General features: G+C 44.9%; 2 protein-coding genes across 2 annotated transcripts; one reads left to right on the top strand and one right to left on the bottom strand.

Annotated features, from left to right (window-relative positions):
• The first annotated feature begins 26,487 nt into the window (after positions 1 to 26,487).
• LOC123763712 (zinc finger protein 271-like) lies at positions 26,488 to 133,216 on the top strand. The gene is made up of 3 exons (XM_045751011.2): positions 26,488 to 26,617; positions 59,675 to 59,775; positions 129,001 to 133,216. The coding sequence occupies exon 3, from the start codon at positions 130,807 to 130,809 to the stop codon at positions 133,078 to 133,080; it is 2,274 nt and encodes a 757-aa protein (XP_045606967.1). The 5' UTR covers positions 26,488 to 26,617; positions 59,675 to 59,775; positions 129,001 to 130,806; the 3' UTR covers positions 133,081 to 133,216.
• On the bottom strand, positions 68,561 to 69,154 carry LOC123766438 (piggyBac transposable element-derived protein 4-like). Its single transcript, XM_069304085.1, has one exon. The coding sequence runs from the start codon at positions 69,152 to 69,154 to the stop codon at positions 68,561 to 68,563; it is 594 nt and encodes a 197-aa protein (XP_069160186.1).
• Positions 133,217 to 144,179: the final 10,963 nt, after the last annotated feature.

Raw genomic sequence — 144,179 nt, 5'->3', positions numbered from 1 at the left:
GATGTGCTATTTGCAGAGTTCCTAAGTAAATTAAGTAAAGTCAGCCAGGATGTGCTATTTGCAGAGTTACTAAGTAAATTATTAAGTAAAGTCAGCCAGGATGTGCTATTTGCAGAGTTCCTAAGTAAATTATTAAGTAAAGTCAGCCAGGCTGTGCTATTTGCAGTATTCGCGGGCCCCCTTTTAGCTTCCCGTTTCCTGGGCCTGCACTTTTGCCTAGTTTCATCGGTAGTTACAGTAGTTCATGATTAGTTCTTGCAGTTTATTCACGTTACTTATATGGTTATATTTATGTTATGCTTCTCCTCCGTTTTCTTAATGTAAAAATGGTTTTATTTATTCTAGGGCGAAATGTTCCATTTAGCCTACCGCAATTTAATACATCTTACTTATTTGGTAACATTTGTGCTGTGCATCACTTTATGTTTGTCATTAAATTTGTTATCTATTTATTATAGGGCGAAATGTTCCATTCGCCTACCACTATTTAATCCCTGTTACTTAATTGGTTACATTTGTGTCGTGCATCCTTTATGTTTGTTATAAACAATTTTACTATAGGGCAAAATGTTATATTTGCCTTATGTTATTTTGTTTCTGCCATCTTTTGTTTATTTCCTTGGCAGTGTCTACAGTTAGTAGTCCCCTTTCCTTCGCCGTTGTTTTTCAAGGCAGCCAGGATGTGCGAGGTGCAGTTGTGGGCACTCGCCTCTAGCTTTACGCTTCTGGCCCTGCAGTTGTTGGGTTCCTTTCATTTATTTTCGTTTACGCCTAGCTCTCGCTGTTAGTTGTTCTTCCCCCGGTTCCTCTGTCGTTCAACTACGCTTGTAGCTACTACGTCTGTAAGGTCTGCTGCTTGCCTTGCTATCGGTGTTGCGGGCCTCTTGCTTCTTGCTTGTTTATTCAGGCTACTTTCCCCCCCCCCCCCTTCTCTGGTTTTTGTTCATTGGGTTAGTTAACTTTCTTTCTGTTGCCTAGATATTTCCTTGGTCTCCTTCGGGTGTTTACTGAGCTTTGCCTCTATGGTTTGGGTAAATTCCGACGCGTCGGGCTCGTTGCTGTGTTACGGGCCTCTTGCCCTTGCTTTAAGTTATTGGGGCCTGTTCGTCAGCCTTCCCCAGTCATTCGCCTCCTGCAGGCTATGCTTTGACAGCTGCTTGTCTCTTTTGCTGGGTTACTTTTATGCTTCTCCCCTTCCTGTCTAGGTATGTTTAGGTATGGCTAGCGGTGCGCGAGCCGCGGCTTATCGGTTGCCCCCCCCCCCCCCTGGTTCCCTGTTTACTCGGTCTCGCCCTCTTACTTCCGCATTCTTCCATCTCATTCTACGGTATCGCCTCTCGCTTTAGGGCCTATGTCCCTCTCAGACCGGGTTGTGTGCCGTCCAGCGCGCCTCGGCGACGTTATCTTCTCTTCGGCCCACTGTTATTTCCGCCCCCCCTTCCCAGCCGTGCGGGCACGCCTGTGGGAAACGTCTCCTTGGTTCCTCCTACGTCTGCTTGTCTTACCATCCCCCCCCCCTCCTTCGTGCCTGCAGGATTCTGTTTTTATCCCCGGCAACGTGTCTTAATTACTCTTAGTTGGGGCGGCGTATGTTATGCTAGCTGGCGCGGCAGCCGGGTTTATTCCCCCCCTGCCTGTCGCCAGGTAAGTCAGGCTGTCACTAACGTTCCCTCTTTCCGCAGTGGCGAGAAGCCGGACCACCCAACATCTGCAACACGGAAGACGGCACGGACGGCGTCAACGCGAGGACACCAACGTAGTGGAGCACGGACACAGCCGGCCAGGGCGCGGACCAAGCCCGCACGCTTTGCCTCCTTCTCTACAGAGCCCTCCTCGGCTGGCTCGGACACGGACACCGGGCGCACACCTCAGCTGGACAATTCGGACAAAGCAACGGGTGGCACAGTGACACAACTCCCACCCTTTCAGCAGACGATTGGACGACGCTGCAGGCCCTCATTGCGCAAGCACGTGGGCCCTCCTCGGGCTCAGGTCACCGCGACGGAGGAGGTGCAGTGACATCGGACAACAGTGCAGTGTCGCTGCCGCCCTTGTTCCTGCGAGAAGCAGGCCTCGCCGAGACGCCGACAACAGTTCCCGCGCACCTCCTGCCCTGCAACTTCACCCTGCAACTGTGAGGACCCTATTCAACTCCCCGCAGCCAGCGGCGAGGCGTACTTACAGGGCTAAGTGGGTGGATTACGCCGCCTACGTCTCGGCAGGACGGCGAGGAGAATGCCCCTTCGATGCTGCACCTTCAACTCTGGTGAACTTCCTGCAATCTCTGCCCGCGCGGGGCCTGGCTTAACGCTTTCTGCACGCCTATCTAGCGGCCATCGCCTTCGTCCGCAAGCTACACGGTAGGAGGGACCCAACTCGGCAGTTCCTGGTCACCCAACTCCTCAAGGGGCACGTAACTCCGCACAGCGGGCCCCTGCACGGAGTCTCCCTGTGACGAGGAGCCCCCTGCATCGCCTGCTGCGGGCACTGGGAGGCGCATGTAACTCCGCCTACGAGAAGTCTTGCTACAGGGCGCTCTTCTCCCTGGTTTTCCACGCCTGCCTACGCCCGGGTGAGGCGGTCTACGTGGAGCATGGACGACACACGCTCAACCTTGAACAGGTATCACTTACGACGGCAGGAATAGATATCGTCTTCAACACCTACAAGCACAGCGCAGGTCGCACGCCCACCCTCTCCCTGAGAGCGAACCCTGCCAGCAAGTACCGCCCGGTCCGTGCTCTGTCCAAATACTTTAATTACAGGGGCCTGGCCCCGGGGCCCATATTCAAACACGCCGCAGGCGCTCCTGTCACCAGGCGAGTTTTCACCAGGATCCTACTCACTGCCCTCTCGGCGCTAGGCTGCCTCCAGATGACTACGCGCCGCATTCCTTCCGTATCGGCAGGGCCACCCAGCTGTCTCGGGACGGGCTCGCCACATCAGAAATAATGGCAGTCGGCAGGTGGAAGAGTAGTGCTCTCACATCCTACGTCAGACGGGACGTTGTTGCTCTGCCACTTTGAGTGCCTCACGCGGCCAGCTGGCACTCGCCCTTGGGGGGGGGGGGTCCGGCCGCTGGCCTGCGGTGGGGGTGCAGCGCCGGTCCCCAAGTGTCCCGCTGTCCGCAGCTAATACTTTGCCCAGTCTAGGTGCTAGTAAGCCCTACTTGTAGTCACACCCCCTTCTCCTTATTCATTAGGTCTTTTACGGCCTCTTGGCCGGGTACATTACGTGTTATGTGGTCTCTCACTTATTAGTTATTCTTTGTGTCCTGCCTGTTATATCCTAGTGTTATATAATTACTACACATTTGCACTCGGCCTTAATTCTAGTACCAGTTAACCTTTAGGTTTCTGCAGAATTAGTTTCCATGTCACTATAGGCTAAGGTCTCATACTTACTACGGGTGTACCTTTTAAGTTAAATCTAGTCCACGGACTTGGAATTGTTACTGTTAATTCTTACTTTATATATTTACTTTATATATTTTAATATAAACTTTATATATTTACTTACTTTATATATTTGAAACTTTATATATTTACATGTTCTGCAGAATTTAATCTTCAATAAATTTAAAGCCCCATACTGCCAGTATCTTTCTCCCCCTGATCAGAAAATGGCCACTGCTTCACAAGCGGGGATGTTTCTGATGGGGGAGAAAGAAACATTTGCGCAGCGCGTCCCGCGGCGTTGCGCGGGCAGTCTGGGGTCGTATAAATACGGGGGCACAGAGGGGCTCTGCCATCACTCCGCCTGCCCCCGCCGCTGCCCTCGCAAAGCCCACCCACCTCCCCTTTGCAAGCGGCCGTCTTTGTACCCCCGTCATGCTTTGCACAGTTGTCCCCTTTTCTCCCCACTGCATGTGGGAAGGGGGGTGCAGTGCCGGTCCCCAAGTGTCCCGCTGTCCGCAGCTAATACTTTGCCCAGTCTAGGTGCTAGTAAGCCCTACTTGTAGTCACACCCCCTTCTCCTTATTCATTAGGTCTTTTACGGCCTCTTGGCCGGGTACATTACGTGTTATGTGATCTCTCACTTATTAGTTATTCTTTGTGTCCTGCCTGTTATATCCTAGTGTTATATAATTACTACATATTTGCACTCGGCCTTAATTCTAGTACCAGTTAACCTTTAGGTTTCTGCAGAATTAGTTTCCGTGTCACTATAGGCTAAGGTCTCATACTTACTACGGGTGTACCTTTTAAGTTAAATCTAGTCCACGGACTTGGAATTGTTACTGTTAATTCTTACTTTATATATTTACTTTATATATTTTAATATAAACTTTATATATTTACTTACTTTATATATTTGAAACTTTATATATTTACATGTTCTGCAGAATTTAATCTTCAATAAATTTAAAGCCCCATACTGCCAGTATCTTTCTCCCCCTGATCAGAAAAACTGATTTTCCGATTGGACTCTTCATTGACCTGAGAAAGGCTTTTGATACTGTTAATCATAACTACCTCTTACTTAAACTCCAACATTATGGAATCCATGGCCTTGCCCTGAGCTTAATACTAATTGAACATAATGAATAAAATGAGTTGAGAACAAATAAAAAAAGAGATAAAAAGGGAGGAACATGGCTGAAAAAGCAGCACAAATACAATTCTGTCGACAAACAGCGCTCTTTAAAAAAAAAACAGACATTGGTTGACAATAGAGGGGTAAGGTAGGTTACAGGGAATTTATTAGGTATAGCTTCGTTTTTATCTTAAACTGGTTGAGAGAGGTACAGTCTTTAACATGGTTGGGAAGGTCATTCCACAATCTGGGTTCCTTGATTTGTAGAGCATTTCTAGTTTGATTAAGTCGTACTCTAGGAATATCAAAACTGTATTTATTTCTGGTGTGGTGCTCATGGGTTCTGTTACAACCTTCTATGAAGCTTTTGAGGTCAGGATTGGCATTACAGTTCAGCGTTTTATATATGTATAATACACATGAGAGATTGTGCAGTGACTTAACGTCTAACATATTCAGAGATTTGAGTAGGGGTACCGAGTGATGTCTGGGGCCAGAGTTGGATATTGTCCTAATAGCAGCTTTGTGTTGAGTAATTAGAGGACGTAAATGATTTTGGGTAGTAGAACCCCAAGCACAAATACCATAGTTGAGATATGGATAGATGAGGGAGTAATAGAGAGTCACCAGGGCAGGGCGGGGTACATAATATCTGATCTTAGAAAGAATGCCAACAGTTTTTGAAACTTTTTTTGATATATTTAAAATGTGTCCCTGGAAATTTAGCTTTTGGTCAATGAGAACGCCAAGGAATTTGCCATCTAATTTGTTACAAATTTGGGTATTGTTTATTTTGATATTTATTTGATTAGAGGATTTATTGCCAAACAGAATATAGAAAGTTTTGTCAATGTTAAGGGTGAGTTTGTTGGCAGTTAGCCAAAGATGGACTTTATTTAGCTCAGTATTTACTGTGGCATTTGGAGCAAGGGGGTCAGGATTGGAGTAAATGAAGGTTGTGTCGTCAGCAAATAGAATTGGTTTGAGGTGTTGGGAGGCATTTGGAAAGTCATTAATGTAGATGAGAAAGAGGAGAGGGCCAAGTATGCTGCCCTGAGGAACACCAATGTTGATGGGTAGGGTGGGAGAAATTGAATTATTCACAGAAACATACTGGAGCCTGTCAGTAAGGTAGGATTTGAGGTATTGCAGGGAGTGTCCTCTGACTCCATAATGATGTAATTTAAGAAGAAGGTTTTGGTGGTTGACAGTGTCAAAAGCCTTACGCAGGTCCACAAATAATCAAACAGGGAACTCATTTTTATCAAGAGCTGTATGAATCAAGTTAAGCATACTAATAAGTGCATCGTTAGTGCTTTTTTGGGTCTGAAGCCATATTAGCAACAGTTAAGTATATTGTGTTTGGCTAGATAAGAGTAAAGCTGCTTATAGATTAGTTTTTCAAAATTTTTTGACAAGTTAGGCAGGATTGATATAGGTCTGTAGTTGTTAACATCTGTGAGATCATCACATTTGTGTACAGGGGTAACTCTCGCTTTTTTTTAGGATATCTGGAAAGGTTTGGAGTTCAAGTGACTTGTTGAAGAGCAATGCAATAGCAGGGGCTAAAGTTCTGGAGGCTTTTTTGTAAATTAAAGTTGGTATCTCCTCAAGTGCACTAGACTTGGTGTTAAGGGAAAAGATTATCTCATTGACGTCAGTGGAATTAATAGGCTTTAGGTACAGAGACTGTGGATAGTTACCTGTAAGATAGTCCTTAACGTCAGTACTGGAAGATGGAATATCATTTGCAAGGGATGACCCAATGGAAGAGAAGAACCTATTGAACTCAATAGCAGAATCTGAGGCTGAAAGCTGACCATCGTTATTGGACAGGAGTGTTGGTTTGTTATTTAAAATCTTCTTAGATCCCAATATTTGTGAAATTGTGCTCCAAGTTTTTTTAATGTTGCTCTTTATTTGGGTAAATTTATCTTCGTAGTATTTAGTTTTGGCTCGTCTAATTATCTTAGATAGCAATAACGAGTAATTCTTTGAGAATTCTTTGGAGACAATTCCTAACCTATACTTCTTCTCAAGGTCATGTTTTTTATTAATGGATTTAAGTATTCCCTTTGTAAGCCAGGGATTGTTAAGCCTTTTGGTTGTGACTTGTTTTGTAAGCATAGGACAGTGGGTGTTATAAAGGCTAAGAGTTTTTTTAAGAAAAGATTGCACTGCTAGGTTGATGTCCCCTATGTTACCTAACTCGGACTCCCAGTTGACATTATCAGCAGCAGTTATAAAATTGTCTATAGCAGTTTCATTGTGCAGCCTAAAACTTAACTCCCTTGACTCTAGAGGTGGTTTGCTAATGTTAGTTAAGAGAAATGTGGGGTAATGGTCTGTAGTGCTATCGGTGATTATACCTGAAGTAAGCGGAGAGGTTATGTTGGTCCAGATGTGATCTAGAGTCGTGGCAGTGCTATCAGTGATTCTAGTAGGTCTAGTGATTAAGGGTATGAGGAAGCAGGAATTCATACAGTTGAGGAAGCTAACAGCAGTAGGGTGTTCAGGCTCGCAGAGGTCAATATTAAAGTCCCCTGCGATAATTAGATGGTTTTTATTCAGTCTGTTATCTAGTATTAGATTTCTAAGGTTTAAGTTGAATTCGGACACATCAGTATTAGGAATTCTATAGACTGCACCCACTGACAGGACAGACTCGGCACCCTTGACTCATTATATTGATCTTCCGGCCTGCGCTCAAGCAGAGCCAACCATCATTCTTGGTGACTACAATGCTAGACACAAGGACATTGGTGGCTCTCGCTTCAGTAAGGGTAACGGGAATCAACTGCTGTCGCTACTAAATAGTCACCAAGATGTGCAGATTGTGGGTGACCTTGAACCCACGCATATTTGTGGAGGCATTCTAGACCTCTGTGTTGGTTTCAACGTCTCTCACGTCTGGTGCACATCATCTATTGTAACAGATTTGTTGTCAGATCATCACCCTAGATTGACTACTCTATGTATAGGAAATACCATCCTGCCCGGTGGGACTTTCAAACGCAAACGGCTCAGTGTTCCTCCTGCTCGACGTGAAGACTTTGTTGCTCATGTGTCAGAGTGGTACAGCACTTATGATCCCTCCACAGTCCAGACATTTAACGACGGTCTAGTACAGAGCATTCAGATGTTTGCTGACCCTTTAGGTCGGCCCCCTGCACCATCCAATAGTCGCAACGATATGAAAGGTAATAAATGCCATGCCTATTACAATGACCCCAAACTGCGTACTTTGAAACGCACTGCCAGACGAGTTGGGCTTGCATATAGGGAAACACGTACGCCAGCAATGCTCAAGCTCTTTCAGAAAGCCCTAGCCAAGGCGAGGGAGCGCATGACAGCTCAGGCAAGATAACTGGGAAACTTTTGTTAACAGTCTCAACTCTCACACCCCCCTCAGCCAGGCATGGAAGGATATTAAAAGAATTAAAGGCGATAAGATCGGCCAAGTAGCACACCCTCACCCTCTACACAGAGCAAACGAGTTAGTCGATGCTTGGGCAACCACCTCTAGCTTCAATAATCTTCCCCCAGACATACAGTTCAGATTAAATGCTGGTTACGGAGACCGAGAAAGGCTCGTTGACTTTATGCTCCACAAGGAAGATGAATGCAACGTGCCATTTACTGAGTTTGAATTACTCGCGGCCCTAAACAAAGGCAAAGCCACATCCCCCGGTGAAGATGGTATCACTTATGACATATTGCGTCTGCTCCCTTTAGTACCAGGGAATCCCCTGCTTGAGCTGTATAATATGAGCTATGTTACTGGGGAGCTTCCTAACTCTTGGACCAACAGTATAATCATTCCAATTCCCAAGCCAAATCAAGAGAATGCTTTCCGCCCAATTTCCCTTACTAGCTGCATTTGCAAAACATTCGAGAGAATGGTCCTAAACCGTCTCCTCCATAGAATAAGAACCATGCTATCCCCCCAGATATATGGCTTCATGCATGGAAGGAGTGTGCATCATTGCATCACCACCTTTCTTACTCTGCACACTGAAAAGTCATATACCACCTTCCTAGATCTCAAGTCTGCCTTTGATATTGCAAATAGACATGTTATCTTGAGTGAGCTTGCAAGAATGAATATTGGTGGTCGGCTTCTTTGCTGGATCAGGGGTTACTTATCCAACAGGAAGTCATCTGTATTTTTCCAGGGGCATAGAAGTGTAACAAGACACTTTGAACTAGGCACCCCGCAGGGTGGTGTCCTCAGTCCTACCTTATTTAATATCTTAATAAACACGCTGTTAAGCTCTATACCGAGCAAACCCAACGTCCACATCATTAGCTATGCTGATGATATAATGATACACACCACTGGGTATGCTAACACGCAGAACACTCTTAACTCTGTATTAGACAGAGGATCTAGGTTTAATTATCTCAGCAGAGAAAACAAAGATACTAAATCGGCGCCCACCCAGGCAGGGAGGAGCTGTTCGCAAGATGCAACTGTCTGATGGCTCCCAGCTTGACTATGTAAACAGATTCAAATACCTTGGCCTTGAGGTGCCACTGTATGGTCCTGTTGTATTCAGACTCTGTCGTCAGTTTAAAGAGAGGCTCCGAGCTCTCAAGGCTGTTGCAGGTTATCACTCAGGCTATGGTGCCAATGTCAGAATTGTCAAAATGATGTACTTTGCATACATCAGATCTTTAGTGGATTATGCTGCATCTCTGCTTGTTTTGATGCCTGAAAGAAAGCTTGGAGGGCTTGAAAAATTGCAGAACGAAGCCTTGAGGATAATCCTTGGGTGCCCTCGTACCACAAAGATACTTAATATGAAAAAGGAACTTAATATTCTGAGCGTTGTTGATCGTGTTACTGAAATTAACTGTCAAATTGGTATAAAAATGCTTAGGCTAACTCATCCTAATCCTTGCACAGAAGCCCTCCAGAATTTCTTTATTGAAGATCAGCATTGTTCCAAATGGATAACAAAAACTGGAACTCAACTCAGAATGTATCAGGTTCATGATTTGTACCAAGAGAAACAACAACGGCACTTTCCTGCACCGTGGGAGGTTACACCCTTTCCAGTTTTAATCCCTCCCTTTCCACCCAAGAAGCAAATTAGAGATCAGCCCATGCTTCGTCTTGAGGCTGTAACGGTTCTATTGTTACGTAAAGTATGGTGACAAATAAACACAGACACTAAGATACAATATATATATTTGGTCGAATATACAGAAGTACACAGGTGATACTTTGGTGTGAGTTGAGCGCACTGAGCGTCGGTACAGTATCTCGCAAGTGTCTGCTTTAGACCACACTTGAAAGTAGACTAGCCAATGTTCGCTACACCGCTGCTTATATGCTCGGGCAACACCTCACCGTGTTGCCCAGGCAACGCCTCACCTCATTCATCTCCAAAGGTTGACAGGAATATTAACAATGCATTTGGAGCGAGTATATTATTGGGATAATCTACTCGCTACAGAACTCCCCCTCCCAGGGGATGAAAGGAAGAATACTTGATCAAGGAACTTAGCTGGTCGGCGAATTGTACGCCCTGCTCGCGTTACATAACCATCAAAGTTAACTTCCTCCTCTTCGCTGATGTCATCTAACTGGGGTCGTAGGGTGGGAGGTCGCACAGGATCGTCCGTCGTCGCAGGATCAGGTTGTGGTGCGGCTGGTAACTGGGGTTGTAGGGTGAGAGGTCGTACAGGATCGTCCGTTGTCGTAGGTGGCGGTGCTGCTGGTATCTGTGGTCGAAAAGTGAACGGCGTAGTCGGCGGATGTGTCTCTGGAGGAATGTCTGGGGCAGCGTCACAGTGTGCTGGTTTAAGGCGATCGATGGAGATCGCAGTCTCCGAAGGCAGTCTCCGTGGTGTAGTGGTAAGACACTCGCCTGGCGTTCCGCGAGCGCTATGTCATGGGTTCGTATCCTGGCCGGGGAGGATTTACTGGGCGCAATTCCTTAACTGTAGCCTCTGTTTAACGCAACAGTAAAATGTGTACTTGGATGAAAAAACGATTCTTCGCGGCGGGGATCGTATTCCAGGGACCTGCCCGAAACGCTACGCGTACTAGTGGCTGTACAAGAATGTAACAACTCTTGTATATATCTCAAAAAAAAAGAAAAAAAAAAGAGATGTTTACCCGCTGTCCTCGGCGTTCAATGGTGAAGAACTTCGGTGTTCGAGAAACCACTTTAAATGGTCCTTCGTAAGGTGACTGTAGAGGGCGTCGAACAGCGTCGACTCTTACAAACACATCTTCAGTTGTGTGGAGCTCATGAGGCACATATGTAGCACGAGTTGTCGGTTGGCGTGGTGGTGTAGGCCGAATGTTTGTCATGGTCGCCCGTAATTTCTGGACAAAAGTGGGGTCTGGGGGTGTGATAAGTGGCGTTGGGGTTAAGAATTCGCCCGGAAGCCGCAGGCTAGATCCGTATACTAAGTCTGCTGCCGAGAATCCACTGCCCTCCTTCGTGGCCGAACGAATGCCAAGCAAGACTAATGGAAGGTTGTCGATCCAATCATCAGGGCGTGCTTGAGCTCTTAGGGCAGCTTTTACTTGTCTATGAAAGCGTTCTACCATTCCGTTCGACTCAGGGTGGAAATGCTGTGGTTCGGTTATGTGTGGTGCCGAGGAATTCCATAAGTTCCTTCCATAGATATGATTCGAACTGTCGTCCTTGGTCGGTGATGATGACAGAGGGGCTGCCAAAACGGGCGACCCATCCAGAGAGGAAAGCCTGGACCACTGACTCAGCTGAGATGTTGATTAATGGGATTGCTTCCGGCCATCTGGAGAATCGATCGATGCAGGTGAGTAGATAAGAATATCCTCTTGCCGACGGTAATGGTCCAACGATGTCTACATGCACCACCTCGAAACGGTCAGAAGGTAACGGAAACTGTTGAAGAGGGCTCTTTGTGTGACGATGTGTTTTCGCTCGCTGGCACTGGAGACATGAGCGAGTCCATCGTCGAACATCGGCATTGATTCCTGGCCATACAACACGCTCCGTTAGTAGTTTCTGGGAAGCACGTACTCCTGGGTGTGCTAGGGAGTGAAATACTGAGAACGTTTTCCAGCGAAACTGGACAGGAATGTAGGGCCTAAGTGCTCCCGTCCGTGAGGTGTCACAGATTATCCTTCCGCCACCTTCCATGGGAATCTCGATGAACCGGAGAGCTGTGTCAGATGTTCGTAATCGCTGCAGATCAGGGTCTTCCCGTGGGGCCTTACTGATTACACAATAGTCCACCTGAGCTGGGTTTGTCACGACGTGGTTTATGGTGGGTCGAGACAGTGCATCGGCTATGACATTATTAGTTCCTTTGACATGGCGGATATCCGAGGTAAATTGGGAGATAAATCCCAGGTGGTTGGCTACTCGAGGAGAGTGAGCATCACCCTTGGCTGCCAGCGCATAAGTGAGAGGTTTGTGGTCTGTGAGGATGTGGAAGTTCCGCCCCTCGAGAAAGTGCCGGAAATGTTGTATGGCTGAGTAGATGGCGAGCAGTTCCCTATCAAAAGTGCTGTACTTCTCTTCAGTGGGTGACAGGCGCGCTGAAAAGAATGCAATTGGGCGCCATTCTCCTTCAACGAGCTGTTGTAGTACAGCACCAATTGCTGTGTTTGAAGCGTCGGTAGAGAGATTGGTGGGAGCGTCAGACACTGGGTGTGCGAGTAAGGTGAATTCCGCCAGCTTGTGTTTTATGTCGGTGAATGCTGTCTCTGCCTGGGGAGTCCACTCCAACGGAAGACGGGACGTGAGTTTCCGACCACGTAAGAGGTCGTATAAGTGTCGCAAGATGTCCGAACAATGTGGGATGAATCGATGATAAAAATTCACTACACCAAGAAATTCTTGCAACTTCTTTGGAGTAGATGGGCGCGGGAATTCCTTGATTGCCTCGATTTTCTTCTCTAGTGGTTGGACCCCTTTGACACACGGTGTCAAAGGGGTCCAACCCTCAGTCAGCCTGCTGCTGACACACGGTGTCCCAAGAAATCCAGCTCTGGAACATGGAAAATACACTTCTCGGAGTTGAGCTGCAAGCCGAAGTTGCGCAGACGGGTGAGAAGGAGTCGGAGGTGTAGCAGATGTTCTGTTGGTGATGTGCTGGCCACCAGCAGATCGTCAATGTAGGCGTAGCAAAAAGGAAGGTCCTTAACTACTTGGTCGATGAAGCGTTGGAATGTCTGGGCTGCATTCCGTAGACCAAAAGGCATCCGGACGAATTCAAACAGTCCAAAAGGTGTTGTGATCGCTGTTTTCGCAATGTCTGCCGGTTCCACAGGGATCTGGTGAAATGCCCGCACAAGGTCAATTTTCGAAAAAACGGTTGCGTTGCTCAATCCCTGTGAGAAATCCTGGATGTGTGGTATTGGGTAGCGATCCGGCAGAGTACGAACGTTGAGAGCCCTGTAGTCCCCGCAAGGGCGCCATTCCCCTGGCGCTGTTTTCGGGACCATATGGAGAGGTGAAGCCCATGGACTGTTCGAAGGGCGGATTATTCCTGCCTCCTGTAGCTTATTGAATTCAGCACGTGCTACCGCCAGTCGTTCCGGTGCCAGGCGGCGTGGTCTGGCGAAGGTAGGTGCTCCCGTTGTAGTAATGTGATGCGCAATCGTATGTTGCACCTCTGGTCGAGGGCTGACGGGTTGGGTCACATCTTTGAATTCATCCAGGAGTGCTTGAAGTTCCGTAGATGCGACTGGGGTGACGCTGTTAACTTGTGTAGAGGTACTAGGAGAGGCTCGAAGTACTGCACCTGCGGGATCCACCATAAGTCGATGGTGTTGCAGGAAATCCCATCCAAGAATGGGTTGTTCCACATCCGCTATGAGGAAAGTCCACGTAAAGCGACCCAGAGAGGCGAACTCGAGAACCAGGGCGCGGGTCCCATATGTACGGACGGACGTACCATTGGCGGCTACGGGAGACATCTCCCGTCACGCAGGGTGCAGTCGCACCTCCACAGATCTCCAGTATCATCTATTGATACTGGTGATGGCTCAAAAGGGTCACCACTTACGAGCTATTCATGCCTGTGCCACCTTTTGGGTGGCTTCATCTTCATCTTAAACACATTCACAAGGGAGACATCTCCCGTCATGCAGGGTGCATTCGCACCTCCACAGGTCTCCAGTATCAGCTCCTGATACTGGTAATGGCTTAAAATGGCCACCACTTACGGGCTATTTATGCCCGTGCCACCTTTTGGGTGGCTTCATCTTCATCTTAACAGATTAGCATCTTAACACATTCACAAGGGAGACATCTCCCGTCATGCAGGGTGCATTCGCACCTCCACAGATCTCCAGTATCAGCTCTTGATACTGGTAATGGCTTAAAATGGCCACCACTTTCGGGCTATTTATGCCCGTGCCACCTTTTGGGTTGCTTCATCTTCATCTTAAACACATTCATAAGGGAGACATCTCCCGTCATGTAGGGTGCATTCGCACCTCCACAGATCTCCAGTATCAGCTCTTGATACTGGTAATGGCTTAAAAGGGCCACCACTTACGGGCTATTCATGCCCGTGCCACCTTTTGGGTGGCTTAATCTTCATCAATCAATCTGTAGAAAACACCATCTGGTCACCACTTGGTCCGGGAGACATCTCCCGTCACGCAGGGTGCAGTCGCGCCTCCACAGATCTCCAGTATCAGCTCTTGATACTGGTAATGGCTCAAAAGGGCCACCACTTACGAGCTATTCATGCCCGTGCCACCTTTTGGGTGGCTTCATCTTCATAACACATTCACAAGGGAGACATCTCCCGTCACGCAGGGTGCATTCGCACCTCCACAGATCTCCAGTATCAGCTCTTAATACTGGTGATGGCTCGAAAGGGCCACCACTTACGAGCTATTCATGCCCGTGCCACCTTTTGGGTGGCTTCATCTTCATCTTCTTCATCTGTTTAAAACACGGGAGACATCTTCCGTCACGCAGGGTGCAGTTGCACCTCCACAGATCACCAGTATCAGCTCTTGATACTGGTGATGGCTCAAAAGGGCCACCACTTACCAATTCATGCCCGTGCCACCTATTGGGTGGCTTCATCTTCATCTTAACACAAGGGAGGGATGTCAAGGGAGACATCTCCCATCATGCAGGGTGCATTCGCACCTCCACAGATCTCCAGTATCAGCTCTTGATACTGGTAATGGCTCAAAAGGGCCACCACTTACGGGCTATTCATGCCCGTGCCACCTCTTGGGTGGCTTAATCTTCATCAATCAATCAATCATTGGCGGCTCATAAGTCCAAACCAGGAGTACGGGTTGGTTTGACCAGTGGGGGAGGCAACACGCTAGCTGCTGCACCTGTGTCAACGAGGAAACGGCGTTTGGTTATGACGTCAGATATGTAGAGCAGTGTAGTGTTTGAAATGGCGGGGTCACTGGCCGTTAACAGTCCCCGCCGAAGTAGTTTCCCGACCAGGAACAAGGAGCCCTACAGTTGCGGGCTTGGTTTCCGAACTTCTGGTGGTAAGAACAAAGCTTTCCCTGACGTTCTCGCTGTCGCCTAGAGACTGATACTGGATTCGCATGGTACGTTTTCCCTGGGTGGACGAAACGCCGGTTCTGGAGGACGTCGAGTTGTTGGGTGTCTGTAGTCTGCTGTGTATCACTGAGGTGGGATAATATAGTGTTATCAGACGTCGTATGAAGCCGGTCTGCCAGTGTAGTCAGCTGGGCTAATGGGGTGTCGTCAGGCATACTGAATAGGGCCGGTTGAATGTGTTTTGGACAGAGTTGTATCCACAGTGATCTCACAATCTCGCTGGGAGCTGGACCAGTTGCAGTATGCATCACATACTGAATATGCCGCAGAAGCTGAGCTGGTGTTTTGTCTGCTAATCTTTTGTCAGTGAGGAGTTGGTCCCTTTGTTGAATGCGGCGTTTCATTGCTGCCTGTAGAAGAGCGGCCTTCAATGCAGTGTACGTCCTGGTGTCCGGTGATGGCGCGGTGATGACAGCGGAGGCAGTGTGCATAGCCTCCGAGGTAAGTGTTGGCAGGGTACAGACATATCGGGCTTTCTCAGTCGAAATTTCGTGAAGGTCAAAAATAGCCTCCATCTGCATGAACCAAAATTCTGGCTCATCTGCGTTGTATGCTGGAAACCTGGTAGATAAATCCATGGCGAAGACCTAGTTTGTGACTAGGTGTTCTTTTTCACTCACTGGGTCACCAATGTAACGGTTCTATTGTTACGTAAAGTATGGTGACAAATAAACACAGACACTAAGATACAATATATATATTTGGTCGAATATACAGAAGTACACAGGTGATACTTTGGTGTGAGTTGAGCGCACTGAGCGTCGGTACAGTATCTCGCAAGTGTCTGCTCTAGACCACACTTGAAAGTAGACTAGCCAATGTTCTGATTGATTGATTGATAAAGATTAAGCCACCCAAGAGGTGGCACGGGCATGAATAGCCCGTAAGTGGTACAATTTTTTTTTTCCCAGTGTTCTGAGGTTGCATTTAACCATCAAGCTGTTATCGTGGGGGAAGATACTGCTTCACAGTCTTTATGAGGGTGTCCAGCTGCTGGACACCTTTGTTGACCAGGAGAGTGGCTGTGTTGATGGCTTCAGGGTGGCCACTGCATGATTCAGGAACTCTTAAAGCTCTTCTAAGGTCATTGGTTGCTTCACATTCCAGAAGATAGTGAAGTAATGGCTTTTCTGTGACAGTTTGGCAGAAGATGCACTCTCTCTCTCGGGGTTCACCAATCTCCCAGTTGCATCTGTAACCTAGACGTAGTCTATATAGCCTAACTGCTATTTCCCTGTGGATTCCTTTTGGGATATTTAACCTTTCTAATTTGGTTGCCTGAAGATACCATGTTGCAGATGGCGAACCTTCAGCTATTCTCTGGTGTAGGTAGGCTTTGTTGAGATGTGAGAGTTTTTTGGTGATGATGTTTTTTATGTTCTCTAGGCTGGGTTGAATTGTTTTATGTATCACTGGATGACAAGTTGCCAATTTAGCAATTTCATCAGCTTTTTCATTTAATGGGATTCCAATATGGGATGGGATCAAGTTTAAAGTTATGTTGAGGCCTTTGCCTTTAGCGACTGTTCCAAGATACAAAATGGTGGTAATTATTTCCACATTATCTTTCCACTGTTTTTGTCCTAGTATTTGAAGTGCAGCTTTTGAGTCTGTGTGTGTATGATTGCATTTTGAGTGTTTTGTGCAATCACATATGCGAATGCCTGTTGTATGGCGAACAGCTCAGTTTGGGTTGATGATACTAGTCCTCCCAGTCTCCAATATGCCTGAACGCTGGTCGTGCAAAGAGCAGCGCCAGCACTCTCATTTTCTGTGTCCACCGATCCGTCTGTGAAGATGTGGGTGGCTCCTGCTACTGCTATGCTATACATTTGCTCTTCTATTATGCGCCTTAGGATTGTCGGATCATAGGCAGCCTTTTTCATTGGGAGACTTTCTATTACTATTTTGAAAGTAGGCTCTTCCCACGGCGCGGAAGGAGTGTAATTTGGGTGTGGATGATCACCCTCTCTATCAAGAATCATGTTTTTTAAATGTAGTCTGTTTAGGACTTTTCCTGCTCTTGCAACCCAAGAGTTTCCATTGTTTTGGCCTAGTCCAACCACCAAAGCCTGCCGTACTGGGATTGGATCAGAAGAAATAATTATCTTACTGATAATTGTAGCTGTCCTTTGTGATATTCTTTCTTGTAGAGAGGGCAAACCCGTCTCCAGTCTAAGAGTTTCAAGCCTGGTCCACATGGGGGCTCCCAGTGCAGCTCTCATAGCATTGTTTTGGGCAACTTCAAGCTTTTTCCACTGTTGGTGTGATAGATTTGTGAGTGCAGGTGCGGCATAATCGATCACTGATCTGACTGCCTGTACATAGTATGTGCGAAGGACTTGCAGATTGGCTCCTCCAGAAAGGGAGGTTAGCGACCTGAGGATTGCCGTCCGGGCCGCAGTTCGCTCTCTCAAGTAAGTGACCTCAGCATTGAAATTCATGTGTGTGTCCAGGATGATTCCTAGATACTGATAGGTGTCGACCCATTCTATTGGTTGACCCTGTACTGTGAGTTGGATGTTGGGCTTCGCTATTTTTATGGGCATGGCCTTTGACTTTGAGGGGTTGAGTTTGATCCTAATCTGTTTTGCCTCTTTACTGATGCAGTCTAAGCATTTGGGTGCAAGGCGCGCCGCATCCCTTCCTTTTATGATGATGACAAAGTCGTCCGCGTAGTTTAGCATCCTGCAGTGATGTGGGAGTTTCAACCTCATTATTCTTTCCATTAAACAGTTGAAGAGAAGAGGGCTAAGAATACCTCCTTGCGGTGTACCATTTTCATGTCTTTTGTACTCAGAGACTGTGCCATGAAGTTTTACTCTTGCTTCTCTGTTTATGAGACAGTTTTTGGTCCAGGAGAGCAGGTTGCCTCTGACCTCTTTGTCAATGAGGCAGCAGAGAATAGCTGGGGCGCTAGCCAGTTCAAAGGCTTTTTCGAGGTCCAGGAATATCAGCATCCCTGGTCTGTCATTCAAGTGGGCTAACAGAGTTGTAATACATTCCACTGTGCCAACCCCTCTTCTATAGGCATACATATCATGGTGCAGTTTAGGCATTTTCCACTCTAGTCTGTTGAGTGCCATTCTGTCAGCCGTCTTGGCTGTACAGCTTTGGAGAGAGATGGGCCTGGGATTAGCTGGATCTTTGGGTTTTGGGATCGGCACTATGTCTGCTCTATTCCAAGCAGAAGGTCTAGTTTGAGAAGTCCAGGCTAAATTAATTAACCTTAGGTATGCAGCGTCTCCCTCTGGGCCGAGGTTTCTAATCATTTTATAGGTTATTTTGTCGGCTCCAGGGGATGTATCCTTGGAGTTTTTCTTAGCCCGATTGAGCTCATCCAGTGTGAAGGGGGCACTAGTGTCAGAGACTTCTTCACATGCTGTAAGGATTCTGTGCCACCTTTCTTCCTCTAGTCCGGTCAGTACTGCTAATACATCTGGTGGAAGTTGATTGCTGGCTGCTCTCTCTGCAAACCTGGTTGCCAGTACTTCGGCTTCCTGTTGAGGATCCTTGGGGTGTGGAGCTTTAGGTGTTTTATTCCCTTTGGCCCGGTGAATTTGCTGCCACATCTCCCCGAGAGAGGTGTGTTCATTCAGGTGTGAACACCATTCTAGCCACTTTTGTTCTTTTATTTGTCTGGTCTCTCGATGTACATGTTCCTTGACCTCACAAAGTAAGATCCTGTTGCGGGCACTTGGCTGCTTTTTGTATAGCTTTCTTGTTCTATTGAGTCTATGGTTGAGTTCTTTGACACGTTCGCAATAGTACCAATGATCTTTATGGTGTCCGGTGGACTGTTTTTTCAGTGGGATTGAGTGGTTGGCTGCTCTTTGAATCGCTTTGACAAATTCTTGTTCTGCCTGATTAATGTCTTCGGGAAGATCATAGTTTCTTTGCCACTCTGAAATGAGGTTTTGAAATCGGTCCCAGTTTGCTAAAGCAAAGTTCCAGGCTTCAGATGGAGGCGGAGGTGGGGTGGGTAGGTCTAACTGAAGATCAATTTGGACCCCATAGTGGTCGCTTGTGAGTGTGGGCTCAACTGACCATGTTGCTGCATCTCTTAGGGAGGCTGAAACGAAGGTTAGGTCTAATCTGCCTCCTTGGATGTGGGTAAGACAATGTTCGCTACACCGCTGCTTATATTTGCAGCCTATTTGCTGACGACACAACCTTCATTTACTCCAGTCCTGATCCCCTTGCTCTAAATACCACAGTAAATACTGAGCTAAATAAAGTCCATCTGTGGCTAACTGCCAACAAACTCACCCTTAACATTGACAAAACTTTCTATATTCTGTTTGGCAATAAATCCTCTAATCAAATAAATCTCAAAATAAACAATACCCAAATTTGTAACAAATTAGATGGCAAATTCCTTGGCATTCTCATTGACCACAAGCTGAATTTCCAGGGCCACATTCTAAATATATCAAAAAAAGTTTCAAAAACTGTGGGCATTCTTTCTAAGATCAGATATTATGTACCACGCCCTGCCCTGGTGACTCTCTATTACTCCCTTATCTATCCATATCTCAACTATGGTATTTGTGCTTGGGGCTCTACTACCCAAAATCACTTACGTCCTCTAATTACTCAACACAAAGCTGCTATTAGGACAATATCCAATTCTGGCCCCAGACATCACTCGGTACCCCTATTCAAATCCCTGAATATGTTAGACATTAAGTCTCTGCACATTCTCTCATGTGTATTATACATATATAAAACGCTAAATTGTAATGCCAATCCTGATCTCAAAAGCTTCATAGAAGGTTGTAACAGAACCCATGAGCACCACACCAGAAATAAATACAGTTTTGATATTCCTAGAGTACGACTTAATCAAACCAGAAATGCTCTACAAATCAAGGGACCCAGAATGTGGGATGATCTTCCCAACCATGTTAAAGACTGTACCTCTCTCAACCAGTTTAAGTATCCACTGTGTCTAGTTTTCCATGTATGCCGACGTCAAATCATCATCCCTGCCGATTGGGCAGCCTGCTGCTTTGGCCTTCAGCGTTTGTTTGTTCTTTTTTAAATGTTATACTGTTCACCCCTACCTATGTGTGCTGTGTCCCATATAGAAAAAAAACAACTACAAAAGAATTTTCCATTAATGTTTTTGTTTATTTTCAGGTTATTATTATGTATTATTAGTATCATCTTAACTCTTGTGGGTGTGATGAGATCTGCCATATATGTTTATTTTAGTTTGTGTGTGTTAGGGTATTAGGTATGCTTAGGGGTCCGTCTCGCCATGCCCTGTGGCTGGGGGGATCGGGCTCCGAAGCTACATAAAAACCCTATACCCCCCCCCCCCCCCGAAGTGGCAAGGGGAGTTAGGGGACAAAATAAAAACGAAGCTATACCTAATAAATTCCCTGTAACCTACCTTACCTCTCTATTGTCAACCCATGTATGTTTTTTTTGTTTTTTTTGTTTTACAAATCAACGCTGTTTTAATGTAATTTTCTGTAATAATTTGTAATTGTATTTGTGCTGTTTTTTCAACAATGTTCCCCCCTCTTTTACCTCTATTTTTATTTGTACTCAACGCATTTTTGTCTTTTTACCCATTAGTTTTAAGCTTTAGTCAGTAGTGTTTTTTCCTGCCCGAAACGCTTTGCGTAATAGTGGCTTTAGGCATTGTATGTACTAGCTCTTATCTATAAAGCCAACAAACTTTGTAAAATCTCTTTATGTATGTACCTTTGCCTAAATAAAAATTATTATTATTATTATTATTATTATTATTATTATTATTATTATTATTATTATTATTATTATTATTATATGCTCGGGCAACACCTCACCGTGTTGCCCGGGCAACGCCTCACCTCATTCATCTCCAAAGGTTGACAGGAATATTAACAATGCATTTGGAGCGAGTATATTATTGGGATAATCTACTCGCTACAAGGCAAAGCTCAACGCCCTAAGCCATATTGATGCTCTCTCCACAGAGCATTCTCTCTCTCAAATCATATACACTGATGGTTCCCTACACCGCACCACGGGTGCAGCTGGAAGTGCAGTTGTCCTGACAATGGGCGATGGCCTATACTTTGAGTGGGGAGTCCGTATAAACAACTGGGCCTCTACCCTTCAGACCGAACTATTTGCCTTGATCCTTGCACTGAAATATGTGTACAAGTCTCAAAACTTGATACATTAATTGTAAGTTTATTTATTTATTTATTTATTTATTTATTTATTTATTTTTACATATACAAGAATGTACATAAGGAATGTGAGGATACAATTATGGTAATTACAGTCTTGTAAAGCCACTAGCACGCGCAGCGTTTCGGGCAGGTCCTTAATCTAAGAAAATTTTAAGGAGGTAAATACTTGCAAAATTTATAGACAAAAAAATGATAACAGATTACATCATTACATCATTAAGTGACTCCTTATCATCCTTAAATGCTCTCAACTCTTTAAGACATAACTGTAACATGCTCGTGTCCGAAGCTAGACACAAATACAACAAAATTATTAAGGATGGTAACAGAGTCCATTTCATGTGGTCTCCATCTCATGTTGGCCTCCGAATGCATGATAGAGCTGATAAGTTAGCCAAAGAATCTGCCTTTAAAGGAGCCGTTGAGTGTAACCTTGGATTGTCAATGAGCGATCTGAGAGCAGCAGTACACCGAGAACTTCAACAAGATCTTGTAGATCTGAGGCAAAGTGAAGTTGACAGCAGTAATTCCATCTATCATCATACTATCATGTAAGAGGAGCCACACATCTATGGATCATCCAATAAAATCAGCAGACTTCTAGATGTTACTACTGCTCGGCTTAGACTCGGTTACAAGTATCTCTGGGAATTCTCATTATCTGCTGATGTAGACCTGACCAAATGTAAACTGTGTCAACAAAATTATTCGCACACCCTCCGTCACTATGTGATGGAGTGCGAAAAGATACGTGAATTTAGAGACAATTCTATAACCAATGTTCCAGCGATGTGTCAATATTTCATTCAAAATGATCTGCTACCAGAAATTTTAGCCAAATATCCCCAGTTTGCTAATTGTAGGTAGTAACTAAGTGATTGTAACCTATCCACCGCTTCCCACTGGATGGGGGGCGGTGTGCAGGACAAACATATAGCTTGTGACACTAGCTCTTCACATATGTCAGTTGCTTAATTTAGAACCTGTACTTGAGGTCGATCTCGAACCCATTGTTGATGTGATGACTTATATTGAATTTTGTAACTAGCTCATCAAGATTGTAACTTGCTTAGCTAAATGAATTGTGGGGTTCAGTCCCTGAGCCCATTATGTGCCTCTGTAACCCTTTCCACTACCGCCCACAAGATGGGTATGGGGTGCATAATAAATGAACTAAACTAACTAACCCTTGACTCTGAAGCAGGCGAAGATATACTCCCCACAGCAGTCTCTAGTTCTAATTTATTTATTTATTATTTATTTATTTATGCATATACAAGAATGTACATAAGGAATGTGAGGATACAAATATGGTAATTACAGTCTTGTAAAGCCACTAGCACGCGCAGCGTTTCGGGCAGGTCCTTAATCTAAGAAAATTTTAAGGAGGTAAATACTTGCAAAATTTATAGACAAAAAAATGATAACAGATTACATGGAATGAAAAAAAAAGAAGATGAGAGAAAATTATAGGTACAGTATATTAAAGCACATAGGTAGCTATGATTGATTGCAATGACAGCTTAAAATGGTAGTTGACAACAAATTGGTAGGCACAATACAGCAGAAACAATATAAGATTGATTGCAATGACAGCTTGAATGGTAGTTGACAAAAATTGGTAGTCACAATACAGCATATGGCTAGCACATAAAAGAAGACAGCAATGAACACAATGATAAGGTTGTTTGATATTACATAAAAATTAGGAGATTGGGTAACACTAGGTACAGAGCAAATTTAAAGCTCAGTGTAGGAAACTAAATAGATGAAGTTAGGTACTTTTTGGTTTTGCTTTTAAATAAGGCAAAAGTTTTACAGTTTTTCACTTCACTAGGGAGTGAGTTCCATAGACTAGGTCCCTTAATTTGCATAGAGTGTTTACACAGATTAATTTTGACCCTGGGGATAACAAAGAGATATTTATTTCTGGTGTGGTGATAATGGGTCCTATTACATCTGTCCAGGGAGAGTTTCAGAGCATGGTTTGCATTTAAGAACAGGGTTTTGTAAATGTAGTTGACACAAGAGAATGTGTGGAGGGAGTTAATATTTAGCAAGTTTAGGGATTTAAACAAGGGAGCTGAGTGTTGTCTGAAAGCAGAGTTAGTTATTATTCTGATAGCAGATTTTTGCTGTGTGATGATGGGCTTAAGGTGGTTTGCAGTGGTAGACCCCCATGCACAGATACCATAATTAAGATAGGGGTAGATTAGTGCATAATATAGTGAGAGGAGAGCAGAGTTAGGAACATAATATCTGATTTTGGAGAGTATACCAACTGTCTTAGAGACTTTCTTAGTTATGTGTTGAATGTGGGTGCTGAAGTTGAGTCTCTTGTCTAGGAATAGGCCAAGAAACTTGCCATCATTTTTATTACTGATGTTAATGTTGTCTATCTGTAGCTGAATTGCATTTGATGATTTGCTTCCAAATAAGATGTAGTAAGTCTTTTCGATGTTTAATGTTAGTTTGTTCGTTGACATCCATAAGTGGACTTTTTTTAATTCATTATTCACAACATTATTTAGTGTATGTGGGTTGAGGTTTGAGTAGATAAGGGTAGTATCGTCAGCAAACAATATAGGTTTGAGAATATTAGAGACATTAGGCAGATCGTTTATATATATAAGAAATAGAAGAGGTCCTAAGATGCTGCCCTGTGGCACTCCAACGGTAATTGGTAGAGTGGAAGAAGTTGATTACTTTTAAGCATGTTAGTTCTTGGTGATAGTAAAGAGCAGTGCCACCACCTCTCTGAAGTTGACGACAGTTGTGAATTGCCGAGTAGTTAGGCATGTTAAAGAGTTGAGTAGTATCCTCTTTCAACCATGTTTCAGTAAGTATAATAAAAGAAAATTTGTTGTCAATAGTTTCAATCAAGGCACTATCATCATCGAAGTGTTTACCTAGGGATCTAACGTTCAAGTTGATTACAGAGATATTGTGATTATGTGTTAATACATTGTTTACATCATGTGCTGTAAAATATCTGCAATTTAGATCATTAAAGTGATGATTGTCATAGATAGTGGATAAGAGGTTTAGTTCTGGGTCTATACTTGTCTGCATAAAATAGCTGGTTGCAGGAAAACAAGGCAAGAAAGGCAAATTACAAAGTAGAATTAAGCTATAAAAGGGGGAAAAATATATAAACAATACTATACAAAACAAACACAATATGAACAACAAAAGAAAAAAATGAGGTAGCTTACAAGGGGCTTACAGGGGTACAATGGAGTAATTAAGGGAGTATGGCGAGGCTAGGCAACCTAGGTTAAAATTTAATACTTATATAAATACTTAAAATACTTAATAATTAATACTTATAATACGAATTAATACTTATAAATACGAACTTATAATACTTATAAATACGAATTAATACTTAAAAAGTAAAATACTTAAAATTATCTGTTAGATTATGGTCACTGCTTGCATCACAAGCGGGGATGTTTCTGGCGGGGGAGAAAGAAACAATTGCGCAGCGCGTCCCGCGGCGGTGCGCGGGCAGTTTGGGGCCGTATAAATACGGGCGCACAACGGGGCTCCGCCTCACTCCGCCTGCCCTCGCCGCTGCCCTCGCAAAACCCCACCCTCCCCCCCCTTTTGCAAGCGGCTGCTTTTGTACCCCCGTCATGCTTTGCACAGTTGTCCCGATTGTCTCCCCACTGCATGTGGGAAGGGGGGTGCAGCGCCGGTCCCCAAGTGTCCCGCTGTCCGCAGCTAATACTTTGCCCAGTCTAGGTGCTAGTAAGCCCTACTTGTAGTCACACCCCCTTCTCCTTATCCATTAGGTCTTTTACGGCCTCTTGGCCGGGTACATTACGTGTTATGTGGTCTCTCACTTATTAGTTATTCTTTGTGTCCTGCCTGTTATATCCTAGTGTTATATAATTACTACACATTTGCACTCGGCCTTAATTCTAGTACCAGTTAACCTTTAGGTTTCTGCAGAATTAGTTTCCATGTCACTATAGACTAAGGTCTCATACTTACTACGGGTGTACCTTTTAAGTTAAATCTAGTCCTTGGAATTGTTACTGTTAATTCGTACTTTATATATTTACTTTATATATTTTAATATAAACGTTATATATTCCTTAAATTATATTTGAAACTTTGTATATTTACATGTTCAATATTAAGTTTTATATAATATCAACTTTGTTAAGTCTATAATATAAACCGTGTTTAATATAAACTTTATATAATTACTTACTTTATGTGAACTTTATATATTTACATGTTCTGCAGAATTTAATCTTCAATAAACTTTAACGCCCCATACTGCCAGTATCTTTCTCCCCCTGGTCAGAAAAAGGCCCTGCCTGAAACGCTGCGCGTACTTGTTGCTTCACAAGAGTGTAATTACTGTACTGTGCTATGTATTCTCACAAACCCAATGTACTTTCTTGTATATAAATAAATAAATAAATAAATAAATAAATAAATAAATATATCACTGCTAGGTTGTGGACTCCTTAAAGCCGCCTGTACTCATTTTATAGTAAATCCATGTGGAGGGTAGGCCTAAACGTCTACCTCGTACCAGGGTAGGGACGACACTTAAGGAAAAGAAATTAGTCGTTCAATTGTTAAGTCTCTGGTGCGCCCCCTCCTGGATTTTTGCATCCAGGCATGGAGACCTCATCTTCAGAAAGACATGACTGCTCTGGAGAAGGTGCAACACCGGGTAACAAAAATCATATCAGAGCTTAATCATCTCTCGTATCAGGAACGGTTGAGTGCCATTGGGCTAACGACACTGCAAACCAGGCATGACAGGGCGGATCTCATAGAAACGTTTAAAATACTGAACAATTTGAAGGACATCAATCCGGGCAATTTTTTCAAAAGGTCAGATGTAACACAAAGATCATCAGGACAAATGGGGGGACGCTTGACAGGCCACCGGCTTCCTGTCCTCATCGAGGCCACTAGTATTAGTGGTCCTTAGGTAAAATTCAGGTAAATATATTCAAATGACGCGCCGCTTCGTGTGCTGTTATCGTACGTTCATCATAGGTGAATCGCTACCCATTCGTCTCAACTCATGTCTATGAATCCCAGACGAAGATACATATATGGTACATTGAAAAGGAATTTAAATCATGTTATAATTTCATAAGATATCCAGATATGTCACTGAATAATGAATTATTAGCGTGTGAGGGACAATAAGAGGAGGGGAGGGTGTACGACGCTTCCTCTGCCACAACAACAACAACGGCCATCAGCGTCTCTCACGCCCACTGGCGCCGCCTGCTCCACTTCTCACCCCCAAATACACTCTTTACCACACTTTTCCTGCATGGAAATGTTAATCAGGTAACCACTAATAATTCCAGATTGGTTTGTATGGAAAAAATGTTTATAATGTCTTCAGGAAACACGAGAATTTGAGAATGTGTGTCAGCCTGGCTCGCCTCCGGCTTTGTTGACACCTTAGTATTTGTTTCACTTGACTGTGATCCATCAGTGGCGGTGCGAGCGCTGGTGCTCCTCAGTCTTGGTATTCGACACAACATTGAAATCTGATCCAACTATCAGAAGGGGCAACTCATGTGTCGTGTTCCCAAAATGTGCAACCGTGTTGGAATAGATTAACAACCAAAGAATATTGTTGGAAACAGCTTCATGACTTGTTAAATCAGAATTATTTATTTGTCAGAAGGAAAACAGAAACGGGATCTGTATGTAGAACCTCTACCGGAAAAATATTTTAAGTAAAACTGAAGATATATGTATTTGTATAAGAGTAAAATTTTTCATCGCTTGTTAAGCTCGTACCCCACAATATTCATCTCGGAACAATGATCATTTCGTGCAGATACACTAATAAACGTATGAGTTTTATGTGTCGCAAGAAAGATAGAAATATAAGCTTCATTTTAAATACCCTACTTTGGGCATATATGAACTCGAGCGAAGTTGCGTGTATTTTTATAATTGCTGAGCTCTGACTGCATAGATCGATCGACAAAGCAGCTCTCTCCCTCAGAGCAATGTTTATTTCACATAAATTTGTTAATAAATGTAAACGTTTTGTCTCAAGAAAGATCGAAATATAAGATTCATTTTAAATACTTTACCATACGCATTTAAAGCTCAAGTTAAGATACATATGTTTTTATAATGGCATCCAGTAGCTTGTTGGTGATGAAGTGCAGACGCCTATGCACTTGCCTATATATTGTGTAATTAACAAAGATACGCTAATGAAGCCTAAAATATTATGTCTTCAGAAAGACCGAGATATAATCGTTATTGTGAGTGCACCAAAGGAAATGATATCTTGTTGGAGAACAAAGATATATCAATTTTAAATTAAGTTTACATCGTGACTCTCGCCCCATCTATTCTGTCCACCTAATGACCCAAAGCCTCCTAGCATTACGTAAGTAATGAAGAAATATGACATATTTACTCACTCTAATGTTAATGTTGAATGTAGTACATGGAAAAATCAACATATTTTTACATAAGGTTGAACTCTTGAAGTCACTTGTGTTGTCACGTCTTGAGTACTTCTCGGTACTCACTCACCCCTTTAGAGCAGGAGAGATTGCTGAAATAGAGGGAATACAGAGAACATATAGGCACACATAGACGCAATAAAGCACCTAAATTATTGGGATTGTCAAAGCTCTCCAAATGTACTCACTACAAAGGAGACGAGAGAGATACCAAACAATATACATATGGAAAAATACTGGAGGGCCAGGTCCCAAATCTACACAGTAAAATAACAACGTACTGGAGTGAACGATATAGAATAAAATGCAGGAAAGAACCAGTTTTTTTTTCTCTCTCTCTCTCTCTCTCCTACCACAGATGTGGCCACACATTTACAATGCTAACTAGCATACTGTATATACATTTTCTTCTGTCCTCCATGGACAGGGTTAGAGATGTGTTAAACATATAGTTAAGGGGTTTATTGAACAATCAACCACAGAAGGTGATTTCGTGCTTTTAAAATGCTAAGCTAAGCTACATAAGTAAATACATAGATACACAGATTTACGTATGCCTACATAAAGTGTTCGATATGTCTTTTACATAGTGTCATTAATGTGCATTTACAAAGGTGAAATGTAATTCTGATCAGCTTCCATATATACTTTACACATACACATACAAATGTATGTGTATACATACACATACAAACTTCATGTGAAACTTTTCGCTGCCCGAAACGCTTTGCGTAATAGTGGCTTTAGGCATTGTATGTACTAGCTCTATCTATTAATCCAACAAACTTTGTAAAATCTCTTGTATGTATGTACCTTACCTAAATAAACATTTATTTATTTATTTATTACATATAAAGGGGTACGAGGGGGGCCTCGTAGCCTGGTGGATAGCGCGCAGGACTCGTAATTCTGTGGCGCGGGTTCGATTCCCGCACGAGGCAGAAACAAATGGGCAATGTTTCTGTCACCCTGAATGCCCCTGTTACCTAGCAGTAAATAGGTACCTGGGAGTTAGTCAGCTGTCACGGGCTGCTTCCTGGGGGTGGAGGCCTGGTCGAGGACCGGGCCGCGGGGACACTAAAGCCCCGAAATCATCTCAAGATAACCTCAAGATATACATACACACACATGTACGTACAAATATGTATATACATACATATGTACACATCTCATCCTGTAACTACACTTAGGTAATAATAATAATAATAATAATGTTTATTTAGGTAAGGTACATACATACAAGAAATTTTTACAAAGATTGGTGGACTTATAGATAGAGCTAGTACATACAATGCCTAAAGCCACTATTATGCAAAGCGTTTCGGGCATGAAAAACTTAAATGACTAAAGCTTAATATTAATTGAGCATAAAGAGTAAAAAGAAAACATGAAATGAAAACATAGCTAAAAAAGCAGCACAAATACAATTCTGTCGACAAACAGCGCTCTTTAAAAAAAAAACAGACATTGGTTGACAATAGAGGGTAAGGTAGGTTACAGGGAATTTATTAGGTATAGCTTCGTTTTTATCTTAAACTGGTTGAGAGAGGTACAGTCTTTAACATGGTTGGGAAGGTCATTCCACAATCTGGGTCCCTTGATTTGTAGAGCATTTCTAGTTTGATTAAGTCGTACTCTAGGAATATCAAAACTGTATTTATTTCTGGTGTGGTGCTCATGGGTTCTGTTACAACCTTCTATGAAGCTTTTGAGGTCAGGATTGGCATTACAGTTTAGCGTTTTATATATGTATAATACACATGAGAGAATGTGCAGTGACTTAATGTCTAACATATTCAGAGATTTGAGTAGGGTTACCGAGTGATGTCTGGGGCCAGAGTTGGATATTGTCCTAATAGCAGCTTTGTGTTGAGTAATTAGAGGACGTAAATGATTTTGGGTAGTAGAGCCCCAAGCACAAATACCATAGTTGAGATATGGATAGGTAAGGGAGTAATAGAGCGTCACCAGGGCAGGGTGGGGTACATAATATCTGATCTTAGAAAGAATGCCAACAGTTTTTGAAACTTTTTCTGGGGGGAGCCCCGTCGGCTCCCCGGAGCTTTACCGGCTGATATGCTAATGTCAGACTTTGGCATCAGTCATGTGTATGGAGTTCTAGGACCTGCCGGGGACCACGAGCCAGAACCTGGCCCCCTCAGAGAGGCAAGGGGAGCAATGGCCTATTGAAACCCCCGTGTGGTTGGAAGCATTCTTTGTCTGCCATCGACCGGGTCAAGCATCCAGAAAGGTAAGCATTCCAAAACAAACCCCTATTCTGGTGAAAATTGCTACCTAAGCCGAACTAGTGGATAGAACTCTTCAACAGAAAACAAGGAAACTAGTATGACGTCATACGTCACCGCGCCGCTGTCTGGTTGATACCTGGTTGATACCTGGTTGATGGGGTTCTGGGAGTTCTTCTACTCCCCAAGCCCGGCCCGAGGCCAGGCTCGACTTGTGAGAGTTTGGTCCACCAGGCTGTTGCTTGGAGCGGCCCGCAGGGCCACGTACCCACCACAGCCCGGCTGATCCGGAACTTCTCTTAGAAAACCGTCCAGTTTTCTCTTGAAGATGTCCACGGTTGTTCCGGCAATATTTCTTATGCTCGCTGGGAGGACGTTGAACAACCGCGGACCCCTGATGTTTATACAGTGCTCTCTGATTGTGCCTATGACACCTCTGCTCTTCACAGGTTCAATCTTGCATTTTCTTCCATATCGTTCACTCCAGTACGTTGTTATTTTACTGTGTAGATTTGGGACCTGACCCTCCAGTATTTTCCAGGTGTATATTATTTGGTATCTCTCTCGTCTCCTTTCTAGAGAGTACATTTGGAGAGCTTTGAGACGATCCCAATAATTTAGGTGTTTTATCTCGTCTATGCGTGCCGTATATGTTCTCTGTATTCCCTCTATTTCAGCAATCTCTCCTGCTCTGAAGGGGGAAGTGAGTACTGAGCAGTACTCGAGACGGGACAGCACAAGTGACTTGAAGAGTACAACCATTGTGATGGGATCCCTGGATTTGAAAGTTCTCGTAATCCATCCGATCATTTTTCTGGCTGACGCGATATTTGCTTGGTTATGCTCCCTAAACGTTAGATCGTCGGACATCATTATTCCCAAATCCTTGACATGCTGTTTTCCTACTATGGGAAGATTCGATTGTGTTTTGTACCCTGTATTATGTTTCAGATCCTCATTTTTGCCGTACCTGAGTACCTGAAATTTATCACTGTTAAACATCATGTTATTTTCTGCTGCCCAATCAAAAACTTTGTTGACATCTGCTTGTAGTTTTTCAATGTCTTCAGCAGAGGTAATTTTCATGCTGATTTTTGTGTCATCTGCAAAGGACGACACGAAGCTGTGGCGTGTATTTTTGTCTATATCAGATATGAGAATAAGGAACAGTAGCGGTGCAAGGACTGTACCTTGAGGTACAGAGCTTTTAACATCGCTTGGACTCGATTTTATCTGATTGACTGTTACTCTTTGTGTTCTGTTCGACAGGAAATTGAGTATCCAGCGTCCTACTTTTCCAGTTATTCCCATTGACCTCATTTTGTGAGCTATCACCCCATGGTCACATTTGTCGAACGCCTTTGCAAAGTCTGTGTATACAACATCTGCATTTTGCTTTTCTTCTAGGGCTTCTGTGATTTTGTCATAGTGGTTGAGTAACTGTGACAGACAGGATCTTCCCGCTCTAAATCCATGTTGTCCTGGATTGTGCAATTCATTGTTTTCCATAAAACTAGAAATTTGATTCCTAATCACTCTTTCAAACACTTTTATTATGTGTGATGTTAGTGCAACTGGCCTATAATTTTTTGCCAAGGCTTTAAAAAAAAAAAAAAAAAATTATAGGCCAGTTGCACTAACATCACACATAATAAAAGTGTTTGAAAGAGTGATTAGGAATCAAATTTCTAGTTTTATGGAAAACAATGTCTGCCCAGCTCCCCCGTCTGCCCAGCTCCCCCCTCCCCGGGAGGGGGAAGGGGGAGCCCCAGACCTCCCACGCCGGCTATCCACCCATCAGTTCTTCGGCTGATGCTATAGGCAATGGTTATGTGCTCCGGCTCCAGTGGTTGTTTCAGCACTGTACCTAGAGTGTGGTGTCTTTTCTAGGTGGTGCGTGAGCCGGGAGTGATTCTTCAGTACTCGGGCTGCATGCGCCTAGGGTTCCCTTCCCTAGGTGCCCTGTAAGTACTGCCCTTGGGGCTTGGGGCCACCTTCCACAAGTTCCTTGGGTCCTGCCCCTGCTTGGCCGTTTACTGCTTGGTTTTCGGCCGCTCTTTGTGTGCTCGGGTGTTCTGTCTCCCTTGTTCGCCTTAGAGTAAGGGGCAGTGTTTGCACTGGTGGGGCGCAGGGTACTGTGCAGCTTGTCTTTACCAATCATAGCGGCCGGCTCTGTTCCGCTTGGGTACGCTGTCCTCTTGCGGGGTTTTCTTTTTCTTTTTGTTTATCTACCTGGTGGGGGGTCTGCCTTCGTTCTTGCCCCTTGTGTCCCTTGTGTTCTGAGTATTTTCTGGTGGTACCCCTGCTAGGTCCCCGTGAGTGTACACGTCCCGGGGGTTCAGCTCTTAGAAAGTTGTTTGGTAGCTTTGGGTGCCGGTTAGCATTACCCTGCCTTTGATTACCCGAGCGCGAGTCCTCTTAAAGTAAACGCTCGGGACCCTGGGAAACCCCTGGGGGCGCGCGGGTCCGATGGATGTGACCCCAGAGTCCCCCCCTCGCTTCCAGCGAGTTTGAGGGTTGCTCTCACCCTTTGTCTCTGGGTGACTCTCTGTTTTGCCTCAGTCTGCTGCCTGTGGGGTCGGTGACACCTTCGACCCGGAGTCCTGCGAGTTTGGTTGCTCGTTGAGGCTCGGTTACCCAGTTGTGCTAACAAAGCGGGTGCGGGCAGCAGGGGCGTTGCACTTGAGCCTTGGTGGTGGCAACGTTCTCGTGGTTTCCTCCCCGGGAGCCCCGGGGCTGCCCCGTTGTAGTTCGTTTTGGGACTTGGGGGTGTTGGTTGCTTCGGTTCCATCCACGCCCCCTTGTCTTTCCCCTGGATCACCCTTCCTGCCTGCATCCGGTTCCTTACCGTCTGTAGGTTCGGGGCGGGGTTTTTGGTGGTGTTGAGACTCGGGCAGTCTCGGGGAATTCCCCTTCCGGGGTAGTGACGGGGGCATTTGAGCCTGTTCCTCCAGTCGTGTTGTATGAGTCTGCCAGTGGGCTCCCTTCCTTAGTGTTTTCACGGCTGCCCCGGTTTTCTGGTACGGCCGGGGCTTTGGGGGAACGGCTCGGCTCCGGGGCCTGTCGTGTAGGTTCCCGGGGCTGGGGAGGGGCTGACTTGGGGGGGCCTTGGCCCCGTTAGACCCCGTGGGGGTTTTTATCCCCCTCTAGGCGGGGCTTGTGGTTATGCGGAGTGGGGTCTTTCCTCCCCACTCGCCGTACGTGCTGTTGGACGTCGGCCCCTCCCCGGGCTCGGTTCCTTGGCCTTTGAGTCGGTTGGTTCCGTCCTGTGGGTGGATGTTTCCTCCCACCCCTTTTTGGGACGGTGTTTTGGTCATGTTTCCCCGTTCGATGGGGTTCTGCGTGACTTCTGATCTCGGGTGCGCTTGCGCCTTCGTGTGCCTTCGGGACTAGTGTTGGCTTCTGTGTTCTCGAGGGTACGGGAAGGTTTTTTGCTACTTCCCGCATTATTGGAACGTCTGTCGGCTCCTCGTACTTGTCGCCCTGTTGGGCTACTTGTCGCCCTGTTGGGCTACTTGTCGCCCTGTTGGGCTACTTGTCGCCCTGTTGGGCTACTTGTCGCCCTGTTGGGCTACGTGTCGCCCTGTTGGGCTACTTGTCGCCCTGTTGGGCTGCTTGTCGCCCTGTTGGGCTGCTTGTCGCCCTGTTGGGCTGCTTGTCGCCCTGTTGGGCTGCTTGTCGCCCTGTTGGGCTGCTTGTCGCCCTGTTGGGCTGCTTGTCGCCCTGTTGGGCTGCTTGTCGCCCTGTTGGGCTGCTTGTCGCCCTGTTGGGCTGCTTGTCGCCCTGTTGGGCTGCTTGTCGCCCTGTTGGGCTGCTTGTCGCCCTGTTGGGCTGCTTGTCGCCCTGTTGGGCTGCTTGTCGCCCTGTTGGGCTGCTTGTCGCCCTGTTGGGCTGCTTGTCGCCCTGTTGGGCTGCTTGTCGCCCTGTTGGGCTGCTTGTCGCCCTGTTGGGCTGCTTGTCGCCCTGTTGGGCTGCTTGTCGCCCTGTTGGGCTGCTTGTCGCCCTGTTGGGCTGCTTGTCGCCCTGTTGGGCTGCTTGTCGCCCTGTTGGGCTGCTTGTCGCCCTGTTGGGCTGCTTGTCGCCCTGTTGGGCTGCTTGTCGCCCTGTTGGGCTGCTTGTCGCCCTGTTGGGCTGCTTGTCGCCCTGTTGGGCTGCTTGTCGCCCGGTTGGGCTGCTTGTCGCCCGGTTGGGCTGCTTGTCGCCCGGTTGGGCTGCTTGTCGCCCGGTTGGGCTGCTTGTCGCCCGGTTGGGCTGCTTGTCGCCCGGTTGGGCTGCTTGTCGCCCGGTTGGGCTGCTTGTCGCCCGGTTGGGCTGCTTGTCGCCCGGTTGGGCTGCTTGTCGCCCGGTTGGGCTGCTTGTCGCCCGGTTGGGCTGCTTGTCGCCCGGTTGGGCTGCTTGTCGCCCTGTTGGGCTGCTTGTCGCCCGGTTGGGCTGCTTGTCGCCCGGTTGGGCTGCTTGTCGCCCGGTTGGGCTGCTTGTCGCCCGGTTGGGCTGCTTGTCGCCCGGTTGGGTTCCTTTTTGGGCTCTTTGCTTCTTTGGCCGGTTTTATTGTTCCTGCTTCCTCTTTTGGCTACTTTTCTCGTGCAGTAGTCCTGGCTGGCGCCTTCCTGCAGGGAGGGTGTGCGGTTCGGCCAGCGTGTTATGCGCATGCGCCGTGGAGTTTGTTTTGGTCTGGGCGGTGTTTCAGTGCTGGTGTTTTGTGCCCTTTTTTGCTACAGTGCTTCGCCTCTCGTTCTTCTCCCTGGCTGCGGTATGTGCCCCTTCGCGTCGGGGGTGTCCTGGTTCCCAGTTGTGGGGAGGACACCGCGGTTTTCCCTGTGTCATGGGTGTGGACCGCCTCGTTCGCCTCTCCCTGCTCTTCTGCGGGTCCGGCTCTGGCGTCTTCACCTGGCGGTGCTCCCAAGTTCTTCTGGGCACGGTTGAGTCGTGTCAAGTTCGTGCCACCATTCGCCAGGTGAGTTTCTGCGGTCTGGCGTCTTTTGGCCGGGTGCTGGATGCGGCGGTGTTTATATACCTGTCTTTATTTAGGTATATTTTTGTACGACTGAGACCGTTCGCACACCAGTGACTGTCCCTTTATCACCCCTTCCTGTCCCCCTCATGTGCATGTCCAACCCATGCTGGAGTCATTCAGGGGACCCTCCTTTTTTAATGTTGAGGTGTGGGGGTTGTAGGGTTTGTTCTGTACTTACCTGGTGAGGCTCCTGGCTGTGCTTGCAGGATTTGAGCTCTGGCTCTTGGGTCCCGCCTATCTGGTAGAACTTGCGGGATAGTACCAGTGGAGTGCAGTGGTGCTATTGGCACTTTTGGGGAACACTGTATTACCATCAGTGGTCTGTGTTTGTTACACGACCTACTTGCGAGCATAAGCCTTCTTGCTGGTTCGTCCGTGGACTTCCAGGGCGCACTGGCCTGTTTTCGTATGGCGGTTCCGGCCCGTCCTGGTTGTGGGGGTATGTGGGCCGGTGGACTGCTCCTAGCAGCTGCCTGGTGGGCCATCCTCTGGCCGGTCTGGCCTGACCTTGGGCCGGGCTTCAGGTGTAAAAGAGCTCCCAGTACCTCATCCAGCAGGTATCGAACGGGGTTTCTCCGCCGTCGGTCGCCTGGTGCAGGTTTCTGGGCCTGCAGGGTTTTGTCGTGTCTCCGTTGGCCCTGTCTGGGGTCTGCCTGCTCCGTTCTCTGCCTTTGCAGAGGGGAGTTGCTATTTACATGTTGCATGTTGCAGTGGTGCCTGTTGCTGCTGCTGCACGTGTGCATTGGTACAGTGTTTCATGGTGGCGTGTCCTTGTTCCTGTGTCCGGTTGTGGTGTGGCACTTTGCTGCTGTTTTGTGCCTGGGGATTGCGTGGGGTTTTTGTCCCTGCCTGATTGTCTACCCCTGGTTGTTCTCCTGGTTTTTTTTTTTTGTGCTTCTGCTCTTTCTTCCTGCCTCCTCTGCAGCAGGGATGTTCTGCGTGTGTTCTTAGGCGTTGGGCAGCCTGTGTCCTGTGATGTGCTTCTTTGTCTCAGTCTATTGCAGTTGTTCATGCCCCTTGGTTCGGGTCCTGTTCTGGCGGCGACCCTTCCGCCTTCTTTGGTTTTCCTAGCTTGCACTGCCGTTTTTTTTTTTTTTTTTGGGGGGGGTTTCTTGCGATGTCTCGCGTCGGACCCGTCGTTTCTGAACTCCTGGCGGGCTTGCATGCTTTGGGGAGTTTTTCTGTTCGGCAGACGTTCCATCTCCTTGTGCCGCCTGGGTTTCGGTGGTCGCGCCCGAGATCTTCTCGCGGCTCCGCCTTTTTCCTGGGCTCGGAGGGGCCTTGTCGGGGCTGCTTATGTTCTGCCTCGTGGTCTCGCCTCTGGTTGGTGGTCGGGTGGCTTCGTGGTAGGTGTCCCACCTGCGTGCTTCTCTTGGCGGCAGTATGGGGCATTTTGGCGGTCCTTCCTTTTCCTGTCCCTTCTTAGGTGGTTACTCTTGTAGGCTTGGTTTACTCTCGGCTTGGTTTTCTAGTGGGGGTTGGGGGCCGTCGTCTTGCCACATACTGTCGCCTCTTTTCGTGCGGCGCAGGCGGAGCCGCTTCAGCTTGCTTTCGGTCTTGGTGTTGCTTCTGCACCGTTAGTAAGCTGTCTTGTGCGTCGTTTCACCTCTGGCCTGTTCGTGCGCCGCTTGCACCATCCTGGTCTCTGGTCAGCGTGCTCTGTCTTCTCCTCGGTTGGTAGTGCCCCTTCGGTTCCGGTGTGTTTTTTCGTCGGCTCTTTCCTTTGGGCCTTTGCCTCTGGGGGTCGAGTCGCTGAGTTTTCTTGCTCCTTCGGTTTTAGCGTTTTGGTTGTTTGGTGGCAGCAGTCTCCATCTTTTCTGGCGCAGCTAAGGCAGACAGACTGGGAAACTTTTGTCCGTGGTCTCAATTCTCACACGCCACTAAGTCGGGCATGGAAGGATATCAACAAGATCAAAGGGAAAAATGCTGCAGAGATCTCGTACCCTAATCCTCTGCACAGAGCAAATGAGTTTGTTGGTGCTTGGGCCACGACTTCCAGCTTTGACAGTCTTCCTCTACCCTCACAGAATGAATTAAATGATAGATATACTGATAGGGCAAGGCTCCTTGACTTCATGCTTCATCGAGAGGATGACTGTGACATGTTTTTTACTGAATACGAACTAGATTCTGCTCTACATAAAGGCAAAGCTACATCACCTGGGGAGGATGGAGTTACTTACGGCATACTGCATATGCTTCTGTTAGTTCCAGGGAATCCCTTGCTTCAATTGTATAATATGAGCTATGTTACTGGGGAGCTTCCTAAGTCATGGACCAACAGTGTTATTATTCCTATTCCTAAACCTCACCAGCCGAGTGCTTTTCGCCCAATCTCCCTCACTAGTTGTCTCTATAAGTGTCTTGAGAGGATGTTCTCAACCGTCTCCTTTACAAAATTAATAATATGTTGTCTCCCCAGATATATGGCTTTACGCATGGAAAAAGTGTACATCACTGTATTACCACATTCCTCACCCTGCATACTGATAGGTCATATATTACTTTCCTAGATCTTAAGTCAGCCTTTGACATTGCTAACCCACACGTCATTCTGAGAGAACTTGCTAAAATGAATGTAGGAGGATGGCTTCTATGGTGGATAAGAGGCTATCTATCCAACAGGAAGTCATCTGTACTGTTCCAAGGGCATAGGCGTGTAACGAGAGATTTTGAACTTGGCACTCCACAGGGAGGTGTCCTCAGTCGTACTCTGTTCAATGTGTTAATCAATGCACTTTTAAACTTAGTAACTGGAAGGTCCAGCGAACACATCATTAGCTATGTGGATGATATACTGATCCACACCAATGGGTATACCAACACCCAAAATGTTCTGAACTCTGTATTGTACACATGTCAGGAACTATGCTTAGTTATCTCAGTAGAGAAAACAAAGATCTTGAACCGACACCCACCCAGACGAGGTGGGGCCGTTCGCAAAATGCAGTTGGATGATGGCTCTCTGCTCGACTATGTTACCAGATACAAATACCTTGGTCTTGAGGTTCTACTGTACCGCAATGTTTTAGCCAGACTGGGTCGCCAATGTAGAGAGAGGCTCCGTGCTCTCAAGGCTGTAGCAGGCTGTGGCAGGCAAACACAACTGTACCGTACAGTGTTATATATTTATTTCAGTTTGAACAATTTTTAACATTAAAGGATAAATCCTTTAATTGGTTGAAATTGGTTTTAACATTCGAAATCTAATTTGTTGATGTTAAATAATATAAGGTTCAAATTTATTAAGATACATACTTTAAAAACTATTTCTATTTGATACCAACAGTACCATGTTATGAGAAGCGTCTCGCCTTGCTAACCCAAGTATAAAATATATAAATAAACTGTGCAACTGTACTGGTATCTGCAGTACAAATCTATGTCCCTATTTAAAGAAAAAATAAACTGCACCAATCACTGCCACTCCTCACACCAATGCAACAATAAGGAGAGTGATAACAGTGCTTCACATTCGACAATGTTAAATTATTTAACAGATGACGAGATAATGAACATTGGAACAAATGTACAGCTCTCTGACCTTCATATAAAATCTGCATGTGACCTCATGAAACTGTGCCAAGCGTAGAAGGCCTTCATGACCCAGCGTTGTAGCGGGACCTCTCCTGGCCAGTTACAATTGGTGAATTTATTCAAATTATCCAAGTTGATGGTTGTCACTGGGTCACCGTTTCCAACATTAGAGTAACGGGACAAATTAACATATACGACACCAGGCATAAATTACCATCCAAATCTACTGAAGTTATCTTGTATGCTCTTGCTAACTGCCAGGATACCTGGTTGATACCTGGTTGATGGGGTTCTGGGAGTTCTTCTACTCCCCAAGCCCGGCCCGAGGCCAGGCTTGACTTGTGAGAGTTTGGTCCACCAGGCTGTTGCTTGGAGCGGCCCGCAGGCCCACATACCCACCACAGCCAAGTTGGTCCGGCACTCCTTGGAGGAATAAATCTAGTTTCCTCTTGAAAATGTCTTGGATGATAAGCTTGGATGATAAGCTGATATGCAATGTAATGAATGTCAGCAGACACAGGGACTCAAGTATGAGTGGGGTATATGCTGCGGCGTTTGATGCATCACTTGCAAGTGGTGTAGATCCGGTGAACCTCGTATGATATGCAGAATATGAGACAACATCTACAAGAGAACTTCAAAGGAAAGTGTCTCATCTCATTCCCTGCAGCTCAGACACTGAGAAGAAAACGAATCATCCGGTCATGCTCGATGGAAGTGTACTGCATTTGCAGAAAGCCAAATGATTTGAAGCTGAGGGTATGCTGTGACCGTTGCAATATTTGGCACCATGGATCATGTGTAGGTGTTACAGAATGTAATGATGATTCGTGGATTTGTTTCTTGTGCGCTAGCAAGTTGTGAATTATAATTTAAAATAATTAATACATTATTATTATTATTATTATTATTATTATTATAACCTTACCAAATGCTTTGCTGAATCAAATAATGTTATTACTTTCAATGTGTTACAATAGCATAATTAAGTGCTGCAAGTGTCAGGTCTTTTATATAGTCGGTATTTGTTATATTCTGTACTCTTTTTATGTTATTTAAATTTCAAATAGAAATAGTTTTTAAAGTATGTATCTTAATAAATTTGAACCTTATATTATTTAACATCAACAAATTAGATTTCGAATATTAAAACCAATTTCAACCAATTAAAGGATTTATCCTTTAATGTTAAAAATTGTTCAAACTGAAATAAATATATAACACTGTACGGTACAGTTGTGTTTAATTATGTTTTGTGATTCCTTTGGAAAAGGTATTTGTGCACCAAGTACTACTAGGTCAGTATGAGATATGCTGAATGTTGTCAATATACCATCTGAATACGCCTCACTTTGCGTTAATCATTGGACGTCCTAATGATTAAGGTCCCCAAAAGGACTTAATCAGACCTCAGTGGACATTTTTACTCTCACTCTCTCTCTCTCAGAGCATCCCCCTTGTGTGTTGAAATTGAAATTGAAATTGAAATAAGTTTATTGAGGTAAAATACACACAAAGGGATGAGGTAGCTCAAGCTATTCTCACCCCATTCAGTACAACGTGTTAATATATACATAGACACACATTACCAAACATTTTGAGAGGTAAAAATATACATTTCCTCCCTCACAAGTAGTATGGTATCAGACGTACACACAAATACTTTTATGACCTAGGTATACTGTATAGACAATTTGCAAGACTCCTGCAGATAATTCAACAAAATATTACAATCTTGGTGCAAAATTCTTATATCTCTCAAGAATATCATCAACCTTTCCGTTGTGACACATCCAGGCTATTTGTTCAGGAACAGTCCTTATCTCAGTGTTTCTATATACACTAATCAACGGACAATCAAGAATATAATGGGCAAGGGTGTGAGACCTTAACATACCACATAGTTTACACTTCGTGTCATTACCATGAACATCTATCCCATATTCCCAGTAATATTTGTACCCAAGCCTGAGCCGCATGTACACAGAGTCACTCCAAGCATTTCTCCTTTTACCATAAGTGAAATGGGTGTTTTGACTCACATACATGTAGTGTTGCATGGTTTGACTACTCTCATACATTATCTCTCTCCTCTCCACTCCCGCCTGTGCCTGAATATTTCTGATTTTGCTTCTTATTTGTCTCATTGTGAATTCACATTCAATGTCAACTTGTGGTTTTGATGTGGCACGTTTGGCCAAGTCATCCGCCACCTCGTTGAGCACTATTCCAACATGAGATGGAATCCACATGAATTTCACACTATAACCTTTCAGCTGTATCTCAGTTATTCTTCTCTTACAGTCCTCCACTATAGACATGAAGACTGGGTTTCGACTGTTTAAGGACTCCAGTGCTCCTCGGCTATCGACAAATACAAAAACATTTTTGTCGTCATGACGTACTTCCTCCAAACACGCCAGAATGGCCTGCAGTTCAGCTTGTGTGGATGATATATAATTACTAAGCCGGAGTTCAATTATCCTGTCCACAGTCCCAAACTCCGTATAATCCCTTATTAGGACACCACACCCTGCCCTGCCATCCTCCGCCACCGACCCGTCGCAATATACATGTAAACTGTTGCCTCTTGGTAACCGAGATATCATGCTTCCATACAAACACCGTAATTGTCCCGGTTCATGATGAATCTTTTTCACCTTGAGGGGTACAATTTCGACGTCTATTTTCTGTACTTTCCAGGGAGCAGACATATTACACTTTCGAGAGGGTTTACAGCAGTCAAGTACGTCGTATTCCCTGAGGTCATGAGCTAATCCTCTCGTATAGCGTGTCTCCCTCAGTTTCCTGGAAGTGTGTACGTCACTCAAGCAGGTCTGAACGCTCTCAAACAGCTTATCCCCTCCTTTTCTCCGCATGAAACGAATAGATACTCTAGTGTTAATGTCACGGACTCTATCACACACACTCTGTAAATTTAATTCCATTCTCATTATTTCAATCATTGCATTTCTTTGACATCCAAGAATAATCCTCATAGCCTCGTTCTGTATCAGCTCTATTTTTTGAATTCTGCCTTGGCCTGTGTAAGACAATACGGGTGCTGCGTAGTCTATCAGGGATCGAACAGTGCTTATGTATAACATCCGCAAGATAGGTACCCCAACACCTTTACCAGAAAAAGCCAGTGCTTTTAGAGGATGCAGACGGGCTTTACATAAGGTGCTGATATGATTTATTTCAGCATTTTTACTCTCACATGTGTATCCAACATACATGCCCAGATACTTGTACTTCTGTACACGGCTCAGTTCCACACCATTTAGAGTAAGTGTTATATTTCTTCGTTTCCTATACTCGTATTTGGTTTTATCTGCATTTATAACTAAGCCTAACTTGTGACAGGTTGTACCAAGTATGTTAAGAGCATCTTGAATTTTGTTCCCAGAAGTGCCTTGTATAAGAATGTCATCAGCATATATGATCGTCGTGACCCCTGGAGGATACATCTCTGATGCTAATCTGTTCATTAATACATTGAATAAGGTGGGACTTAATACTCCCCCTTGTGGGGTACCTAACTGAAACCTCCGTTCCTCAGACATGTATCCCTGGTAATACACCTGACCTTTTCTGCCTTGCAGGTAATCCCTTATCCAGTGTAGCAATCTCCCTGTTATTCCCAGATTGGCTAATTCGTATAAGATTACTTCCCCATTGGCTTTATCAAACGCTCCTTGTAGATCAACAAAAACTCTACAATTGTCATCCACATTAGACAAACACTTTAAGAGACAATCCGCAGTACTTTTGCCTTTGATAAAACCAAAGAGATTATTGGACATGTTATCACCTACAAGGTAGAGTAGCCTATTTAACAAAATCCTTTCCATCATTTTACAAAAGCAGGATATTAAGGAGACAGGTCTGTAGCCTCCGTTTGACTTAGGGATAGGAATGATGACAGCCTCTTTCCATTTTCTTGGTAACTTTCCCTCTCTATAACTCATATTAAACAAATCAAGTAAGGGATTAGGTTTCATACCGGCTAAATAATTAAGTATGTCATACGTTACTCCATCTTTTCCCGGAGCAGTGGAGCTGCCACTTTTTATAGCATCCAGTAGCTCATCGTGGGTTATCTCAGTGCATGCTATAGATCTTGTATTTAAGGCACATAAAGTTACTCCATTTCTAATATTTTCCCATGACTCAATGGTGACTCGTGTCTGCAGGTAAGGACTCCATACCAGCAGCACTTGCCCATTTATCTACTAACTCATTAGCAACTTTCCCTGGATCTGAGTGAGCAATGAATTTAGTCTTACAACCCCTGACTTTATTTACTGCTCTCCATATGTCTTTAAGGTTCTTAGTATTACCAATGGCCTGAGCAAAGTCTTGCCAGTATCTGTCCCGCGCCTCCTTCCTCACCTGACTGCATTCCCTAGCCACTTCCAACATTGTATTTTTCTCTTCATCCCTCATTCCATTTTTTAACCATGCTTTATGCGCACCCCGTAGCATTCTCTCCCATCCCTTGACTTGCTGATCATTGGAATATTTAAATTTCTTAGGTCCGTGCGTCTTGCTTCCCCTGCCCCCGTTATTTTCCCTCTGTACTAATTTCTCTATGTTCTCGACCATGTCCTCGTAAAAACTATCAACGCAGAGCGGCGTGTAATGTTGATACCAATCTCCCATATTTTGAATAAAATAATTTTTCATATCTTTCTTAATATTTAGCCTTTTCCTTTGAAAGTGGACTTGTTTTTTCCCCAGTGGTAATTCAACGTTCAAGGCAAAGTGGTCACTAAGTAGTTCCCGAACAACCCGAGCCTCCCCCATAATCCCCTGAGAGTTTAAAACGCAGGCATAGTCAAGCCGTCCTCCCCTGATGTGAGTTGGTTCATTGTTTCCCAAGAGACAGGTATCTGGATGATCTTGTAGAAACTGTAACCACTTGACCCCATTAGCATTAATACTACCCACTGTCCCAAGGCTTGTGTGCCGAGCATTAAGGTCCCCAATGACCAGTGAAGGATTAGTATAAATGCAGTCAGGTAAATAGTTAGCGTCGAAGCAGTTCCTGGATACATACAAATTAACTACAATAAATTCCCCTTCCCTTAATGATAATTTAACACAGACACTCTCTATACCTTGCGTTTTTGATGGCGGTTCTACTAACTCTGCTGGTATGGAGTTCTTAACATAAATCGACGTGCCTCTGATGTTATTTGCGGCGAAGAGGTTAAACCCTTTATAGCCATTTAATTTCAATAATCCTTCATTCCTATCCCCTGTCTCTTGGAGAGCTACAACATCAATATCATTTCCCATCACATAACAATGAACATCTGTAACCCTGTTTCTCAAACCATTAACATTCCATGACAACACTTTCAGTCTAGGGTGATCCATTATTAATCAATTCATTGCCTAAGTCATCCCCAATAAGTTCACTAAATGATAGCCATACCTTGTATAACATCTCCCACCTCCTCCCAAGTTCACCAGTAAAAGCGACATTGCGATTCTCAAGAGATTTTTTCAGCCCTGAGATGTCCATTATTGGCCCAAATGATTCCTTCATTTTATGTGTAATTATAGGGTTCTTCCTTTCACTACGACTACCATCATTCACACACACTTCACTTTCCTTCATTTCATCACTCAATATTTCATTTTTGTCCTCAACCACTATATCCTGACTATCCTTCACCGTTTTGTGATTTTCCTTGACCTCCTGAACGTTTAATTTAGCCTCGATGGACTCGATTCTCTGCCCCAGATTTTGGAGGAACTCACCAACTTTTTTAAGTTCAGCCCACACTTCCTTGACCATATTATTATGACCCTCTCTCTGAGCCACAGTAGCCACTTCACTCACCGTTACACTGTCACTGCCGGAGTCCTGAGTGGTGGCGTGGCTGCTTGTTGCTGGAGCCTGCCTAAGTAAAGGTGACTCCTTTACCCACGCATTCGTCCGGTTCACTGGCACTGTTTGGGGCAGACTGTTTTGCTGTGCTCCCGGTGTCTGGGTAAGAGCTCTTGCTTGCTCTGTAACATTCACCGGCCGGAGAACAGCCATACTCGGCCTCTTGCTACACACAGCCGAGCTCGCATTGTGAACACCTCCACAGTTGCAGCATCTGGGAACTATTTTCTCACCCAGATTCAGTCTGTTTCTACACACAGTAGAGAGGTGAGACTTTCCGCAGAAATGACATCGTGGATCATTTTGACAGCTCCAGGATTTATGCCCCCATCTGCAGCATTTCAGGCATATTATGGGCTCTTCCACATACTTTGCTACATGCCTGTAGCCAGCCCCGGTGATGAACACTTTTTCGGGTACGTCACCTCTCACTAGAGCCACCACCTGACTCCTAGCTTCACCTTTAATAAGGTGACGCTTGGCCCACACAAATCGTTGGTCGTCGAGTATAAACTCGGGGTCCAGAATCTGAGGGTATTTATAGATAATTACTTTCGTCAGCTTCTCGTTCCCCTCCGGTATTTCCATAAGAATTCCATCATATCCTTGCTGGCTAAGAAACGTCACTGCCTCCCTAGAACCTACCGTTAAGTAAGGTCTGTTTACACCTTCCTTCAGCAGGGGCTCGAACTTGCGGTGTTCTCTTCCGAGTTTGACGGTCCACAGCAGCTTCTGATGATAGGCCAACGTGCATGAGGCAGGGAAGAGAAGCCTCCATCTCCGCTGATCCTCACCTTCCTGACATCGTTCCGTCCGTTTGTCTGCATCAGTCTCGGCGTCGTTCTTCATTCTTTTATCGTTTCCGTTAAGTGTATTACTGTCCACACTACGCCTTGCCTCCTGTCTTCTTCGTTTCTTCTTATTCCTTGTCAGAACTTCTAGATACTCGCCCTTTTCGTCTGACTGGCTGCTTTCAGGGTCCATGTTAATAACGCCGTGAGAAGTAGCCATGTCTTCTGGTGACTGAGTCTCCATCTCAGTACCCAGCATGGGGGGAGGGGGGGGGGGGAAGGTGCGGAGCAGGTATCTTGACCCGACCGCGTCCCAGGTAAGACTGCCCTTGTGTGTTGTATGTGGGTGCTGAAGTTCAGTCTCTTCTCTATGTATAGGTGAAGGAACTTTCCATAATTGTTATTGCTAATGTTTACTTGTAATACTGGGTATACATCCGGTGTTCTTACCCTCGACCGCGGCGAGGGTAAGCCGCGGCCGTATGGTCTGAAACCCACAAATATTTACAATGGGGAGGGGGGGGGGGATAACATTTCCTCTTCAAGCACGCGCACACAAATGAACTATGTTACTTAACTGGAAGCACTCGTACAACATAATTTACACGATTTCTCAGGATAATTATACTTCTCACCAGCATATATACAGTATAGTACCTAGGAGGTTCTCTTCAATGATATCTAAGATAATTAAAAGAACCCAAGCAAACTACTGTGGAAATGTGCAGGACAAACATATCAATTGTGACACTAGCTCTCCACATGTGGCATTTGCTTAATTTAGAAACTGTACTTGTGGTCGATCTCGAACCCATGTTGTTGATGTGACGATGTGTTATGAATTTTGTGGCTAGCTCCTCAAGATTGTAACTTGCTTAGATAAATAAATTGTGTGTTCAGTCCCTGAACCCATTATGTGATAAATTAACTAAACTAAAAACTATAGTATGGCGATGAAACCTGAACTGCATAATGTAAATAGGGATTAACCAGAAAAAGATATAGGTGAAGAATAACATCAGGTAACTGTAAAACTGCCACCCAGTTGGGTGGGTGTGGAGCACATGACTGTAAAGCTGCCGCCCAGTTGGGTGGGTGTGGAGCACATGACTGTAAAGCTGCCGCCCAGTTGGGTGGGTGTGGAGCACATGACTGTAAAGCTGCCGCCCAGTTGGGTGGGTGTGGAGCACATGACTGTAAAGCTGCCGCCCAGTTGGGTGGGTATGGAGCACATGACTGTAAAGCTGCCGCCCAGTAGGGTGGGTGTGGAGCACATGACTGTAAAGCTGCCGCCCAGTTGGGTGGGTGTGGAGCACATGACTGTAAAGCTGCCGCCCAGTTGGGTGGGTGTGGAGCACATGACTGTAAAGCTGCCGCCCAGTTGGGTGGGTGTGGAGCACATGACTGTAAAGCTGCCGCCCAGTTGGGTGGGTGTGGAGCAAGACTAGTAACTGTGCGACTCTTCATAGATGTAAAGTGCCTTGTATAGTGACTGTTGTGAGCCTCTTGTTGAATCACTTGTGATACAAAAGATTACTGATGTGTGTATTTGTGTGGGTAATTAAATATGCATGTGTATGTATATATGTATATGTACATGTATGCATAAGTATGTGTACATTAATAATTTTGTAACTAGCGTCAAAAGATTATTTGCTTCGCTGAACGAACTAGAGGGTTCAGTTCCTGAACCGATTATGTGCCTCTGTAAACCTTTACACCACCGCCCACGGGATGGGTATTATGGGGTGCATAATAAAGAAAGAAAATGAATGGACCGAACCCCACAATTCATTTAGCTAAGCAAGTTACAATCTTGATGAGCTAGTTACAAAATTCACTATAAGTCGTCACATCATAAATGGGTTCGAGATCGACCACAAGTAGTGCATTACATAATTTATCAGTATTGTGCAGCCTGTGATCCCCGCCTGGCTGGATACTGATACCTAGGTAGTTTTCATGTGTCCAGACACAGGCGATAAGGTGGTATTATTTATTTAACTTAAGAGATATATATTTTTAAATGTTGTCACATTAACGGCTACATCTTCCTTTCTTCTGACATATAGATTTTTAAGATTAATTAAAATATATGGAAACTAATTATACAATTTATTGGCTGGTGTGCAGGGCTTCACACTCTCAGAGCTAGCCATCAAGTAACTATCAAAACGCATATATCTTCGTTTTCACTTCAGTTATATTTATGACAAAGGATTTTAAATGTAGCCTATATGTCTACCTTTCTGATGACAAATACTTTCGTTAATTACAATATCTAGATCAAACTAACATTGATTTTCAAAAGGTTGTATATTTTCCATCAATGGAGAGCATCAGACAAGAAGCCTTCTTTAAAATATGAATATCTTTCCTCACCCAATAAGATCTAATCTCTGAATAAAACGCAAAAAACGACTTGATTGTAACCTATCCACCGCTGCCCATTTGATGGGGGAGAGGGGGTTATGTGTAGGATAAACATATCAATTGTGACACTAGCCCTCCATATATGTCAGTTGCTTAAATTATAAACTGTACTTGTGGTCGGTCTCGAGCCCATTGTTGATGTGACAATGTGCATTGACTTTTGTAACTAGCTTATCAAGATTATAACTTGCTTGGCTATATGAATTGTGGGGCTCAGTCCCTGAGCCCATTATGTGCCTCTGTAACACTCCACTATCGCCCATAGGATGGGTATGGGGTGCATAATAAATGAACTAAACTAAGCTCTGCCTTTTTGATAACATATACAATTATAAGTTTTATTTGTGAATCTCAATTAATTAAACAAGGCGATGAGTCACAATAACGTGGCTGAAGTATGTTGACCAGACCACACACTAGAAGTTGAAGGGACGACGACGTTTCGGTCCGTCCTGGACCATTCACAATCGACTTGAGAATGGTCCAGGACGGACCGAAACGTCGTCGTCCCTTCAACTTCTAGTGTGTGGTCTGGTCAACTGAATTAAACAATATATCACAGAGCCTGTAGGGTTCGGTGAGATGAGCGAAGAGACATGGGAGATTTTACATAAGTACAGTACATGGTAGTTTAAGTAGCGAACGCATGTCAACGAATAGGGAGTATATATAACAAAACTATTGTCCTATGAAGTCGATTTGAAGTTAGTGATAGACACCAATGTGTAGCCATCAATAATATAACCTCTCCCATTCTACCAATAACCGTTGGAGTGCCACAGGGCAGCATCTTGGGGCCTCTTCTATTTCTTATATACATCAATGGTCTGCCTAATGTGTCTAACATTCTGAAACCTATTTTGTTTGCTGATGATGCTACCCTCATCTACTCCAACCCCAACCCACATACACTAAATGATGTTGTTAATAATGAACTAAAAAAAGTCCACTTATGGATGTCAACCAACAAACTAACACTTAACATAGAAAAGACCTACTACATCCTATTTGGAAGCAAATCTACAAATGCAATTCAGCTTCAGATAGACAATGTAAACATTAGCAATAAAAATGCTGGAAAGTTTCTTGGCCTATTCCTAGACAAGAGACTCAATTTCAGTGCCCACATACAACACATAACTAAGAAAGTCTCTAAAACAATTGGTATACTCTCCAAAATCAGATATTATGTACCTAACTCTGCTCTCATCTCTCTATATTATGCACTAATCTATCCCAATCTCAACTATGGTATCTGTGCATGGGGTTCAACCACTGCAAACCACCTCAAGTCCATCATCACCCAGCAAAAATCTGCTATCAGAATAATATCAAATTCTGCTTTCAGACAACACACTGCCCCCTTGTTTAACTCCCTAAACATGCTAAACATAATCTCACTCCATAAATTCTCTTGTGTCAACTACATTTACAAAACCCTGTTCTTAAATGCAAATCCTGCTCTGAAACTCTTCGTGGACAGATGTAATAGGACCCATTATCACCACACAAGAAATAAATATCTCTTTGATATCCCCAGAGTTAAACTTAATCTGTTTAAACACTCTATGCAAATAAAGGTACCCAGTTTATGGAACTCACTCCCTACTGAATTGAAAAGCTGTCCAACTTTTACATCATTCAAAATCAATACTAAAAGGTATCTAATTTCATCTTCATAGTTTTTCACTTTTTGCCTTAAAATTGCACTGTATCTATTGCTACCCAATCTCCCAACCTTTATGTTCCCAATTTGAACATCTTTACCATTGTGATCATTGCTGTCTTATATGTGCTGTCAATCTGCTGTATGGTGTCTATTAATCTTGTTTAAATTACTAATCAAGCTGTCAATGTAATCAATCAGAGCTTTAATATAACAATGTGCTTTAATATACTTACTAAGCTCTCTCATCTCATTTTTCTCTTGCAATGTATCTTTGTCATTTATCAATTCTGATAGAAATTACCTACTTAAAATTATCTGTTAGATTAAGGACCTGCCCGAAACGCTGCGCGTACTAGTGGCTTTACAAGAGTGTAAATACTGTACTCTCCAATGTATTCTGACAAACCCAATGTACCTTCTTGTATATATATAAATAAATAAATAAAATAAATAAATTTAACTTCCAAACATATTTTTTAATAAATGTTAAATGTTTTCTGACTAGTTATGTTAGATTTTATTAAAAATATGTATTCTACTTGTTAACATTATAATTTAAATTTGTGATAATTTGTGCAGAGAAGTGCGACAACTGGATATGCCAACAAACACTTTCCAAACAACGATATATCTTGGATAAGTCGCTCCACAACATTGACGCTTGGACCGTCGACTTCCTTTGATGCTACTTATTTACTTATTTCATAATGAAATTACATTAGTTTGGAGTAAATATATGTTTTCTCATGTTCTGCATTCAGCACCCACATTATAGTGAGTATATATACCATATTACTTCATTACCTAAATAATGCTAGGAGGGTTTGAGTAGCTTTGGGTCTTTAGTGGACAGAATCCCCAATAGATGGGGCGAGAGTCGCCCCCATCTCTCTCGCCCGAGCAAGAGTCGAAACTTAATTTAAAATTGATATATCTTTGTTCTCGAACATGATATATTTCACTTGGTGCAATCATAATAATGTTCATATCTCGGTCTTTCTGGAGGCATATAAGATTTTAGGCTTTATTAGCGTATCTTTGTTAATTATACAATATATCGGCAAGTGCGTAGGCGTCTGCACTCCATGCCCGACAAGCTACTGAGCGCTACTATAAAAACATATGTATCTTCACTTGAGCTATAAATATGTCTATTGTAATGTATTGAAAATGAAGCTCTTATTTCTAACTTGCTTAAGACATATAAAACATTTGTGTTTATTAATGAATTTACGTGAAATAAACATTGATATGAGAGAGAGTTGCTCTGTCGTTCAGTCTGTACGGGGTGGGAGCTCCGTAATTTTTAAAATACATGTATCTTCATTAGAACTTTAAATATGTCTATGGTAAAGTGTTTAATGTGAAGCTTATATGTCTGCCTTTCTTGAGACATATAAAACACATATGTTTATTAACGAATTCACGTAAAATAAACATTGTTCTGCGAGAGAGTTGCTCGGTCGATCGATCTGTCTGGGGTCGGAGCTCGGCTATTATAAAAGTACACGTATCTTCGCTTTAAATTTAAATATACCCATGGTAAGGTATTTAGAATGAAGCTTATATTTCTATCTTTCTTGTGACATATAAAATTCTTACGTTTATTAAGGAATCTGCGTGAAATAGGCATGGTTCTGAGATGAATGCTGCGGTTTTCGAGCTCGACGCGCGACAATGGACGCCAAACACATCCAGTGGGTGTTATTGAACCCCATACCCATTCTATGGATGGTTGGAGCCCCATACTCATTCTATGGGTGGTTGGAGCCCCATACCCATCCTGTGGGTTGTAGTGGACGCCATACTCATCCTGTGGGTGGTATTGGACCCCATAGCCTTCCTGTGGGTGGATGTGGTCCCCATACTCATCCTGTGGGTGGATGTGACCCTCATACCCATCCTGTGGGTGGTATTGGACCCCTTACCCACCTAACAGGTGGTAGTGGACAATATACCCATCCTAGCTATAGTTGGTATAGTAGACACAATAATATCCTGTTTGCAGTAGTTTACCCCATAGACATTCCAACGTAACATCGTTTTCTGTTAGCGTTCCTACAAAACATCCTTTAAAGATTTGTAAAGCACAAACTATGGTATATAATATTGATTGACGAAGGACTGTTATTCTATGTAATAATTTTTAGTGCTTATTATAATTTACTAAGAACAACTAATATTTCTCAAAACAAAACTACGAGCCTTCAATAGGAAGTAGCTGATCTGTAATATTCTAAGAGCATGGACAATAGTAGGTAAATTTCACAACCCATGTGGGATCTGAAAACTACAATTTTCCTTATAATTGAACCAATCACGACTATTCTGCTATCTAGGTTGACGGATGGATACTGTGAGACGTAAATTGGTACGTGAGGAAGAGTTTGGGCCATAGAAAAAAAGTAACTGGGAATATATCACATATTTACTAATTCATATTCAACATATTGACTTTAAGCATTAAGTCATATATGTGCTGTCTTGTGTGAGAACGGGTTGACGAGACTGGTTCGCTCTTCTCCTCGAGTCTTTGCATTTGGGATTTTTGACTCGAGTTTATCACCATTTGTATGGTGATCAGGTGGCTTCGTTGATGGTGTCCTACCTGCGGGCTTCGTCTTGGCGGCAGTATGAAGTTTCCTGGCAGTCCTGTTTCTTTTTGACTCTTCGTCGTAGTACATGGGTTTCGGTTTGAATGGTGGTTATCTTGAGGTTATCTTGAGATGATTTCGGGGCTTTAGTGTCCCCACGGCCTGGTCCTCGACCAGGCCTCCACCCCCAGGAAGCAGCCCGTGACAGCTGACTAACTCCCAGGTACCTATTTACTGCTAGGGAACAGGGGCATTCAGGGTGAAAGAAAGAAACAGGGTGGTGTTCTTTTTCTCGTGGTTGTTCCTGGACTGTCATCTTATGCTGCATACTGTCGCCTCGTATCGTGTGGTGTTGGCGGAGCCGCTTAACCCTTAAATGGCGCATAGCTATATACCATTTGACACCCACAGGCACATACCAAAAAAAAAAAAAAAAAAAAAAAATGATTTTTTCTTCCTAACCTGTTAATTTGTGTTCACTGATCATGGGAGAAATAATAAAAAAATCGTAAGTGGCATATATTGCCCGCTATAGGGCGGGGAAGTGTGGCAAAAATCAGGCGCTGACTGAGCGTGCATCCCAGGCGGTCTGTTGATCGCCAGCTGTCAGGCCAGAGTTTCCACAAAGAGATAATTACCTAATTATTTCAATGTCTCTGATTGATTTTTCGTAGTTTTTTTGCTGTAATATTATTCAATAGTGTGTAGTGTGATATATTTATATAATAAAATGAGTGAATCATCGCTGTACTCAAAAATATGGTGTGCATATTGTTGATTCAATTATGTTCATCAAACAGTGAACAAATACTTTGTCGGTTATTACACTATATACACAGGTTATATATAAGTATCTGCATGTTTTGTTCACCATGACAAACCACTAAGTTGGTATGCTGAGTGGCAGTGGCAGGCAGTGACTGGTTGCCACTGGCTGCCACTCCCTCCCTCACCTCACCTCACCTGACTTGCCACCTTGCCGTGCCGTCTTGCCGTCACTGACTTGCCGTCGAACTCTAGATCGTTGCACTAGGCTGACTCTCACCACACAGCATAATCGGACGGACAGACGCTTGAGGCTTCAATAATTGTCAAGAAATTATTGAAAACACTGCTGCTACCATTGTAATAACCCTGATTACCATTGTAATATCTCTGTGCTCTGTGATCATTCTGAACGCTATCCCTGTTGTAATTCTCTTTCTCTCTTCACTCAATACCCCAGCTTAACACTGTTACAGTCCAGTATGACCCCTCACTGGACTGCCACAAATATAAGAGGAATATTAAATGAGTAAGGTACATCCAGAACAAGGGTTATTAATTTAATTTAAAAAAAATAATAATAATCATTAAACACTGCCACCACCTTCCCGTCCAACCATACCTGAATGTGTCTATCACCGACTCCCCAGGAAGGCAAGGAATCAGTAATCATGGGACTCCCGGGTAATATGAATTTCAGTAATAAATTTTGGGAAATAGTTTGTTTAATTTATTTTACTTAGTTAAATCCAAGGGCAACTTTAATATCTATTAAATGGAGGAGAACTTGGGGTTTTCCAATTCAACACATAAAAATGACCAAGTAGAGAAATATATCAAAGGGAAGTTAAGTGAATACCACTGGACAAGTTATACAATTTATTTTATGAAACATGTAAATTAAGTCAATTTGAATATATACCCTATTCTATTCCCCTAGAGGCACAATGGATATTACTGAGGACATGAATCAAGTGCACACTACCTTAAATACCGCATTGAGGCCACGATGTTGATGGCTGCCCTCAGCCCCTGGGATGCAGGCTTGCGGCCCTCTAGTCCCGATACACTCCCAAGACACACTAACTCTTCTTTATTAAAAACGCTTACCAGTGGGACAGGCTCCACCCCCTAGTTCCTAGGCCCAAATTAACTCCGCTTATCCCAAGCTTATGGCCAATGGATTTAAACATAACTAGGTGATCTAGAAACCAGCCCAATGGCATGGGCAGGCACTACCCTGTGAGGCCCCGCCTCCACAGGCCTACATGTCTTTAACCAATCCGGATCAGGCTTGACCATAAGGGTCAATTCCTCTTGACAGAAAACTCCAAAAACTGGGAAGACACCAACGACTTTCCTGAGGGACTGCCGGCTGGGCACCCACGTGTAACTTGAGATCACAAGTTTATTAGCCCTGGGGTACTATTTTCAATTCGTCACTGAACAGATGGACGGAGAGCGAGGGGAGCAAGTGGCTTCAAGCTGTTTATGACCCCCGAGGGTTAGACCGTGACAAAAGACAGAGATGACCCAAAGGGAGGGAAGGCAAGCGAGAGAAGGGAAGGGGGAAGAGGAAGGAGAAGAGAAAGGGGGAAGGGGAAGGGGCTATGGTGTGCATATACCATTACAATGGAGGGAGGCAGTGATGGAGGGAGGGATGGGAGGCAGTGATGGAGGGAGGGATGAGAGGCAGTGATGGAGGGAGGGATGGGAGGCAGTGATGGAGGGAGGGATGAGAGGCAGTGATGGAGGGAGAGATGAGAGGCAGTGATGGAGGGAGGGATGGGAGGCAGTGATGGAGGGAGGGATGAGAGGCAGTGATGGAGGGAGGGATGAGAGGCAGTGATGGAGGGAGGGATGAGAGGCAGTGATGGAGGGAGAGATGAGAGGCAGTGATGGAGGGAGGGATGGGAGGCAGTGATGGAGGGAGGGATGAGAGGCAGTGATGGAGGGAGAGATGAGAGGCAGTGATGGAGGGAGGGATGGGAGGCAGTGATGGAGGGAGGGATGAGAGGCAGTGATGGAGGGAGGGATGAGAGGCAGTGATGGAGGGAGGGATGGGAGGCAGTGATGGAGGGAGGGATGAGAGGCAGTGATGGAGGGAGGGATGAGAGGCAGTGATGGAGGGAGGGATGGGAGGCAGTGATGGAGGGAGGGATGAGAGGCAGTGATGGAGGGAGGGATGAGAGGCAGTGATGGAGGGAGGGATGAGAGGCAGTGATGGAGGGAGGGATGAGAGGCAGTGATGGAGGGAGGGATGAGAGGCAGTGATGGAGGGAGGGATGGGAGGCAGTGATGGAGGGAGGGATGAGAGGCAGTGATGGAGGGAGGGATGAGAGGCAGTGATGGAGGGAGGGATGAGAGGCAGTGATGGAGGGAGGGATGAGAGGCAGTGATGGAGGGAGGGATGGGAGGCAGTGATGGAGGGAGGGATGAGAGGCAGTGATGGAGGGAGGGATGAGAGGCAGTGATGGAGGGAGGGATGAGAGGCAGTGATGGAGGGAGGGATGGGAGGCAGTGATGGAGGGAGGGATGAGAGGCAGTGATGGAGGGAGGGATGAGAGGCAGTGATGGAGGGAGGGATGGGAGGCAGTGATGGAGGGAGGGATGGGAGGCATTGAAGGAGGGATTGGAGGCAGTGATGGAGGGAGGCTTTGAGGGAGGGATGGGAGGCAGTGATGGAAGGAGGCATTGAGGGAGGGATGGGAGGGAGGGATAAGAGGCATTGAGGGGGAGAGGCAGTGATGAAGGGAGGTATTGAGGGAGGGATAGGAGGCAGTGATGGAAGGAGGCAGTGAGGGAAGGATGGGAGGCAATGATAGTGGGAGGCATTGAGGAAGGGATGGGAGGCAGTGCTGGAGGGAGGTATTGAGGGAGGGATGAGAGGCAGTGATGGAGGGAGGTATTGAGGGAGGGATGAGAGGCAGTGATGGAGGGAGGTATTGAGGGAGAGATGAGAGGCAGTGATGGAGGGAGGCACTGAGGGAGGGATGGGAGGCAGTGATGGAGGGAGGCATTGGGGGTGAGAGGCAGGGAGGGATAGAAGCAGTGAGGGAGGGAGGGTGGTGGTGGGGGTGAGGGAAGAGTGGGGTGGGGGGGGTGAGGGAGGGAGGGTGGTGTTTGGTTAATATGGTTCACTTGTTGTGTGGTCCACTTGTGTGATCCAACTTGTCATGTGAAGGAATTATTAATTGTAACCTGTGATAGAATGGTCACTAACACAGGAACTAACTTGGAACACAATTACACAATGAACTGTATTTAATTTTACTTATATACAGTGGCACCTCGACTTACGACTGCCCCTACTTATGATAATTTCGAGTTATGATGTAAATTTTATTGAAAAATGTGCCTCGACATCCGATGGTGTCGTCGACTTCCGATATTTGTTGGTACACGTTTGGGTCGACTGAGCGCATGGTTCCCGGTCACGCAGTCCGACCTGCCTCAGTTTACTACAGCTGCCCGCTTAGTGACGATCGCGCCTATAAGAAATTCCGCGTTTGTGGTGATGTTTTGCACTTTGAACATTAAAGTAATTATTATATATCATGTAATGAGTCCCAGAAAAGTCGGTGGTAAGGGTCAACATATGAAAACCCATGTAAGGATGACCATAGAGCAGAAACAAGAGTATACAATGTCTCTTCCTCAACAATTAAGAAAATGTGTGCAGCATGGGAAGAATTGCAAACCTTTGCTGAAACGACTCGCCCAAATCAAGCTGCTGTAGGCCGTTGCCTTAACCTATTCAATGACACTGTGATGCATCATTACAGACAAATGTTAAAACGAAGGGAAAAACAAATGTCTTGACAAATTTGTAGTGAGACAAACAAACACTGAACCACAACCAGGTCCTAGTGGTATTCAGGCAAAACGTAGGAGAGAGAGTTCCCAGAGAAAACATCACTGCCTGATGTGATAATGGAAGGGGACTCCCCTTCCAAACAGTAGCAACTCTCTTCCTTCCCCCTCATCACCATCTTCCATACGCCATCAAGAGCCTTCCACAAAGGTAAGATCAACATAGGTACTGTATTGTAGTTAGAAAAAACATTGTATTCAGTATAAAATGTATTTGTATGTTAATATTTTGGAGGGTGGGGAACGGATTAATTCAAATCCCTTTATTTCTTACGGGAAAAATCGCTTTGACTTACGATATTTCGACTTACGATTTGTCTCTAGGAACGGATTAACATCGTAAGTCGAGGCCTTTTGTAGTATGAAATATATCATACCTGAATGTTACTTGAAAAATTACTGACATCTTAACTTCGGTAATGCTGGAGCTTCGGAAAGTAGAGTCGCATTTTCCGACGAAATTTACGCTGTAACACGAAAAATTCGTAAGTAGGGGGATAATCATAAGTCGAGGTGTCACTGTACATGAGTTGTTGAATTAGTTTGGCAGTATAACAAATCTGTCAACAATATTTACTGAACTTGTTAGAAAAGGGACTTTATGAGTGCTAAAGTGGCAAAAAGCGTATCAACAATCATGAAACAAAGAACACAAACAAATGAGAATGTTGAAAAGTTATTAATTTGGATACACAGCAAGGAGTTAGCAGGTGATAGCATTTCAGAGGCCATCATTTGTGAGAAAGCAAGGCAATTGCATGAAGACCTTTTAAAGAAACGAGTTCAAGGCAAGCAGGGGGATGGTTTGAGAAATTTAGAAAAGAAGCGGTATTTATAGTGTTGAGAGAGTTGTGCGTTGGTGGAAGAACACAGCAAAGAACTCCTAGCCCTTTACAATGAGCAGCAACAGGAGGCAGTTGAGGAAATGTCTTCATGGGAGGAGGAGACGGCAGTAGAGAATTTCCCTTCCTCAACAATTAGGGAATGGTGTAGACTGTGGGAAGAAATGTAAACTTTTGTTGAAACGACTCACCCAGAGCTAGCTGTAGTAGGCTGTTGCTTTAACCTTTTTAATGACAATGTGATGCCTCACTACAGACAAGTGTTACAACGAAGGAAAAACAATCCTCTATGGATCTTTTTTTGTGAGAAAATCAAGCAGTGAACCACAAGCAGGTCCTAGTGGTATGCAAGCAAAATGTGCCAGTGTGTGTACCACAGAGAAGTCATCACTGCCTGATGTTATAATGGAAGGGGACTCTCCTTCCAAACACTAACACCTCTCCTCCTCCCCCCCTCCTCACCGTCTTCCATACGCCAACAAGAGTCATCAGTAAAGGTAAGTAATAACTTGTACATACTTTACTACTGAAGATTTGGGTGAATTAGGTATAAAATTTACTTTGAAGTTTATTTTTTTGGGAGTCTGGAATGGATTAATTCAATTTCTATTATTTCTTAAGGGGAAATTCGCTTCAGTTTATGAATATTTGGCTTACGAGCCGTCTCTGGGAACGGCTCTCTTTCAGTTAATCGGTCCAGTCTGTGACGGGGCTGGTTCTGTCTTCTCCTCGAGTCTTCAAGTCTGGTAATTTTGACTCCAGTCTCTCACCATCTGTTTGGTGATCAGGTGGCTTCTTTGATGGTGTCCCATCTGCATGCTTCATCTCGGTGGCGGAATGGGGTTTTTCTGGCTGTCCTTCCTTTTCTTTTTGTCTCTTCCTGGTGTACTGCACTTTTTGTTGACGTGGTCTTGTCCTTCTCTCGTGGAGGTTCGGGACCATCATCTTGCCGCATACTGTCGCCTCGTCTCTTGTGACGCTGGAGGAGCTGCTACGGATTGCTTTTGGTTTTAATGTTCCTTCAGCACCGTTCGCGGGCTGTCTCGGGTGTTCACTCCTGGCCTGCTCATGTGCCGCCTGAGCCATCCTGATCTTGGACAAGGTGCTCTTTTCTCTCTTACCCTCGGTTTGTTGTGGCCCCCTTCAGTTCAGATTTGTTTCCCTGTCGTTTCTGTTTCTATGGGTTCTGGTGATTGGTTTGTCTGTTTGCGGCCGTCTCTTCTTTTCTGGTGAGATTGGGTCGGCTTTTTTCCGGAGAGGCCCCTGGGGTTGTTGCTGCTTGGTTGGTTAGCCGGGGGTGCATCTTCTTGTGTCTGGTTGTGGCTCTTAGCCGTTGCCTGCGTGCCGCGGCCACTGTGGCCCTGGATGCACTTTGGGCTGACCCAGGTTACCTTCGTCCCTGTTCCAGGGGTTTGGGTCTCCCAGGTTGTCTGCAGGGTCATTTGGTGTTGCCAGTTTTTAGTTTCGGGTTCTGGCGCATGGTTTCCGCCTCCCGGGTTTGTCCCTCTTTTGTCCATGGCTTTGGGTAGTTAGCTCCGGGGAACCGTAGGGGCTCCCCCCAGAAAACCAGCGTTGAATGTAATGAAACGCCATTTTCTGGGTGAGTCCCGGAGGCTCCCCGGCAACCCTCCCTCCCCCCGGTCGGCGTTTTTTCGTGTGTTTTTGACATCCAGCCTCAGAATTGCAGGGTGGATCGCCAGCGTCGGGGTCTGGGGCTTTCCCTTCCCCCTCCCGCGGAGGGGGAACTGCGCAGACATGCGGCACGGCTCGTGTGATGTCATGCTCATTTGCTCGTTTTCATTTGGGGAGTTCTGTCCACTCGTTTGTCTATTTTCGGCGTTTTAATCAGAATAGGGGTTTTGTTTTGGGGCGCTTACCTTTCTGGGTGCATGTCCCGGTCCATGGCAGATATAGAATGCTCCAAATCCCATCTGCATTTCTATAGGCCATTGCTCCTCGTGCCTCTGAGGGGGGGGCCAGGTTCTGGCTCGTGGTCCTCGGTAGGCTTAGAACTCCATTTACACTGACTGTTGCCAAAGTTTAAGGATATACATATCAGCCTGGATAGCTCCGGGGAGCCTCCAGGACTCGCCCAGAAAAATGGCATTTCATTATAATAACGCTGGTTTTTTGAAAGTGTGTGTACAATTTGCATATCATGGATAAGGGTATGCTGCAGTATTTACTTGTAGTACTGTACATCTAAATATGCCTTTACTAATGATGCAACATTCATTGTGCAGGTTCCATAATGATGTCGTATCAACGGTGATATTATTCACTCCACTTCTCACTCCACCAGTTCGAATTGTGGTGAAAACCCTGCCGATTTTTGTCGGATGAGGTAAGTTCTGTAATGTACAAGCAGAAAGTTTAATGTGATGCTTCTCCTCAGGTAAATATTTTGATTGTCATGTTTACTTCCTTATCTTGTATGATATCTTACCCATGGAATATCTTCCTAGTGCAATAACTTACCAATGCAATATATTACCAGCGCAATATCTTACCTGTGTGATCTCTTACCAGTAGGATATCTAACAATGTGATATTTTACCCATTTGATAACTTAATGTGTGATATTTTACCTATGAGTAATTGTCACATTTTTTACAGTAATTATGTCACACGTGATCCGTACAATAATTGTCGCACAAATGTCCATCACTGATTGATGATGACACTGATCACTCTCAGTACAACACTGTGACTACTGTAGGCAATCACATGGTGTATCTGATTAACAATTGTTTAACCCTTAAACTGCGCATGGTGTATATATATGCCATGAGTAACATGTCCCACGGTGCGCATGGGGTATAGCGCGCCATAGGGTGCCAGGCACGATTCAAATGGCCCGTGGCTACACGGGGTTCACATTAGCTTCCTCACGGCTCTTGTAAACAGACACCATGTTTAAAAAAAATTGTGGGCTATATTCTCCGGTGTGAGAGCCACAGTACTGTGGGAGCAACCAAGGCTGGCACACGCAGCACGAGCTAACAGCATTGCTGTTCATCTTGTGACCACAGCATCGCCTAAAAAGTCAAAATAAATAGGTAACTGCTATTATTTGCAATTACAGTATTATAGATGACCCCTGTCTGTGATAAAAATGACCAGGATTGTGATAATAGCAGGATTATTGTGATAATTAGCACTGTGAGAGGAGTAATGCTGAGGAACGGAGGGAGACAGCATCGTTTACTGACTGTCTGGCCACCAGTTATTGTCTGCATTCACCATACCAGCTCAGTGGTTCTCTATGGTGAACACAAATGTAGATACTTATATATAAGTGTGTATTAGTGTAATAACAGCAAAAGAATTATGTTAGGAGGAGCAATTTGGGTGATGGAGGTCGCGTTGCCTGCATGACTTGTCTGGCTGTGTGGAGGGTGGCCACTATGCTCTTTGGGCACCCTACAGGTTTGTGTACACAGTTACGATGCATACAACATATAGATACTTATATATATAATGTGTGTGTGTATATAGTGTAATAACACTGCAAACAGTATTGTTGGGGGAGAAATTTTAGTGCGTGTGACCTTGAATGAGTGAGGTAGGCAGCCGCCAGCTGACTTTGTGTAGCGACGACTCTTAGTGCCTGAACTAACTTTGTCAGTTTAGTTGTACAGTTGTGTTGAACAAAACCTATAGATACTTATATATAATGTCTGTATATAGTGTAATAACACCACAAACTGTATTGTTGGGGGAAAATTTTTAGTGTATGAACTTGAATGAGTGAGGGAGACAGCCGCCAGCTGACTTTGTGTAGCGACGTCTCTTAGTGCCTGAACTAACTATATCAGCTTAGTTGTACAGTTGTGTTGAACAAAACATGTAGATACTTATATATAACGTCTGTATATAGTGAATAAAATAAAAAACAGGATGGTGGGAGGAGAAAGTGGGCGAGTGAGGCGTTGTTGAGGGAGTGGCAACGAGTGGCTGGCTGGTGTGTGGCGGTCACTCCTCGTTGCTTTATGACTCATAATACCAACTTAGTGGTTTGTTATGGTGAACAGAACATGCAGATGCTTATATATAACCTGTGAGTAGAGTGTAATAACAGCAAAACTATTTGTTTATTGTTTTATGAACATACTAATTGAATCACTAATATGCACACCATACTTTTGAGTATAGTGATGATTCATCCCTTTTATTATATAAATCTATCACACTACACACTATTGAATAATATTACTGCAAAAAACTAAGAAAAAATCGGAGACATTGAAATGTTTAGGTAATAATATCTTTGTGGCAACTCCCACCTGTCAGCTCGTGGGACACTGACCGCCTCTGACAACCGCTCTGTCAACGCCCACATTTTGCCAGATTTCCTCGGCCTATTGTGGCCAAAATATGACACCTATGATTTTTTTCCCGTGCTCTGGGAACACAAATTAAAATTTTTAGAAGACGAAATAATTTTTAAATTTTTTTTCTTGCACACAAGGGTGTAAATCTCCTCAGGACCCCTTAGCAGCTTAAGGGTCAACCATTAAACTGTGCAACACATCATTTGATGTGTTGAGTAACTTACCCAAAAGTGCGCATCACGTCATATGACATGTTGGAGTACTAAGCAAGATTTAAACGGCCCGCGGATACACAGGGTTCACCTTGCTTTCCTCAGGGCTCTTGTAAACAGACGCCATTTAAAAAAAAAAAAAAATCGTGGGCAACATTTCCAGGTGTTAGGGCCTCAGTACTGAGTGAGCCACCAAGGCTGGCGCACGCAGCATGAGCTCACAGCACTGCTGTTCAGCTTGTGACCACAGCATCATCTAAAAATGTCAAAATATATATGTACATGCTATTATTTAGCGATGATAGTATTACAGAAGACCCCTGACTGCGATAAAAATGACCAGGATTCTGATAATAGCAGGATTGTTGTGATAATTAGCGCTGTAGTGGGAGGAGTAATCTTGGTGGGGAGGGAGGTAGCGTTGTCTGCAGACTCTGTGTCCACCTTTTACTGTCTGGACTCGCTATACCGGCTTCGTGGTTCGATATAGTGAACAAAATATGCAGATATTTAAAATATATATAATGTCTGTATATAGTGAATAAAAACAAAAACAGTATGGTGGGAGGAGAATGTTGGCGAGTCACATGAGGTGAGGGAGGGAGTGGCAGTGAGAGGCTAGCTGCCTGGTGTGCCGGCCACTCCTTGCTGTTTTTGACTTAGCATACCAACTTAGTGGTTTGTTATGGTGAACACAAATGTAGATACTTATATATAACGTGTATACTGTATAGTGTAATAACAACGAAAGGAGTGTTGGGAGAAGCCATTTTGGTGAGGGAGGTGGCGACATCTGCATGACTTGTCATGCTGGGTAAGGGTGGCCACTATGCTCTTTGGGCACTATACTCGCTTAGTTGAACAGTTATGGTGGAACAGTGAACGGTCAACCCCGGAACTCACAGTTCTTGCGACGGCGCTGGAACCAATCGTATTGGCGTATGCCTTTCCATTGGAGACTTTCAGCGCCGTGGAGAGGAGGGACCTGCTGCCTGGGTAACAGCTTCTCCCCTGAATCAACCTACCCTGGCTTTGCGCCCCGGTGAGGCCTCTCCAAACCGACAACCAGAGCGCAACTCCAGAGTCTCCTGAGACTGATGGATGCCTACTATGGTGAAACAAAACATGTAGATACTTATCTATATAAATAAAAATGGAAATGTTTGTTCAAAATGGCTAATCTTCGAAAGTTCTTCACCGATTGCTTTCAAATTTTCACTCAACGTTCCATTCGCATCCGATCAGGTTTTTTTTTTTTTATACATACTATATTGATGTCACGCCTGGGACCGGAAAAATCCAGCTTTTTCTAAAAAACTGTTTTTCCATGTGTACAGTATTTCATGTGTGGGAAATCTTTGAAACCTCCTTACCGATTGCTTTGAAATTTTGACACAACGTTGCATTCGAATAGGCGCATGGTTTTATATACCTACTATATACAGGTCTCGCCTGTGAGAGGAAAAAACATGCTTTTTTTGAAAAACAGCACCATCTGTTGGATGTAGGAGCAACACACGCTGTAATCTCCAAAAGTTCTTCACTTCATGCTTCAAAATTTTGACACAACATTCCATTCAAATACTTGCATGTTTTTATATACCTACTATATAGATGCCACACCTGAAACAGGTAAAAACCATGCTTTTTGAAAAACAGCGCCATCTGTTGCATATAATAGCAACACACATTTTCCTAAATATGTTAAGATTCCATCTCAGTGTTTCCGATTGCAGTGATAAATTGAATTTTCATAGTTTGATTTATTTTCATTTTCATTTATTTATTTTGTATGACATTGCGGTAGAATTGAGCTGTGTTGTTTCCCATTCCGTTCATTTTGTAAGTATAAGTATAGATGCCACACCTGTGACTGGTAAATTTTTTTTTTTTAAGAAATGGTGCCATCTGTTGGGCATATGAGAAACTCACACTATGCTAATTAGGTTACAATTTCATTTTAATGTTTCCGATTGCATTGAAAAATATAATTTTCCTAGATTTTGATTTATTTTCATTTTGATTTAAGTATTTTGTGTGACAATGTGTTGGACTTGAGCTGTGTTGTTTACCATACTGTTCATTTTGTGAGTTTTTTTCATTTTTCTAAATTTTCTGATGTGAACATCAGATTACTGTAGACACTCGATTATCCAGGATTTGACCATCTGGAAAACACCCTTATCCGGCTAAAATTGTGACTGGATAAAGTTATCCCACTATTCAGCAAAAATGTTGATGGGAACCTGATAAAAGCCGGTTAGGCCGGATAAAAAAATCTGAGCTGGTGGGCCATGCCGTATTAATCCCGTACAGCTGTGGCTCAAGGCCATGGTGTAGGAGGGGGGTAGGATGGGTGGGTGGTGTCCGGAGAGAGGGGAGTGTTGGGAGGGACCACCTGGGGGATAACAGTCAGGAAGGGAGGGAGGCAGTTGGTCAGGAAGGGAGGGAGGGAGGGAGTTGGTCAGGAAGGGAGGGAGGGAGGGAGTTGGTCAGGAAGGGAGGGAGGGAGGGAGTTGGTCAGGAAGGGAGGGAGGGAGGGAGTTGGTCAGGAAGGGAGGGAGGGAGGGAGTTGGTCAGGAAGGGAGGGAGGGAGGGAGTTGGCCAGGAAGGGAGGGAGGGAGGGAGGGAGTTGGTCAGGAAGGGAGGGAGAGAGTTGGTCAGGAAGGGAGGGAGGGAGTTGGTCAGGAAGGGAGGGAGGGAGTTGGTCAGGAAGGGAGGGAGGGAGTTGGTCAGGAAGGGAGGGAGGGAGTTGGTCAGGAAGGAAGGGAGGGAGTTGGTCAGGAAGGGAGGGAGGGAGTTGGTCAGGAAGGGAGGGAGGGAGTTGGTCAGGAAGGGAGGGAGGGAGTTGGTCAGGAAGGGAGGGAGGGAGTTGGTCAGGAAGGGAGGGAGGGAGTTGGTCAGGAAGGGAGGGAGGGAGTTGGTCAGGAAGGGAGGGAGGGAGTTGGTCAGGAAGGGAGGGAGGGAGTTGGTCAGGAAGGGAGGGAGGGAGTTGGTCAGGAAGGGAGGGAGGGAGTTGGTCAGGAAGGGAGGGAGGGAGTTGGTCAGGAAGGGAGGGAGGGAGTTGGTCAGGAAGGGAGGGAGGGAGTTGGTCAGGAAGGGAGGGAGGGAGTTGGTCAGGAAGGGAGGGAGGGAGTTGGTCAGGAAGGGAGGGAGGGAGTTGGTCAGGAAGGGAGGGAGGGAGTTGGTCAGGAAGGGAGGGAGGGAGTTGGTCAGGAAGGGAGGGAGGGAGTTGGTCAGGAAGGGAGGGAGGGAGTTGGTCAGGAAGGGAGGGAGGGAGTTGGTCAGGAAGGGAGGGAGGGAGTTGGTCAGGAAGGGAGGGAGGGAGTTGGTCAGGAAGGGAGGGAGGGAGGGAAGGAGGGAGTTGGTCAGGAAGGGAGGGAGGGAGTGAGTTGGTCAGGAAGGGAGGGAGGGAGGGAGTTGGTCAGGAAGGGAGGGAGGGATGGAGGGAGTTGGTAAGGGAGGGAGGGAGTTGGTCAGGAAGGGAGGGAGGGAGGGAGGGAGGGAGGGAGTTCTTCAGGAAGGGAGGGAGGGAGGGAGGGAGTTCTTCAGGAAGGGAGGGAGGGAGGGAGGGAGGGAGTTGGTCAGGAAGGGAGGGAGGGAGTTGGTCAAGAAGGGAGGGAGGGAGTTGGTCAAGAAGGGAGGGAGGGAGTTGGTCAGGAAGGAAGGGAGGGAGGGAGGGAGTTGGTCAGGAAGGGAGAGAGGGAGGGAGGGAGTTGGTCAGGAAGGGAGGGAGGGAGTTGGTCAGGAAGGGAGGGAGTTGGTCAGGAAGGGAGGGAGGGAGTTGGTCAGGGAGGGAGTTCTTCAGGAAGGGAGTTGGTCTGGAAGGGAGGGAGGAAGGGAGTTGGTCAGGGAGGGAGGAAGGGAGTTGGTCAGGGAGGGAGGGAGTTGGTCAGGAAGGAAGGGAGGGAGTTGGTCAGGAAGGGAGGGAGGGAGTTGGTCAGGAAGAGAGGGAGGGAGGGAGTTGGTCAGGAAGGGAGGGAGTTGGTCAGGAAGGGAGGGAGTTGGTCAGGAAGGGAGGGAGGGAGTTGGTCAGGAAGGGAGGGAGGAAGGGAGTTGGTCTGGAAGGGAGGGAGGAAGGGAGTTGGTCAGGAAGGGAGGGAGGAAGGGAGTTGGTCAGGGAGGGAGGGAGTTGGTCAGGAAGGAAGGGAGGGAGTTGGTCAGGAAGGGAGGGAGGGAGGGAGTTGGTCAGGAAGGGAGGGAGGGAGTTGGTTAGGAAGGGAGGGAGGAAGTTGGTCAGGAAGGTAGGGAGGGAGGGAGTTGATCAGGAAGGAAGGGAGGGAGGGAGTTGGTCAGGAAGGTAGGGAGGGAGGGAGTTGGTCAGGAAGGAAGGGAGGGAGGGAGTTGGTCAGGAAGGAAGGGAGGGAGTTGGTCAGGAAGGAAGGGAGGGAGGGAGGGAGGGAGGGAGGGAGTTGGTCAGGAAGGAAGGGAGGGAGGGAGGGAGTTGGTCAGGAAGGAAGGGAGGGAGGGAGGGAGGGAGTTGGTCAGGAAGGAAGGGAGGGAGGGAGGGAGTTGGTCAGGAAGGAAGGGAGGGAGGGAGGGAGGGAATTGGTCAGGAAGGAAGGGAGGGAGGAAGTTGGTCAGGAAGGGAGGGAGGGAGTTGGTCAGGAAGGAAGGGAGGGAGGGAGGGAGGGAGTTGGTCAGGAAGGAAGGGAGGGAGGGAGTTGGTCAGGAAGGAAGGGAGGGAGGGAGGGAAGGAGTTGGTGACGGAGGAAGGAGGAACTGTTGTGTGTGTATGTGACTCGCATTAAGCCTAACTAAGGAAGGTGGCGTTGGTGGTGTTGAAAGAATTATATTGTTTTCTTATTGCTGTGGAGAGCTAGTTACGAATATTAATTAAATATCACACTATAATAGTTGAACAGTACAGTACAGTACTATATTTGGTTTGCTATTTATTCATTTAAATATTTACAATAAAATAAAATGGGATTTAACAGAACTTTAGGCGCATATGTTAATCCTTCCACTGCTCAGGGGTCCTGAGGTCATTTACACCCCTGTGTGCAAGAAAAAATTTTTTAAATTTTTTTTCGTCTTCTAAACATGTTAATTTTTGTCCCCTGAGCACAGGAAAAATAATAAAAAAAATCTGTTGTACATACCAATGACACAATTGAGCCGACAAGTTGGCCGATGACGTCACAGAGCGTGAGCACTCAAGGGTGCTACGTCAGGCAGCTGTTGCTCACGGCCGCTCAGGAGGCCCGAGTTGCCGCGAATTTATTTTCGCAGAATTATTTACAGTATTCTTGGGTCATTTTACACAATTTTTTTTGCCAGTATTGTTCCAATTATTACCACTAGACGTTGTATTATAATAAAAATGGTATAAACTCGCTAGGCGCTCGCATATTAGTGTCACAAGTATGCCCACCAAAATGGTATAATTTACAGGAAATATTCAATGTATTTGGTTTTTTTTTCAATATAAATACTAAAATTAACTTAATATGTACATTTATTTACAAAAGAATTACACATTTAGTAGTCCTGGAGACTGTGATACTGTGCGAAACAGCCAATATGGCACAGAGGGACAGCGCACGCTTCACACCATATCAACACCAATTTACGTTTCTGTGGCCTCAATTTGGTACTGGAACACACAACACATCGACGCTGGCCTGCTGCACGAGATCCAGTTGGTGGTAATTTCTTTATTTGGTGTATCAGAAATGCCTCCCTGTGAGCGAGCCTGGGTGCAGGAGCATGGTTCAATATTGGGTCTCGAATGGGTCTTTGTATGCCAGGTGTGTCCTTGCCAAATTTACCTAGTAACTGTTCCACAACTTGAAAACAAAACGAACGGAAATATGGTTTTCTACTTGTTTTCACAAGATACATGTTGTAACTGTTCAGCATTGTTACGTCAATAAGGTGGAAAATCATTTTCTTCGTCCACTTCACTTTTTTCCGTACACACTCTACAGCACCCACCATCATGTCAGATTTATCAACTAAATGCATGTTGATGTTGTAGTCTATCACACAATCTGGCTTATATATTATTTGCTTTGTTGTTCTGTTCACCTTGCCACTGTCCACCATTGTACCAGGGTGAATGGTGGTCAACATGTTCACTTCACGTCTGTCTTTCCACCGCACTGAAAGCATTGCACCACTTTTTCTTACCTCGCAATCACCTACTTGCATAACAGTGTCAAACACAGGCATTTCCTTTCGTTTTGGCTTTACTGTGCCACACACTCCAGTCTTATTATCAAGCAAGAATTTCGTTAGCAAGGGACTGGTATAATAGTTATATGTACAATATGTGGCCCTTGTTCAGATATGGTGCAAGCAGTGCCTTCACCACACTACCTGAGAAGCCATGTTCGTCATTAGCAGGAATATCTACATTTGTGGCGGAATAAAGTATCATGTGTAACACCATTCCTGATTCATAGTCACAGAGCACAAAGAATTTCAGTCCACATCGGTGACGTTTTGAGGGAATATACTGCTTGAAGGCAGCACGTCCTTTGAAAAGCACAAGGGATTCATCAATAACCAGCTTCTGAGCTGGTACGTAGTAATCTCGGAACTTTCCAATCAGGTCATTTAGCACGTGCCCCACCTTTCAAAGCCTATTATTCTGTCTCTCGTCTGCATTATTTGCAAAATGAAGGCACCGTAGGATCAACAGAAATCTGTCTCGGGACATATATTTCCCGAACAATGGTGTTAGAACAGCGTTGTCTTTGCTCCAATAATCTGATATTACGTGTTTCACACAATGTTTCATCAACATGCAAATTGCGAAAAACACATACAGTTCACCAACAGTTGTCTCTTTCCAACGCTGTAGTCGTGAAAATTCCGATAGTTCCTCACCTTCAATGAGATCGGCCGCAAGTCTGTTCGTTTCGTGAACAATGTGTTCCATGAGCGGCTCATCGAAATATGCAGTAAAGAAGTCCATTTCACTCATTTCATCACCAGTATCAGGGAAAAGATCTGTTATTCCCACATCTCTGTTGTCAAAGTCAGGAATTTGTGGAACAAAATCTTCCCCATCACTCCACACAATCAAATCTGCTGCCTTCCGAGAGCCATTAGCTGCACCACGGCGAGGAATCCGGGGACCAGGAGCTGAAGCAGGCATTGCAACAGTAGGGGCAGGAAGGGTAGATGAGGGGAAAAGATTTGGAACATGTGGGAATTTGTTCCTCATTGTCGCCATATTGTTCCATGCAGCGGCGCTTGGCTGGGTGGGCAGGTGATGCGGCGAAACTTGTACTGGCACTAGCAGTCAGGGTAAAACTACAGTGGTACCTCGGAACACGAGTGTCCCTGTATGCGAGTTTTTCGGAATACGAGCCGGATTTCCTCGGAAAATGTGCCTCGGAAGGCGAGGGTTACCTCGGAACGCGAGTTTGTTGATACACGTTCCGGCCGACCTAGCGCGTGGTGGTACGGCGATCGTCGCCCCTCCGCCCTTCAGTTTACCATTGTCTCCCGCCTAGTGACTATACCTCCTGAATTCTTCACAAGGATTTACAGTTTTATGTCGGTTTTTTGGCCATTTGAGCATAAAAGTTGTTATTATATATCTCGCCATGGGTCTCAAGAAAGCCATTGATAAGGTTCAACCTAAGAAAATAGCTGTGAGTAGAGGCAGTAGAGGATGTCCCTTCTTGATTAAGAAAATGTGTGAAGTATGGGAAGAACTGCAAAGTTCTGTTGAAAAAACTAGCCCAGATAAAGCTGTAGCAGGCCACTGCATTGACCTTTTAAATGACAATGTGATGTCTTACTACAGACAAGTGTTAAAATGTAGGGAAAAACAAGTTTCTTTAGACAGATTCTTAGTAAGACAAACAAGTCCTAGTGGTATGCAGGCAAAATGTGCCAGTGTGTGCTCACCAGTGAAGTCCTCACTGCCTGATGTGATAATGGAAGGGGACTCCCCTTCCAAACAGTAACTCCTCTCCTCCTCCCCCCTCCTCACTATCTTTCATACGCCTACAGCATTTAACAGCAAGGTAAGTAATAGCTTGAACATAGTTTTGTAGGTTTATTTAGATGAATTAGGTATAAAAATTTAGTTTCATGTGGGGTTTTTGGGGTAGTCGGGAACGGATTAATTCATTTCCCATTATTTCTTATGGGGAAATTAGCTTCGGAATACGAGTTTTCGGAATACGAGCCATCTCCAGGAATGGATTAAACTCTTAAACTGAGGTACCCCTGTATTCTCCGATTCTTCATCACTAAAACCTGAGAAAGATTCACCTGTTTCAGTCTTGTCGATTATATCATAAACGTGCAATGGAACAGGATGAACGACGTGCTTTGACGCTTGGTGGTGTTAAGTAGTAGCGGGTATCTCATGTGGCATCCTCACCCTCGTGGCACCAACATGTTCACCCTCACTATCCGTTGTTTCTATTCCTTCAGGCTGTGTATAGTCCTCATCTATATCCGAGTCGTCAATATCAGATTCGTCAACGTCCTTGAACAATTCATTGGCAATTTCGTCTTTGGTCAAAGACTGCGCAGCGCAGTGCGCTGAGCGAGGTCGCACGCTGGGTCGTGATGCGCTTGCCATGGTATCTGGCCACTAACTAAGGCCTGTGAAACAAAGGAGGCCTGCTCTAGATTTTTTTTTTCAAAATGGCGTCTGTTTACAATCGCCTCTGGCTGCAGTATGGGTGACCCCTTTACACCGCGGGACATTTGAATTGTGCCTGGCACCCTTTGTCATATATATATACGCCATGCGCACGGTGGAACATGTTACTCATGGCGTATATATACGCCATGCGCAGTTTAAGGGTTAAAGTCATCGCATAGTGTGTCAACACCCACGTGTCAACACATGTGGAGGGGGGATGGGAAGGCTGGCGTGAGGTTGGGGGAGGTGGGTGACAGAGGAGATCACACATGTCATCTGTCTCTGTTCCAGTCTCAGCCCACCCACCCACCTGTTCACCCACTTCCCTGCCCACCCACCTGTTTACCCACCTGCCTGCACGCCCACTTACCCACCTGTTCACCCACTTCCCTGCCCACCCACCTATTTACCCATCTGCCTGCACGCCCACTTACCCACCTGCCAATCCACCCACCTGCCTGATACCCCACCCAGCCACCTGTTCACCCACCTGCCTGATACCCCACCCACCCATCTGTTTACCCACCTGCCTGCATGCCCACTTACCCATCTGCCAATCCACCCACCCACTTGTTCACCCACCTGCCTGATAGCCCACCCAGCCACCTGTTCACCCACCTGTTTACGCACCTGCCTGCACGTCCCCTTACCCACCTGCCAATCTACCCACCCACCTGTTCATTCACCTGCCTGATAGCCCACCCAGCCACCTGTTCACCCATCTGCCTGCTTGCCCACCCACCCACCTGAATGCTTGATGTTTGGGAGGACAAGGGAATGGGGGGGGGGGGAATGGTGGGGAGGACTGGGAGACAGGGAAAAGTTGCAGTGAGCCACAGCAACGTGTGGCCGGGTACAGCTAGTATATAATGTGTGCGTATAGTGTAATAACACCACAAACAGTATACTTGGAGGAGGAATGTTAATGCATCTGGCCTTGAACCAGTGAGGGAGAGAGGGAGGGAGCATCAGTTGTGTGTGGCCACCTGGTACTGTCTGCCGTCACCATACAAGCTTAGTGGTTCGTTATGGCGAACACAAATGTAGATACAGAGCACCGATACAGGTTAACGAACTTTAGTTATCCGAAACTTCAGTTTCCTGATTGGGGTTGGGGAGTCACGCTACACGAACTAAGTTCGGGTAGGAAGCAGTTCGCCAAGCTTCACGCCGGCCGGGGTTGTGGTTACCCTACACGAACCAAGTTCGGGTGAGGAAGCAGTCTGCCAAGTGTCGCGCCGGCCCGTGGTGGTGGGTGGGTGGGAGGGAGATGGTTTAGTTTGTCCACTGACCATGTTGGGTGCCACCACTCTAGTGCCTGCTACCCTGTGACGTCACAGATTCACAGCCTATTGTTCTCATTGTTTGAATTTGTCCCGAGACTGGAGTGTTCAGTCCGTGACTTTGTTTTACATATCAGCACAATCAAGCAACATCCATGCACCATGTCGGCTCCAAATGCAAGCATTGTGTCAATGAAAGCATCAATAAGCGGATTACGTAAAAGAGGTCAGTGATGACATTTGAGAAGAAAGTTGAAATAATTAAGAAAGTGGAGAGTGGTGTCCCGAGATGTGTCGTGTGCGCTGAATATGGCATTAGCAGAATTACTGTTTTTGATCTTCTTAACACTTTGAGGTTCCACAGACTGATTATCTCGTCACTCATTTTTCTACTGAATGTGTTCCAACGACGCAATACTGAGTCACTCATTAAAATATTTTTTAAAAATTTAAATTTTATCAGATCAATCTGGTAGTGGTTTTAAAATAAGCGCCTTTAGATTGCACACAATTTGATACCAAAATCAAAGATATAACATGAAACTTGATGTCCAAACACTTGAAATATTATAAATAGGCCTATGGTCCGAATATTAAAATAATTGTTAAAATTCTATTTATTGTCCTATTATCTTGGGACTAGTTTTAAAATGCGCGCCGTTTTATTGCGAACAATTTGATACCAAAATGAAAGATGTAACACAAATATTTATGTCAGAACACTGTAAAGATATAAATAAATTTGTGATGATGAGCGTCCAGAATTAAAATATTTGTTACAAATCCAGTTATTGCTCTATTATTCTGGGACTAGTTTTAAAATACTCGCCTTTTTATTGTGAACAATTTGATACCAAAACGAGCGACGTAGCACGAAATTTGATGTTATCAAATTGAACGAGTTGAACATTAGGTTGCAATGTACAAAATGGTGCTCGTTCACGGGTAACTTTAGGCTTTTCTGCGGGGAGGCACTCCAGCCTTTTGTACATTTTATTCATACACATCTGTAGGGAATTTAATTGCGAACACAATGATACCAAAACGAGCGACATAGCACGAGAATTAAGGTAAAAAAATGGAACGAGAATGCACATGTTACTGATTTTGTGCATTTTTGCCGACTTTACGCTTTGCTGTTGGGAGTCACGCTAGGCTTTTGGACATTATATTTATACACTCCTGTAGAGAATTTAATTGCGAACACAATGATACCAAAACGAGCGACGTAGCGCGAGAATTAAGGTGAGAAAACTGGAACGAGTATACACATTTGGGTGTCACCGCGCGCTTACCCGCACGGAGGGGCTACCTACCCCCTGTCAACCGCGAGTTTCCACGGAGCGCGAAAGTGTTAACCTTTAAACTGTGCAACGTGCCTGCAGGCTCACGTCTGGTTTGCGCAACGCGCCTAAGGGTATTTGTATTTTTCACGTTCCATTCAAAACTCCCGGGGCTACATGGGGTTCTCATCAGCTTCCTCAGGGCTCTTGTAAACAGATGCCATCTTTAAAAAAAATCGTGGTCTACATTCCCGGGTGTGGGAGCCTCAGTAGTGTGTGAGCAACCAAGGCTGGCGCTCGCAGCATGAGCGCACAGCACTGCTGTTGAGCATGTGACCACAGCATCGCCTAATAATATCAAAATATATATATAACTTGTATTATTTAGCTATGATAGTGTTATATTAGAGCCTGAGTGTGATAATGACTGGGTACAATGTTCAAATATCAGTGATTCAATGCTGTTCACGATGTTCACAGCGCTAGCCACAGCACTACAGCATTATTTCGTTCATCTAGGAATCTTCAAATGATTTCTTAGGTTCCTTTTCAAAATAAACGTGTGGTCAATTATTCATTTACAGGAATTAGTGACCAGGTTTGTGATAATAGCAGGATTGTGGTTATAATTAGCGTTGTGCGTAGTATTGTGGAAGGAGGAATTTTGATGAGGGAGGGAGGGCGAGAATTGAGGTAGCCTCATTGTGTGTGTGTGTGTGTGTGTGGCTGCCACTCTTGTTTTGCTCACCATACTAGCTTAGTGGTTCGCTATGGGCAACACATATGTACATGGGTATATATAGTGTGTGTAGTGTAAGAACAGCAACAGGAGAATGTTGAGAGGAGCTATTTTGGTGAGGGAGGTGACGTAATCGTAGCGTCGTCTGCTGTGTGATTTTTCATGCAGTGTATGGTGGCCACTGTACTGTTTGGACACAATACCGGCTTACTTGCATAGTTCTGGTAAATAAAACATGTAGATAGGTATATAGAACATGTGTAATAAGAACTATAACAATATGGTGGGAGGAGCAATGTTGGCGAGTAAGATGTTGGAGTGAGGGAGACAGGCTGGGTCTGGCTGCTCTCACTCGAGGTGTTCTGAATGTGTTCATGGCCAAATGCTCCTATTGGCCCATACGAGGCAGCTCCTATTAGCCCATATGCGGCAGCTGCTATTGGCCCATACGAGGCAGCTGCTATTGGCTCATTCGAGGCAGCTGCTATTGGCCCATACGAGGCAGCTGCTATTGGCCCATACGAGGCAGCTGCTATTGGCCCACATGAGGCAGCTGCTATTGGCCCATACGAGGCAGCTGCTATTGGCCCATACGAGGCAGCTGCTATTGGCCCATACGAGGCAGCTGCTATTGGCCCATACGGGGCAGCTGCTATTGGCCCATACGAGGCAGCTGCTATTGGCCCATACGAGGCAGCTGCTATTGGCCCATACGAAGCAGCTGCTACGCGATGTTCTGAATGTGTTGATGATAAATGTATATAGTGTATGACAGTGTATAGTGAGTACATATGTTGTAAATATACATAAATGAACATGAAACATTGGTGTGAATAACTGTATGATGTGAGGGGCAATGTTGGCGAATACAATGTTGGAGAAGTGAGGGAGGGCTGGCTGGGTGTGGCAGCTCTCACTCGCGGTGTTCTGAACGTGTTGATGGTGAATGTATATAGTGTGTGACAGTGTATAGTGTGTAAATAGATTGTATATATACACAAATTAACATGATACATAGTAAATATGTGCTGCATATGTGTACACAAGTTTCATGCACGTAACACAGTGTCTACGGACAGTACGGTTGTTGTACTGCGATATTATAGTGTACGTGTTCATTATACATTGGATTGGCACATAAAAACAATGAAAATGTATTTGGAAAGGTGTGCAAAAAATGAACGAAAATATATTCGCGGCAACTCGCGCACCCCACCCCGAGCGCCCCACCGCCCCTGAGAGCTTATGGCACGGGCGCACGGGGAATGATGACGTCACGCCCCAACTTCCGGACCCCATAGCAGCCAAAGTAAGTACAATTTCGACTTTTTTTTTGCATACCCATACTGAGGGAAGGGTTTTTGACACTTTAAAAAGAAAAAATAATTTTTTCCAGAGAATTTATTTCCTGCGCACTGCGGGGGTGTCACATTTAGAAGCAACGCAGTTAAGGGGTTAAGGCTAAACCTATAATTTTTTACTATTTCTCTAGAAGTGAAAGTGATAAGGCAATACAAAATAGAAAGGTAGTAAGCAAAGCAAAGGTGAAGAGTGTTGATAATGCAATGTGGGAGTGGTACAAACAGAGACGTGAGGTGATGAAAAAGCCAGTGGCAGGCTGGCTGCTCGTGGAAAAGGCGCGTGAATTTCACCAAGCAATGAAAATTACTCAAAAGTGTGTATACAGTGATGGATGGCTCAGTGATGGATGGCTCAAACATCTGTGCACCATGTCGGCTCCAAATGCACGCATTGCGTCAATGATTGCTGACTGGTGGGTGGATGGATGGGAGCTTAGGTGGGAGGCAGTATGAGAGAGAGAGGGAGAATTAGAGAGAAAGGGAGGGGGAGGTAGGCAGGAAGGAAGTAGTGAGGGGGGGATGGGAGAATTAGGGAGGGAGGGAAAGGCAGGCAAGCAGGCAGACAGAGAGGCAGGCAGGCAGGCAGGCAGGCAGGCAGGCAGGCAGGCAGGCAGAGAGAGGCAGGCAGGCAGAGAGAGGCAGGCAGGCAGAGAGAGGCAGGCAGGCAGAGAGGCAGGCAGGCAGAGAGAGAGAGAGGCAGGCAGAGAGAGAGGCAGGCAGGCAGCCTCCCTTTCCCTCCTTCCCTAATTCTCCCATTCTCCCTCACTACTTTCCTCCTAGCATCTCTCCCTATCTTCCCCTCCCTCACATTCTCACTAATTCTCCCCCTCTCTCACTTTCTCACTAATTCTCCCCCTCTCTCACTTTCTCACTAATTCTCCCCCTCTCTCACTTTCTCACTAATTCTCCCCCTCTCTCACTTTCTCACTAATTCTCTCACTTTCTCACTAATTCTCCCCCTCTCTCACTTTCTCACTAATTCTCCCCCTCTCTCACTTTCTCACTAATTCTCTCCCCTCTCTGTTGGTGGAGTGGTGAGGACGGCAGTAAGGAAGGATTTGCTGACCAGGTGATTGTTGCCACACTTCTCAGTCATATTGTATTACAAATTTTAATCTTAGTTGTAAAATATTTATGCCAAAATGTTAATTTTCATATATTAATATACATTATTAATCATTAACATGTTATATGATTTCCTATTTATTAATTAAACAAATATAGTTGTATTTAGGAATTATGCACAGTTGGCATCTGTGAGCAGGCGCTGACAGACATGTCCGCCTCTACACAGCCTCCATCCCGTTAGTAGTTCCTGACCCCGTTAGTAGCTCCCCCCCTCCTCCATAGCCTGCTGTTCTCATGTTATGAGGAAGGCAGTGAGGGAGGGATGGCAGGCATTGAGGGGGAGAGGCAGTGAGGCATTGAGGGGGAGAGGCAGTGAGGCATTGAGGGGGAGAGGCAGTGAGGCATTGAGGGGGAGAGGCAGTGAGGGGGAGATGCAGTGAGAGATGAGAAGCAGTGAGGGAGGGAAGGGTGGGGGTGAGTGAACGCAATTACACAATGAACTTTATTTCATTTGTTGCATTTATGCTATGAATCTGTTGATTTTTTCCCTTAGAATTTTTTGTTAAATTTAAAAAAAAATTCTCTGTCCATTTTCCTCCATTCTCGTTTACGAACTTACACGATAACCGATGGGTCTCGTCCCCAAGGGGTTCGGAAACCAAGTGGTGCTCTGTATGTATGTGTGTGTGTGTGTGTGTGTGTGTGTAATTACCTAAGTAATTACCTAAGTGTAGTTACAGGATGAGAGCTACGCTCGTGGTGTCCCATCTTCCCAGCACTCTTTGTCATATAACGCTTTGAAACTACTGACGGTCTTGGCCTCCACCACCTTCTACCCTAACTTGTTCCAACCGTCTACCACTCTGTTTGCGAAAGTGAATTTTCTTATATTTCTTCGGCATCTGTGTTTAGCTAGTGTATATCTATGACCTCTTGTTCTTAAAGTTCCAGGTCTCGGGAAATCTTCCCTATCGATTTTATCAATTCCTGTTACTATTTTGTATGTAGTAATCATATCACCTCTTTTTCTTCTGTCTTCTAGTTTTGGCATATTTAATGCCTCTAACCTCTCCTCGTAGCTCTTGCCCTTCAGTTCTGGGAGCCACTTAGTAGCATGTCTTTGCACCTTTTCCAGTTTGTTGATGTGCTTCTTAAGATATGGGCACGACACAACAGCTGCATATTCTAGCTTTGGCCTAACAAAAGTCGTGAACAATTTCTTTAGTATATCGCCATCCATGTATTTAAAAGCAATTCTGAAGTTAGAAAGCGTGGCATAGGCTCCTCGCACAATATTCTTTATGTGGTCCTCAGGTGATAGTTTTCTATCTAGAACCACCCCTAGATCTCTTTCTTTATCAGAATTCTTTAAAGATTTCTCACATAATATATAGGTTGTGTGGGGTCTATGTTCTCCTATTCCACATTCCATAACATGGCATTTATTAACATTAAATTCCATTTGCCAAGTGGCGCTCCATGTACTTATTTTGTCCAGGTCTTCTTGAAGGGCATGACAATCATCTAAGTTTCTTATCCTTCCTATTATCTTAGCATCATCAGCAAACATGTTCATATAATTCTGTATACCATAATTCTGTGTGTGTGTGTGTGTGTACTCACCTAGGTGTGTTTGCGGGGGTTGAGCTCTGGCTCTTTGTTCCCGCCTCTCAACCGTCAATCAACAGGTTATTACCTAAGTGTTATTACCTAAGTGTAGTTACAGGATGAGAGCTATGCTCGTGGTGTCCCGTCTTCCCAGCACTCTTTGTCATATAACGCTTTGAAACAACTGACGGTCTTGGCCTCCACCATCTTCTCACTTAACTTGTTCCAACCGTCTACCACTCTATTTGCGAAGGTGAATTTTCTTATATTTCTTCGGCATCTGTGTTTAGCTAGTTTAAATCTATGACCTCTTGTTCTTGAAGTGCCAGGTCTCAGGAAATCTTCCCTGTCGATTTTATCAATTCCTGTTACTATTTTGTATGTAGTGATCATATCACCTCTTTTTCTTCTGTCTTCTAGTTTTGGCATGTTTAATGCTTCTAACCTCTCCTCGTAGCTCTTACCTTTCAGTTCTGGGAGCTACTTAGTAGCATGTCTTTGCACCTTTTCCAGTTTGTTGATGTGCTTCTTAAGATATGGGCACCACACAACAGCTGTATATTCTAGCTTTGGCCTAACAAAAGTCATTAACAATTTCTTTAGTATATCGCCATCCATGTATTTAAATGCAATTCTGAAGTTAGAAAGCATAGCATAGGCTCCTTGCACAATATTCTTTATATGGTCCTCAGGTGATAGTTTTCTATCTAGAACCACCCCTAGATCTCTTTCTTTATCAGAATTCTTTAAAGATTTCTCACATAATATATAGGTTGTGTGGGGTCTATGTTCTCCTATTCCACATTCCATAACATGACATTTATTAACATTAAATTCCATTTGCCAAGTGGTGCTCCATCTACTTATTTTGTCCAGGTCTTCTTGAAGGGCATGACAATCATCTAAATTTCTTATCCTTCCTATTATCTTAGCATCATCAGCAAACATGTTCATATAATTCTGTATACCAACTGGTAGATCCTTTATGTACACAATAAACGTCACTGGTGCAAGAACTGAACCCTGTGGTACTCCACTTGTGACATTTCTCCATTCAGATACATTGCCTCTGATTACTGCCCTCATTTTTCTATCAGTCAGAAAATTTTTCATCCATGATAGAAGCTTACCTGTCACCCCTCCAATATTTTCCAGTTTCCAGAACAACCTCTTATGTGGAACTCTGTCGAAAGCCTTTTTTAGGTCCAGATAGATGCAGTCAACCCAACCATCTCTTTCCTGTAATATCTCTGTGGCTCGATCATAGAAACTGAGTAAATTCGATACACAGGATCTTCCAGATCGAAAACCATACTGTCTGTCTGATATTATATCATTTCTCTCTAGGTGTTCTACCCATTTAGTTTTGATTAGTTTTTCCAATACTTTCACTATTACACTTGTCAATGATACAGGTCTATAATTGAGGGGGTCTTCCCTGCTGCCACTTTTGTAGATTGGAACTATGTTAGCCTGTTTCCACACGTCTGCTACGATTCCTGTACACAGGGATGCCTGAAAGATCAGGTGAAGTGGAATGCTGAGCTCAGATGCACATTCTCTCAGAACCCATGGTGAAACGCCATCTGGGCCAGCTGCTTTGTTCTTACCGAGCTCCTTGAGCATTTTTTCCACTTCGTCTCTAGACACCTCTATGTGCTCTATGTTGTTCTCTGGAATTCTTATTGTATCTGGTTCCCTAAAGATTTCATTTTGTACAAACACACTTTGGAACTTTTCGTTTAGTGTTTCACACATTTCCTTTTCATCTTCCGTGAATCTATTTCCCATTTTCAACCTCTGAATATTATCCTTTACCTGCAATTTGTTGTTTATGAATTTATAGAATAGACCTGGTTCTGTTTTACATTTGACTGCAATCCCTTTTTCAAAATTTCTTTCTGCCTCTCTCCTCACTGCCGTGTAGTTGTTTCTCGCATCTTTGTATCGCTGGTATGTTTGGGGGTTCGGCCTCTTCCTGTATTGATTCCATTTTTGTGTCTTTTGGTCTCTAGCCCTCTCGCAATTTCTATTGAACCAATCCTGTTTCCTAGTTCTGCATCTCTGTTTTGGTATAAATTTTTTTGTGCCTTTATCATATATTTCACAAAACTTGACATACATCTCATTCACTTCCTTGCCTAGCATCAAGTCTGTCCAATTATACTCACTAAAAAAATTTCTAAGGTCACCATAATGTCCTCTCCTGAAGTCTGGTTTTTCAACTGCTTCAACCTCCTTATTTTCTTCCAGCTTATAATGCATTGCATACTTTATTCCCAAAAAGACATGGTCACTTTTACCCAAGGGAGGAAGGTACTGAATGTCAAATATCTCTTCCTCCTTCCTGGTAAATATCAAATCTAGCATGGAGGGAACGTCCCCCTTCCCTCATCCTCGTAGCTTGTTTAACATGTTGATACAAGAATGTTTCCAGGATGAGGTCTACAAATTTACAGGTCCAAAAATCTTCTGTTTTAGCTTCATATGCTTCCCAGTCTATGGATTTCAAGTTGAAGTCACTGACTATCAACAGTTGTGATCTATCGTTATCCGCTCTCGCTATAATCTCTCTCATTATTGTTATAAGACCTTCACGTTTACTATCTAGCTCCTCCTTTGACCATGTGCTGCTTGGCGGTGGACTATATGCATTTATTATCATTAGTTTATCATCCTCATGGCAGATCTCTAGTGCTATTATGTCAACTTCTTGTGGATTGGCAGTCATTATTTCGTTCACCTTTAGGTGTTCTTTTACCAGCACAGCAACGCCACCGCCTTTCCTAATTTTTCTGTCCCGTCTCCAAATTGAGTAGCCCCTTGGGAATATGACCTCATTTAAAATTACATCTTCAAGTTTTGTCTCCGTGAGTGCAACAATGTCTGGTGTCTGCAGCTGTATTACATCACTAAACTCCAGTATCTTCGATCTCACTCCATCTATGTTGGTGTATGCAATCTTCAGGAACTTGTTCCCCCTCTCCTTATTCTTCACTCCCCCTCTCTCTATTGATTTTGTTGGTTTGCCTTTATGTACCACTTTACTGGTTTGCCTACCCCTATCACTTTGTAGAAAAAAGAATTTATTTCTTCTTCATTCCTGCTCTCATTTAAATGTTTTTCCTCGGCGAGGTTCAGTTTCAGCTTCTCTCTATCTTCTTTTGAAAGATCTCGTCTTAACGACCACCCTTTCCCATCCTCATCACTTCGTAATTTTCTAGCATTCCTTAGTACTTCTTCCATCTGTTTGGCACCGTTTAGGGTGATCCTCAAAGGTCGATCTTTCCCTTTTACGTACCTGCCTATTCTCCTGTAGTCGCACACATTCTCTATGGTTGTAAGACCTTCCACGAGGCCAACAATTTTATCTACTACTTTAGCTTCTTCTACAGCTCTTTCTGACCTAGATGTTATCGCCTTTTCTTTGCAGCCAAAAATGATCAGGGACTTACTCCGATCAACTGTGTTTTGCACCAACTTCGGGTTAGATGCCAATTCTTTTCTCACTTCCAGCCTAATGTTTGTTTTATCTTGGTTGCTGCAGTGTTTGACTTCCTTTACTGCTTCTTCTATTTTTTCCTTCTCCTTGGCCACTTGTGCATAAGTGAGTTGCATATCTTTCTTGCACTGTTCTATTCCCTGTGTAACTTCCTCCATCTGTGCTGACAAAAGCTGTTTCTCCTGTTGAATTTCCTTACCTAACCTATTGTAGTCATTTATGTTTAAATTTACTTTAACTTCTTCCAAAGCTATTTTTAAGAGTCTATTTTCTTCTTCCATGGCTTTGCAATTTGTTTCCAATTGATTCTTATCCTTGCGCAAGTCTTTCACTAAACCCTCAAGACATAAAACTTTGCTATTCAAATGGTCATTACTTTCTTTCAATTTACTAATTATTTCTACACGAGAGTTCACTATAGTATCTAAATTTACCAACTTGTTATGTAGACTGCTAATATCAATGCTTTCTTCATTGAATCCCTCAAAATCAAGCTCTGTTTTGTTTTTCCCCTTGCCAGTGGCCATCTTGAATGTTCTTCTCTGCACTGTAAACACTAGGGCAACTTTTTCTCATCCGATTTTTCACTTCCCTTAGCACTTTCCTGTTATCTCACCTATTTTTCAAGAGCACTATACCTTTATGTTCTCTGGGACACCACTCACTACCATCAACCTGTACTACAATACTTAGGATTGTTGAAATATGCTGGAGCTCCTCTGCTGCAAGTGTTGACCCTAGGGGTGTCACCTTTTGAATGTGAATGTGTTTTGAAGGTGTACAGATTCCTGAGCCGATTGGGCTCTATCATATCTACACTTGAAACTGTGTATGGAGTCAGCCTCTACCACATCACTTCCTACTGCATTCCATTTGTCAACCACTCTGACACTAAAAAAGTTCTTTCTAATATCTCTGTGGCTCATTTGGGCACTCAGTTTCCACCTGTGTCCCCTTGTGCGTGTGCCCCTTGTGTTAAATAGCCTGTCTTTATCTACCCTATCAATTCCCTTCAGAATCTTGAATGTGGTGATCATGTCCCCCCTAACTCTTCTGTCTTCCAGCGAAGTGAGGTTTAATTCCCGTAGTCTCTCCTCGTAGCTCATACCTCTCAGCTCGGGTACTAGTCTGGTGGCAAACCTTTGAACCTTTTCCAGTTTAGTCTTATCCTTGACTAGATAAGGACTCCATGCTGGGGCTGCATACTCCAGGATTGGCCTGACATATGTGGTATACAAAGTTCTGAATGATTCTTTACACAAGCTTCTGATTGCCGTTCGTATGTTGGCCAGCCTGGCATATGCCGCTGATGTTATCTGCTTGATATGTGCTGCAGGAGACAGGTCTGGCATGATATCAACCCCCAAGTCTTTTTCCTTCTCTGACTCCTGAAGAATTTCCTCTCCCAGATGATACCTTTTATCTGGCCTCCTGCTCCCTAAACCTATCTTCATTACATTACATTTGGTTGGGTTAAAAACTCTAACAACCATTTGTTCGACCATTCCTTCAGCTTGTCTAGGTCTTCTTGAAGCCTCAAACAGTTCTCTTCTGTTTTAATCCTTCTCATAATTTTAGCTTCGTCCACAAACATTGAGAGAAATGAATCGATACCCTCCGGGAGATCATTTACATATATCAGAAACAAGATAGGACCGAATACAGAGCCCTGAGTGACTCCACTGGTGACTTCACGCCAATCGGAGGTCTCACCCCTCACCATAAAACTCTGCTTCCTATTGCTTAGGTACTCCCTTATCCACTGGAGCACCCTACCAGCTACACCTGCCTGTCTCTCCAGCTTATGTACCAGCCTCTTATGCGGTACTGTGTCAAAGGCTTTCCGACAATCCAAGAAAATACAGTCCACCCAGCCCTCTCTTTCTTGCTTAATCTTTGTCACCTGATCGTAGAATTCTATCAAGCCTGTAAGGCAAGATTTACCCTCCCTGAACCCATGTTGGCGATTTGTCACGAAGTCCCTTCTCTCCAGATGTGTTACCAGGTTTTTTCTCACGATCTTCTCCATCACCTTGCATGGTATACAAGTCAAGGACACTGGCCTGTAGTTCAGTGCCTCTTGCCTGTCGCCCTTTTTGTATATTGGGACCACATTCGCTGTCTTCCATATTTCTGGTAGGTCTCCCATCTCCAGTGACTTACTATACACTATGGAGAGTGGCAAGCAAAGTGCCTCTGCGCACTTTTTCAGTATCCATGGTGAGATCCCGTCTGGACCAACAGCCTTTCTAACATCCAGATCCAGCAGGTGTCTCTTGACCTCCTCTCTCGTAATTTCGAACTCTTCCAAGGCCTCCTGGTTTACCTCCCTTTCTCCTAGCACAGTGACCTCACCTTGTTCTATTGTGAAGACCTCCTGGAACCCCTTGTTGAGTTCTTCACACACCTCTCTGTCATTCTCTGTATACCTGTCCTCGCCTGTTCTAAGTATCAATACCTGTTCTTTCACTGTTGTTTTCCTTCTGATGTGACTGTGGAATAGCTTTGGTTCGGTCTTGGCTTTGTTTGCTATATCATTTTCAAAACTTTTCTCTGCTTCTCTTCTCACCCTGACGTACTCATTCCTGGTTCTCTGGTATCTCTCTCTGCTTTCTGGTGTTCTGTTATTCCGGAAGTTCCTCCACGCCCTTTTGTTCAGTTTCTTCGCTTCCATACATGCCCTATTATACCATGGATTCTTCTGTTGCTTCTCGGATTTTTCCCTTTGGGCCGGGATGAACCTGTTTACTGCCTCCTGACACTTTTGGGTAACATAGTCCATCATACCCTGTACAGACTTATCTCTGAGGTCTGTGTCCCAAGGTATTTCACTTAGGAAACTTCTCATCTGTTCATAATTCCCCTTTCGGTATGCCAGCCTTTTGATTCCTAGTTCTTTTTGGGGGGAGATAATTCCTAGCTCTACCAGGTACTCAAAGTTCAATACACTGTGGTCACTCATTCCCAAGGACACTTCCATCTTAACTTCCCTTATATCCCACTCATTTAGGGTAAATATCAAATCAAGCATTGCTGGTTCATCTTCTCCTCTCATTCTTGTTGGTTCTTTGATGTGCTGGCTTAAAAAGTTTCTTGTTGCCATGTCCAGCGGCTTAGCTCTCCATGTTTCTGGTCCTCCATGCAGGTCTCTGTTCTTCCAATCTATCTTCCCATGATTGAAGTCTCCCATAATTAGTAGTCAGATCCATTCCTGCTAGCAACAGAAGCTGCTCTTTCTATTATGTTAATGGTGGCCATGTTGTTTCTATCATATTCCTGTCTAGGTCTTCTGTCATTTGGTGGTGGATTATATATGACTACGACTATAATTTTTACGATTCTTCGTGGCAGGGGATCGTATTCCAGGGACCTGCCCGAAACGCTACGCGTACTAGTGGCTGTACAAGAATGTAACAACTCTTGTATATATCTCAGAAAAAAAAAAAAAATATCCCTCCATTTGTTACGGTACCTGCTATGTAGTCACTGAAACCTTCACAGCCCTGAATATCCATCTCCTCAAAATCCCAGCCTTTTCTTACCAGCACAGCTACACCACCCCCACCTCTTCCTTCCCTCTCTTTCCTCATAACATAATAGTCCTGTGGGAACACTGCGTTTGTTATCGTTTTCGTGAACTTTGTTTCTGTGAGGGCTATTATGTCTGGGTTTTCCTCTAGTACCCGTTCTCCAAGCTCATTTGCTTTATTCGTAATTCCAATTTGTAATTTATTCGTAATTCGTGTGTGTGTAATTACCTAAGTGTAATTACCTAAGTGTAGTTACAGGATGAGAGCTATGGTCGTGGTGTCCCGTCTTCCCAGCACTCTTTGTCATATAACGCTTTGAAACTACTGACGGTCTTGGCCTCCACCACCTTCTCACTTAACTTGCTCCAACCGTCTACCACTCTATTTGCGAAGGTGAATTTTCTTATATTTTTTCGGCATCTGTGTTTAGCTAGTTTAAATCTATGACCTCTTGTTCTTGAAGTTCCAGGTCTCAGGAAATCTTCCCTGTTGATTTTATCAATTCCTGTTACTATTTTGTACGTAGTGATCATATCACCTCTTTCTGGGGGGAGCCCCGTCGGCTCCCCGGAGCTATCCCAGGCTGATATGCTAATGTCAGACTTTGGCATCAGTCATGTGTATGGAGTTCTTAGGCCTAACGGGGACCACGGCCAGAACCGGGCCCCCCTCAGAGAGGCAAGGGGAGCAATGGCCTATAGAAGTCCCCGTGTGGTTGGAAGCATTCTATGTCTGCCATCGACCGGAACAGGCACCCAGAAAGGTAAGCGCCTCAAAACAAACCCCTATTCTGGTTAAAATTGCTACCAAAAGTCGAACTAGTGGATAGAACTCCCCAACCGAAAACAAGCAAACTAGTGTGACGTCACACACCGCCGCGCTGCTGTCTGCGCAGCTCCCCCCCTCCCCGGGAGGGGGAAGGGGGAGCCCCAGACCCCCCACGCCGGCTACCCACACCTCAGTTCTTGAGGCTGATGCTATAGGCGATGGTCGTGTGCTCTGACTCCGGTGTCGCTACTGCACTGTGCTTTGTGTGTGGTGTTGGTTTTGTGGGTGCGAGAGCCAGGAGTTACCTTCAGTACTCGGGCTGCATGCGCCTAGGGCTGCCTTCCCTAGGTGCCCTGTAAGTACTGCCCTTGGGGCTTGGGGCCACCTTCCACAGGCTCCTCGGGGTCTACCTCTGCTGGTCCATTTTACCTTTCGGTTTTTCGGCCGCCTGTTGGGCTCTTGGGTGTTCTGTTCTCCCTTGTTACCGGCAGGTAAGAGGCAGTTTGCACTGGTAGGGGCGCAGGGTGCTGCTCAGCTTGTATTCCCAACATCGCGGCCGGCTTTGTTCCTTAGGGTTCGCTGTCCTCTTGCGGGGTTTTGTTTTTCTTTTTGTTTTTGCCTGGTGGGGGGTTCTGTCATTTTATTCAGTTTGTTTTTGCCCTTCCACTGTTCTCCTCGGTGGCGCCCCCTGCTAGGTCCCCGTGAGTGTACACGTCCCTGGGGTTTAGCTATAGAAGTTGGCTTTGGCCTCTGGGGGTCGGGTAGGGGAGCTTCATGCTCTCCTCCGGCGCAGGGGTTTCTGCTCTTTTGGTCGTGGTGATTGTTTTGTTCGTTTGCAGCCGTCTCCTTCTTTTCTGGCGAAGAATGAGATTGCTGCGTTCCGGAGGGGTCCATGGGTGGTTGATGCTTGGTTGGTCAGGCCGGGGTGCATCATGTTTTGTGTCCGGTTGCGGCGCTTCGCTGTTATTTGCGCGCCACAGCTTCTGTGTCCGGGGACGCGCTGTGGGTTGATCCGGTTTCCCTTCTTCCCTGTTCGCGGGTTCGGGTCTCCCAGGTCGTCCACAGGGTTATTAAGTCCAGCCAGCCTGCGGTCTATCCCCGTGCCCATGACGTTCGTAAGTTCGCGGCTCTTGCTGCCGTCTTTGGGAATATGCCTTGGTCTGATATTCGGGCACGGGGATTTTGGTGGTCGAACAGGGTCCTGGCTGCTCATTACCTTGTGAATGTCCCTGGGCCCCGTCGGGCCTGTGTTGCTTTGGGTCGGCGGTTGCAGCCAGTTGTCTCGGCTTCGAGTTGAGGAGTGAGCGACGCCCGCTCCCGGGTAAGTCCCTCTTTTTTCCGTCTGTGGGTAGTTAGCTCTGGGGAAGCGACGGGGCTCCCCCCAGAAAACCAGCGTTGAATGTAATGAAACGCCATTTTCTGGGTGAGTCCCGTAGGCTCCCCGGCATCCCTCCCTCCCTCCGGACAGCATTTTTTCGCGTTTTTGACATCCAGCCTCAAGAACTGAGGTGTGGGTAGCCGGCGTGGGGGGTCTGGGGCTCCCCCTTCCCTCTCCCGGGGAGGGGGGAGCTGCGCAGACAGCGGCGCAGCGGTGTGTGACGTCACACTAGTTTGCTTGTTTTCGGTTGGGGAGTTCTATCCACTAGTTCGGCTTTTGGTAGCAATTTTAACCAGAATAGGGGTTTGTTTTGAGGCGCTTACCTTTCTGGGTGCCTGTTACGGTCGATGGCAGACATAGAATGCTTCCAACCACACGGGGGCTTCTATAGGCCATTGCTCCCCTTGCCTCTCTGAGGGGGCCCGGTTCTGGCCGTGGTCCCCGTTAGGCCTAAGAACTCCATACACATGACTGATGCCAAAGTCTGACATTAGCATATCAGCCTGGGATAGCTCCGGGGAGCCTCCGGGACTCACCCAGAAAATGGCGTTTCATTACATTCAACGCTGATTTTTTCTTCTGTCTTCTAGTTTTGGCATATTTAATGCTTCTAACCTCTCCTCGTAGCTTTTGCCCTTCAGTTCTGGGAGCCACTTAGTAGCATGTCTTTGCACCTTTTCCAGTTTGTTGATGTGGTTCTTGAGATATGGGCACCACACAACAGCTGTATATTCTAGCTTTGGCCTAACAAAAGTCGTGAACAATTTCTTTAGTATATCACCATCCAGTGTGTGTGTGTGTGTAATTACCTAAGTGTAGTTACAGGATGAGAGCTACGCTCGTGGTGTCCCGTCTTCCCAGCACTCTTTGTCATATTACGCTTTGAAACTACTGACGGTCTTGGCCTCCACCACCCTCTCCCCTAACTTGTTCCAACCGTCTACCACTCTGTTTGCGAAAGTGAATTTTCTTATATTTCTTTGGCATCTGTGTTTAGCTAGTTTATATCTATGACCTCTTGTTCTTATAGTTCCAGGTCTCAGGAAATCTTCCCTATCGATTTTATCAATTCCTGTTACTATTTTGTATGTAGTGATCGTATCACCTCTTTTTCTTCTGTCTTCTAGTTTTGGCATGTTTAATGCCTCTAACCTCTCCTCGTAGCTCTTGCCCTTCAGTTCTGGGAGCCACTTAGTAGCATGTCTTTGCACCTTTTCCAGTTTGTTGATATGCTTCTTAAGATATGGGCACCACACAACAGCTGCATATTCTAGCTTTGGCCTAACAAAAGTCGTGAACAATTTCTTTAGTATATCGCCATCCATGTATTTAAAAGCAATTCTGAAGTTAGAAAGCGTGGCATAGGCTCCTCGCACAATATTCTTTATGTGGTCCTCAGGTGATAGTTTTCTATCTAGAACCACCCCTAGATCTCTTTCTTTATCAGAATTCTTTAAAGATTTCTCACATAATATATAGGTTGTGTGGGGTCTATGTTCTCCTATTCCACATGTTATAACATGGCATTTATTAACATTAGTCCGTTTACTAAATTGACGACGCAATGCTGCTTCATTACCGGACTAAAGTGTAATGTACAGTATACTTACATGTACATTAATTTGTGTATTCCTCATTCATATTAATAAACTTTTCTGGGGGGAGCCCCGTCGGCTCCCCGGAGCTATCCCAGGCTGATATGCTAATGTCAGACTTTGGCATCAGTCATGTGTATGGAGTTCTTAGGCCTACCGGGGACCACGGCCAGAACCGGGCCCCCTCAGAGAGGCAAGGGGAGCAATGGCCTATAGAAGCCCCCGTGTAGTTGGAAGCATTCTATGTTTGCCATCGACCGGAACAGGCACCCAGAAAGGTAAGCGCCCCAAAACAAACCCCTATTCTGGTTAAAATTGCTACCTAATACCGAACTAGTGGATAGAACTCCCCAACCGAAAACAAGCAAATTAGTGTGACGTCACACACTGCCGCGCCGCTGTCTGCGCAGCTCCCCCCTCCCCGGGAGGGGGAAGGGGGAGCCCCAGACCCCCCGCGCCGGCTACCCACACCTCAGTTCTTGAGGCTGATGCTATAGGCGATGGTCGTGTGCTCTGGCTCCGGTGTCGCTACTGCACTGTGCTTTGAGTGTGGTGTTAGTTTTATGGGTGCGAGAGCCAGGAGTTATCTTCAGTACTCGGGCTGCATGCGCCTAGGGCTGCCTTCCCTAGGTGCCCTGTAAGTACTGCCCTTGGGGCTTGGGGCCGCCTTCCACAGGCTCCTCGGGGTCTGCCTCTGCTGGTCCGTTTTACCTTTCGGTTTTTCGGCCGCCTGTTGGGCTCTTGGGTGTTCTGTTCTCCCTTGTTACCGGCAGGTAAGAGGCAGTTTGCACTGGTAGGGGCGCAGGGTGCTGCTCAGCTTGTATTTCCCGACATCGCGGCCGGCTCTGTTCCTTGGGGTTCGCTGTCCTCTTGCGGGGTTTTGTTTTTCTTTTTGTTTTTGCCTGGTGGGGGGTTCTGTCATTTTATTCAGTTTGTTTTTGCCCTTCCACTGTTCTCCTCGGTGGCGCCCCCTGCTAGGTCCCCGTGAGTGTACACGTCCCTGGGGTTCAGCTTTAGAAGTTTGCTTGGTAGTTTTGGGCGCCGGTTTGCAGCACCCTGCCTGGGACTACCTGAGCGAGAGTCCTCTTAAAGTAAACGCTCAGGACCCTGGGAATCCCCTAGGGGGCGCGTGGGTCCGATGGATATGACCCCGGAGTCCCCACTCGCTGTGTGCGAGTTTGAGGGTTGCTCGGTCCCCTTGTCTCAGGGTGACCCTCATTGTTTTTGCCTCTGCCACGCTGCCTGTTGGGTCGGTGATACTTTCGACCCTGAGTCCTGTGAGTGTTGCTGCTTGCTTGTGACTCAATTTACCCAATCCTCTGATGATTCTATTCGGGTACAGGCGGCACGTGCGTTGCAGTCTAGGTTTCGTCTGTTGCAACGCGCTCGGTTGGTTGCTTCCCCGGATGCCCCGGGGCTGCCCCGCTTTGCTTTTCGAGACCCGGACTTGGGGGTGGGGGTCGCTTCGATCCTGGTTCAGTCCGCACCTCCTCGTCCTTCCCCTTCTGTTCGTTCTGGTCCCCCGCCCCTGCTTCCGGCCCCGAAGCGTCTGAGGGTTTCGGGGTCGGAGCAGGGGTTACTTGATCTCGAGACTCGGGCAGCTTCGGGGGTTGCCCCTTCCGGGGGGGCGGCAGAGGCATTCGAGTCTTGTCTCCCGGCCGAAGCTTCAGGGTCTGACCAGTGGGCCCCCCTTCCTCCAGCTTTTCCGGCTGCTCTGTCCTTGTCTTGTGGGGTCGGAGCTTGGGGAGAGGACTCGGCCTCGGGTCCTGTGGTGACGGACCTCGAGGCTGGGGAGGGGCTGACTTGGGGGCCTTGGGCCCCGCTGGACCCCGCCTGGGTTTTTCTTCCCACTGAGCGGGGCTTATTGTTACAAGGAGTGGGGTTTTCTTTCCCCCCCTCTGCGTACGAGTTGGATTTGGTGTCGGCCCCTCCCCGGGTACGGTTCCGTGTTCCCCCGGGTACGTCGGTTCCGTCCTTCCGGAGGTTTTCGGCTTATCGCATCCAACCTGGTGTGGTGCGAGCGGCCTTTGCAGCTTACCTCCTGCGTGACCCGGATTATGCCTCGGAAATGGATCCGTCCACGTTCAGGTTTGGGACTTCGTTCCCTTTCTGGCTCCGTTACGAGGTTCCGGAGTCGTCCTGGCTAGCAGACTGCCCCTTGTTTGGTCTGGATTCCTGGCATTCCTTCTGTCGTTCCCGCACGCTGGAGTGGCGGGAAGCTTCCACGGTGCTTCAGGTTTTCCTGGGGGGTGAACTTGAGTACCTGAATGAGTGCTTGTTTGCCCCTGCCCTTCCCCGCAATGTGGGCGTTATTCAGCTCCATGTGCAGGTTCCCTCCCTTTCGGCGGCGCTCGTGGCGGAGGACTTGCGCGCTCGGGACCTTTTGTGTTCGGCCTTGCGGTTCTTTTCCCTCCTGGAGCTGTCTTCGGATTGGCTCGTGGAGGATGTGGGGACGCTTGGGTCCGTCCCGGGGTCCGGCACCTTGTCCTCGGCTGCGCGTTCGTCGGCTGCCTTGTTGAAGCTGTTCACGCCGATTTTGCGGGATGCGGTTTCCCTGTTCTATGCTTCCCGTCTCGCGTGTCGGCAGGCGGTGCTGGGTTCCTCCGTGGAATCTGCTTGGGCTCTGGCTCTTAGGCGTTCTTCACCTTTTTGTCCTCTCCTGTTTGGGGAGTCGGCCGTGGCGCAGTTTATTCAGGCTGCGTCGGCGGCTTGTCGTCCGATGTCGGACTTGTTGGTTTTCCGGGGGTCCCGGGGTGGGTCTTCCCGGAAAGGTCGTGCCAGGGCTCGGGGTTCCTCTCGTCGTGGTAGGCCTCTGGTGTCAGGTTTGGGGTTGGCTCCTCCTGCGGACCCTCCCTCGTCTGGTCGGCGCGGTGTTCGCGCTGTGCGGGGTTCTGGGTCTCGTAAGGGTCGCCGGCCCTTTCGCGGTTTGCCCCTTTGACGGGGCGATGGGGGGGCGGCTTGCGCTGTTCGCCCGCGCCTGGTCCCACGATTCATGGGCCTTTCGGGTCGTGTCTCGCGGCCTGCGGTGGCGTTGGGTGGCCCCTCCCCCCTTTGGGGGGTCGGGGCTGGCGGGGCAGGCTTCTTTCCCTGCGCTCTGTCGAGTCGTCTTGGAGTGGGTACGCTTGGGCGTCGTCGAAACGACGTTGTCCCTCAGATGGGTTTCCCGTTTGTTTCCGGTTCCGAAACGGGACTGCGCGGACCTGCGGTTCATTCTGGACTTGTCCCGTCTGAACCCCTGGGTTCATTGCCCCTCCTTTCGGATGACTACGCTGTCTCAGGTTCGGCTCCTCTTGGAGCCGGGAGCTTGGATGGTGTCCCTGGACCTCCGGGACGCTTATTGGCATGTCCCGATTCATCCGCGGTTCAGGGACTGGCTCGGTTTTGTTGTGGGGCGTCTGAGTTACCGCTTTCGTTGTCTCCCGTTCGGGTTGAACCTGGCACCTCGCGTGTTCACGCGCCTTACACGGGTTGTGGTGGCTCGTTTGCGTCTCCTAGGTGTTCGGGTGTTGGCCTACCTCGACGACTGGCTGGTTCGGGCTCCCAGCCAGTCAGCTTGCTTGCTAGCCAGGGATTTGGTTCTTTCCCAGCTCGCCGAGTTTGGGTTCTTGGTGAACTGCAGGAAGTCCCATCTGGTTCCCTCTCAGGTTCGGACTTGGCTGGGTCTCGTGTGGGACTCTCGAACCGCCTCCTTGTCTCTCCCTCCGGAGTCTCTCCTGCGGCTGCGGTCCCGCCTTCGTCTGTTTCTGGAGGGCCCTCGGGTCACCCGGCGGTTGCTCGAGTGGCTGTGCGGGAGCCTGAACTTCGCGATGGTGGTCTACCCGCCGGGTCGGGTTTGGCTTCGACGGCTGTTCTGGTTCCTTCGGGGTTCCCCCTTCCGCCTCTCTCGCGATCGCAGAGTTCGACCCCCGGGGGCCTTGCGTCGGTTGCTGCGTCACCGGCTTCCTCTAAGGGTTTTTCGGGGTTCAGTGCCTTGGCGCCTACCCGAGCCCTCGCTCGATGTGTACACGGATGCGTCGTCTCTCGGCTGGGGTTTTGTGACCAGTGCTCACCAGGCCGGCCAGGGGCGTTGGGATCCGTCCTTCCGTCGAGCTCACAGCACGGTGCGGGAGTTCGCGGCAGTGTGGTTTGCTCTGGGGAGGATTCGGGTGGCCCGCGGATCGACGATTCGGCTCCATTCGGACTGCTCTCCGGTGGTTCATTGCCTGAACCGCGGGGGTTCGATGCGGTCCTTGTCTCTTTGGGGTTGGTCGCTTCGGGTGACTCGTCTGCTGAGTTCTCGGGGTTTGGCTCTCCTGGCGGTTCACGTACGGGGCGTGTCCAACGTCTTGGCCGACGCCCTGTCTCGCTTCGTTCCCCTCTCCACGGAGTGGACGGTCGACGACGAGTCCTTCCGTTGGCTTTGCCAGACGTTCGGGCGCCCCGAGGTGGACCTCTTCGCGTCGGCGTGGTCGCGGCGTCTTCCCGTTTATGCGGCGCCCTTCCCCGATTGCGAGGCCGTCGGGGTCGATGCCTTTCGGCTCGACTGGTCGAGGTGGGGGTTCCTGTACCTCTTTCCCCCGGTTCGGCTGTTGCTCCAGGTCCTGACTCGCTTAGAGACTTGCCGGGGGAGAGTTGTCCTTCTGGCCCCTTGGTGGCCGGCCCAGCCTTGGTTTCAGGCGCTGGTTGCTCGGTGTCCGAACCCGAGGGTTTTCCCACGGCTCCGCCTCTTTCAGCAGATCGGGCCGGTACGTCACGTAGCTGGTTCGATCTTCTCCTCGAGTCTTCGCGTATGGTTTTTTTGACTCGAGTCTATCATCATCTCTATGGTGATCAGGTGGCCTCCTTGTTGGTGTCCCACCTGAGGGCTTCTTCTCGGCGGCAGTATGAAGTTTCCTGGCGGTCCTTCCGTTTCTTTTTGCGTCTTCGTCGTGTTAGCTCCTTGTCTGTTCGGGTGGTCTTGTCCTTCCTCTCGTGGTTGTTTCAGGACCGTCATCTTATGCCTAACACTGTCGCTTCGTATCGTGCGGCGCTGGCGGAGCCGCTTCAGCTTGCTTTTGGTATCGATGTTACGTCTGCGCCGTTTCGCAAGCTGTCTCGTGCATTGTTTCACCTCCGGCCTGCTCATGCGTCGCCTGAGCCGTCCTGGTCTTTGGACAGAGTGCTCGCTTTCCTTTCATCTCCTCGTTTCGTTGTGGCCCCTTCGGTCCAGGATTGTTTTTCCAAGGCACTTTTCTTGTTGGCTTTGGCCTCTGGGGGTCGGGTGGGGGAGCTTCATGCTCTCCTCCGGCGCAGGGGTTTCTGCTCTTTTGGTCGTGGTGATAGTTTTGTTCGTTTGCAGCCGTCTCCTTCTTTTCTGGCGAAGAATGAGACTGCTGCGTTCCGGAGGGGTCCATGGGTGGTTGATGCTTGGTTGGTCAGGCCGGGGGTGCATCATGTTTTGTGTCCGGTTGCGGCGCTTCGCCGTTATTTGCGCGCCACAGCTTCTGTGTCCGGGGACGCGCTGTGGGTTGATCCGGTTTCCCTTCTTCCCTGTTCGCGGGTTCGGGTCTCTCAGGTCGTCCGCAGGGTTATTAGGTCTAGCCAGCCTGCGGTCTATCCCCGTGCCCATGACGTTCGTAAGTTCGCGGCTCTTGCTGCCGTCTTTGGGAACATGTCTTGGTCTGATATTCGGGCGCGGGGATTTTGGCGGTCGAACAGGGTCCTGGCTGCTCGTTACCTTGTGAATGTCCCTGGCCCTCGTCGGGCCTGTGTTGCTTTGGGTCGGCGGTTGCAGCCAGTTGTCTCGGCTTCGAGTTGAGGGGTGAGCGACGACCGCCTCCCGGGTGAGTCCCTCTTTTTCTGTCTGTGGGTAGTTAGCTCCGGGGAGCCGACGGGGCTCCCCCCAGAAAACCAGCGTTGAATGTAATGAAACGCCATTTTCTGGGTGAGTCCTGGAGGCTCCCCGGCATCCCTCCCTCCCTCCGGTCGGCGGTTTTTCGCGTTTTTGACATCCAGCCTCAAGAACTGAGGTGTGGGTAGCCGGCGCGGGGGGTCTGGGGCTCCCCCTTCCCCCTCCCGGGGAGGGGGGAGCTGCGCAGACAGCGGCGCGGCAGTGTGTGACGTCACACTAATTTGCTTGTTTTCGGTTGGGGAGTTCTATCCACTAGTTCGGTATTAGGTAGCAATTTTAACCAGAATAGGGGTTTGTTTTGGGGCGCTTACCTTTCTGGGTGCCTGTTCCGGTCGATGGCAGACATAGAATGCTTCCAACTACACCGGGGCTTCTATAGGCCATTGCTCCCCTTGCCTCTCTGAGGGGGCCCGGTTCTGGCCGTGGTCCCCGGTAGGCCTAAGAACTCCATACACATGACTGATGCCAAAGTCTGACATTAGCATATCAGCCTGGGATAGCTCCGGGGAGCCTCCGGGACTCACCCAGAAAATGGCGTTTCATTACATTCAACGCTGGTTTTTTATTTAATTTTCTTATTTGCTGTATGTATATGATTATGTAATTGTTGATATGAAACAATCTGTATTCCATGATGGTTATCTTGAGGCTAAGAGGTTTCATGATACTGAAGCCTGCCACGAAGCTAGGAATGGCTAGGGGCGCGCGTGCACACTCAACACTCAAACTAGCAGTGCATGCCTAGCATGAGGTCTGGCTTGGCCTGGCCTGGCCTAAGACCTGGTTTGGTTTAGTCTGAAGCCTGGCTGGCAAGAGACCATGTCTGGTCTGCCCTGATGCCTAATCTGGCCTAAGGCCTGGTCTGAGGCCTCATCTGGCCTGGTCTGAGGTCTAGCCCGAGGCCTGGTCTGGTATGAGGCCTGGCATGAGGCCTGGTCTGGTATGAGGCCTGGCATGAGGCCTGGTCTGAGGCCTGGTCTGAGGCCTGGTCTGAGGCCTGGTCTGAGGCCTGGTCTGAGGCCTGGCCTGAGGTCCGGCCTGAGGCCTGGCCTGAGGTCTGGCCTGAGGCCTGGCCTCAGGCCAGGCCTTAGGACAGACCAGGCCAAATAAGGCCTCAGGCCAGACCTCCGTCCAGGCCTCAGACCAGGCCTTGGTACAGACCAGGCCAGACCTCCGACCAAGCCTTAGGCCAGACCTCAGACCGGACCTCAGGCCAGATCTCAGACCAGGCCTCAGGCCAGACCTCAGACCAGGCCTCTTACCAGACCAGGCCTCTTACCAGACCAGGCCTCTTACCAGACCAGGCCTCTTACCAGACCAGGCCTCTTACCAGACCAGGCCTCTTACCAGACCAGGCCTCAGACCAGACCAGGCCTCAGACCAGGCCTCAGACCAGACCAGGCCTCTTACCAGACCAGGCCTCAGACCAGACCAGGCCAGATAAGGCCTCAGGCCAGACCTCAGACCAGGCCTCAGGCCAGACTTCAGACCAGGCCTCAGGCCAGACCTCAGGCCAGACCTCAGGCCAGACCTCAGGCCAGACCTCAGACCAGGCCTCAGACCAGGCCAGATAAGGCCTCAGACCAGGCCTTAGGCCAGATTAGGCATCAGGGCAGACCAGACATGGTCTCTTGCCAGCCAGGCTTCAGACTAAACCAAACCAGGTCTTAGGCCAGGCCAGGCCAAGCCAGGCCTCATGCTAGGCATGCACTGCTAGTTTGAGTGTTGAGTGTGCACGCGCGCCCCTAGCCATTCCTAGCTTCGTGGCAGGCTTCAGTATCATGAAACCTCTTAGCCTCAAGATAACCATCATGGAATACAGATTGTTTCATATCAACAATTACATAATCATATACATACAGCAAATAAGAAAATTAAATAAAAAAGTTTATTAATATGAATAAGGAATACACAAATTAATGTACATGTAAGTATACTGTACATTACACTTTAATCCGGTAACGACGCAGCATTGCATCGTCGGTGGCGCTTTGGGAGGGGCGCGCCACGGTTTTGGACATTGTATGCATATACTCCTGTAGGGAATTTCATTGCAAATACATTGATACCAAGATGAAAGACCTAGGACCAGAATTGAGGTAACAAAGTTGAAAAAGAGTGTATACCCATTTTATTAGCGCTCACTGGGGTTTACTCTCCGTCACATTCTCTGTTTGCTGTGGGCGGTACGCCGGGCTTTTGGACTTTATATTTGCATATACAGTGGCACCTCGACTTACGATTGCCTCTACTTATGATAATTTCGAGTTACGATGTAAATTTCATCGAAAAATGCAACTCGATATTTGATGGTGTCATCGACTAATGATATTTGTTGGTACACGTTCGGGTCGACCAAGCGCGTGGTTCCCAGTCACGCGGCCGACCTGCCTCAGTTTACTACAGCTGCCTGGTTGATACCTGGTAGCTGCTCGCTTAGTGACGATCGCGCCTATAAGAAATTTCGTTTTTGTGGTGATTTTTTGCATTTTGAACATTAAAGTAATTATTATATATCACGCCATGAGTCCCAGGAAAGTCAGTGGTAAGGCTCAACATATGAGATCCCATGTAAGGATGACCATAGAGCAGAAACAAGAGATCATTCGTAAATATGAAGATGGTATGCGGGTTGTTGGATTGGCTAGGCAGTACAGTATCCACTCAATTTAACGGCCTATATGGGGCTGTACCCTGGTCGTTATTTCCGGAGCTCCGTTATTTCCGAAGTTAAGTTGGGTCGGGTAATTTTTCAAGTTACATTCAGGTAGGATATATTTTATACTGTATAACTAAAATTAAATAAAGTTCATTGTGTAATTGCATTCCAATTTAGTGCCTCCCCAACGATTAAGCCAGCTGGTGGCTGCTGCATGGATAATGTGTGAACACAGTCTGATCAAGTCCAGATGGGTGGGAAAAAATTGGTTCATTTCTTTGTATTGCAAAATATTTCATGTATCAATCAGTGATTGTTAATATTTTCTCAATAAAATTTTAGAGATGTGTTTTGTTTTACCCTGAACAGTGCAGGTAATGTATTTTTAATGTTATGACACAGGCTGTGGCGGCCATGCCATAACAATGGCGATCGAGCCTTGTCACTGAGAGCTAGCCAAGACGAAATATTTTGAGCTCACCTTTTCTCTGCTAATGATAGAATATATATTTACAGAGATTAATATGTAGCTTTTGTTGAAAAAAAAACAATTAATATCTTGTAGTACTATAATAAAATTGGTAAATTGACTTACTTTTAATGAAGCTGAAGATTATGAAGCTGTGAAGATTACGTCATCCTCTGCAGCGCTTGTTTTATATTGTTCAGTACTGTATACAGGGTACATACTGTATGTACACTTGTTTTCAGGCACTCACTTCACACAACAGGTAGTCTTACTACTAATTCACATGAGTTCTAATTTTAATTCACAATTGAAAATTATTTCTACTGTATATTTACACTGTACAGTATCTTTTTGTCAAGGCTTAAATAATCATTAACACTTACAATACTTTACTCTATCAACACTTTTTACACTAATTTATATGCCTTTCATCATATTTTATACCGTTAGTGGAGGCTGCACGACTTTTGATGGGAATTCAGCATCAGCGGGTGCAACATGGCTTGCAGAGCATTCGTTGCTGGCGGATGCTCCATGACTTGTCGATGGGAATTCAGCATCGGCGGGTGAAGCATAGCTTGCAGAGCATTTGTTGCCGGCGGAGGCTGCACGACTTACCGATGGGAATTCAGCATTGGCAGGTGCAGCATATCTTGCAGAGCATTCGTTGTCGATGGGAATTCAGCATCGGCATGTGCAGCAGAGCTTGCAGAGCATTCGTTGCCGGCGGAGGCTGCACGACTTGTCGATGGGAATTCAGCAAAGGCGGGTGCAGCATATCTTTCAGAGCATTCGTTGCCGGCGGAGGCTGCACGACTTATCGATGGGAATTCAGCATCGGCGGGTGCAGCATAGCTTGCAGAGTATTTGTTGCCGGCAGAGGCTGCACAGCTTGTCGATGGGAATTCAGCATTGGCGGGTGCAGTATGGCTTGTAGGGCACTCGTTGCCAGGGGATGCTGCATGACTTGTTGACTTCCCAGTGGGTGCTTTCACGAACCGTTGAAATCATGAATTTATCTATTTTTGTCTGAATCTGATTTTCCCTGGCTAATATTCTGAGACATTGCTCTCAGCTGCACGAGTTGACAGTAAACAATGTGGTCACATGGCCAGGCGCAGTACATTCTAGGTCCGTGGGAAAAAAAATACCTATTGCCTATACTATAAAAGGTATCTAATAAGAAAACAAAGAATTTTCTTAACAATTGTTTTAAAATATTTTATTAATAATAATTTAGAATTTTCTTCATAAAACTGAATCATTTTAAAAGAAAGTTAAGATTTAATATACCACTCTGGATGATCGCCTGGTCGCCATGTGAGAGGCTGCCGATGCCAAAACAAACTCAATACCGACCGTCGGTAATATCGACCACCAGACCGGTATATGAGGCTCTAGATACCGATCTCCCAAACTGGTCGTTAATACCGGCAGATCGGTATAGAAGAGGTCGTTAAATTGAGTGGATACTACAACAAATCTCAGTCAACGATATCCACCATACTGGCTAAGAAAAAGGACATTATGGGTGCTAAAGTGATGCATCATTACAGACAAATGTTAAAACGAAGGGAAAAGCAAATGTCTCTTGACAAATTTGTAGTGAGACAAACAAGCACTGAACCACAACCAGGTCCTAGTGGTATTCAGGCAAAATGTAGGAGAGAAAGTGTACCCCAGAGAACACATCACTGCCTGATGTGATAATGGAAGGGAACTCCCCTTCCAAACAGTAACAACTCTCCTCCTCCCCCCTCATCACCATCTTCCATATGCCATCAAGAGCCCTCCATAAAGGTAAGATAAATTTAGGTACTGGTTTGTAGTTAGAAAAAACATTGTATTCAGTATAAAATGTATTTGTATGTTAATATTTTGGAGGGTGGGGAACGGATTAATTCAAATCCCTTTATTTCTTATGGGAAAAATCGCTTCGACTTACGATCCGTTTCTGGGAACGGATTAGCATCGTAAGTCGAGGCTTCAATGTACTCGTGTAGGGAATTCTATTGCAAACACAATGATACCAAAATGAAAGACCTAGGACGAGAATTGAGATGTCCAAAGTGAGAGTGTGTACAGTATCCACTCAATTTAACGGCCTCTTTTATACCGATCTGCCGGTATTAACGACCGGTTTGGGAGCCCAGTATCTGGAGCCTGCTATACCGGTCTGCGGTCGATATTACCGACGATCAGTATTGGGTTTGTTGTGGCATCAGCGTCCCCTCACATGGCGACCAGGCCGCCACCGACCTGGATCGTCCAGAGTCATATATTACATCTTAATTTTCTTTTAAAATGATTCTCTTTAATGAAGAAAATTGTAAATTATTATTAATAAAATATTTTGAAACAGTTTTTATTAAGCAAAAGTCTTTGTTTTCTTATTAAATACCTTTTATAGTATGTATAGGCACTAGGTATTTTTTTTCCCACGGACCTAGTATGTACTCCGCCGGGCCATGTGTTCCCATTGTTTACCGTGAACTCGTGCGGCTAGCTTCAATTGTGAAGGATATTACTGTACTGTAATTGTGATCTTTTTAATTTACAAAATGCCAAAAGTTACCCAAAGGAAGCGCCTGACGGTTGCACAGAAGCTGGAGTTAATTAAGAAACTTGATAAAGGATATTCTCATGCACGAGCAGCAGCAGAGTTTAACATTGGGGAAAAGTACAGTAAGTGACATCAAGAAACAGAAGGATACTCTATTAAAATATGTGAGCACAACAGAGTGTTAATTAAGCCTAGACAAAAAGATACTGTACAGTGTAAATATACAGTAGAAATAATTGTCAATAGTGAAGTAGAATTAGAACTCATGTGAATTAGTAGTAAGGCTAGCTGTTGTGTGAAGTGAGTGCCTGAAAATAAGTGTACTGTACATACAGTATGTACCCTGTATACAATATAAACAATATAAAACAAGCGCTGCAGAGGATGACGTAATCATCACAGCTTCGTAATCTTCAGCTTCATTAAAAGTAAGTCAATTTACCAATTTTATTATAGTATTACAAGATATTAATTGTTTTTTTTCAACAAAAGCTACATATTAGTCTCTGCAAATGTATATTCTATCGTCAGCAGAGAAAAGGTGAGCTCAAAATATTTCGTCTTGGCTAGCTCTCAGTGACAAGGCTCGATCGCCATTGTTATGGCATGGCCGCCACAGCCTGTCGTAACATTAAAAATACATTACCTGCACTGTTCAGGGTAAATCAAAACACATCTCTAAAATTTTATTAAGACAATATTAACTCACTGATTGATACATGAAATATTTTTCAATACAAAGGAATGAATCAATTTTTTCCCACCCATCTGGACTTGATCAGAGCGTGTTCACACATCATCCATGCAGCAGCCAGCAACTGGCTTAATCGTCGGCCGTGCACTAAATTGGAATGCAATTACACAATGAACTTTATTTAATTTTAATTATACAGTATAAAATATATCCTACCTGAATGTTACTTGAAAAATTACCCGACCCGACTTAACTTCGGAAATAACGGAGCTCTGTAAATAACGACTAGGGCTCAGCCCCATATAGGCTGTTAAATTGAGTGGATACTGTACACATTTTATTGCTCTTGCGGGTAACACGCTCCTGGGTAACACGCTCTCACTTTCTTGCTGGGCTTTTAGGCTTTATATTCATTTATTCCTGTAGAGAGTTCTATTGCAAACACTTTGATACCAAATTAAAAAATCTAGGACGAGATTTGAGATGACAATGTGGAAAAGAGTATACACTTTTCAGTATTACCGCGCTGCCAAATGTAATGAGAGGCACCTTGGGGTGGTGCAGTTCTTTTTCTGGTCCACTTTCATCTTGTCAGCGATTAGAGCGCGCTGCGGTTTTTGACATTACAGTAGGGCCTCGACTTAAGATGGTAATCCGTTCCCAGAGACGGATCGTAAGTCGAAATATCGTAAGTCGAAGCGATTTTTCCCAAAAGAAATAAAGGGAATTTAATTACAGTGGAACCTCGATTAACGAGTAGCTCTATTAACGAGTTTTTCCAGTAACGAGCAAGCCACTCGCAGCAAATTTGTCTCTATTGACGAGCTCGCCTCTATTAACGAGCAAAAACACATGGTGCTTCCTAGCATCTCGCGGGTTCTCGCAAATTCTCGGACGCCTCCGACAGCGTCAGAGATTCAACAACAGTGTTGTTGTTGTATCGCACACGACAAGCATCCCTCTGGATTTATTTCAGCTTTTCTTTGCGTTTTTAGTGGTTTTGCGACTACAATTTGTAACACACGATGTCTCCAAAGAAGCTGCTTGCTAAAGATAGTGTTGTCAAGAGGAAGAAAGACACAATTACTATGGATTTAAAGAAGGAAATTATAGCAAAGCATGAGTGTGGTGTCTGTGTGATTGATCTCACAAGGGAGTATGGCAGGTCCTCATCAACAATATACACCATTAGTAAGGGAATGAGGAGGTAAGGGAGGATGCTGCCTCTTCCACTGAGATCAGGGAAGTGTTTGGAATGTTTGAAAAGGTGAACACATTCTTGGAAAAGCTGCCATGATAAAGCAGTGACAACCCGGTGTGTGAAAATGTTTAATTAATTTATCACTTTGTGATAACACTTTATAAAAGTGTTATCACTTTCGTAGGTATATGTCGCTTGAACGTGACACACTTTTTCTCTTGAATGCACCCAAACACCGCGCTCAAGCGTCATTTGAGCAAATATTTCTATAAAATCCAATTCTTATCCGATCGACTTGGGGATTGTATACATGTTTGCCATGAAATTTCCGTTTTCTTTAATAACCACATTGCCTATTTGAGAAAACGGCATGGTATTGTATCTTCGTGGTAAGACTATTATATTGTTGACACAACAAGAATAATCGACGTAGTTTTTTATTTGGTGCTGGTCTAACGCATCCTTGTGTGACATTTGAAATGAAATTTGGGTGACATTCCCAAAAAGAGAGAGTCCGCCTGACTCAGAGGTGGATTCTCCTTCCACACCATAACCCCTCTCCTCCTTCCCACCTCCCCATTGTCTCCCTCAAGCCAGCAACTACTCTTCATAAGGTAAAGTAAATATTAAAACACTACAACAAAACATTTATATTTACATGTGCAGTATTATATTTACATAAAAAAAAGTCATACAAGTATGGATGTTTTTGGGAGTGGAACGGATTAAATATATTTCCTTTATTTTAAATGGGGAAATTTGTTTAAGACGAGTTTTCCAGGTAACGAGCTCGGTGCAAGAACGGATTAAACTCGTTAATAGAGGTTCCACTGTAATCCGTTCCCCACCCTCCAAAATATTAACATACAAATACATTTTATAATGAATACAATGTTTTTTTCTAACTACAATACAGTACATATGTTTATCTAACCTTTATGGAGGACTCATGATGCGTATGGAAGAGGGTGAGGAGGGGGGAAGGAGGACAGGTGTTGCTGTTTGGAAGGGAGTCCCCTTACATTATAACATCAGGCAGTGATGACTTCTCTGGGGTACACACACTCCTACGTTTTGCCTGCATACCACTAGGACCTGGTTGTGATTCACTGCTTGTTTGTCTCACTAAAAACCTTTCCAGATATTTTTGTTTTTCAATGTTTTAATTTTTGTCTGTAGTGAGGCATCAGTGTCATTAAAAAGGTTAAGGCAACGGCTTATTGCACCATGATTTCGGTGAGTCGTTTCAGCAAGAGTTTGCAATTCTTCCCATGCTGCACACATTTTCTTAATTAATGAGGAAGGGACATTCTGCACTATCTCCTCCTCCCCTGAAGAAATTTCCTCAGCTGTCTCTTGTTGCTGCTCGTTGTGAAGTTCTTCGGTGGTCAGTTCTTCGCTGTGTTCCTCCACCAGCTCACAACACACAACACTCGGAACACTATGAATGCCTCTTCTTTTTCTAAATTTCTTAAACCATCCCCTGCTCGCCTTAAACTTTTTCACATTTGCATCACTCGTTCCAGGGGTTTTCTTTGAAAGGTCTTCATGCAATCTCCTTGCTTTTTCACAAATGATGGCCTCTGAAACTCTATCACCCGCTAACTCTTTGCTGTGTATCCAAATTAATAATAACTGTTCAACATCCTCAAGTGTGTGTGTTCTATATTTTGTGATTATTGATATGCCTTTTGCCACTTTAGCACTCATAATGTCCTGTTTCTTAGCGAGTATGGTGGATATCGTTGACTGAGATTTGTTGTACTGCCTAGCTAGTTCAACAACCCGCACACCATCTTCATATTTACGAATGACCTCTTGTTTTTGCTCTATTGTCATTCTTACATGGGTTTTCATATGTTGAACCTTACTACTGACTTTCTTGGGACCCATGGCATGATATATAATAAATACTTTTATGTTCAGAAAGCAAAAAATCACCACAAAATCAGAATTTCTTTTAGGCGTGATCGTCACTAAACGGGCAGCTGTAGTAAACTGAGGCAGTTCGGCCCGCGTGACCGGGAACCACACGCTCGGTCGACCCGAACGTGTACCAACAAATATCGTTAGTTGACAACACCATTGTATGTCGAGTCGCATTTTTCGATCAAATTTACATCGTAACTCGAAATTATCGTAAGTCGGGACAATCGTAACTCGAGGTGCTACTGTATATGCATATACTCCTGTTGGGAATTCTATTGCGAACACACTGATACCAAAATTAAAGACCTAGGACGAGAATTGAGGTGACGAAAGTGAAAAAGAGTTTCTTTTTCGGAGTGCCGGACCAACCGGGCTGTGGTGGGTATGTGGGCCTGCGGGCCGCTCCAAGCAACAGCCTGGTGGACCAAACTCTCACAAGTCGAGCCTGGCCTCGGGCCGGGCTTGGGGAGTAGAAGAACTCCCAGAACCCCATCAACCAGGTATCAACCAGGAGTGTACTTATTTTATCGCTCTTGCACGCTCCCGGGTAACACGCTCTCACTTTCTCTGTTGCGGATGGTATGCTGGGCTTTTGGTCTTTATATGTCTTTAGTCCTGTAGAGAATTCTATTGCAAATACAATGGTACCAAATTGAAAAACCTTGGATTAGAATTGAGGTGACAAAATTGAAGAGTGTACGCTTTTCAGAATTACCGCGTGCTCCCGTGAAACACTGAAACCCACGTGGGGGTAGTGAGGGGCTCGTGCGCCCAGTGAGCTAAAGTGTTAATGAGTACAATTGTTGACTACGCAGAGGCTAGCTGCCTCCATCTCCCCTAATACTTCCCCTCACCCCCTGACAGCTTCCACCACTGACACCACCTGCCTCACCTGACAACAACTTCCACCACTGACACCACCTGCCTCACCTGACAACAACTTCCACCACTGACACCACCTGCCTCTCCTGACAACAACTTCCACCACTGACACCACCTGCCTCTCCTGACAACAACTTCCACCACTGACACCACCTGCCTCACCTGACAACAACTTCCACCACTGACACCACCTGCCTCACCTGACAACAACTTCCACCACTGACACCACCTGCCTCACCTGACAACAACTTCCACCACTGACACCACCTGCCTCTCCTGACAACAACTTCCACCACTGACACCACCTGCCTCTCCTGACAACAACTTCCATTACTGACACCACCTGCCTCTCCTGACAACAACTTCCACCACTGACAACAACTTCCACCACTGACACCACCTGCCTCTCCTGACAACAACTTCCACCACTGACACCACCTGCCTCTCCTGACAACAACTTCCATTACTGACACCACCTGCCTCTCCTGACAACAACTTCCACCACTGACAGCAACTTCCACCACTAACACCACCTGCCTCTCCTGACAACTTCCACCACTAACACCACCTGCCTTCCTTGACAACTTCCACCACTGACGCCACCTGCCTCCCATGACAACAACTACCACCACCTGCCTCCCATGACAACAACTTCCACCACCTGCCTCCCATGACAACTTCCACCACCTGCCTCCCATGACAACAACTTCCAACACCTGCCTCCCATGACAACAACTTCCACCACCTGCCTCCCTTGACAACAACTTCCAACACCTGCCTCCCATGACAACAACTTCCAACACCTGCCTCCCATGACAACAACTTCCACCACCTGCCTCCCATGACAACAACTTCCACCACCTGCCTCCCATGACAACTTCCAACACCTGCCTCCCATGACAACAACTTCCAACACCTGCCTCCCATGACAACAACTTCCACCACCTGCCTCCCATGACAACAACTTCCAACACCTGCCTCCCATGACAACAACTTCCAACACCTGCCTCCCATGACAACAACTTCCAACACCTGCCTCCCATGACAACAACTTCCACCACCTGCCTCCCATGACAACAACTTCCAACACCTGCCTCCCTTGACAACAACTTCCACCACCTGCCTCCCATGACAACAACTTCCACCACCTGCCTCCCATGACAACAACTTCCACCACCTGCCTCCCATGACAACTTCCAACACCTGCCTCCCATGACAACTTCCACCACCTGCCTCCCATGACAACTTCCACCACCTGCCTCCCATGACAACTTCCACCACCTGCCTCCCATGACAACAACTTCCACCACCTGCCTCCCCTGACAACAACAACCACCACCTGCCTCCCATGACAACAACAACCACCACCTGCCTCCCATGACAACAACAACCACCACCTGCCTCCCATGACAACAACAACCACCACCTGCCTCCCATGACAACAACAACCACCACCTGCCTCCCATGACAACAACTTCCACCACCTGCCTCCCATGACAACAACTTCCACCACCTGCCTCCCTTGACAACTTCCACCACCTGCCTCCCTTGACAACAACAACCACCACCTGCCTCCCATGACAACAACAACCACCACCTGCCTCCCATGACAACAACAACCACCACCTGCCTCCCATGACAACAACAACCACCACCTGCCTCCCATGACAACAACTTCCACCACCTGCCTCCCATGACAACAACTTCCACCACCTGCCTCCCTTGACAACAACTTCCACCACCTGCCTCCCATGACACAACCCGTTCTCACACAAGACAGCACATATATGACTTAATGCTTAAAGTCAATATGTTGAATATGAATTAGTAAATATGTGATATATTCCCAGTTACTTTTTTTTCCATGGCCCAAACTCTTCCTCACGTACCAACTTGCGTCTCACAGTACCCGTCCGTCAACCTAGATAGCAGAATAGTCGTGATTGGTTCAATTATAAGGAAAATTGTACTTTTCAGGTCCCACATGGGTTGTGAAATTTACCTACTATTGTCCATGCTCTTAGAATATTATAGATCAGCTACTTCCTATTGAAGGTTCGTACTTTTGTTTTGAGAAATATTAGTTGTTCTTAGTAAATTATAATAAGCACTAAAAATTATTACATAGAATAACAGTCCTTCACCAATCAATATTATATACCATAGTTGGTGCTTTACAAATCTTTAAAGGATGTTTTGTAGGAACGCTAACAGAAAACGATGGTTCATTGGAATGTCTATGGGGTAAACTACTCTAAACAGGATGGTATTGTGTCAACTATACCAACTACAGGATCGGTATATTGTCCACTACCACCTGTTAGGTGAGTAAGGGGTGCAATACCACCCACAGGATGGGTATGAGGGTCACATCCACCCAGAGGATGAGTATGGGGATCACATCCACCCACAGGAAGGGTATGGGGTCCAATACCACCCACAGGATGAGTATGGCGTCCACTACAACCCACAGGATGGGTATGAGGCTCCAACCACCCATAGAATGGGTATGGGGCTCCAACCACCCATAAAATGGGTATGGGGTCCAATAACACCCACTGGATGTGTATATGGCGTCCATTGCCGCGCGTCGAGCTCGAAAACCGCAGCATTCATCTCAGAACCATGCCTATTTCACGCAGATTCCTTAATAAACGTAAAAGTTTTATATGTCACAAGAAAGATAGAAATATAAGCTTCATTCTAAATACCTTACCATGGGCATATTTAAATTTAAACCGAAGATACGTGTACTTTTATAATAGCCGAGCTCCGACCCCGGACAGATCGATCGACCGAGCAACTCTCTCTCAGAACAATGTTTATTTCACGTGAATTCGTTAGTAAACATATATGTTTTATATGTCTCAAGAAAGACAGACATATAAGCTTCACTTTAAACACTTTACTATAGACATATTTAAATTTCTAATGAAGATTATTGTATTTTAAAAATTACGGAGCTCCCACCCCGTACAGACTGAACGACAGAGCAACTCTCTCTCAGATCAATGTTTATTTCACGTAAATTCGTTAATAAACACAAATGTTTTATAAGTCTTAAGCAAGATAGAAATAAGAGCTTCATTTTAAATACATTACAATAGACATATTTATAGCTCAAGTGAAGATACATATGTTTTTATAGTAGCGCTCAGTAGCTTGTCGGGCATGGAGTGCAGACGCCTACGCACTTGCCGATATATTGTATAATTAACAAAGATACGCTAATAAAGCCTAAAATCTTATATGCCTCCAGAAAGACCGATATATGAACATTATTATAATTGCACCAAATGAAATATATCATGTTCGAGAACAAAGATATATCAATTTTAAATTAAGTTTCGACTCTCTCTCGGGTGAGAGAGATGGGGCGACTCTCGCCCCATCTATTGGAGATTCTGTGCACTAAATACCCAAAGCTACTCAAACCCTCCTAGCATTATTTAAGTAATGAAGTAATATGGTATATTTACTCACTATAATGTGGGTGCTGAATGCAGAACATGAGAAAACATATATTTACTCCAAACTAATATAATTTCATTATGAAATAAGTAGCATCAAAGGAAGTCGATGGTCCAAGCAGCAATGTTGTGGAGCGACTTATCCAAGATATATCGTTGTTTGGAAAGTGTTTGTTGGCATATCCAGTTGTCGCACTTCTCTGCTCAAATTATCACAAATTTAAATTATAATGTTAACAAGTAGAATACGTATTTTTAATAAAATCTATCATAACTAGCCAGAAAACATTTAACATTAATTAAAAAATATATGTTTGGAAGTTAAATCGACTTCATAGGACAATGGTTTTGTTATATATACTCGTTATTCGTTGACATGCGTTCGCTACTTAAACTACCATGTACTGTACTTATGTAAAATCTCCCATGTCTCTTCGCTCATCTCACCGAACCCTACAGGCTCTGTGATATATTGTTTAATTAATTGAGATTCACAAATAAAGCTAATAATTGTATATGTTATCAAAAAGGCAGAGCTTAGTTTAGTTCATTTATTATGCACCCCATACCCATCCTATGGACGATAGTGGAGTGTTACAGAGGCACATAATGGGCTCAGGGAATGAGCCCCACAATTCATATAGCCAAGCAAGTTATAATCTTGATAAGCTAGTTACAAAAGTCAATGCACATTGTCACATCAACAATGGGCTCGAGTCCGACCACAAGTACAGTTTATAATTTAAGCAACTGACATATATGGAGGGCTAGTGTCACAATTGATATGTTTATCCTACACATAACCCCCTCTCCCCCATCCAATGGGCAGCGGTGGATAGGTTACAATCAAGTCGTTTTTTGCGTTTTATTCAGAGATTAGATCTTATTGGGTGAGGAAAGATATTCATATTTTAAAGAAGGCTTCTTGGCTGATGCTCTCCATTGATGGAAAATATACAACCTTTTGAAAATCAATGTTAGTTTGATCTAGATATTGTAATTAATTAACGAAAGTATTTATGTCATCTGAAAGGTAGAAATATAGGCTACATTTAAAATCCTTTGTCATAAATATAACTGAAGTGAAAACGAAGATATATGCATTTTGATAGTTACTTGATGGCTTGCTCTGAGAGTGTGAAGCCCTGCACACCAGCCAATAAATTGTATAATTAGTTTCCATATATTTTAATTAATCTTAAAAATCTATATGTCAGAAGAAAGGAAGATGTAGCCGTTAATGTGACAACATTTAAAAATATATATATCTTAAGTTAAATAAATAATACCACCTTATCGCCGGTGTCCGGACACATGAAAATTACCTAGGTATCAGTATCCAGCCAGGCAGGGATCACAGGCTGCACAATACTGATAAATTTATGTAATGCACTACTTGTGGTCGATCTCGAACCCATTTATGATGTGACGACTTATAGTGAATTTTGTAACTAGCTCATCAAGATTGTAACTTGCTTAGCTAAATGAATTGTGGGGTTCGGTCCATTCATTTTCTTTCTTTATTATGCACCCCATAATACACATCCCGTGGGCGGTGGTGTAAAGGATTACAGAGGCACATAATCGGTTCAGGAACTGAACCCTCTAGTTCGTTTAGCTAAGCAAATAACAATCTTTTGACGCTAGTTACAAAATTATTAATGTACACATACTTATGCATACATGTATATATTCATACGTATACATATATACATACACATACATATTTAATCACCACCACAAATACACACATCAGTAATCTTTTGTGTCACAAGTGATTCAACAAGAGGCTCACAACAGTCACTATACAAGGCACTTTACGTCTATGATGAGTCGCACAGTTACTAGTCTTGCTCCACACCCACCCAACTGGGCGGCAGCTTTACAGTCATGTGCTCCACACCCACCCAACTGGGCGGCAGCTTTACAGTCATGTGCTCCACACCCACCCAACTGGGCGGCAGCTTTACAGTCATGTGTATGCATTACCTACAGTAAGCAAATTTTGGATACTTCGCTAAGATTTCGAGCAGCACATCATTATGAATGAAGTACTTACACATTTCATGGACACTATTGATGTTGTTATCTTTAAATTCCGAGATTTTTCACATTCCATTACATAAAGACGCAAAGTATGCGAATAGTTCTGCTGACAGAGTTTACATTTAGTCAAATCTACATCATCAGATGTTACAAACTTCCAGAGGTACTTGTAGCTGAGCCTAAACCTAGCAGTGGTAACATCTAGAAGTCTGCTATCATTATTGGATGACCCATAGACGAGCGATTCATCAAAGTTTATACAATATTGTGAAATTGACAGTCAGTGTAGTAACATAAATTGGTAAATCATAAATATTGTAAGTTAAGAATCTGATGCATGTGTGTGTGTTGGGGGGGGGGGGGGGGCGGGGGTTATACCCTTGGTAAGCGAGAGTGGAAAGTAACCTTAGACGTACTGCGGTCAATGTGTGGGGGGGAGGGGGAGGGAGGGTGGGAGAGTCAAATCCACCCTCCAACATCTGGACATAGTACCACCAGCCTCCACAACACTCCATCAGCCTCCAGCTGATGCTTGTAGATGCCTCATCTAACCTCACTTATGTCACACATTAACCTACAGTTCCTGTGATATTTCAACTCCTCATCACAGTGGCGTCTCACCAATATAAACTGTATTGGATTTTGTCCCGAAATAGCTATATGCTGGCTGGACGTGTATGTATGTATGTATGTATGTATGTATGTATGTATGTATGTATGTATATATGTATGTATGTATGCATGTATGAATGGATAGATGGATGGATGTATGTATGTACGCATGCATGCATGTATGTATGCATGTATGTATGTATGTATGTATGTATGTATGTATGTATGTATGTATGTATGTATGTATGTATGCATGTATGAATGGATAGATGGATGGATGTATGTATGTACGTATGTATGTATGTATGTATGTATGTATGCATGTATGTATGTATGTATGGATAGATGGATGGATGTATGTATGTACGCATGCATGTATGTATGTATGTATGAAATGTATGTATGTATTTATATACGCATGTATGTATGTATGTATGTATGTATGTATGTATGCATGCATGTATGCATGTATGTATGTATGTATGTATGTATGTATGAATGGATGTACGCATGCATGTATGTATGGATGTATGTATGTATGTATGTATGTATTCCCAATCACGTTAAAGACTCCCCCTCTATCATCCAGTTTAAGAGAAAAACAACTATGTACTAAATAATCGACTCCTTGTAACTTTAATTATGCTGACCTTCCTGTCTGTATTCAGACTGAGCCTACCATCATTAAAGGTGATTATAACGCTAGACATAGGAATATTGGTAATTCGCAGTTCAGTAATCGTAACGGCAACTAGTGCCACTATTAGGTAGTCACGATGATGCACAGATTGTGGGTGACCTTGAACCGACGCATATCTACGGAGGTATTCCTGATCTATGTCTCGGTTTCAACGTCTCCCACACCGTGTGCGCCTCGTCAATAGTGCCAGTTATGGCGTCTGATCATCTGGCCATATTAGCCACTGTAAGCATTGGCAGTTCTATCCTCCCTGGTGGAGTGTTCAAGCGGAAGAGGCTGGCTGTGCCCATCGATCAACGAGACAATCTTGTTGCTCATGTGTCAGAATGGTGCAGTCATCTGAGCCTTCATCAGTTGAAGATTTTAACAATGAGCTCACAGGTACTATCAACCAGTTTATAGAATCACTTGATCCATCGTCCAGGCCACGTAACCCAAATTACACTGGTCATAGCACTTATGTTTATTATAATGATTCTAAATTGCAGACACTAAAACGCACTGCCAGAATAATTGGACTAGCTTGTAGAAGGACCCGCACTGCTGAAATGCTTCGGCTCTTTCAAGCGGCTCTGGCTAAGGCCAGGGAACGTATGGTGGAGCTGAGGCAGATCGACAGACTGGGAAACTTTTGTCCGTGGTCTCAATTCTCACACGCCACTAAGTCGGGCATGGAAGGATATCAACAAGATCAAAGGGAAAAATGCTGCAGAGATCTCGTACCCTAATCCTCTGCACAGAGCAAATGAGCTTGTTGGTGCTTGGGCCACGACTTCCAGCTTTGACAGTCTTCCTCTACCCTCACAGAATGAATTAAATGATAGATATACTGATAGGGCAAGGCTCCTTGACTTCATGCTTCATCAAGAGGATGACTGTGACATGCTTTTTACTGAATACGAACTAGATTCTGCTCTACATAAAGGCAAAGCTACATCACCCGGGGAGGATGGAGTTACTGACGGCATACTGCATATGCTTCTGCTAGTTCCAGGGAATACCTTTCTTCAATTGTATAATATGAGCTATGTAACTGGGGAGCTTCCTAAGTCATGGACCAACAGTGTTATTATTCCCATTCCTGAACCTCACCAGCCGAGTGCTTTTCGCCCAATCTCCCTCACTAGTTGTCTCTATAAGTGTCTTGAGAGGGTGGTTCTCAACCGTCTCCTTTACAAAATTAATAATATGTTGTCTCCCCAGATATATGGCTTTACGCATGGAAAGAGTGTACATCACTGTATTACCACATTCCTCACCCTGCATACTGATAGGTCATATACCACTTTCCTAGATCTTAAGTCAGCCTTTGACATTGCTAACCCACACGTCATTCTGAGAGAACTTGCTAAAATAAATGTTGGAGGATGGCTTCTACGGTGGATAAGAGGCTATCTATCCAACAGGAAGTCATCTGTACTGTTCCATGGGCATAAGAGTGTAACGAGATTTTTTGAACTTGGCACTCCACAGGGAGGTGTCCTCAGTCCTACTCTGTTCAATGTGTTAATCAGTGCACTTTTAAACTTTGTAACTAGAAGGTCCAGCGAACACATCATTAGCTATGTGGATGATATACTGATCCACACCAATGGGTATACCAACACCCAAAATGTTCTGAACTCTGTATTGTCCACATGTCAGGAACTATGCTTAGTCATCTCAGTAGAGAAAACAAAGATCCTGAACCGACACCCACCCAGACGGGGTGGGGCCGATCGCAAAATGCAGTTGGATGATGGCTCTCTGCTCGACTAGTTACCAGATACAAATACCTTGGTCTTGAGGTTCTACTGTATCGCAATGTTTAGCCAGACTGGGTCGCCAATGTAGAGAGAGGCTCCGTGCTCTCAAGGCTGTGGCAGGCTGTGGCAGGCAAACACAACTGTACTGTACAGTGTTATATATTTATTTCAATTTGAACAATTTTTAACATTAAAGGATACCTGGTTGATGGGGTTCTGGGAGTTCTTCTACTCCCCAAGCCCGGCCCGAGGCCAGGCTTGACTTGTGAGAGTTTGGTCCACTAGGCTGTTGCTTGGAGCGGCCCGCAGGCCCACATACCCACCACAGCCCGGTTGGTCCGGCACTCCTTGGAGGAATAAATCTAGTTTCCTCTTGAAAATGTCCCCGGTTGTTCCGGCAATATTTCTTATGCTTGCTGGGAGGACGTTGAACAACCGCGGACCTCTGATGTTTATACAGTGTTCTCTGATTGTGCCTATGGCACCTCTGCTCTTCACTGGTTCTATTCTACATTTTCTTCCATATCGTTCACTCCAGTACGTTGTTATTTTACTGTGTAGATTTGGTACTTGGCCCTCCAGTATCTTCCAGGTGTATATTATTTGATATCTCTCTCGTCTTCTTTCTAGTGAATACATTTGGAGGGCTTTGAGACGATCCCAATAATTTAGGTGCTTTATTGCATCTATGCGTGCCGTATATGTTCTCTGTATTCCCTCTATTTCAGCAATCTCTCCTGCTCTGAAGGGGGAAGTGAGTACTGAGCAGTACTCAAGACGGGACAACACAAGTGACTTGAAGAGTACAACCATTGTGATGGGATCCCTGGATTTGAAAGTTCTCGTAATCTATCCTATCATTTTTCTGGCTGTCGCAATATTTGCTTGGTTATGCTCCTTAAACGTTAGGTCGTCAGACATTATTATTCCCAAATCCTTTACATGCTGTTTTCCTACTATGGGTACATTTGATTGTGTTTTGTACTCTGTATTATGTTTAAGGTCCTCATTTTTACCGTACCTGAGTACCTGGAATTTATCACTGTTAAACATCATGTTATTTTCTGATGCCCAGTCGAAAACTTTATTAATATCAGCTTGAAGTTTTTCAATATCCTCAGCCGAGGTAATTTTCATACTGATTTTTGTGTCAAATCCTTTAATTAAATCCTTTAAAAAGGATAAATCCTTTAATTGGTTGAAATTGGTTTTAACATTCGAAATCTAATTTGTTGATGTTAAATAATATAATATGTTGATGTTGATAATATAAGGTTCAAATTTATTAAGATACATACTTTAAAAACTATTTCTATTTGATACCAACAGTATCACGTTAAGAGAAGTGTCTCGCCTTGCTAACCCAAGTATAAAATAGATAAAGAAACGGTGCAACTGTACTGGTATCTGCAGTACAAATTTATGTCCCTATTTAAAAAAAAAAAATAAACTGAACCAATCACTGCCATTCCTCACACCAATGCAACAATAAGGAGAGTGATAACAGTGCTTCACATTCGACAATGTTAAATTATTTAACAAATGACGAGATAATGAACATTGGAACAAATGTACAGCTCTCTGACCTTCATATAAAATCTGCATGTGACCTCATCAAACAAACTGTGCCAAGCCTAGAAGGCCTTCATGACCCAGCGTGGTAGCGGGACCTCTCCTGGCCAGTTACAATTGGTGAATTTATTCAAATTATCCAAGTTGATGGTTGTCACTGGGCCACCGTTTCCAACATTGGAGTAACGGGACAAATTAACATATACGACACCAGACATAAATTACCATCCAAATCTACTGAAGTTATCTTGTGTGCTCTTGCTAATTGCCAGGATGATAAGCTGATATGCAATATAATGAATGTCAGCAGACACAAGGACTCAAGTATGAGTGGGGTATATGCTGTGGCGTTTGCTGCATCACTTGCAAGTGGTGTAGATCCGGTGAACCTCGTATGATATGCAGAATGAGACAACATCTTCAAGAGAACTTTAAAGGAAAGTGTCTCATCTCATTCCCTGCAGCTCAGACACTGAGAAGAAAACGAATCATCCGGTCATGCTCGATGGAAGTGTACTGCATTTGCAGAAAGCTAAATGATTTGAAGCTGATGGTATGCTGTGACCGTTGCAATATTTGGCACCATGGATCATGTGTAGGTGTTACAGAATGTAATGATGATTCGTGGATTTGTTTCTTGTGCGCTAGCAAGTTGTAAATTATAATTTAAAATACTTAATTAATACATTATTATTATTATTATTATTATTATTATTATTATTATTATAACCTTACCAAATGCTTTGCTGAATCAAATAATGTTATTACTTTCAATGTGTTACAATAGCATAATTAAGTGCTGCAAGTGTCAGGTCTTTTATATAGTCGGTATTTGTTATATTCTGTACTCTTTTAATGTTATTTAAATTTCAAATAGAAATAGTTTTTAAAGTATGTATCTTAATAAATTTGAACCTTATATTATTTAACATCAACAAATTAGATTTCGAATATTAAAACCAATTTCAACCAATTAAAGGATTTATCCTTTAATGTTAAAAATTGTTCAAACTGAAATAAATATATAACACTGTACGGTACAGTTGTGTTTAATTATGTTTTGCGATTCCTTTGGAAAAGGTATTTGTGCACCAAGTACTACTAGGTCATTATGAGATATGCTGAATGTTGTCAATATACCATCTGAATACGCCTCACTTTGCGTTAATCATTGAACGTCCTAATGATTAAGGTCCCCAAAAGGACTTAATCAGACCTCAGTGGATATTTTTACTCTCCCTCTCTCTCTCTCTCTCAGAGCATCCCTTTATGTGTTGTATGTGGGTGCTGAAGTTCAGTCTCTTGTCTATGTACCCAAGCAAACCCAAGCAAACTACTGTGGAAATGTGCAGGACAAACATATCAATTGTGACACTAGCTCTCCACATATAGCATTTGCTTAATTTAGAAACTGTACTTGTGGTCGATCTCGAACACATGTTGTTGATGTGACGATGTGTTATGAATTTTGTGGCTAGCTCCTCAAGATTGTAACTTGCTTAGATAAATAAATTGTGTGTTCAGTCCCTGAACCCATTATGTGATAAATTAACTAAACTAAAAACTATAGCATGGCGACGAAACCTGAACTGCATAATGTAAATAGGGATTAACCAGAAAAAGATATAGGTGAAGAATAACACCAGGTAACTGTAAAGCTGCCGCCCAGTTGGGTGGGTGTGGAGCACATGACTGTAAAGCTGCCGCCCAGTTGGGTGGGTGTGGAGCACATGACTGTAAAGCTGCCGCCCAGTTGGGTGGGTGTGGAGCAAGACTAGTAACTGTGCGACTCATCATAGACGTAAAGTGCCTTGTATAGTGACTGTTGTGAGCCTCTTGTTGAATCACTTGTGACACAAAAAATTACTGATGTGTGTATTTGTGTGGGTGATTAAATATGTATGTGTATTTATATATGTATACGTATGTATATGTACATGTATGCATAAGTATGTGTACATTAATAATTTTGTAACTAGCGTCAAAAGATTGTTATTTGCTTAGCTAAACGAACTAGAGGGTTCAGTTCCTGAACCGATTATGTGCCTCTGTAATCCTTTACACCACCGCCCACAGGATGGGTATTATGGGGTGCATAATAAAGAAAGAAAATGAATGGACCGAACCCCACAATTCATTTAGCTAAGCAAGATACAATCTTAATGAGCTAGTTACAAAATTCACTATAAGTCGTCAAATCATAAATGGGTTCGAGATCGACCACAAATAGTGCATTATATAATTTATCAGTATTGTGCAGCCTGTGATCCCCGCCTGGCTGGATACTGATACCTAGGTAATTTTCATGTGTCCGGACACCGGCGATAAGGTGGTATTATTTATTTAACTTAAGAGATATATATTTTTAAATGTTGTCACATTAACGACTACATCTTCCTTTCTTCTGACATATAGATTTTTAAGTTTAATTAAAATATATGGAAACTAAATATACAATTTATTGGCTGGTGTGCAGGGCTTCACACTCTCAGAGCAAGCCATCAAGTAACTATCAAAACGCATATATCTTCGTATTCACTTCAGTTATATTTATGACAAAGGATTTTAAATGTAGCCTATATTTCTACCTTTCTGATGACATAAATACTTTCGTTAATTACAATATCTAGATCAAACTAATATTGATTTTCAAAAGGTTGTATATTTTCCATCAATGGAGAGCATCAGCCAAGAAGCCTTTTTTAAAATATGAATATCTTTCCTCACCCAATTAGATCTAATCTCTGAATAAAACGCAAAAAACGACTTGATTGTAACCTATCCACCGCTGCCCATTGGATGGGGGAGAGGGGGTTATGTGTAGGATAAACATATCAATTGTGACACTAGCCCTCCATATATGTCAGTTGCTTAAATTATAAACTGTACTTGTGGTCGGACTCGAGCCCATTGTTGATGTGACAATGTGCATTGACTTTTGTAACTAGCTTATCAAGATTATAACTTGCTTGGCTATATGAATTGTGGGGCTCATTCCCTGAGCCCATTATGTGCCTCTGTAACACTCCACTATCGTCCATAGGATGGGTATGGGGTGCATAATAAATGAACTAAACTAAGCTCTGCCTTTTTGATAACATATACAATTATTAGCTTTATTTGTGAATCTCAATTAATTAAACAATATATCACAGAGCCTGTAGGGTTCGGTGAGATGAGCGAAGAGACATGGGAGATTTTACATAAGTACAGTACATGGTAGTTTAAGTAGCGAACGCATGTCAACGAATAACGAGTATATATAACAAAACCATTGTCCTATGAAGTCGATTTAACTTCCAAACATATATTTTTTAATTAATGTTAAATGTTTTCTGGCTAGTTATGATAGATTTTATTAAAAATACGTATTCTACTTGTTAACATTATAATTTAAATTTGTGATAATTTGAGCAGAGAAGTGCGACAACTGGATATGCCAACAAACACTTTCCAAACAACGATATATCTTGGATAAGTCGCTCCACAACATTGCTGCTTGGACCATCGACTTCCTTTGATGCTACTTATTTCATAATGAAATTATATTAGTTTGGAGTAAATATATGTTTTCTCATGTTCTGCATTCAGCACCCACATTATAGTGAGTAAATATACCATATTACTTCATTACTTAAATAATGCTAGGAGGGTTTGAGTAGCTTTGGGTATTTAGTGCACAGAATCTCCAATAGATGGGGTGAGAGTCGCCCCATCTCTCTCACCCGAGAGAGAGTCGAAACTTAATTTAAAATTGATATATCTTTGTTCTCGAACATGATATATTTCATTTGGTGCAATTATAATAATGTTCATATATCGGTCTTTCTGGAGGCATATAAGATTTTAGGCTTTATTAGCGTATCTTTGTTAATTATACAATATATCGGCAAGTGCGTAGGCGTCTGCACTCCATGCCCGACAAGCTACTGAGCGCTACTATAAAAACATATGTATCTTCACTTGAGCTATAAATATGTCTATTGTAATGTATTTAAAATGAAGCTCTTATTTCTATCTTGCTTAAGACTTATAAAACATTTGTGTTTATTAACGAATTTACGTGAAATAAACATTGATCTGAGAGAGAGTTGCTCTGTCGTTCAGTCTGTACGGGGTGGGAGCTCCGTAATTTTTAAAATACAATAATCTTCATTAGAAATTTAAATATGTCTATAGTAAAGTGTTTAAAGTGAAGCTTATATGTCTGTCTTTCTTGAGACATATAAAACATATATGTTTACTAACGAATTCACGTGAAATAAACATTGTTCTGAGAGAGAGTTGCTCGGTCGATCGATCTGTCCGGGGTCGGAGCTCGGCTATTATAAAAGTACACGTATCTTCGGTTTAAATTTAAATATGCCCATGGTAAGGTATTTAGAATGAAGCTTATATTTCTATCTTTCTTGTGACATAAAACTTTTACGTTTATTAAGGAATCTGCGTGAAATAGGCATGGTTCTGAGATGAATGCTGCAGTTTTCGAGCTCGACGCGCGGCAATGGACGCCATATACACATCCAGTGGGTGTTATTGGACCCCATACCCATTTTATGGGTGGTTGGAGCCCCATACCCATTCTATGGGTGGTTGGAGCCCCATACCCATCCTGTGGGTTGTAGTGGACGCCATACTCATCCTGTGGGTGGTATTGGACCCCATACCCTTCCTGTGGGTGGATGTGATCCCCATACTCATCCTCTGGGTGGATGTGACCCTCATACCCATCCTGTGGGTGGTATTGCACCCCTTACTCACCTAACAGGTGGTAGTGGACAATATACCGATCCTGTAGTTGGTATAGTTGACACAATACCATCCTGTTTAGAGTAGTTTACCCCATAGACATTCCAATGAACCATCGTTTTCTGTTAGCGTTCCTACAAAACATCCTTTAAAGATTTGTAAAGCACCAACTATGGTATATAATATTGATTGGTGAAGGACTGTTATTCTATGTAATAATTTTTAGTGCTTATTATAATTTACTAAGAACAACTAATATTTCTCAAAACAAAAGTACGAACCTTCAATAGGAAGTAGCTGATCTATAATATTCTAAGAGCATGGACAATAGTAGGTAAATTTCACAACCCATGTGGGACCTGAAAAGTACAATTTTCCTTATAATTGAACCAATCACGACTATTCTGCTATCTAGGTTGACGGACGGGTACTGTGAGACGCAAGTTGGTACGTGAGGAAGAGTTTGGGCCATGGAAAAAAAAGTAACTGGGAATATATCACATATTTACTAATTCATATTCAACATATTGACTTTAAGCATTAAGTCATATATGTGCTGTCTTGTGTGAGAACGGGTTGCATGACAACAACTTCCAACACCTGCCTCCCATGACAACAACTTCCAACACCTGCCTCCCATGACAACAACTTCCAACACCTGCCTCCCATGACAACAACTTCCAACACCTGCCTCCCATGACAACAACTTCCACCACCTGCCTCCCATGACAACAACTTCCACCACCTGCCTCCCATGACAACAACTTCCACCACCTGCCTCCCATGACAACTTCCAACACCTGCCTCCCATGACAACAACTTCCACCACCTGTCTCCCATGACAACAACAACCACCACCTGCCTCCCTTGACAACAACTTCCACCACCTGCCTCCCATGACAACAACAACTACCACCTGCCTCCCATGACAACAACAACCACCACCTGCCTCCCATGACAACAACAACCACCACCTGCCTCCCATGACAACAACTTCCACCACCTGCCTCCCATGACAACAACTTCCACCACCTGCCTCCCATGACAACAACTTCCAACACCTGCCTCCCATGACAACAACTTCCAACACCTGCCTCCCATGACAACAACAACCACCACCTGCCTCCCATGACAACAACAACCACCACCTGCCTCCCATGACAACAACAACCACCACCTGCCTCCCATGACAACAACTTCCACCACCTGCCTCCCATGACAACAACAACCACCACCTGCCTCCCATGACAACAACTTCCACCACCTGCCTCCCATGACAACAACTTCCACCACCTGCCTCCCATGACAACAACTTCCAACACCTGCCTCCCATGACAACAACAACCACCACCTGCAATCCCATGACAACAACTTCCACCACCTGCCTCCCATGACAACAACAACCACCACCTGCCTCCCATGACAACAACTTCCACCACCTGCCTCCCATGACAACAACTTCCACCACCTGCCTCCCATGACAACAACTTCCACCACCTGCCTCCCATGACAACAACTTCCAACACCTGCCTCCCTTGACAACAACAACCACCACCTGCAATGGGAAGGGAAATGTTGAGTGATGTGGCGCTTGGAGTAGACGTGAGCCATTCCTCCTCTCACTAAAACACTTGCTGGACACCTAATTTATTGTATTTCATGGCATGTAACATACTTTCCCATCTCTATTTAGCTTTCTGCGAAAGGAAAGACATCGTAAATACAAAAGAAAAAACATTTGATATGTGCCACAATGAAATAAATAAGCTGGCTGGTGGTGGTCTTTTTGAAAGAGTTGCAATCGAGAAAAAGTTTTATTTTATTTTATATGCATATTTTTCAGATGGGTTTACAATAAATCTGATTATTAGAAAGCAATCAGGTGGGCATGCGATCATGCAGTGTTTACTGACACCTGTATGGGTTGAGGGGCTCTATGCCTGGATTTACATATTAAAAATTGCAAAAAATCCATTTCTTAACACTTTCGCGCTCTCGGCGCTCAAAAAAAAAACAATACCCCAGATGCTTTCGGCACTTCGCGCGCCTACGCGGTAAGACCGAAAAAGTGTACACTCTTTTGACTGTCCTGACAATAATTGAAGGCGCACGTATTTAAATTTGGTATCACTGTGTTCGCAATGAAATTGTCTATAAGAGCATACCTATAAAATGCCGCCCAAGCATAAGGAGTATCAACACCAAATAAAAAACTATGCAGATCACTCGCCGAGAGCGCCAAACAGCAACAAAATGTTTCCACTTTCTTAATGGTTGCGAAGCCTACAGTTGTCCTACATCGCTAATTTTGGTATCATTGGAATCGCAATAAAATTCTCTACACGGACATATGCATATGAATGTTTAATATAGGTAATTGCCCACCCGCAAGAGTGTGTGAAGTGGAGAGTAGTTAGCCGCGAGCGCACTGGCGAAAACACAGGGGGGAAATCATGCTTGGAAAGTTTATACGTTTCCTGACCCTACTTTTCTATGTACGTATTTCTTTTTTATACCAATGTGTTCGCAATAAAATTTTCTATAAGATGAACTGTATAACATTGGTACAAAGCATGTGTAAGAGAAGCGCCAAATATAGAACCACGTCGCTCAGTATGCGTTCGCGGCAGAAACGAACGCATTGTTTTCGTTCGTTTGATGTTTGTCATGTTTATACTTGGTGAAACATTTTATAATTTGTATGACAGTGATCGCAGTAAAATTCCCTACACAGACATATACATAACACATACAAATATTTCCCACGTGTTGGATATATCAACGGCTAAAGGGAACCCACTGCCACACGCTCGCCACACCCCCAAACATACTTTGTGTATTTTTTTTTTTACTCATAGAAGTTTATGTGATATAATATTCATTCTGGTACCAAAAAATTCGCAAATAAATTCTCTACAAAACAAAAGTATCCCCATCCATTTCGGTTAAAAAATGGAATTTATAGAAATATTTTTTCGATTGACGAGAAAAGTAGGCAGTTATGCGGAATCGTAAGAAAAATCAGTGACGAGTTATCTCTAATATAAAGCGCGAAAGTGTTAACATATTGGGACGAACTTTTCATACCGTTGGTGCCAAATGACGTGAGATTTGTTTAAAATTTGTCAGCGTTTTTATATTTTTGTTGAATATTTTTTAGTTTCACGCCCTCTTTACTAAGTGGAGCTCCTAAACTCCCTCACCACTCGTACTTTCACAAACTGTGTCTTGAACCACTGAGTGCTTATCCTTGATAGGAGCTTTATGATGATGTATTCCACTTTTTGGAAAGCCAGTGTCCTTAACTTGTACTGTATACCATGCAAGGTATACAAGTTAAAGACACCGGCCTGTAGTTTAGGGCCTCCTGTCTGTCAACTTTTTTGTATGTTGAGACTACATTAGCTGTCTTCCAACTCTCTGGTAGGTCTCCTATTTCCAGTGACTTGTTACACACCACGTTCAACATCCTCCCAGCGGGCATAAGAGATATTGCCAAAAAAAAAACTTGGGCATCTTCAAGAGAAAACTAGATAGTTTTGCAGATGAGGAGTCACAATAACTTGGCTGAAAAATGTTGACCAAACCACACACTAGAAACTGAAGAGACGACAACGTTTCGGTCCGTCCTGGACCATTATCAAGTCGATTGTGATGAGAGGAAGAAGGCAGTGGCAATAAATAGGCAAAACAAGGGATAGAAAAAGAACAAAGATAAAAGGAAGGGGTAGGCATTTGTTAGGTCACGTTTGTTAGAAAGTTTAGAGCCGCTCCAAGCAACAGTCTGGTGGACTAAACTCTCACCAGTCAAGCCTGACCTCGGGCCGGGCTTGGGGAGTAGAACAACTCCCAGAACCCCATCAAGTAGGTATAGATAGTGGCATGCAAAGTGCTTCTGCCCCCCTCTTTTACCATCCATGATGAGATTCCAGTATGTGAGTAACTCCTGTAGTGAGTACTGTCTTAACTCCAGTAGAAATTAAGTTTACATACTTAGCCAATCACAGGTTTGCAACTTGTGTAAGGAAATTGTTTAGGACCATGTATACCACTTATGTAAGACCAATCCTGGATTATGCAGCTTCAGCCTGGAGTCCATGCCTAGTTACACACAAGACAAAGTTATAGGAGATTAGAGGTATGCCACCAGACTAGTCCCAGAACTGAGAGGTATGAGCTACGAGGTAAGGCTAAGGGAGCTGAATCGCACATCCCTGGAAATCGGAAGAGTATGGGAAGACATGATAACCACCAACAAAATTCTCAGAGAAATTGTCAGGCTGGACAAAGACAAACTCTTTAGCACAGGTGGAACACGAACAAGGGGACACAGATGGAAACTTAGTACCAAATAAGCCACAGAGACATTAGAAACAATTTTTTCAGTGTTAGAGTAGTTAACAAGTGGAATGCATTAAGTAGTGATGTGGTGGAGGCAGACTCCATGCACAGTTTCAAATGAAGATTTGATAGAGCCCAGTAGGCTTAGAAATCTGTACACCAGTTGATTGACAGTTGAGAAGCGGGACCAAAGAGCTAGAGCTCAACCCCCACAAGCACAACTAGGTGAGTACAGGTTATTATACACGGCAGCTAGCAATGAGTGGAAATTTTCTGGAGGAGTTGGTGGCTTACAGTGACCTGACCATTTACCACCAGGCAACCTTTGGTTTGATCACACCTTAACCCTTTAGTTGCGCATCGCATCATATGATGCTTTGACCGACTTGCAGTAAATTGCGCATCGCATCATATGATGCTTTGGAGTACTACGCAAGATTTAAACGGCCCGCGGATACACGGGGTTCACCACACCTTCATCAGGGCTCTTGTAAACAGACGCCATTTTTTTTTAAATTGTGCGCCAAATTCCCGCGTGTTAGGGGCCTCAGTATTGAGAGAGCTACCAAGCCTGATGCACGCAGCATGAGTTCACAGCATGAGTTCACAGCACTGCTGTTCAGCTTGTGACCACAGCATCGCCTAAAAATGCCATAACTTACTTGTTTATGCTATTATGTAGCGATGATATTATTACAGAAGACTCCTGACTAATAAAACTGACCAGGGTTCTGATAATAGCAGGATTGTGGTGATATTTAGCGCTGTGCTCCATGGAGGGAGGAGTAATGCTGTGGGAGGGGAGGGTGATGGCGTTGTCTTCTGACTGTGTGTGGCCACCTTTTATTGAATGCACTCACCATACCAGCTTAGTGGTTCGCTATGGTGAACACAAATGTAGATACTAATATATAATGTGTGTATAGAGGGGTATAAACAGCAATAGGAGTAGGTTGAGAGCTGCCATTTTGGTGAGGGAGGTGGCGTCGTCTGCACGACTTATGTTGTTTACTGGTGACCATTATGGTCTTTGGGCACCATACCAGTTTACTTGTACAAGTATGGTGAATATAACAGGTAGATACTTATATATAATGTGTGTATATAGCGTAATAACACCACAAACAGTATTGTTGGAGGAGAAATATTAGTGCGTCTGGCCTTGAGGGCGGCCGCCACCAGCTGACTGTGTGAGGTCCTACGTCTTTGTGCCTTTACTCACCATACAAGCTTAGATATACAGTTATGGTGAACAAAACATGTAAATACTTATATATAACGTCTGTATATAAAAGCAAAAACAGTATTGTGGGAGGAGAATGGTGGCATGTCAGGTGAGGTGAGGAAGGGAGGGAGTGGCAGCCAGTGGCGGGCTGCCACTGGCTGCCACTGCCACTGCCACTGCCACTCAGCATACCAACTTAGTGGTTCGTTATGGTGAACACGAATGTAGATACTTACATATAATGTCTGTATATAGAGAATAAAAGCAAAAACAGTATGGTGGGAGGAGAATGTGGGGGAGTGAGGTGTTGAGGGAGTGAGTGGCTGGCTGGTGTGTGGAGGTCACTCCTCGTTTCTTTTTGACTCATAATAGCAACTTAGTGCTTCGTTATGGTGAACAAAACATGCAGATACTTATATATAACCTGTGTATATAGTGTAATAACCGACAAAGTATTTGTTCACTGTTTGATGAACATAATAATTGAATCAACAATATGCACACTATAATTTTGAGTACAGCCATTATTCACACATTTTATTATATAAATATATCACACTACACGCTATTGAATAATATTACAGCAAAAAACTACGAAAAATGAATCAGAGACATTGAAATAATTAAGTAATTATCTTTTTGTGGCCACTCTTGCCTGACAGCTGGAGAGGAGCAGACTGTCTGGGACGCACGCTGAATTGGCGCCTGTTTTTTGCCAGATTTCCCTGCCCTATAGCGTGCAATATATGCCACGTAAGATTTAATTATTATTTTTCCCATGATCAAAGAACAGATTAACAGGTTTAGAAGAAATTTTTTTTTTTTTTAGTATGCGCCTGTGGGTGATAAATGCTAATAGCCCCGAGCAACACAAGGGTTAAATGATGATCTTATGCTTCAAGATTCCAAAATTTTGCTGATGTTATCCTGTTCACATGAGCTACGGGCGTTAGTGTTTCGATTATGTCTACTCCCAGGTCTCTCTCTTTTCTCTTATTGTTTCTTGAAATTACCTTCCCCTTATAGTTTAGTAAAATCAGTCTCTTATCTCTCATCCATTTTTATTACGTTAAACTTATTCGGGATGAATTCCTGCAGCCATTAACCCTTAACATGCTCGGCGTTTAATATCCTGTCATCCCCACAGGCGCATGTCATTTTGAAAAAAAAAAAATTATTTTTTCTTTCTAACCTGTTAATTTGTGTTCACTGATCACGGGAAAAATAATAAAAAAATCGTAAGTGGCAAATATTGCCCACTATAGGACGGGGAAGTCTGGCAAATTATAGGCGCTGACTCAGCATGCGTCCCAGGCGGTCTGTTGCTCGCAAGCTGTCAGGCCGGAGTTGCCACAAAGAGATAATTACCGAATTATTTCAATGTCTCTGATTGATTTTTCATACCTTTTTTGCTGTAATATTATTCAATAGTGTGTAGTTTGATATATTTATATAATAAAATGAGTGAATCATTGCTGTGCTCAAAAATATGGTGTGAATATTGTTGATTCAATTATGTTCATCAATCAGTGAACAAATACTTTGTCGGTTATTACATTATAAGCACAGGTTATATATAAGTATCTGCATGTTTTGTTCACTATAACGAACCACTATTTAAGTAGCTATTATGAGTCAAAAAGTAATGAGGAGTGACCGCCGTGTACCAGCCAGCCACTCCCGCCCTCCCTCCAGTCATCTGACTCACCCACATTCTCCTCCCACAATAATGTTTTTGCTATAATTCACTATATACAGACGTTATATATAAGTATCGACATGTTTTGTTCACCATAACTGTACATCTAAGCTTGTATGTTGAGTAAAGGCACAAAGATGTGGCTACTCACACAGTCAGCTGATCGGCGGCCGCCCTCAAGGCCAGACGCACTAATATTTCTCCTCCAACAATACTGTGTGGTGTTATTACGCTATATACACACATTATATATAAATATCTACCTGTTTTATTCACCATACTTGTACAAATAAACTGGTATGGTGCCCAAAGACCATCATGGTAACCAGTAAACGACACCGTCGTCTGCACGGTGGCGTCGTGCAGACGACGCCACCGCCCTCACCAAAATGGCGGCTCCAAACCTTCTCTTGCTGTTTATACCCTCTATACACACGTTTTATATAAGTATCTACATTGGGTGTTCACCATAGCGAACCACTAAGCTGGTATGCTGAGTGCAGTCAATAAAAGGTGGCCACACACAGTCAAAAGACATCGCCACCACCCTCCCTCCCACAGCATTACTCCTCCTTCCATGGTGCACAGCGCTAAATATCACCACAATCCTGCTATTATCAGAACCCTGGTCAGTTTTATCACAGTCAGGGGTCTTCTGTAATAATATCATCGCTACATAATAGCATGAACAAGTATAATTTGGCATTTTTAGGCGATGCTATGGTCACAAGCTGAACAGCAGTGCTGTTAGCTCATGCTGCGTGCGTCAGGCTTGGTTGCTCACTCAATACTGAGGCCAATAACACCTGGGAGTTTGGCCCACGATTTTTTTTTAAAATGGTGTTTGTTTACAAGAGCCCTGATGAAGGTGTGGTGAACCCCATGTATCCGCGGGCTGTTTAAATCTTGCGTAGTACTCCAACACATCATATGACGTGATGCGCAGTTGACTGGAACAACGTCCAGCACATCATATGACGTGATGCGCACTTTAAGGGTTAATCTGTCCGCTCCTGAAGTTTGTCAAGATCTTCTTTGAGCGCCTTACATTCCTCTTCAATTCTTAATCTCATTAACAAAATGAAATTAATTTGCAAATGATGCAAATGATGTTTGCATCATTTGCAAACATCGGTATATACGAGCTCACTTCCTCTGTGAAGACATTTACATGAATTTACATAAATAGATCCCTGTGGAACACCACTTTCCTTTCCTGCTTGATATATAGTTTCTGACTATGACCCTTTGTTCGTGTCTGTCAAGTATTTCCATGCCAAATCCAGTGCCTTTCCTGTTATAAGCTTGTCTCTCCATCTTGTCTATTAGTCTTTTGTGAGAAACTGTATTAAAAGCTTTTAGGTAGTCTAGGAAGAGGCTATTTATCCATCCTTACTTATGTTGCCATATTTTGGTGACTCAGTCATAGAATTCAATCAGGTTTGTTAATCATGATTTCCCCTCTCAGAAACCATGTAGTGTTTCTGTTGCAGGTGGGTGGAAGGGAGAGAGGTGTGTTGGTTGGTGGTCCAAGTTGCATCATATTCATTATGCCTATTTTGGGGGCCCCCCAAATTACTGTAAATATTACTGATATTTAATAACCTTGCATTTAGCAACTATCCTGATTTCTGGATATTGTATAGCTCCATATAGGGGTGTTAAAGTGAGTGGATACCGTGTTTGGAGTTTGTGTTCGTATGAAATGATAGAGCTATGAAATTACCTAAATGTGTATTGTATGAGAATTTAATTCACTCAAGAAGATAAGTCTCATATGTGTTTCAGAAGGAAAATTTGAGGAAAACCACATTAAGATTTTTTTATTTAATTTAAATCCTGTTAATCTATTTCCTTTCACAGATCGTGCTGACAAGTGGAATACTGTTGCAGTGTCAACATCCAGTGCCATGAAGCTCATGTAAGTGGCAGAAGCACTGCGTATATATAGTATGAACACTCTTGAGTTTTAAAAGTAGTACGTATACATCATCCTGAAGGGTGTTACAGGCACACCCTTGGCAGCCTCTGGATAATAGTTCACTCCACTCTTTCAAATATTGTCATTTGCACTTGATTCATTCTGTGTGCATTGTGAATATCTAGTGAACTGAAGTCCACATTATCAAAGGAAATGTGAATGTGAATTTTCATTGAGAATTGTGTGGTGTACCTACATTCCATATACATTTGAAGTATGGAATAATTGGCACTTAAATAAAAAATAAATATATATACCATTATTGTTCATGAAACTAACAAGAGAATTATGCAAGCTGCAATTAAATGTCTTTTGAATTATTTACAGAATTTTGCAAAATTTAATTCTTGATACTGGATTAGAATGTTTAGTGACATTTATTTGGTCATTTTGCATCATTTACCATATATCCTGCCCTCTCGATGTATCTCTACACGTCTGCCCCATTGAATGTCAGATTGCACCTGGTTTATTTCTTTGTTAATCCTATTTTCTTTATAAAATAGTTGTTTTGGAAATTGTTAATTATATTTAAAATACAAGAATGTGTGAACAATGTAAATAATCTGATAAAAGCATCAGTACTTGAAAAAGACAAATAATTAATAGCAACTTTATTAATTGCATCACTTTCACATTAAATTTATTACTGTAATATAAAAGTAATAAAGTTCTTTGAACAAATAATTTCTGGACAAGCACCATATCGGTGCTCAGTGTCAGATGTAATTTAAAGTTTCATGGCATTTGTGTGTGCACGCATTGCAAAACATTTGTGTGTGCACGCATTGCAAAACATTTGTGTGTGCACGCATTGCAAAACATTTGTGTGTGCACGCATTGCAAAACATTTGTGTGTGCACGCATTGCAAAACATTTGTGTGTGCACGCATTGCAAAACATTTGTGTGTGCACGCATTGCAAAACATTTGTGTGTGCACGCATTGCAAAACATTTGTGTGTGCACGCATTGCAAAACATTTGTGTGTGCACGCATTGCAAAACATTTGTGTGTGCACGCATTGCAAAACATTTGTGTGTGCACGCATTGCAAAACATTTGTGTGTGCACGCATTGCAAAACATTTGTGTGTGCACGCATTGCAAAACATTTGTGTGTGCACGCATTGCAAAACATTTGTGTGTGCACGCATTGCAAAACATTTGTGTGTGCACGCATTGCAAAACATTTGTGTGTGCACGCATTGCAAAACATTTGTGTGTGCACGCATTGCAAAACATTTGTGTGTGCACGCATTGCAAAACATTTGTGTGTGCACGCATTGCAAAACATTTGTGTGTGCACGCATTGCAAAAAGCTTCTTGTGTATTTATTGGTATTAATAATATGATATTTATTGGTATGTAAAGAGATTGCTGTGCAAGGAAACTTAAAATATTTTCACACAATGAAAGTGCACACTGAAGACACCGACGACCTTAATGAACAGTGTTTCATTATGGAAGACAATAAATATAAGAGTTATTGAAAGAAAGATCAGCTTTGACATTGTCTTTCCACTGGTGAAGGTTGTGGGAGTCACCTGCCCTTGGCCCACGTCATTGATCACAAACTGCCTCACTGCACACTGCAGGAATTGTGATAACTGGCCACTTATAAAAGACTTATTAGTGCTCCAAGTGTCTTAAAATATTTTTGCAAGTCGTGTTTACCTAAAAAAAATCAACATGAGTTCTAAAACAAAAGAAAGCTCTTACCGGTGTTCAAAATGTTTAAAGGACTTGCCAGATATATCTGCTCTAGTATCTCACATGAAAACTCATACAGTAGAGAAATCAAATCAATGTTCAACATGTTCAAAACAGTTCTCAGATAAATCTGAATTAGAATTGCACATGAAAACTCATGTAGAAGAAAAACAGTTTCAGTGCACCGAGTGTTCAAAAGACTTTTTGGAAAAATCTGATTTAGTAGCGCACATGGAAACACACACACAGGAGAAATCGCATATCTGCTCGAAGTGTATGGAAGTCTTCTCAGATATATCTGATTTGATAACACACATGAAAACTCATACACGAGAGAAACCACATCAGTGTCCAGAGTGTTTAAAAAAATTCTCTGCTAAATCTACTCTATTGTTACACAAGAAAAAACATAAAGGAGGAAAAGCATACAAGTGTTCAGAGTGTTTCAAATACTTCCCAGATAAAGCTGCTTTGGTATCGCATAAGAAAAAGCATGCAAGTGAGAAATCACATCAGTGTTCAGTGTGTTTTAAAGACTTTAAACAGAAATGTGATTTAGTAAAGCATTCAAGAACTCACACAGGAGAAAAACCATACCAATGTTTAGTATGTCTAAAGTTTTTCTCACAAAAACATGCTTTGGTGTCGCATAAAAGGACTCATACTGGAGAAAAACCATATCACTGTCCAGAATGTTCAAAAGAATTTTCATATAAATCTGGTCTGGTATCACACATGAGAATGCACACAGGAGAGACACCATACCAGTGTTCAGTATGTTTAAAATACTTTTCACAAAAACATGTTTTGGTAACACACCAGAGAACTCACACAGGAGAAAAACCCTTTCAGTGTCCAGAATGCTCGAAGGATTTTACTGATAAATCATATCTTGTATCACACATGAGAACTCACACAGGGGAGAAACCATATCAGTGTCCAGAGTGCTTAAAAGATTTTGCATATAAATCTGGCCTAGTATCTCACATGAAAACTCACACAGGAGAGACACCTTATCAGTGTGCACTGTGTTTCAAATACTTTTCACAAAAACATTCACTTGAGATGCACAAGAGAACTCACACAGGAGAGAAGCCATATCAGTGTCCAGAGTGTTTAAAATTCTTTTCACAAAAGCATTCTTTGGTGATGCATAAGAGAACTCACACAGGTGAGAAGCCATATCAATGTACAGAGTGTTTCAAATTCTTTTCCCAAAAACATGTTCTGCTGACACACCAGAAAATTCACACAGGGGAAAAACCATTCAAGTGTCCAGAGTGTTCAAAAGATTTCATAGAGAAATCTGCTCTTGTATCGCACATGAGAACTCACACACGAGAGAAGCCTTATCAGTGTCCAGAGTGTTCTAAAGAATTCTCATATAAATCTGTTCTGGTTTCACATATGAGAGCACACACAGGAAAGACACCCTATCAGTGTTCAGAATGTTTAAAATACTTTTCACAAAAGCATTCTTTGGTGAGACATGAGAAAACTCACACCACAGAACAGAAACCAAACCCAGCTTCTATACACACACCCACACTTTCATACCCCACTCATTCGCACATCAACCAGCCATACCGACCATGCACCCCACCCATTCACATCACCCACCCACAAACTCCGCCCACCCCGACACACACTCCAACCCCTACACACTCGCCCACTCCCACACACTCACCAACCCCTACACACTCGCCTGCCCCCACCCCATCGTACACACCTACCCCAACCCCTATACATACACCAACACCTACACATATGCTCACCCCTACACATGCACCCACCCCTTCACACACACCAACACCCACACACACACCCAATAACATACACCCATCCACCCCAACGCACCAACCCACATACCCCCACACCCCCACATACCAACCTACCCACCCACAAGCCCACCTCACAGCACCTAGCCTTGCACACCATCTGCCCACAACTTCCCACTTGCCCACTCACACTAGTAACCAATCTGTAACCTACACTAACTGTCACCCTCCTGCTCACATAAATCGCCATCAACTTCCCCCTACCCACACCAGCCTTCATCCACACCCTCTTATGCACCCACACCTTTCGGCTCACCAACACCCTTCTCCCCACCCACACCCCTCGACCCACCCACACCCCTCAACCCACCCACATACCAATCACTCACATCCCAATCACCCACACAGTACCCATCCTCACAGCACTCACTTACTCTGGTGGCAAGATAACTCTCACAATCGAGAAACCATATAAATATTGCTTTTAAAGCCTTTAATAATGTTTTTTTTTTTTAACTCTTTGAGTTGTATAATACGTCACGCTTAAAATTTAATTAAGCGATCTTTAATTTAAGATCTTTCTTTCAAATTCAGAAGGGTTGTGGCAGTTATGCTATTCACTTGAAAATAATTGCTATCATTTCCCCAGCAATATGGTACTAATTTCAGAGATTGCATGTTTAACTCTTTATGGCAGCATCCCAGTAGGATGCAAATGTTCAGTTCACCATAAACAAATTTGAACTCAGTATATTGTACTGTAATGGAAACTTCAGAAATCTTCCCAAAATACATGAAATCTGAAAAGTTCATGTATTTCATGTATATGTATTTACAACATTAGCAGAAAATGTGGTTTGATTGCATTGTTAATATTTGCACCATATTTAAAAAGAAAAAGTTGCTTTTATACTGCCCTTAACCCCTCAACTGTGCATTTTAAACTCCCATGAGTACACAAGGCTCGCATCCTCTTCCTCAGACCTTCAGTAAACAGGCTTTGTTTTAGGAAAAAATGCGAGCAGAATACCCCCATTAAAAAGCAGAGGTGCATTAGGTACTCTGAGAGAGAACTCTTATCAACATCAGCGGCCATGACTGTTCAACATGCTTCCACTTCACATAAGGAGCATATCTGGCCAACCCCTTACAGTGTTCAAGAGAGAGAACTTGACAATCACCTCCAAAAAATATCTGATCAACCAGGCTCCGACTCATACGTCAGCCTGCGAGCAGCCGCATCCAACAGCCTGTTTGACCAGTCCAGCAACGAGGATGCCTGGTCGACAACTGGGCAGCGGGGACGCTAAGCCTGAAATCATCTCAAGGTAACCTCAAGACTATCAAGGTAATTCCTGGATGTGAGGGACTCGGTACTAAGACAGCAACTATGAGTAGTGCAGGCAGCAGCAGCTCACAGCCTCGCCGTGTAGCAGCAGCTCACAGCACTGCTGGGCAGCAGCAGCTCACAGCACTGCTGGGCAGCAGCAGCTCACAGCACTGCTGGGCAGCAGCAGCTCACAGCACTGCTGGGCAGCAGCAGCTCACAGCACTGCTGGGCAGCAACAGCTCACAGCACTGCTGCGCAGCAGCAGCTCACAGCACTGCTGGGCAGCAGCAGCTCACAGCACTGCTGGGCAGCAGCAGCTCACAGCCTCGCCGTGTAGCAGCAGCTCACAGCACTGCTGGGCAGCAACAGCTCACAGCACTGCTGCGCAGCAGCAGCTCACAGCACTGCTGGGCAGCAGCAGCTCACAGCACTGCTGGGCAGCAGCAGCTCACAGCCTCGCCGTGTAGCAGCAGCTCACAGCACTGCTGGGCAGCAACAGCTCACAGCACTGCTGGGCAGCAGCAGCTCACAGCACTGCTGGGCAGCAGCAGCTCACAGCACTGCTGGGCAGCAGCAGTTCACAGCACTGCTGGGCAGCAGCAGCTCACAGTACTGCTGGGCAGCAGCAGCTCACAGCACTGCTGGGCAGCAGCAGCTCACAGCACTGCTGGGCAGCAGCAGCTCACAGCACTGCTGGGCAGCAGCAGCTCACAGCACTGCTGGGCAGCAGCAGCTCACAGCACTGCTGGGCAGCAGCAGCTCACAGCACTGCTGGGCAGCAGCAGCTCACAGCACTGCTAGGCAGCAGCAGCTCACAGCACTGCTAGGCAGCAGCAGCTTACAGCACCACCAGGCAGCAGCAGCTTACAGCACCACCAGGCAGCAGCAGCTCACAGCACCACCAGGCAGCAACAGCTCACAGCACCACCAGGCAGCAGCAGCTCACAGCACCACCAGGCAGCAGCAGCTCACAGCACCACCAGGCAGCAACAGCTCACAGCACCACCATGCAGCAGCAGCTCACAGCACCACCATGCAGCAGCAGCTCACAGCACCACCAGGCAGCAACAGCTCACAGCACCACCAGGCAGCAACAGCTCACAGCACCACCATGCAGCAGCAGCTCACAGTACCACCATGCAGCAGCAGCTCACAGCACCACCAGGCAGCAACAGCTCACAGCACCACCAGGCAGCAGCAGCTTACAGCACCACCAGGCAGCAGCAGCTTACAGCACCACCATGCAGCAGCAGCTCACAGCACTGCTAGGCAGCAGCAGCTCACAGCACCACCAGGCAGCAGCAGCTCACAGCACCACCATGCAGCAGCAGCTCACAGCACCACCAGGCAGCAGCAGCTCACAGCACCACCAGGCAGCAACAGCTTACAGCACCACCAGGCAGCAGCAGCTTACAGCACCACCAGGCAGCAGCAGCTCACAGCACCACCATGCAGCAGCAGCTCACAGCACCACCATGCAGCAGCAGCTCACAGCACCACCAGGCAGCAGCAGCTTACAGCACCACCAGGCAGCAGCAGCTTACAGCACCACCAGGCAGCAGCAGCTCACAGCACTGCTAGGCAGCAGCAGCTCACAGCACCACCAGGCAGCAGCAGCTTACAGCACCACCAGGCAGCAGCAGCTTACAGCACCACCATGCAGCAGCAGCTCACAGCACTGCTAGGCAGCAGCAGCTCACAGCACCACCAGGCAGCAGCAGCTCACAGCACCACCATGCAGCAGCAGCTCACAGCACCACCATGCAGCAGCAGCTCACAGCACCACCAGGCAGCAGCAGCTTACAGCACCACCAGGCAGCAGCAGCTTACAGCACCACCAGGCAGCAGCAGCTCACAGCACCGCCAGGCAGCAGCAGCTTACAGCACCACCAGGCAGCAGCAGCTCACAGCACCACCATGCAGTAGTAGATCACAGCACCGCCAAGCAGCAGCAGCTCACAGCACCACCAGGCAGCAGCACTACTATGCATCTTGTACCCACAGCATCACTTAACCCATGGAGCGGTGCAGCTATAAGTAGCCGACAACACGGCTGTGCGCAATAAAAAAAATCACAACATTTATTTTTCTTTCTAAGATCGTTAAGATGTGTTCCCTGGTCACGGGGGAAACAAATCATAGGCGACATATTTTGGCTGTGGTAGGGCGAGGAAATCTGGCAAGATACATGCACTGAAAGAGTACACGTCCAGGGTGGTCTCCTCCATCCTAGCCATTAGACAGGAGTTGCCACAAAAAATATTATTGCTTAATTATTTCAAGGTCTCTGATTGCTTTTATCATTTTTTTTCAGTAATATTATTCAACTGTGAGTAGTATTATATATTTACATAATGTGTGAACCATTGCTATACTCAAAAGTATTGTGTACATATTAGTGATTCAATTATTATGTTCGTAAAACAATAATATATATATATTTCTGGGGGAAGAAATATATTATATTATAATAAAATAATATTTCTGGGGGGAGCCCCTTCAGCTCCCAAGCACTGACAAGAGGCACTGAACTACAGGCCAGTGTCCTTAACTTGTATACCATGCAAGGTGACGGAGAAGATCGTGAGAAAAACCCTAGTAACACATCTGGAGAGAAGAGACTTCGTGACAACCCATCGACATAGGTTCAGGGAGGGTAAATCTTGCCTTATAGGCCTAATAGAATTCTACGATCAGGTGACAAAGATTAAGCAAGAAAGAGAAGGATGGGCGGACTGTATTTTTTTGGACTGTCGGAAAGACTTTGACACCGTACCCCATAAAAGGCTGATGCATTAGCTGGAGGAAACAGGCAGGAGTAACTGGTAAGGCGCTCCAGTGGATATGGGAGTACCTAAGCAATAGGAAGCAGAGAGTTACAGTGAGGGGTGAGACCTCAGATTGGCGTGAAGTCACCAGTGGAGTCCCACAGGGCTCTGTACTCTGACCTATCCTGTTTCTGATATATGTAAATGATCTCCTAGAGGGTATAGACTCATTCCTCTCAATGTTTGCTGACGACGCCAAAATTATGAGAAGGATTAAGACAGACGAGGACAGCTTGAGGCTTCAAGAAGACCTGGACAAGCTGCAGGAATGGTCGCACAATTGGCTGTTAGAGTTTAACCTAAGCAAATGTAATGTAATGAAGATAGGTGTAGGGAGCAGGAGACCAGATACAAGGTATCATTTGGGAGATGAAATATTTAGTCAGAGAGAGAGAGAGAGAGACCGAGAGAGAGAGAGAGACAGACAGAGAGAGAGAGAGACCGAGAGAGAGAGAGAGAGAGAGACAGAGAGAGAGAGAGACCGAGAGAGACCGAGAGAGAGAGAGAGAGAGAGACCGAGAGAGACCGAGAGAGAGAGAGAGAGAGAGACCGAGAGAGAGAGAGAGAGAGAGACCGAGAGAGAGAGAGAGAGAGAGACCGAGAGAGAGAGAGAGAGAGAGAGACCGAGAGAGAGAGAGAGAGAGAGAGAGACCGAGAGAGAGAGAGAGAGACAGACAGAGAGAGAGAGAGACCGAGAGAGAGAGAGAGACCGAGACAGAGAGAGAGAGAGAGAGAGAGAGAGACCGAGAGAGAGAGAGACCGAGACAGAGAGAGAGAGAGAGAGAGAGACCGAGACAGAGAGAGAGAGAGAGACCGAGAGAGAGAGAGACCGAGAGAGAGAGACCGAGAGAGAGAGAGACCGAGAGAGAGAGACCGAGAGAGAGAGAGAGAGAGAGACCGAGAGAGAGAGAGAGACCGAGAGGGAGAGAGAGAGAGAGAGAGAGACCGAGAGAGAGACCGAGAGAGAGAGAGAGAGAGAGAGAGAGAGAGAGAGAGAGAGAGAGACCGAGAGAGAGAGAGACTGAGACAGAGAGAGAGAGACCGAGACAGAGAGAGAGAGAGGCCGAGACAGAGAGAGAGAGAGAGAGAGAGACCGAGAGAGAGAGAGACCGAGAGAGAGAGAGACCGAGAGAGAGAGAGACCGAGAGAGAGAGAGAGACCGAGAGAGAGAGAGAGAGACCGAGAGAGAGAGAGAGACCGAGAGAGAGAGAGACCGAGAGAGAGAGACCGAGAGAGAGAGAGAGAGAGAGAGACCGAGAGAGACCGAGAGAGAGAGAGAGACCGAGAGAGAGAGAGAGACCGAGAGAGAGAGAGACCGAGAGAGAGAGAGAGAGAGAGAGAGAGAGAGAGAGAGAGACCGAGAGAGAGAGAGACCGAGACCGAGACCTGGGGGTTGATATCACGCCATACCTGTCCCCTGAAGCTCATATCAAGAGGATAACATCAGCAGCATATGCCAGGTTGGCTAACATAAGAACAGCCTTTAGAAACTTGTGTAAGGAGTCTTTCAGAACATTATATACCACCAATGTCAGACCAATCCTGGAGTATGCAGCTCCAGCATGGAGTCCATATCTAGTCAAGCATAAGACTTGAACTGGAAAAGGTTCAAAGGTTTGCCACCAGACTAGTACCTGAACCGAGGTGTATGAGCTACGAGGAGAGACTACGGGAATTAAACCTCATGTCACTGGGAGACAGAAGAGTTAGAGGGGACATGATCACCACATACAAGATTCTCAGAGGATTTGATAGGGGTAGATAAAGACAGACTTTTTAACACAAGCGGCACACACACTAGGAGAGACAGGTGGAAATTTAGTGCCCAAATGAGCCATAAAGATGTTAGAAAGAATTTTTTCAGTGTCAAAGTAGTAGACAAATGGAATGAATTAGGAAGTGATGTGGTGGAGGATGACTCCATACACAGCTTCAAGTGTAGATATGATAGAGCCCAGTAGGCTCAGGAACCTGTACATTAGTTGATTGACCGTTGAGAGGCGGGACCAAAGAGCCAGAGCTCAACCCCCGCAAGCACAATTAGGTAAGTACAACTAGGTAAGTACATCGCTGCGCCGCTGTCTGCGCAGCTCCCCCCTCTCTCTAGGAGGGGGAAGGGGGAGCCCCAGACCCCACATGCCGGCTATCTGCCCTTTAGTTCTCTGGCTGATGCTAGAAGCGGAGGTCGTGTGCTTGGCTCCAGTGTTTTCAGCACTGTGCTTAGTGTGGTGGCTGTCTTCGAGGGGTGCGAGAGCCAGGAGTTATTCTACGGTACTCGGGCTGATTGTGCCTAGGATTCTCGTCCCTAGGTGCCCTGTAAGTACTGCCCTTGGGGCTTGGGGCTACCTTCCACAAGCTCCTCGGGACCTGTTTCTGCTAGCCTGTATTACTGCTCGGTTTTTCGGCCGCCCTTTGGGTGCTTGGGGGTTTTGTCTTCCTTGTTTACCTTAGGGAGCCGGTCAGCCGAGCAGACAGCATGCTGGACTTGTGATCCTGTGGTCCTGGGTTCGATCCCAGGCGCCGGCGAGAAACAATGGGCAGAGTTTCTTTCACCCTATGCCCCTGTTACCTAGCGGTAAAATAGGTACCTGGGTGTCAGCTGTCACGGGCTGCTTCCTGGGGGTGGAGGCCTGGTCGAGGACCGGGCCACGGGGACACTAAAAAGCCCTGAAATCATCTCAAGATAACCTCAAGATAGGGTAAGAGACAGTATGTACTGGTGGGGCGCAGGGTGCTGCGCAGCTTGTGTTTACCACTCACAGTGGCCGGCTCTATTCCTTGGGGTATGTTGTCCTCTTGGTGGGTTTTGTTTTTCTTTGTTTTTGCCTTCTCACCCCGTGAGTGTACATGTCCCCGGGGTTCAGCTTATAGATAGTTGTTTGGTAGTTGTGGGCGCCGGTTAGCAGTACCCTGCCTGGGATTACCTAGGCATGAGTCCCTTTTGGTAAACGCTCAGGACCCTGGGAATCCCCAAGCGAGCGCATGGGTCCGATGGATGTGTCCCCGGAGTTTCCCCTCGCTTCGTGTGAGTTCGAGGGTTACTCAGTCCCCTTGACTTGGGTGACCCTCACGGTTTTTGCCTCCGTCACGCTGCCTATTGGGTCGGTGACACTCTTGACCCTGAGTTCTGGGAGTTCTGTTGCCTGCTGGTGACTCAATTTACCCAGTCTAATGATGACCTTCTACGGGGTACAGGTGGCGCTGGCGTTGCATGTACGCTTTCGGCTGTTGCAACGCGCTCCGTTGGTTGCTTACCCGTATGCCCCGAGGCTGCCCCGTTTTGCCTGTAGGGACCCGGACTTGGGGGTAGGGGTCTCTTCGACTCTGGTTCAGTCCGCGCTCCCTCGTCCTTCCCCATCGGTGGTTCGTTCTGCCCCCCCCTCCCCCCCTGCTTCCGGCTCTGAAACGTCTGAGGGTTTCGGAGTCGGGGCAAGGTTTACATGGTCTCGAGTCTCCGGCGGTCTCGGGGGATGCCTCGTCTGGTGTATCGGCGGAGGCCTTCGAGTCCAATCTCCCAGCCGAAGCCTCTGGATCTGACCAGTGAGCCCTCTTCTGTTCGGCTGACTCGGCTGCGCCGGCTTTTTCTTTAGGGGCCGGTGCTTTGGGGGATGACTCGTCCCCGGATCCCAAGGAGGGGGATTCTGGGGATAGAGAGGGGCTGACCAAAGAACATGGCGTTTCATTACATTCAATGCTGATTTTTTGCTGTTATTACACTATATATTCAAACACATGTTATATACAAGTATCTGCATGTTTTATTCACCATAACAAACAGCTAAGCTGGTATAGTTTCCAAATAATAATAGTGGCCGCCACACACGGTCAGCTGATGATACCATCACACTACCAAGATTGCTCCTAGAATAGGCATGTAAAACTGAGGGTCCCCCGAGGGCCATGTGCATTACAATTGAGTTGTCATGAGGGCCTTGCACAACAACTAATTGAAGTCATTTAATAAAAGTTATTGCGGAATGGTTTTATTACTTAAACATAAAAGCATAAAATGTGCATTCAAATGGTTTAATGGCTAGCCACATTCATGAATGTAAAGTAATGAAGTAGTTTTAACAAAAGAAAAACAACATTTTAAACAATAACATAGACTTCTATGCAACAGCAACAAATACAGTGGAACCTCGATTAGCGAATTTAATCCATTCCGGCACCGAGCTGGTCATGTTAAACGCTCGTCTTTCAAAACATATTTCCCTATTTAAAATATTGGAAATAAAATTAATCCTTTCTACCGCCGAAAAACATCAATATGATACTGTCTCCACTCGATTATCCAGACTATATGGGAAGGATCCTCAGCCGGATAATCATGTGTTCCGGATAATGGTACTTTTTCACCTACAAGTCCAAAAGTGACCATTTCCAACTATTTTTACACTACAAACAACATAATTTGAATTGCCTTGCCACATATAATTATTAAATATTCAACTAGAAACCTCAACTTACCTCATTGTTGTTCGTCTTCTTGATTGATGCCACACATCTTGAAGTTAAGAATTCTTTACAATTTACGTAACCTATACTAACACAACACTAAAATTAACACTTAAAATTACTGTACAGTTCATTAAGCAAAGTTAGTTTTGACTGCCAGCTACTGAAGCCTCACTGGTTAAAGGCACTTGGGTTGCCTGTGAAGCCTCACTGGTTGAAGGCGCTTGGCTTGCCTGTGAAGCCTCACTGGTTGAAGGCGCTTGGCTTGCCTGTGAAGCCTCACTGGTTGAAGGCGCTTGGCTTGATTTTCGTACCATATAAGAATCAAGTGTAGCTTGCCTTCTGTGTTCACTGGCCAGTTGTATGATCAGCTCTTTGGTTCGCCTCAGGTACTGATATATGTTTCGAACTTCTGGACGAGCACAATTAGATGAAAAATTTATTAATCCGTCAACATAGGTTATGAGTACACTGTATTTCGTGGTCATTGGTGTTGGTTCTTCACTGTCTTCTTCATCCTCCTCGTCTTCGTCGACCTCACCAGTAACAGACTGGAAAATCTCGTCTTCACTCATCACATCATATCCTGGGTCATTGGCATCTTTTCAAGTCAATCAACCACATCCTGTCTTTCTAAGTTTTTGCCGGCATTTCTGAACATTCCATGGATTTCATCTGTAAATCCTTCTAAATCCATTTCTTCATCCTCCTCATTTCTGACTGTAGACGTGAGGATTTTTTTCCAGGAATTTCTTCAAAGTCGATTCCTTTACGTCACTCCACACCTTGGCCCAGTTATAGATGGCTTCTTGATTGTATAGTTCTTCAAAGTCTCAAGTTTTTTTTTTAGCCCTGTTATCCACACCGAGTTCAACATCTTCCGAAAGAGGCAAAACCACCAAAACTTCGTTGAGCATCTTTTTGGTGTACAACCTTTTCGTGGCACAGATAACTCTCTGATTCATAGGCTGGATGAGAGAGATTGTACAAGTAGGAAGTGCCATACACGTTATCTTGCCATCATGTGAGGTTAACGTGTCAATTCTGGGGTGGGCAGGCGCATTATCAAGCAACAGTAAAGCCCGAACTTTGCTTGGCCTTACTTTGAGTTTCTTAACTTGATAGTCACGAACTTTCCTGCAGAGCACATCATGAAACCAGGAAAGAAAGATCTGTGTAAACCATGCATTCTTTGAGTTAAAATATTTTACTGGCAGTCTGTTCAAGCAATGTTGCAAGGCTCTTGGTTTCTTTGATTTGCCAACACGTAATTCTGTCTGTGATGTTAGCATTTGCACACATCATGGCCGACAGCCTGGCCTGGCACACAACCCTCACTCCTCATAGCTAGAGTTTTTTCTGGTAAACTCCTCCAATACAGCCCAGTTTCATCTGCATTATAAATTTTATAAGAATATAAATTATTTGCCAAAATGTATGTTCTTAATTTGTTTAAATGGTTCTAGACTGCTTGTATTTGCGCTCAATTTTGCACCGACAATATTCCTCTTCACAATATTGTGCCTCCCTTTGAGCCTTGCAACCCACCCTTCACTAGCTTAGAAATCCTCTATTCCAAGGCTTGCTGCAAACCTGCTTGCAGCATTTTGTATTTCTGGGCCGCGAATTGTCACGCACGCCAGCTGTTCGGTGCTGAGCAAACCATTTGTACACAGCCTCGTCCAACTGTACATGCGTAGAATTTTTCAAAGTTTTTCTACCACACCCTCTGCTAGTGCTTGCACCTTCACTCTCACTGGTTGAAATGTATTTCAGATATTTCTCTTTTATTTCCTTATATCAGAAACAGTACTAGTGCCTGTATTAAATTCCTTGGCAACACTTGAAGTCGACTGGCCATTTTCATGAAGATGTATAACACGTAACTTGTCCTTAATTGTTAGGAAAACCTTCTTCCTCTTAACACCTCCAGAACGATTAATGCTGCTACCAAACATAGTCTTGGCCAAAAATGTTCAAAGTTACTATGAAAATAAATGTTGTTTAAAAAAATATTTCGCTAATGGTGAGGCACTGTGGTATAACACGAGGGACGAGAGCACATGGCTTGACCAGGCCTGGACGGGTCCACTTGGGGCAGGAAGGCACGTTACGTAGGCTGCCAGGAAGAAAAAAAAATAACTTTTTGAAGGCAACTTCAGCCTGTGCAAATTGTTTTTAGGAAACTAGTATACTATTTTTTATTACATAATTACTAGGATTTCTTTTGTTTTTGGCTATGATGAATTGTTCTAAAATTAATGGTAATTCCTGTACTGTAGTATATAGGCCGCCCCAACATCCCCCTTATGCCCCCAGGTGGTCCTTCCCAACGCTCCCCCTCTCCCCCGACACGACCCACCCACCCCACCCTCTCCTACACCATGCGCCTTGAGCCACAGCCGTACGGGATTAATACAGTACGGCCCGCGGCCTGGCTTTCATATCCGGACAATTCACTGCTTGTCCAGATATTGCAACATCGGCAGCAAGTTAACCGGCCCAGTTTTTTTATCCGGTCAAACACCTGATTTTCCGGCTCCTATGAACATTTTGGCTGGATATTGAGATAACTTTATCCGGTCACGATTTTGGCCATATAAGGGCATTTTCCGGATAATCGAGTGTCTACAGTATTCAATTTTTTAAATACTGGAGCAGCCTACCTGACATACACTGAACAAACCTTTATGACATTTTTTTCTTTTTTCAAATTTGTTAAATTTTTTTTAATTTTTAATTTTTTTTATAGAAAAATGTTCGTTTAGTGTATGTCAGGTAGGCAGCTCCATTTTGTATAAAAAAAATTGAACAAATTTGAAAAATGGGAAAAATGTCATAAACGTTTGTTCAGTGTTTGTGAGGTAGGATGCTCCATTGACATTTTTTTTATATTTTTCATATTTGTTCATTTTTTTGGTTTTCATTTTTTTTCATTAATATTGGAGCAACCTACCT

The sequence above is a fragment of the Procambarus clarkii genome, chromosome 5, assembly GCF_040958095.1.
Source record: "Procambarus clarkii isolate CNS0578487 chromosome 5, FALCON_Pclarkii_2.0, whole genome shotgun sequence".
NCBI lineage: Eukaryota > Metazoa > Arthropoda > Malacostraca > Decapoda > Cambaridae > Procambarus > Procambarus clarkii.
Note: the sequence above shows the minus strand (reverse complement) of the source record. Positions and strands in the feature narration are given on the sequence as shown.

Coding starts and splice junctions, on each gene's coding strand:
- LOC123766438 (XM_069304085.1), bottom strand. CDS start 69,154: ATGAGGAACAAATTCCCACATGTTCCAAATCTTTTCCCCTCATCTACC.
- LOC123763712 (XM_045751011.2), top strand. CDS start 130,807: ATGAGTTCTAAAACAAAAGAAAGCTCTTACCGGTGTTCAAAATGTTTA.